At 43.9% G+C, this 144179-nt stretch overlaps 2 protein-coding genes across 2 annotated transcripts; both read left to right on the forward strand.

The window, feature by feature from the left end:
• Window positions 1-71: 71 nt before the first annotated feature.
• LOC147465279 (uncharacterized) lies at window positions 72-350 on the forward strand. The gene has a single exon (XM_086511488.1). It carries the CDS (start codon window positions 72-74, stop codon window positions 348-350), a length of 279 nt encoding a protein of 92 aa, XP_086367614.1.
• Window positions 351-49415: 49065 nt separating this feature from the next.
• LOC147465280 (pentatricopeptide repeat-containing protein At2g03380, mitochondrial-like) lies at window positions 49416-108524 on the forward strand. The gene is made up of 2 exons (XM_086519242.1): window positions 49416-49972; window positions 104815-108524. Exons 1-2 carry the CDS (start codon window positions 49775-49777, stop codon window positions 106741-106743), a joined length of 2127 nt encoding a protein of 708 aa, XP_086375368.1. The 5' UTR covers window positions 49416-49774; the 3' UTR covers window positions 106744-108524.
• The last annotated feature ends 35655 nt before the right edge of the window (window positions 108525-144179 follow it).

The following is a 144179-nucleotide window of genomic DNA, read 5'->3' on the forward strand; positions in this document are numbered from 1 at the left end:
TTGGGAAGAGAGCGAAAGTGGACTAGGAACCTAGAAGTTGGAGCTATGGAGATAAAAGTTGCAGATCTAGAATGAGATGTTGGAGCTATGGAGAAAGAGGTTGCAGATCTAGAAGAGAAGTTGTTGGAGCTATGGAGAAAGAGGTTACAGATCTGAAAGGAAATGTTGGAGCTATGGAGAAAGAGGTTGCAGATCTAAAGGGAGATGTTGTAGCTATAGGGAAAGAGGTTGCATGTTTACAAGGACATGTTGTAGCTATGGAGGAAGAGGTTGCAGGTTTAGAAGGAGATGTTGTAGCTATGGAGGAAGAGGTTGAAAATCTAGAAGGAGATGTTACAGAGGTAGAATGACGTATGGTAGGCTACTTTACAAAATGATGCCCTAGCATGAGAAGAGGAGGAGAGAGAGAGAGAGAGAGAGAGATGACAGGGCGTTTTAGAGAGAGAGTGGGGATAAAGATTGCAGATCTGCACTTTTCAGCCAGCAGTGGGGAGAGAAAGAGAGCTTGGGAAACTTTTGGAGGGGGAGAAACAAGAAGAGAGAGAAGACAAAGAGGGAACAAGAGAGGGAAACTTTTATATTTGAAAATTGAAAAGGTGCTTTTGGGGGGAGAGCAACTCCAACTAGATCTTGTAAAATCTGCATATATTCCCCAAGAAAATAAGCAAAAGTATTCTTATAAAGGCATGTCTAGGCTATCTACCCCACCATTCTAGCCCTTGGTCAAAGCTTGATTAAGTTTTAAATATTTTCTTAAACTGCCAAATAAAGAGGCCCTCATATACCTCATTCCCTTCCTAATGTGCCCACAACCTCAAAACTCTAGAATATCACATTGATATCTCCATCCAGCCTCCCTTTCATAGCCAACCATGCCTCTATAACCCCTTTGCTTATGTGATTGCCATAGGCTCTTAACCCTACTAAGCTCGAAGATATTATGCCTTAGGTTTGTATTGGGGGATGACCATTGTATGGATATTATTTCCCCCTTAAAGAAGAAAATTTGTCCTTAAAAACATCAATGAAAAATCTCTTCCTAAAAGCACCAATGTTTTCCTAATATAAATGTGCATCCCATCTATCTACATGCTTGGCTAAAACCAAATCCTATGCTCAAAGCTACATTTGAATACTTTAAACTATATGATTACAATCAGACTAACAACTAGCATGCATAGAGAGACTATCTCTTTGGCTAAAAGGAATCTCTGACTAAATCTCAGACTAATAGAAGAGCCTACCTCAAACGAGATGACAAGAGCTTATTGCTCCTAATCTTGAAGCAATTGCTTTAAAAAATTGGAGAGCTTACGTACTAGTGCATATTACTCAAGCGAATGATTAGCGCTTGGAATTGCATGTGACACATAAAAGAGTTTGGCACCCTGTGTCTAAGTTCACCAATACATTTACCCTCTCACATGTGGAGTAAATATTGTTCTCCTTAAAAGAAGAGTGCTCTATTGAGCTGAATGGGATCCTTCAAATTCTAGCTCCACACTGTAAAGAATGAGTACTCTGTGCTTAGACATGTTTGCATGATAGCTAAAGCAACATTCAACTTCCTTAAAAAAATCTTTGCCCATATGGCTACACAATATGTATAAGGTGAGAAGCCAAATGTGACCCTACATATGATCATGGCTAGCTTCAAATTGCATGCTCCTAGTGTCTAGATGTAGTGAGAGTGAACCTTGGTTTGCACTCTGCTGAAGGAAATACATGCATGACACATCATACCCTCTCATAGAGATAACAATAAAAATTACAATCGAAATGTTGATGAGAAAATCACAAAACTAGAAGCACACATTGCTCGTAGCCATATAAATGTCATTAAAAGTAGTAGATAGTTTTATCACACACTCTTGATGTAAAACAATAATCGTATATCATTCCAAAAAGATACTTGTAAAGTATTATATGATCAAAGTCTACAACTAAAATAACATCTATTGTAATTGCGGTTGTTAACTAAGACATGATTTGTCAAAAATATCCGAACATGAGAGATGTCATTTGACTATGGAGATTTTGGTTGATGAACCAAGCTCCTATTCTGAGCCTGCTTTATTGCTGCTTGCTCAGAGCAAAAGGAAATCTCTTTTTGTATGTAAACTTGATAGGCAATGATCAAAAACACACATTCTCTTTAGCTCGTTCAATTTTAGTAGCAGATAGAGAACCTTCGGAGCTCATGACTCTCTTGATAGGTTCAAAATGTGATACTAGAAGTGTATGATGCAACTCTTTCTCATGTGCATCATATAATAAAGCTTTTGCAACTACGTCTTGCAATGTCTTTGGATGCAAATTAGTAATTGTAGCCTTGATGTCAGGATGCAGTCCATGAAGAAAACCTCAAACCTTGTGGAAATTATCCAAGTCTTTCAACTTAAGGATAATCTCCATGTACTTGGAGATTATTCTATAACTAGTTAGAGAAGAATTGTGCATGTTACAATTGTCCCATACCTTGCAATTCTTCTTTGCTTCATTACTAGGTAAAATTGTTTCTAGTATACATGTTTAGACTGGATGCACATCTTGGGATTTTCTGTAAGAGAAAATAGTCATCCACCACCTGTAGGCCTTGCCTTGCAAATCTAGACTAGTATCTATAGGACGTGAAGCATATAGTATTGCATGAAGATATCCACTTATGCAAAACGATATTAATTGCATCTTTATTGTGTTCCCGATCTTCAACTCTATAGACTGTCGACTTCAAATCCTTCATCAAAGATGAAGTTTGTTTTAATTGTCATTCGTCACAGGAGGATATTTTGATGATGATAGAATTCCATCAACCCTTCGACCAGAAATAGATGGAATCTTTGATCGGTCTATTCCAACTTGTAACTAATATTTTTAACCACAGTGACCTCTGTGAGCATTTAAATTTGTATTAATCATTCAAATTAATGCAATTTGTTGAGTTCATTATAGAAAAGCATTGAAATCATGTATGTCGACAAATCCATGATCATTTTTTAGATCATCGTTCTCATTCGCTCTCACATTTGACATAGCTACATATGGCCCCGAAGATGGGGGATTTTCCAAAATCAAATTGATGACAATCTGCCGATAGAGGACGTCTGTCAACATGATGGAGAATTGAATTAGAAAGATTGGGCAAGGAAGAAGAGTAACTCTCAACTTGTAGATTGATTAGTAAAGTTCTTGACTAGTGTCGTCAAGAATCTATACTCAATGCCAAACAAAACTGGGACAATAAGAAAAAACTCAAAACTTATGAAGTATAACCCTACCTTGCTTGCCGCTACCTCTGCCAACTGCTTTGAAGCTTGCCAAGCCATGCCAAGCCTTTATTCCCTTGTGTGAATGCCTCTTGCCAATAACTTTGGCCACAAGAGGCCCAAGCCCAAAATATAGGGCATCCCTTTGTAAAAGAAAGCATAGCTATGTTGTGTAAGCTACCTAGCAGTGTGTGTGAGAGAGAAATTGGTTGCACATCACCTGCACCTTGAACGCTTTGCTTGTCAATGGCTCTCTCTTGCATCAAGAACCCTTTTCCACCACTCCTTTTGTGCAAAAAGTATGGCATCAATGCTAAAAATAGCACCAATGGCCCTTCCCACACCTAAAGATTACTCCATTGAGCTTTGATACCACTCTGCAATAGCATATTGATATCTACACCAAATCTTCCTTTTATAACAAGTCATGCCTCTATAAATAGGACCCCTTTACATATGTGCTTCCCATAGACTCTTTTCCCTACTAAGGTCATAGCTACTAGGTCTTATGTTTGTATTGCATGACCATTATCTTGACACCTAAATCAGTCCATGTCCATATACAATATGTTGCTTTGAGACCCAAATATGTAACAAAAACTCGGGCTACTTATTGGGAGTTAAGGGAGTCATATCTACCATCAGAAGGGATTTAAACGACATGGCACATGTCTGGAATGTGCATAGGCCATTCATAAAGTGCCAATGTCAGCACATTGGAGAGGGTGAATTTTACATGGGAACATTCTGTGGTTTGACCATGCCCTATGGGTGATGATGATGCACAAAATAATTACGTTCTTTCATGCAAGAATGTTAAAGAAATCCATGTTGCTCTCCCTATGATGGATTTCAATTGAGGGACAGGACGCTATATAAGCTCTCTTACTTCACTTATATTGCATGGAGAGATTGAAAGAAGTAGTGAAGCACTTCTCCCTCTTCTAGCAGCTAGCATCCTCCACTAACAACATGTATGAGTTGCAGGTTATTCATAAGGAAAGCGACTATGTTGTATGGTGGGTATAACCATGTTGAAAGAGACACCCAATGTCCCAGAGGGAAGCATCACCATCACAAGGGTAGGAGCAGATCTTTAAACCCACAAAGAACTCCAAACACACCCTCTAACCCCCATAATTGGCATACAACCGACTTTGTTGACCTCCGAGGGTCACTTAATAACTATGTGACTATCACATGAGTGCGGTTATTAAATTTCATTTTTTCTCACGTAGAGCTTCGCATTGTCCATCATATCCTTTGTCATAACAACCCATGCATGGTCTTACTTTGCAATTGAAACCACAAGTTTTGCACATTGGACCTCAGCATGAATAACGGGGTTGAGTATCTTGATACCACCATGTTCCACTAGCCTAGCGACTGTGTAAGGACATGGGTCCTATGGGCAAGGCCACCAGCACAGCCGGACAGTGTGTACTCTAGGGGGAGGCTATAAAATAGCACGGCATGTTGGAGATTAGCACACGCATTACCACCACCCTTCCACTGGTATCCAAGTTATTTTTGGAGAAGGGAAAAAGCGGGTTGCATGTGCATGCGACGTTCTACTTCTCTCCCACGTTCCGCAGACAGCGGCCTCTCTGATGTGCAGTAAAAGAAGGCAGGAACAGTTTCATACGCGCGCCCGAAGATAGATAGCGACAGCTACCCCATCTACGCCCTCCATAATGGGCGATCAAGGCAAACTCGATCGACAACTCAACGACATCGAGGCCATTGGTGCCGTTGGTTGCGCACGTAGGAAGGCCTACTTAACTCTTGCATGAAGGAGGGTTGAACCCACCCCAGGAGGATAAGAGGCCAACACTTTATCATCAAGCTATTGACCCTTGTTGTGTATAACAAGAAAAGATAGCATACTTGTGTTGAAACAAAAACTAGAAGGAAAAGGAAAGCTTCAAACTTCAAGGAAGTAGTTTCACCCTTCCTTTTCACTTCTTGGAGGAAGGCAAGTTTTCATCCACTTGCCTTCCTCCAAAAATTCTTTTTTCCTCAAGGAGGTAGCTTCACAGTAAACAAAAGCCTTCACAAAAATGACGAGTTTTTGTGAAGAATCAACAAGGTGTTCTTACGACGAATGACACGAGAAGTACTACAATTCCCACAAGGTGAGGTTCGCATGCAACACAAATCGCGGAGCATACAAAACACAAAGACTTCAATTTCACAAGGTACAAGTTGACGTTTGTTTCTCTCTCTTTACATTAGTGTGTGTTTACCATGGCCAGTGAGGATATCCCACCTACCACACTTTTGATTTTGAGCATGTAGATCAAAATTAGGGCACCACGGGTGCTGTTGACGCTAATATGCATGACGACAATGATCTAGGAGATTATTGCCTTGTAGATATGCCTACTTTCAAGACTTTGGAAAATCACCAAAGCGTACTTGAATGCAACCTCTCTGCACTCAATGCAAATGTTACCAATCTTATGGAGTTACTGTGAAATTTATGAATTCACAGACGGCTCATAGAGCCACAAGTGGCATGGTTCAAGGAAACCAAGCTCGCACGACTCAAGGAGTCCAAGAGACAAGTGCTTCAGAAGATGCAGAAAGTAGCAATGCATTACTTAAGAATATCACCATTCCTAGTTTCATGGGGAAGAGCGTGATCACAACAATGATGCAGTCAATACATTCTTACACAAATGGAGTGATATTCATAGATTGAGACACACCTCGCATATAAAGACGTCTGTGGAAACAAGTCTATCTCTTAAAGGCAAGGCCTATAAGTGGTGGATGACATTTCCAATAAATGCTCGTCCTTCGTCTTGGGCTGTGTTTCAAGCTTCTTTCTCCAAAGAGTTTTTGGACTCCAATGAAGAAGATAAGAATTGGCTAGCATGGGATACATGCCACATGAGTGGCCTCTCTCTCACACAGTACCTTTCAAAGTATCGAAAAATCATAATAAAACTAGAAAGTCTAGATGAATTCCAAAATATACGGGGTTTTAATAGGGGTCTTGACAAAGACAATCGTCTTCATGTCAAGACCCAAAATCCAAAAACTTTGGAAGAAGCCATCAGTCATGCCCAAAGACATGATGATGACCAAGAGAGGAAAGGAAATGTTCCCTACTCCAAGAATAGTTTTGCTAAGAGCAATGTGGCTAAGAGCCAATGGCAAGTTAGATCTCCAACATGTTCCAAGAGGAATAAGAGACAATCTACCTCTCCACACCCACAAGAGGCTAAGAAGCCTAAGCAATCATTAGATACTCCACATGGGTCTCTCAACACTGCTGATTTTGAGCGTGCAAAGAAACACAATTTGTGTTTTAGATGTCTTTTGGACCAACATAACAAGAAAGATTGTCCTCTTTTGCAAGGCAAAGAAAAGGCTATGCACACAGTGCAACGCCTCATATTAGATTCATCTCCTAAATATTGTGCTATAGAGGTTCTTCATATGGAAGAAAAGCACAAGTATTGTGTGCCTGCTTCAATGTGGCAGCCCACCTTTGGCCCCCATGATTTGATTTACATGCATGGCACTATTAACGGACAACGTGTTCGTATTTTAGTGGATGATGGTGCAACTCATAACTTCTTGAACTATAAGCTAGTCAAGAAATTGAAGCTTACACAGACTCCCTACTCTCACAAGTATGTGGTGGAGCAGATGTCTGGGAATGATAAAGAAGTATAGGACATGGTAGCTCAAGGGGTTGAGCTTATTGTTCAAGATCATACGATGACCCTTGACTTCCAAGTTATGAACATGGACCGTGCTAATGTTTTTTTAGGATGGGAGTGGCTGCATGGTTTAGGAAACACATTGCACACTAGTTATGTACACAACTCCTTATCCTTTATGGCCAATGGTAAACATGTACTTTTGCTTGGTGAGAAAAATATACCATCTGCACCTCTTATATGTACACCTAAGCTTTCTATTTCACAAAAAGTAGATTTAATAGATGAAGTCTTTTTGTGTTACTGCTTGTCTCCAAGTCTTGTGAATTCTCACGAGCAATGTGCGGTGAATCTAGTAATGGTATGCAAAGTGCAATGAATTCTAATGCTAAACAAAGTGTTAACAAATCTAACGGGCAAAGTGCTCTCAACTTTAATTCTATAGAGCAACGTGCAACTGTTGTAAAACAAACATTACAGGAATTACAAGATTCTCCATCCCAGCATAACTCTAGTTTACTTTCTCCTTTTGCACGGCAAAAGCTGACTCACTTACTCACGAAGTAAAGTGATATATTCTCAAGTGATTTACCTCCGGGTTTACCCCCTACACATGATGTGCAGCATGGCACAGATGTCTTGCCAGGCACTAAACTGGTGAGTAAACCACCTTATCGCCGTATGAGTGCTAAAGAAGCCAAGGAGGTTGAGAGTCAGTTGACTGACTACCTCGCCCGTGGTTTCATTAGACCTAGCACTTCGCCTTGGGCATCACCAATTCTATTCCTAAACAAGAAAGATGTAACATGCGCATGTGTGTAGATTATCACGGATTAAATGCCATAACCATCAAGAACAAATATCCTCTGCCTCAAGTGGATGAGTTGTTTGATCAACTCCATGGGGCAAGATACTATACAAAGATAGATCTTCGTTTAGGATACCACCATGTGCGTATCCTTTTGCAAGATATCTCCAAAACTGCCTTTAGAACACGGTTCGGGCATTTTAAATTTTTGGTTATGCCTTTTGGTCTAATCAATGTTCTGTTAACCCTCACGCACATTCCTATCCCCTAAGACGGACGCCGTATTATTTATTTGGTAGAGTCACGTATCAGGTTTGGCGGTCCAATAGGAAAAGGGTAAGAGTGATCGCCAATGAGAGGCGCACTCTAACTGGAACATTCAAGGGTTAGTTGGCTAAGCATGGGTGCCCAAGTGTGAATGGGGCGAGCTCATTTAAAAGTCAACTAAACCTAAAATTCACTTATTCTCTCATTTGTGCAATTGAAGAGTGCTCTTGCTCCATCTCCATCTTCTTCTTCTTCATCTCCTTGTGTGTGTGTGTGTGTGTGTGTGTATGCGTGAGAGAGAGAGAGAGTGTGCGATCGAGCATTGCGACGATGGCATGGCGGCGGCGAAGCGGTTGAGCGCAGCGCAGAGGCAGCTCCTTCTTCTTCACGGAGAGGAATCCTCCACGACAGCAAGCGAAGAACGGTGAGTGACACACCATCGTCATCTTTGAACTTACTAGTTTAGGCTAGTTGCGTGCTTGGAGCCATTTGTGGCTCGCACACAATGTATCGGCAAGTCCCTTGCATTGACACGTGCGACAGACGCACACATTTTTGGCGCCGTTTCCGGGGAATGCCATACACTAAGCTTGAATGGCACTCTGTGCTTCTTTGTGGTTCAATTTCAATCGTAGGAAAGGTAGAGAAGGAAGATGTGTGTGTTGAAAAGGAGTTTGTGTCGATGCTGTGTATTATTTTGTTAATAAGGAATTGAAAGATACTGTGTTTTCTTTGTTAATAAGGTACTGTGTTTTCTCTGTGATAAGGTGTTAGTATTAAGGTTGTAGATCCATAATGTTACTTCTGTGTAAAGTACAGTGAGTAGTTCTGTTAGACAGTGAGTTGCTGTAGTAGTGTATTAGTGTGTAACAGTAGCTGTAGTAGTGGTAAGTAGGTAGGTTAGGTGCGTGTGTACTCGCACGCACATCACGGCCGCGACGACCTTATCCAAAAAATAAAAATAAAAAAATATTTTTTTATATAAAAATTAAAAATTTTAAAGGTACGACCAGGATCGGGAATATCTTCCCGACCCAAGCCCAAGCTCATGCTCAAACTCGGGCCTCAGTCACCCTTTAAAATTACGTACTTTAGCTTTGCACATAGCTAAAAATCAAATTTTTGAGGACCAACGGAGCTTCATGTGACCGAACGTTGTGCTGTAAAGTACACCGCGACCTTTTGAGTGATACGCTCGTTTCGAGCTATCACACACTTTAATCAAAAAACCGATCATTACAATCTAAAAAAGAGTGAAAACAGACGCCTAAAAAAGTAAGCGGTTAACCTTCGAGGTTATTCGCTAACGCTTGTAGGGTGTTAAAGGCACATGCATCTGCGCTCTGGTCGTGTGCTAGAGACAGAGCAACTAGAGAGAATTTCGACTTATGCGAGTTCTCAATATCCACCTACCTTAGGTTTCGGGCCCTCAGCGGGGACCCAAGGTAGTACAAACCAAGACCCAAACATAGCGGCTAGTGACTCTTCCTCTGACTACGACGTCATGGACGGTTTCCCAATGCCTAATCCCGATAGCTCAAGTCAATACATGCATGTCATGGGCCCGCAGTCCAGATCGAGCTTCCTTAGCCGCTTGAAGGAAACCTTTAGTAGAGCCACTCGCTCCAAACATGGAGCTAATGATGTAAATGAGGGGGGTGGGGAAGTAGATTCTCCATTCATGACCAACGTAGACCCTATGCCCTTAGAGAATGTGCACGTGAATACTCCATTCACTGCACCTCCTAACTCTTCAGAGCTATTCCCCTTCGAGGTCATATTACCCGATGGTAGAAGCCTTGCCGAAGTGCAAGAGGTTGAGCGATATGTCCTTACACCAAGGGAAAAGGAAATCGAGAACTTACGCAAGGCGGAGCAACGAAGAGAGTTAAAAGTGAAAGCCCCTATGTCAATATCCTTGCTAAGAGAGCAATCGAGTGCTCCTGACTTAGCAACCGCTAAGGGCCAAGCCCTAGAAAGCAACATTGCATCTAGTTCAAAGGACACGCCTAGCACCACAATCCTAGATGGAGCATTCTTAAATGAGAACTGGGAGTACGAACTACAAACGAAAACTCTAACCGACCTATACACAGGTCACACCTATCACGTGGGTTGGTTAGATGTCTTTAAATCCACAACAGGAGCTACTAGTGTGGAGGATCAACAAGAAAGAGTTTGTGAGGTCATCCATTGGGTTATTGAACTAGATAGACAGAACAAGGGTATCCACATGTCTTTAATGGATCTCATGAGATTCTTGGATATAGGGAAGGCTAAACAACCAACCTTATCACAAATGGAGACTCCCTCGGTAAGTCCGATGGATCCCCATATGTTGTTTCGCCAGAGGTCTCGGTGCAAATTGAGCCTACAAGTGATAGCTTTACTTTTCCAAGTCTAGCTCATCTTTCTCTTGATGACACCACGGCTACCATGCCTACCCCAATGATGGGCATGCCAAGAAACACGCCATGGACCTCATTTCTTAGTAAAGCACCACTACATGGTAGCTCAATGCCGACAACAGTACCTACAAGTGTGTACCAATTGTATACACCCATGGGTCCTCGTACTCATGTAGCCCCTACCCCTCCCATTGTTTCAACTACCTATGCTCCACAACCACAACACCCAAGCTCTTATTTCCATCGGACCATACCGGCTAGCATTAGCATGTCACATCCGACGTCTGCTATGCCTAGGGCCACACATATGAACTTTGGACCGCCACATGGCACAACATCATACCAAACGTGGAACCCAAGGGCTTCCTACGTGCCAAGCCCAATGCCAATACCTACTCCACATGTAGTCTCTGGAGCACCTCCACCCGCGGTGCTTGCTCACTTAGGTGACTTGGCAACGTTTGCTCAAGCTATCGGTCGATCTATAGCTGAGAATATGCGTAACACGCCTGATAGAGAACCTAGAAGTAAGGGAGTACAAATAGTCAAGCTCACACAAAAATTTAGTGGAGACGGGGATGTGAGAAAGCATATCAAAGTTTTTGAACAAATATGCGATTCTCTACAAGAACACAATGACTTGCATAAGAGTAATGCTTTAAGCCTAACCTTGAGTGAAGGCTGGGGATTGGTATAGAACCCTAAGGGTGGAAGAAAAAATGATTTACCCTACTCTTAGGAGATTTTTCTTGAAAGAATACATACGAGAGGGAGTGCTTTGGGGTGTAGCCTCCCAGCTCCAGAAAGCCCAAGGAGAGGAAGGAGAGTCGGTGAGAGACTTTATTAGTCGCTTGAAGCATTTGAATTCTCGTTGTAATCCAAAGGAGCGCTTCAATAATAATCAATTGCTTGATAGATTCATTAGGGGGTTACGACATAAGGATATCTACAATGGCCTAGTCATTAGAGGTATCACCACTTGGGAAGCAGTCACCACCAATGCGATCCAATTGGAGGATAATTTAATGATTCAAGGAGAAAGAGTGTATGTTGAGCCTAAATCTATTAGCTCGCAAGCATCGGGGCATCAGCTAATGACCCTAAAGCCTATTGCTAAGGAGACAAAGATATCTGAGATGACTTTAGCAGATCTCACCAAGGCCATTCAAGAGAGTCTTAAAGACAATCGTGCTCCGCAAAACAATCATATGTATCCAAGAAGGGAGCAACAATGGTGCTCAGTATGCTATGGACCACATAGTACCAGTGAATGCCCTACTTTTAGAGTAAAATTCAATGGGAACTGCAATGCATGTGGGAGGTATGGTCATCAAGCTAAGGATTGCATAGTATTTAAGCGCGCGATAGCCAATAGACCAACCTTAGCATGGACAGACATACCTTGAGTGCTTGCATTGATGCCGGTCCCACCTCTTGAACAAACGTCACAACACATGGTCCCTAGTGCCCAAAATGTTGTTCAAACAACACCCTTATCACCTCCAGTGCTAGGACCGCAACCACCACATCTGAGAATCCCTTCTGTGAGTCAAGTGGGTTGTGAGTCATCTATTGCTTGTTCGGAAGGCTATGAGGAAGATATAGATCCTAATATTGCCTATGGGATGGATGTGCTTGAAGAAAGTCCACAATACTACATGGAGGACTATTGGGAACAAGTCAAACCCGTCTATCAAGTAGCTGCTCTTGCTGCAAGAGGCCAAAATATCAATTACACTGCTAAGAGACCACCTCTTAAATGCTATGAGTGTAGAGGTCCGCATCGCGTGTCCGAGTGTCCTATTAGGCTACAAAAGAGCGCCACACTAATGCAAACCAATCAAGCGAGCATGTTTACAATACCGATACTCATGTGTAATCAATGTGGCATAGATCATTTGATTGCCCAATGTCCAAATAATCCAAATGCGCCAAAGATCATGCCATTAAACTTGATTGAGGTTACCAAGGAGCCATCACAAAGTACACATGTGGTACAAGCAAACGTACTCACACGATTGATGCTCCAAAAATAAAATTGTATTCTTGAGGAAAGACACACGGAATCAATTGCCCAATCTCAAAAAAAGAAGAAAACACGAAGAAAGAGATCGCAAAAAGCAGCGAAGTCAGACCTCAGTTCAAAGACCAACATAGGGACTGGTGACGACCCCGTATATATGAATGACGATGAAGAGGATTCTGATTCAAGTGAAACCATGGAGACCAAAACGACCACTACGATAGAAACCAACAAGGAAGATCGTCATGAGCCACAATGGCCAGGATCCAAGAAGAAGATAGGAACTTATCCTAACCCTACAGAGGAGATCTAGCGAGTCAAGCAATTAAGGAGTTTTGTAGAAGATACCCAAAGGGATCTAGAACCAGCACCTAGGTAGATCCAGATTACGGACACCGTGTTTCCTACGCAACAACAAACTCACCAAGTCCATAGACCCTTGGCCATACCTAGTGTCATCCAAGAAGAAAGTGACTTAAAGTCATGGGAAAGTGGGCGTACTCACTTCTTGATGGAAAGAATGTTTACAGAGGGACTGCATAATCTTATCGAAGAAATGGAGATCCCATCTTCCCCACGTCAAGGGGCTGAAGCCCAAAAGGTGTTGTTAAACATTGCCAAATTGATGGATTTCATGTCTTCAGAAGTTAGAACCACCATCATGTCCAAACTATATAAAGACCTTCAGTTAGTCTCAGCTCTTTGAGCCTTGCTCAATGGAGAACTGAAGTTTGGGCTACCACAATTTGCACGGATGGATGGAGCTGGGGAGATGCCAATAGAGGAGGAACACTTAGATCCACAACCCAACTTAGATGAGAACCTTGTTATAGAAATACATGTTAACAAGTTGGGACAATACTTTGAGGGTGATGAATCCAATGCAACCATACCAATCACTACTAAGGGATTAACTATGAAGGGAATCCTTGATGGTGGCACTGGGGTTAGCATTGTGACTAAAAATTGCTGGGAAACTATAGGAAGACCTCATCTTGCGACCACAACCATAGTAGTGAAGATGGCCAATGGGTCTATTGTTAAACCTATTGGGATGCTAGAAGATCTCAAGATCAAGTTCTTTGGATATAAAATAAGAATTACCTTCATTGTTATGAATTTCTCCAAGCGCACTATGGCATCGGAGATGATCTTAGGGCATCCTTTCATGAGGGAAGCAAAAATGGTGCATGACTTGTCTTAAAACTATGTCTACTTGCAGTTCCAAGATTCTGCCATTCGAGTGGATCTTGTAACTAGTCGACCACATCCCCTAGGAAACAGGTTTATAATTGATCATAGATCTGACACCACAGTTCACTCGGCCCCGTTGCAGTATTGTCACACGTGTAAAGCAGACACTGATGTTAGGGAAGATTCTCCTTATATGGGTGTACTACCTGGGATGACTGAGTCGGACAATGTGGATTGGGTCCACCTAGCAACAACCATAGACACTTGGGGAACAGGGGGACGACCTGGGTAACACTTGAGGGGGATGAAATGCCACCACTCGTACCCTTAAATATGCTAGAAGCAATGCGTATAGCTTCTGACAAGACTCGTCCTAATATAACGAAGAAAACATACAAGTGGGTCCCTAAAGCTTCTTTTAGCGACCATAGTTAGTGCTAAAAAACAGAGGCCTTATAAGAAACGTACTACTCGCTCCAAGAAAAGTAAGAAAATGTTGTGATGGATTCCTAAACGACTATTGGAAGCCCAAAACTACTACCAAGGAAATGATCAAATCTGGGTGCCAAAATGTAGATTGTGTTCTTAGCTGTCACTTGACCCATCTGCGCCCAATCCTGTAGCTCCAAAACAAGTTGACGATCGTAGAAAGAAAAAATTCACAGAATGTTACACACCCGCTCCAGAGCTAGTTTGGGTACCGAAGAAAGAACAATTTGTTCCACCTAGCTCAGGAAGGGGGGAGTCCCATGAAGCTTCTAGCTCCTCATGTAATGCATCCATAGAGGTAAAAGATTCTCCACAGCCTCCACCTACAATAGTGGACCTCCATAAAGCTACAAAGGAATCCACACCTCCCAGTGTTCAAGAATCACCTGATGAACCACTTCAAGTTCGATCCTAGGAGAGTACCTTACCACCCTTGCAACTCGACGAGGCACCTAGGTAATAGAAAACTATTGGCAAAAATCCTCAACTATTACCAACTAGAACAATTGGTTTCAAAGGGTGACGAGCACATTTCAAATGGTATGATCTACCCAAGGAAGGGGGAAGTGTTTGCTAACGGTCATCATTCACTCACTCCCCTCTCAACCTTTCTCCCTGACCTCTCAATCTCCCAATCTTAGGGAATGTATATATAAAGCCTTATACTCACAAAATCCAAAAATAATAAAGAGCAAGAGCAATTAGCAAATGAGAGTGCACTATAAAAGTCAAAAGATTGACCCAGGTACACTGAAACAGAAACCTATGTCATCAAACACCTTTGATCCTTATCACATTGTGATGGAGGGTAGGTAAGATTAGTACGATAGGAGTGTTTCTGTTTTAGAGTTTAGTGATTAGCAAAGTTCTTTTTTCCCACTGATGTGCCTCCTAGAGGAATCCTTGTGTTTCATAGTGTGTACAGGAACGTTTGTTGTTGTTAGGATTTGGACCTTCATGGAATCTTTCTCTCATCCACTTTTCAAATCAAGCGTGATCATCAATACAAACAGGTGATTCTTGTCCATTAGCATTGCCCCTTATCTTTTTTGCATCCATGTTTGTCTGCTTTAATTATGATTGGTAGCATAATATTCAACGCATTTACTTAGTATCAAACATTAAATTCAATGTCATTTTTTGTCATAAGCAATTGTCTAGGTTTAAAAATCAACAGTCCGACTAAGCTAGTTTGACCAAGCTAGGTGTTACAGATCTTCTCTTAATACCATGGGGAATGCCTTCCTAATAATCAATGGTTACTTAGGTTCTTAATACGATTTAGGCAACATTGTGTGAAATGTACTAGGGCTTTCTAGTGGGCTTAGTCCCTAATGACCTTTAGCTTAAGTATTATAAAGGGAGTTTACTAATGTGATGAGCCTGGTAAGGGTAACAGTGTTATATGACCCCTCAAAGTTACAAAGTTAAGTTGCTGAAAATGAACGAACAAAAATAAAAATAAAACAATCAAAGTGCCACAATGTAAAGTCTTAAGCTGGAAGAGAACTCTCAGCTTGATTTGGTACTTCACTCACATGTATCGCCTATGGTACTAGAGACCTAGAGGTTCCCAGTGTGGGTGCTTTTGCTTGAAAAGCAAAAAACCCAAGGCATACAAAATAAGCACACACATCAAAATTGAAACAATGTGAAAAGACTTTGGGGGGTCAAAGAAAAGGAAATAAGTCAGGTGATGATTTCATGAGCAATTCCTTTTATCTTAGCTTAACTACAAGGTCTTCTAGGTATAGCCTCCAATCAGCCCTCAAACATGAAATACTTGGCTCTCACGATTAAACAACTTAATTGACCAGAGAATATTGAGAAGCTTGCCCATGGTATTAATAGTCAATCTTGAGTGCCTTTTGATTGTTAAATTAGAGACCCCATACTTGTTTAATTTTTTACCTTTACAACTGTTTATGCATTTGATTATATTGCAATTTAATGTTAATTGTTGACAAATGGTTTAAAATCCTGTTACCAATCAAATTGTCTGCCTACAGCTGCATATGCTTTTTAATTGTATATGAGAATGCAATTACTGTGCCAATGTTGTTTGATTTTGCAGTGACTGAAGAAGGCTAAGGACATTCATCTCAAATGCTCTTCCACCTCGACAAACGAGCTTCAACTCAATAGCTTCCGAGGACTGAATCTACATCAGGAAGGGGGGCATGTTAATCCTCATGCACATTCCTATCACCTAAGACGGATGCCGTATTATTTATTTGGTAGAGTCAGATACCGGGCTTGTCGGTCCAATAGGAAAAGGGTAAGAGTGATCGCCAATGAGAGGCGCACTCTAACTGGAACATTCAAGGGTTAGTTGGCTAAGTATGGCGTCCAAGTGTGAATGGGGCGAGCTCATATAAAAGTCAACTAAACCTAAAATTCACTTATTCTCTCATTTGTGCAATTGAAGAGTGCTCTTGCTCCATCTCCATCTTCTTCTTCTTCATCTCCTTATGTGTGTGTATGCGTGAGAGAAAGAGAGTGTGTATGCAATCGATCATTGCGGCGATGGCACGGCAACGGCGAAGCGGTTGAGCGCAGCGCAGTGGCGACTCCTTCTTCTTCGCGGACGAGGAATCCTCCATGACAGCAAGCGTAGAGCGGTGAGTGACACACCATCATCATCTTTGAGCTTACTAGTGACGGCAATTTTATTGGCCGGGTTTACATCATGATGTTCAAGAGTACGTACTAAACTACTAGCAGTGCCAAGTTAATAAGGCAGAGCACCTCAAGGTAGGTGGCCTTTTACATCCTTTAAAGATTCCACAAGGTAAATGAGAGAATATCTCTATGGATTTTGTAGTAGGACTACCTACTACAAACTGTGGCCATGATGCCATATGGGTAATTGTAGACCGTCTCACAAAATGGGTCGATTCATTCCCACTAAGACTACGGTTAAGACACCGGAATTAGCACGGCTATTTGTGGAGCATATATATAAACTCTACGGTCTTCCAGCTAGTATCATTAGTGACAGAGATCGAAAGTTCGATAATCACTTCTAGAGAGCTGTGTTTCAAAAGTTGGAAACTAAACTTAATCTAAGTACGGCTGATCATCCGGAAATAGATGGTCAAACTGAAAGAGTTAATCAAGTGCTAGAGGATATGCTACCAGTGTACATTAGCAAGAAGCAAACCAATTGGGAAGACTACTTACCTATATTGGAATTTTCTTATAATAGTTCAAAGCATGTGACTACAGGGTTTAGTCCATTTAAGCTTTGATATGGATTTCAACTTAGATCACCCGTTTCGATGGGGTTGGCTAAGGAGAAGATACAACAAGCAAAGAATTTTCTCCAAGACCATTTTGACATGCTTCGAGTTGCTCGACAGAATGTTAAGCAAGCTCAAGAATCGATATAAGAAGTATGCATATGAGCATCATAATCTTGCTACTTTTGAAGAAGGAGACAAGGTTTTCCTCAAAGTTCCGGAGCATGCAAAAAGTTTGAAGACGGGAAAAGTTGCTAACCTATCACCATGCTATTGTGGACCGTTTACCATTCTCAAACGTATAGGTCAAGTGGCCTATAAGTTAGCTCTTCCAGAGCACTCACGAGTTCATCATGTTTTTCATATTAGCCGTTTACGAAATTAGCTAGGACAGAATGATAATGTCATTGACACAGGTGTGTTAGTTGACCTTATCGAACCACCAAGCATCCTTCATGAGTCCGAAAAGATTTTGAATTCTCCTGAGCTTTGCACCAGACATCATTGTCAAACAACAGGTGTTGGTAAAATGGCTAGATAGACCTGAAGAAGGTTCTACATGGGAGAATGTCTCCGCACTTAAGAAACGTTTTCCTATGTTCGTTTTCGAGGACGAAAACGATTCTCCAAGGGGGGGGGGGGGGGGGGGTAATGTAAGGACATGGGTCCTATGGGCAAGGCCACCGGCACGGCCGGACAGTGTGTACGCTAGGGGGAGGCTATAAAATAGCACGATTGGGTGGAGACTAGCACACGCATTACCACCACCCTTTCAGATTGCCTCTCGCTTCCCCCATTGGCAGGGCGTCGAGTCTTGGTGTTATTTTCCCATAAGAATCTTTTTACCGATTTTAAGAACTCTTTCAAATTACATTCGGCTATCTTAAGGAGCACACCAATAAGGGAAATGTAAGGGATCATAAAAGAGTTGATCTTCTTGATACCAAGGGCAAAAGGAGAGGTGGTAATGCTATCATTGTTATATATAGGAATGTTGTGATGGATCTAAATTTTCTTTGCAGTGTTCTTTCTTCGTATGGACATCCCTACATCTAAATCTCGAAAGGGTTTCCTCTTTGCTTGGTCTTTAGAACCCCAACCCCAACCAAAGTTTGTAATCAGAAACATGTTTTTTGTATGATGGTTTCACAATGCTTATGTAATCCTATAGTAAAGGACCATAAGGTCCACCAATTGCCCAATCTATGCTCTATTGCATAGAGAGTCATAAGATCCATCACTTGTTCAAGATAAAGGAGATAATGGAACTTTTGGTCACATTTGTCTCTGTGTCTATGGATTGTGTGAAGTCCCCTATTTGTTGAGAAGTTTTTAAGAAAAGGACTCAATCATAATGAGTCAAACCCCCCCCCCCCCTCTTTTTAAGGCAAGAAGCTTTCAAGAGATTTGCCTAACTTTAATGAGCATCATAGATAAACAACTCATTAGGCTACCCCCAACAAATCTTTGACCTATATCAAAGGGCTTTATTATACTTATTATATGAGGTACTTATCACATAAGAACACATTTGGGAGAACCCCTAAGATAAACAATGTAATCACACAATTCACACAGAAAGGTTCTTGACTTCTTGTGTTGACAACACACCCAACAACCTCGCTTTCATTTGTTGGCACTGCCTGCAGTGATATAGGCGTGGTGCCTATGAAATGTTGTACATAACTTTTAGGTTTTTTGAAGCTATTTTAAGATGCTATTCTTTGGAGCCATGCTTGTTGCAGTAAAAATAGCACGCACTTTAAAAAGCCGACAGCAGCAAACTCTCCCCGGTCGCTCTCGTCTCAGGCAATTCTTTGTAGGCAATTCTCTCTCTCTCTCTCTCTCTCTCTCTCTCTCTCTCTCTCTCTCTCTCTCTCTGATCAGGCAGTGCCGCCGTCGTCAAGTTAGTGACGGCCTTGTTAAGAAATTTATTTGTGAGCAAGGGAATGCCAAATTCTTGGGGAAGACTTTGAGGCATGTGACAATCTTAGAAGAGTGCCTCACAAGGATCACAAAGCAATTGCACCATACTACATCTTAGCATGTGCGACAACTGTCTTCTCACCCCCTCCCCCTAGCTTGCCTTTTGGCCGCATGCATAAGATCCCCCCCGCCCCCCCCCCTTTCCTCTTTCACTTGCTTATCTTTTAGCACTCCCATTTAAATCAACACCACCAACTTAACTATTGATTTCAAAGCAAAGTATGCCCTTTCCTTTTTTGCTTTCTCCTAGAGCCAAGGGATCTTTGTAGATTCCAATTAATGAAACATCGTGGCCTCCCTACACTCGAAGAGAAAATATACCCCCGTGAACTATCAATTGACTCCACAACATGAGCAATGGTCAAGTGTAAGATTAGAGCTTGGGCAGTAGTGCCATGCGTGTGATAAAGAGGCATATATTCCCCTATATTAGATTATTATTATGATGATTTGCAAATTCACAAAATGTGAGTGAGAAATGTAACTTTCTTTATTTTTAACTAGTACAATAGGTCACCTTCGGCGGCCTCTCTCTCTCCCCCTCTCCCCCTCACTCATATAAATCGAAACTCATCGGTTGCAACAAACTTTAACATGTGACACTGAAAAATCAGTCTCCTATATAGTATAGATAGGTTATTATTTTAAAGAACTTGGTAGTATGTATACCATTTTAAGTTAGTCTAAAAGTAATGCGTGTTGGCACACAACATTTTTGAATGCTTTACAAACCTTTAATATAAGGAGTCTAACATGCGATGCTTGTCAACTTGCACTCCATTAAGGCTTTGTGAACAAATGAGCAACTACAAGAAAAGTTTTCCTAAGTAGCTGGACGAGATGTTGAAGGGAGGAGAGGACCACATGGATTAGACAAGAGGGCAATGTAACCTAAGGGCGGGTGTGTGTGAGTGTGAGTGTGTGTGTGTGTGTGTGTGTGAGAGAGAGAGAGAGAGAGAGAAAGAGGGGGGCAACAAGCCTGGGCAATGGATGTTAACTTACAATATAATGCTGTGAAAACAATTGTGGATACACAATGCATGCACGAGTGAGGTGGTTAGCCTATGTGACTCTAAACCTGGATTGCGAGGTCACGGGTTCAAATCTCATCGTCGCATCTCGTTTTTCCTATTGGCCAGGTTTAATACGTCTCGCTTTTTGAGCGACGCACCTCGTTTTTCTTGCTGGCTAGGTTTAGTGTGCCTCGAGATTCCGCCCCCATCCCCAATCATCGATCCCATTACCCAGCCCTACATTAAATATAGGTGTCACTTAGTGTCAAGGGGTGTTAAGGGTTGATATTTTGGGCTCTAGCATGCTTGCCTCTATAAAAAAAGCCTCTAATTGTAGAAATTGTGCATGGGCAAAACTAATGGCTTTTTATCTTCTTAGACAAGGGGAGTTTAGATATTGGCCAAGGTGACGCAATCGATGGGTGAATGAGAAACTATGGACATTATAATGACTAGTATGATCGATGGTCTTCAACACACTCTCTCTCTCTCTCTCTCTCTCTCAGCATTTTTCTCTCTCTATAGTTGCGCGCATTGTCCTCTATGTCATCGGAGCTACATGGCACACTATCAGAACCCCTCCCCCTTTTATAATAGTATAGATGAACTTGGATATAGAGACAAAAGCTAACTTAATGGGGCTTTATGTAAGTATCATGCTTTGTGCCTATAGAATATGCTCACTGACTTCGAGCATTAGGATTTGATGGCCATCTGCCAATCAAAGGGCCTTGAAAGTATCACATGACACACAAGGAAACACCAAGGATGTCGGTGGAATGGCAAAGTGAAAAAATGGCCCATAGGGACACTCATAATTTAGCACAGAATGTCAACAAATGGGCATACTCTTAATCTACTCATTCAAAACAAATTTAGTAAATATTGCATAAAAGAAATAATACGTAGCCAAGTCAGAACCTTAGTGTGCCAAAGCCCCATTGCTTTATGTCTACATGTGCAATCTTTTCACTCCTCGATGTAATTACCTATATGTTTTGATGCATGCATAAACTATGGATCTAAATCAGATTATCTTTGTAGCAGAATCGTAGCAGAGTTAGTTCGGTTGTTGAGGAGGTTTGGCCAATGATCGACTTTTGGCATTGTAAGTCACCGAGAACTAACTCGCACTTCTCTCTCTCTCTCTCCCCATGTGCATGCAATAAATGCCTCAAAATTGCCACCCCCATGTGCATCCTAGATGTATGTTCGTCTACAAAAACTGACAAGCATAATGAAAAGAACATTTGCACCACCTCTCATAATTTTCAAGACGGAGACCTGATTGTTGAATTTCAGAGATATGCTGACAGAAAAAGAGGCACAACTAGGTTGATCATTGACCAAACCTCCTCAACAACCGAACTAACTCTGCTACGATTCTGCTACGATGGCCTACGATTGTAAGTTTTGAATCTTGATCATTGAAAGTTGGAATAGTTGGAAAATTTGGACATGGTACTCGGAATTGCTTTCGGAAAATTTGGCATTCCATGTATATTATTTGCTTATATCTTCAAGTTATTACATAAATCTTCTAGAGATTCCTCTATGCCAATGTCATGTAAGGACCCTTTTGACATAAAATGTTCATCAGTTTTGAACTCAAGAGATATAAAGTTTCTTCAAATTCTATGATGGTGTCACAAATTGGTGACGTGACATGGCCTTGAACATGGGGCAGCAGAGTACACACACACATACTTTGAGCTGGCAATCTCGTGAAATGCAGAGACAGGTTGACGTGCCAGCAGCGGAAAACATGGAAAATTGCGACATGTGGCAGCTATACGGCAAGCTCGTGAAATGCGGTGCAAAAAGCAAAAGGCTGTATGAAATTTTGCTTTAGTGCTAGGGGCTGAAATTGGCAGCTTTTTGGCTCACTTGCTTTATTTTAAGAGCTTTTGAATTGAGAAGCTTTTGGGGCTTTGCTTTTGGGCATCCCTTGTATCTTTAAATAAGTGGACAGGGCCTCACTTCTAAGAGCATCTGGACGCAGAGTCTGAGAGTGAGAACCCTCCCACTCTCTTGTACTTTGAACTCAGATTAATACAAAAAGAAATACCGAAAGGGGCGTCAGTCTTTGAGGCCAATATCTCTAGGCACGGAACTCCATCGGGTCGTGTCGAATCAATTGTGAATAGTGAACTGTTTTGAAGTGAATCTCTACTGTGTCGCGGTAGAATCTTGCCTTGGAGTGTCTACGTTTGTTATAGAGGTATCAAAGCGCAACCGATTTCTCTTCTACCGGGAAATCCAATCCTTTTCTCGCGGCACTTATGGATTCCAACAACGAACAGTCGACTTTCTCTTAATCTGGGGATGCGGGAAGAGATCACAAGGAAGATTCTCACGAAGGGTACGGCCCACCTCAGCCTACTCAGGCGGAGATTGAAGAGATGGAACATCAACAATTGGTTGACAATGCAACAAAGATGATGATCAATCTTGCGAAGGATCCGAAATTTGCAAAAAAAATTACTCAGACATCCTTCGACAAAGTACACTCCCAGTGTGGCAGAAGGCCACCGAACCACCCCTCAAACCAGCACCCAAGAAACCTCCTACTCCGAGTATGTTTATACAAGAACAAGAATTGGAAGAGGTGGATGATACATGGATTATGTAGCTTTTTTACGCGACCAACAAAGCCAAAAAGCACGACAAAAAGCAGAAGAAAGGAACTGACTTCCCGGGTTATGTGGGTCGTCGATCTACTTTTGCCTCGGCAAGAAAGCAGAAGAAGCGTGTGTGATTGAAGGAGTATCCAGTTCTTCTTCTTCTTCTTCTTCTTCTAACAGTTCTTCTAGCTTTTCTGATTCGAGCAAAGAAGACAGGAAAGGGAAAAAGCGAAGCAGAAAGCAAAGCTTCGAAAAGGGCAAGAAAAAGGCAAAGAAGCCTAAGTTTCACCCAATTTCTAACAGTTCTACAGAGGACTCGTCTTCACATAGTTCAAACTCCGACAATCATAGATTTTATGCAAAAAAGAAGCAAGTTTATAAAGCCAACCAGTATGACTTTCTTGAGGATAAAAGCAAGAAAGTTCGAGAATTTAAAGAAGGTGGACAGTCAATTAAGTTTGACACTTTTTCTAGATTCCGAGATGCTTCGAGGGCTTTGGCCTTCATACAACAGTTTGATATAGCTTTCTCTAGAGGGCATTACTCAGAGCACTCCAAAATTTGTAGGGCTACCTCTTACTTCAAGGGAAATGCTCAAACATGGTGGTCCATCCTTCTATTGAACAAGAAAGCGCCAATTAAATGGCTGAAATGTAAAAGGCTTTTTATTTCTTCTTGGCTGACTTGGGAGTACGAACGAGACATACGAACTACTTGGAATCATCTTTGGATGACCAAGAAAGATACTTTGGACGCATATTGTGAGAGATTTTGGAGCTCTTTTCTATCTGCTTCTTCATTTAAGAAGGTCTCATTTAAAGAACAGATTGAGCGGTTTAGCTGTGGACTTCCTACAGAGATCCGAGATCACTGCTTAGAACAAAAGTCAGATTCTATTCAAGAACTGATGAGTCATGCGAAACGGGGTTTTGCCATACATTCAGGCAGTTTGACTTACCCCACAGATGAGAACATGATGCAGAGAACTGAACAGACTTCTAAAAATGAAAGTAGAAAGAAGAAGAGCCCCCAAGAACAGAAAGATAAGGATGCATGACCCCGGCTCACTCTTTGGGAGAGAGCCAACTACATCAAAGAGGGGAAGTGTTTTTGTTGCGGGGAACCTGGGCACATCTCCGCGAAGTGTCCTAAGAAGGCACAGAAAGAACAAGATAAGGAAAGGCAGAGACTTCGAAAGCAGCTAAGGAACGTGGATGAAAAGGCAAGATGAAAGCAGGAATGGTTCCAGATTGCATGGGTACTGACCCAAGCACGATTGATGAGAGTACAGAACTTTGTCGAGCTTGGGGCAAAGTGAAAGATCAAGAAGCCCTGATTTTCTTTGATGGAGGAGCCAAGGCCAACTTCTTTTCACCTGAATTGGCGGTGTGGCTCGAGATTACACCTGATTGGATGGAACCACAAGCAGAGGTAGTTCTAGCGACACCCAGCAGGGACGTGCCCATTACACTTGTCTCATTGGCAAACTTTGGTTGCATTGTCAGGGGTATTTGGGACACAAGGACTTCTACATAATGCACTTGGAAGGTTGTGATGTCCTCCTGGGAGTCCCTTGGTACCATAAGAACAACACCGTGGTCGATTATCGGGCGAAGAAAGCAACACTGACTACTGAAAAGGGCCGAACCATTGTACTTGATGTGAAACTTAAGGGTGAGTCTGTCCCTATTGTATCGGCTTCGGCCGTTTCAAAATTAATGAAATCCAGTCTGTTTGTTTACTTATCTTTTTGAAAGAGCTGAATGATGAACATAGGACAAATATGTTTGACCTTGATAAAGAACACCAAGATTTTCTCCACACTCATGCCGATTGCTTTTCTGAGGGCCTGCCAAGCGAGTTGCCACCAGCTCTTCCTGAGGATCATACCATTGATCGATACCTAGAAGCACAACACCAAACCGACCACCTTACTGCGTGAGCCGAGCCCAGAATGAAGAGATTATGAACCAAGTGAAAGACCTCTTGTAAAAGAGTCTTATCCAGCCAAGTACTTCACCTTACTGCTCTCCGATGTTGGTGGTTTTGAAGAAAGATGGATCTTGGAGAATGTGCATTGATTATAGAGCTCTCAACAAAATCACATCAAGAACAGATTTCCGATTCCTAGGATCAATGATATTCTAGACCGACTACAGGGATCCTCTTGTTTCAGCAGGATCAATTTGAAGAGCGGATATTATCAGATCCAAATCGCGCCGGGAGATATCTACAAGACAGCTTTTCGAACAACCTTTGGTTTATTCGAGTGATCTGTGATGCCTTTTGGCCTTACCAATGCTCCAGCGACCTTTAACCGAATGATGGATAGGATTTGTAGAGAGTACAGATCTTTTGTTGGCACTTTCTTTGATGACACTATTGTCTTCTCCAAGGATGAGACAGAACATAGAGAACATCTGCTACTGGTCTTTTAGGCATTGCGAGATCACAAGTTGGTGATCGATGCAAAGAAGAGTGATTTTTTCCTACCAAATATACACTTTTTTGGGACACATCATCTCAACAGCAGGAGTGCAGATGGACCCGGCCAAGATTGAGACTATTCGTGATTGGCTCGAGTTGAAGAATTTCCATGAAGTTAGAAGCTTCTTGGGATTATGTTCTTACTACCGGCGGTAGAAAGTTTGTAGAGTTTGCTTCCCCTTTGCATATTTTGACACAGAAAGGAGTCCCTTTCTCGTGGGGACCCACAGAGGTGACTGCCTTTCAAACATTGAAAGAGAAATTGACTAGTTTTGACTTTTGCGGATTTGCAGAAGTCATTCGAAGTATATTGTGATGCTTGTGGTCATAGTCTGGGTGCGGTCTTATAAGTGGCAACATTACCTACTCGAAGCCGATTTGGTCTTCACAGATTACCAGAGTTTACTCACAGAAGTAGCTATCGGAAAAGCAGATGCGGTGGGCGAACATCTTGTCACACTTCCACTTCCAGATTGTCCATGTGCAGGGACAGAAGAATTTGGTGGCAGATGCTTTGTCCCAGAAGCCGTTGGTTCTGTCTATTTCCGCGATACACCATAGAAGTTTTGAGGATATGGTCGACCAGTATGCCACGGACAAAGATAAGTTGCAGATGTTTTCAGTTGAATACAAAATGTGGGGGTAGTAGTGGGATATTCCATTTGGGATGGCTACTTGATAAAGATAACGATGTTGTGCGTTACATAGCCGTTGAGGGAAAAGGTTTTAAATGAACGCCACTATCCATCGTTTACGGGTCATTGCGGCATTGATACCACCTTGAAAGGTGTAGAGAAATACTTCTTTTGGCCGAGACTCAAGAAGGATGTGGACGATTTTGTATGCAGTTGCTTGGTATGCCAGAAGGTCAAGTTTGATAGGCATAAAGCATAGGGATTGTTACAGCCTTTACCCATTCCCACCCGCCCTTGGGAAAGTATTGCAATGGATTTCATTTTTGATCTCCCGAAGACATAGAGTGGGCACAATGGTATCTAGACTGTTATTGACATATTTAGCAAGCAAGCTCATTCCATTCCAGTGAAGAAGACAATCAAGCCGGATCACTTAGCGAGAGCGTTCGTTGCCCAAATATTCAGATTACATGGCATGCCTGAGATAATTGTCTCCGACAAAGATCCCCGGTTCAAGAGTTTGTTTTAGAAGGATTTTTGAGAGAACATTGGCACACGGTTGCAGTTCTTGTCATCTTTTCACCCGCAGACAGATGGGCAATTGGAGATTGTAAATTCAGTCGTACTCGTTTTTTTGAAGTCTTACATTTCATATCAGAAGACTCAATGGGAAAAGTATTTGCCCTTGGTAGGCTAGATGTATTGTTCCTAGTGCGTCGGTACTAACAGTCAATGTCTGCTAAGATAGTTTATGGCCTCTATCTGTTTTGCAGGCATAATCGAGGGCGATTATAATGCTTTTAAGAGGGGGGCATGTCACAACTGGTGACGTGGCATGGCCTTGGACATGGGGCAGAGCAGAGTACACACATACACACCCCAGGCTGGCAGTCCCGTGAAATGCGAAGACAGGCTAACATGGCAGCATCAAAAAATACGAAAAACTACGATACGTGGCAGTTGTACAGCAGGCCCGTGAAATGTAGTGCAAAAAGCGGAAGGTTGTACGGAATTTTGCTTTGGCGCTAGGGACTGAAATTGGCAGCTTTTTGGCTCACTTGCTTTATTTTAAGAGCTTTTGAATTGAGAAGCTTTTGGGGATCTGCTTTTGGGCATCCCTTGTATCTTTAAATAAGTGGGCAGGGCCTCACTTCTCAGAGCATCTGGACGCAGAGTCTGAGAGTGAGAACCCTCCCACTCTCTTGTACTTTGAAATCAGATTAATACAAAAAGAAATACCAAAAGGGCCGCCGGTCTTTGGGGCCAGTATCTTTAGGCACGGAACTCCGTCGGGCTGTGTCGAATCATTTGTGAACTGTGAACTGTTTTGAAGTGAATCTCTATTGTGTCGTGATAAAATCTTGACTTGGAGTGTCCAAGTTTGTTATAGATGGTCTACAAAACTTGGCCATTCATGCGTTTGTGACTTATGCATAGAAGATTGGATACAAAAAAACAATGAACCAAACCTCGCTCTCTCTTGCTTCCGCCTCAATGTAACCCACCTCTACCATCCACGTCGTCCTCACCCCTACTCTGTCATCTCCCTTCTCAAGCCATTGTTCAATTGCATGACTTTTACGCCTTCTAGGTGATCACTACATGATCTTTCCGTTACATCTCTCTCACCCCCTTCCCCCTCTCAACATCTTAGAAGATTCGTGCTTTTCAAGCATTTCCTTAAGTCTGGCACATACTGACAACTTCATATTTTATTACATGAAATCTTCCGCGATTTTTTTCATGCCTCTTCTAATAGAAGTACACAACAACAAAATGATCTCACTCAAATTTGAACTCGAACACAATCACGTCTCGATCCGTGCGCTAATAATCTCGTCCACATGATTTCGCTACTACGAGCGAATCTCTTTGATAATAATAGCAAAAGAAGTTTTGCAACCGCTCTCGGCCCCTTGTTTAACTACGTGGCAATTGACAAGGACAATTTGCACACGTGGGAGGGAGCAGAGATGTGAGGAGGAGCACATTGTATGCTCTTTCTTTCCTTCTTCAATCACACACAAAATCTGTGTCCGACTAATCGATTAGTTTTTGTAAATCGTACATACATATTTTAGGGTGCATCTCAAGATTCAAATCCTTTTTTTCCCCTTTTTTTTAATAGCAAAACTCACAATTGTGAGTGAATTATATTAATCAACCCAAATAATTACAAGGTTTTGTCATGCTCATGTTGAGCCATGACATCATCCAGGGACCAATATTACATCGGCTATTAGGGCAGCCATCCCAACCAACTCGCCCCCTTATCCTTGATACATAAGGTCCATTATTATGTTCTTCTAAGATCTTTTAATTATCGAAAGCCAAGATTTTCCCCCGTCCTAGGCATACCCTGTGCTGACCACAAGGCACAAGTAGTCTTAGAACAATCCTCCGAGTGTTGCTTGCGCCCGAGCATCCTAAGGTGCTCACTCATTTTTGGATTACATAAGGAGTCCTTAATAAATGGTTGGTTTTTTTTTTATAAAACAAGAAATTCGAATTAAAAAGAAGTAAAGAAGTACATCTGCCTCTAAGGTTGGTTTTCTGGTGCAATTGTAGACCATTGAATAAACCTTGCAAATTAGTGCCACATAGCAAAAAACTTTTAAAATATATATATTTTCTAAGTTTTCGTGAGGGGTTGACATTTGTGTACCTGTCTCTTTAAAGAGAGCCATTGAATATTGATTTAGTCATTAAGTTTTATGCTTTTGAAACATATTGTAATATAAATAAGTCATTGTTACACTCGCTTCCAAAAAGCGTAATACTCTATTGTCACAAAAACAAGTGATAAAATCACAAGGCCGGCCTAAAGGAGACTACTCGGTCCGCAGTCCCTATTAAGGCGAATCTTGGCAGATGCCGCTATGTCCACGTAGGCTTTTGCTTTCAAAAAAAAACAAGGCAACACAGTCACCATCTGTTCCTTTCCATCGCACGGCCATGGCCGCCTCTGCATTCGCTTCCTCCTGCTCAGACCTCACCTCCCTTCCTTACTGCGCCTCATACCCCCCTGCAACCCGTGCGCTCACTGCATGTCTCTCTCACTCGAGGAGAGAGAGAGAGAGAGGGAGAGAGAGAGAGAGAGAGAGAGAGAGAGAGAGAGAGAGAGAGAGAGAGAGAGAGAGAGAGAGAGAGAGAACCTCCATCTCTCTCAGTGCCTCCACCTTTATCCACCATCTCCTGCATTCGGGAGCTCGCTTGCAGACTAACGCTCGAATCGCCAGACCGATTGCTCACGCAAAGCTCCTGCTGACACAGGGTGGAGATATATCTATTTCTCTCTCTCTCTCTCTCTACACGCTTCCCCTCAACGTGTCTGCTCCTTGCTTTTCCACTTGAAATCTACGCAAAGGATCTCCCCAGATTCCTTCTAACTAACCAGCTTCCAAAATTGGGAGCACCTACTGGGTCTACATTCTAAAATCCATTAATTAGTCTCTCAGATTGCCTATGAATCTAGGGAATCTGAGAAATCAAAGGCAAAATTCCCTGTTACGCTTGTCGCCGCCTCTACGCTCTACTTCCCCTTCCCCAATCCATGGCAACAAAGTCCTCTTGCACTCCCTCTCTTTGTCTCTCTAATTGTGGACACAATGGCAACAGCTCTCTCTCTCTCTCTCTCTCTCTCTCTCTCTCTCTCTCTCTCTCTCTCTCTCTCTCTCTCTCTCTCTCTCTCTCTCTCTCTCTCTCTCTCTCCCGCGAATCGCGACACAGCAAGACCATCACCCACAACAAAAAAATATTTTAGTTGTTGCGTCGCAGCTCTTTGGATCTGTCCCTCTCCCCCCTCCACGTGCCCATCACCATTTTTTTGGCTCACAATTATTCAGCATCTTTTGAGATGTAGATCATCTCCTACGACGACAGGGACTGCGACCTCAAACTTTTGGATGGCCTCTCTCTCTCTCTCTCTCTCTCTCTCTCTCTCTCTCTCTCTCTCTCTCTCTCTCTCTCTCTCTCTCTCTCTCTCTCTCTCTCTCTCTCTCTCTCTCTCTCTCTTTCTACCATGGTGCTCGCAGACACTATCGCCTTTCCCTCCATTGGCATGCACGTACAGCATCCTCTACAGCCAGGATATGCCCCCTAGTTCAGCACTTGCATCGCAGGCCATTGTGGCCTTTCCGTCTCCCTCTACTTCCATTACACCATGGTCCCCACTGCCTCTTTGCTCTCTGCGAGACTCCTGCATGTTCCCCCCACACACATGGCAATCCATGCGCTCTATTGTGTCCCCCCCCCCTCCAACCCCCTGACAGTGGTTCTCGCGATCATGCATCTATAGACCTGAAGCAAGAGACCTCTTTGAGTGCACGCACAACTTCAAAAGAAGCAAGCCAGTTTACCTTGCTCTAGTACCGAGAGAGAGAGAGAGAGACAGAGAGACTACCTACCTTTTAAATGTTGATGCAGGTCTAACTTGCATACTGTTGCACTGCTCCCCTGCAGGCTGATCGTCCCTCCTCCCCCTTCTCTCTCAATGTTCGCTGACAAGCAGCATCATCCACAACAGGCGATCCGTTCACAAAATTGTATTTTTTCGATAATGCATTTTCAAACTACGGAGCAAAAGGAGTGCCACCTCCCCCCTTGCTTCGCCATGATCGCGGCCCATCCGCAGAGCTATGCACTTTGCCTCCCCTCACTATGCCTCCCTACCTTCATGATAGCCTTGCAGCTCACGTCTTTGTCGCCTTCCTGCTGCAACAACAAGTGTTCCATTGACGAGCGAGGCCTTTGAAGAAGCACCATTTGTTATCCCTACAGCACACAAAGACACACAAAATCTCTCTCTCTCTCTCTCTCTCTCTCTCTCTCTCTCTCTTCCACGTGCCCTCACCTCCCTTTTCCCTCCAAAGCCAGACAAGCATCAGTCTCTCAAGATTCAGACCCACTCCGGCCGTGTTGCGCCATGCAGAGGCAAAAAAATATGTCTAGCTCGGACCTCTGTCCTCATTAATCTGATGCATGCTCTCTCTCTCTCTCTCTCTCTCTCTCTCTCTCTCCACACGGGTCAACCTCCCTTTTTTTGAGCTCAAAGCCAACATAGCATCTTCGAAGATTCTGATAAAAAGAAATGAAAACAACGTTTTAGCGCCCTATTTGCTTAATGCATGGCTTAAGTTGAACGAATATCAAATAATTTATTATTTACCCCTTCCATTTCCATCATCACATATCTTAAGTAAATGCTTTCATTATCTATTGCAACCAATTGAATAATTTCAACGTTTAATTAAAAAATATCATCACATGTCCATCATTAGATTTACACACTCTTCATTTAAACGAGTGCCCACTACCTTATTTCAACCAATCAACATTTTTTGCCTATAAAAATGATTGAAAATACAACTCAATCTTTTTTCTATTTTAGTCCACAAAAAGAGAAGGCATCTCTAATACCCTTTGCCCTTTGGGCAGGCCAAAAAAAGCTAGTGTAACTTTGTTACTTTTCCTCTCACAAAGAACCCTTCCAAAATCTCACACACAATATGAGAAAACGTTTTGGCCACATACTAGGCCGTAGTCAACTTTCATCTTATTATAAAATTCTTTCAATAGCTTGATGTAGACCATCCTTAGTACTATCTCACATGGGCCTTTTTAGGAGGGAATCAATGGTCAATTTTTAATTGGGGGAGTGGAGGCATCGAGGGTCGTCGATCTTGCGATGTCGCCCGAATTTACCAATTGGCCTGAATTTACTAAACTAACCCGAAATTATCAAGAACATGTCTCCCAATGCTCTCAAGAAACACGTGCAAGCGAAGTGGTTAAGGTGACAGACTCTCAACAGTGATGTCATGAGTTCGAGTTGGGGGGGGGGGGGGGGGGGGGGGGAGGAGGGTGGCAGGCCACTCGAATTTACAAGTGCCATCCGAATTTACAAGTTTTGGTGCACCCAAATTTACTTGTTTTCCCAAATTTACAAGAAGCAGATTGGATGGCTCAGATTGCACATAATCTACACTACTATATTCCAGAGAGCCATATTCAAGCAAGGACATGTGGCTCAAGGAAAGGAAAGAGGTGAACCATGGGAGGTGAGATGGGAAGTCGACAGGTGTGGTTAGCCGTGAGGTGAGCAGACGAAAATGCACCACAGAGAGAGAGAGAGAGAGAGAGAGAGAGAGAGAGAGAGAGAGAGAGAGAGAGAGAAGAGATAGTCCATATACCACACATGGCACACAACTCCTCCACTGATCTGCACCCCTCCTCCACAGATACGATGGCTGCTACGAGCAGAAGGTGACAAATCACAACGGATAGAGACTGTTCGAGGTGGGCAATGTGGGCAAATGCGGGTAGAGACGTCAGGAGGGTGCGGAGACCCAAAGATCTTGGAAGCAAATTCAAGGAGGTGGAATGCCACATGGCGATATCTCCCACCACTCCTGGAATCCATCCGGCCAATATGCCCACAAGATTCTCTACTCAGCGCAACCTCCTTGAACCAAACGGCACTCTGGACTCTTGACTCTCGAGTCTCCATTCCCTCGAACGTGAATCTTTTCATCTCAGGGCCACGGCCCATGATGTCTATACTACTCACAACATAGTCCGTTTTCTGGGCTGGCCCATCTTGGCAGTTTCATATGACGTGTACGTGGCCTCCTGACTATATGAGCTTTGCCTCTCTCCACCTCTAGAACACTTGCACGCAACTCATGCTTGCAGTCTTCTAATGTATTGCAATGCAAGCTCATACTTGAGATGCTTGCACAAACTAGCTAGGGGACGGGATCTCATTGCACCTGTCAAGTTCTGCACCCATGTCTTGAGTTGTTCAGGCAGCCGGACATACTCTTGCATGAATGATCAATATAATGCTTTTCTGATGCACGCACAAACGTCGGATAGGGAACCTCTAGAGGGATAGGTTTCCTCTCAAGCACCTTAGAATCTCACTTCCATACCTCAAGAGCCAGTACGTCCAACTCTCTCTCTCTCTCTCTCTCTCTCTCTCTCTCTCTCTCTCTCTCTCTCTCTCTCTCTATATATATATATATATATATATATATATATATATATATATATATTTATATGATGTACGTGCAGCATGACGTTCTCTATCAGTATGTCTGTCTCGATAGCCTGCCACAATACCTTGCGACCTCTTCCTGCATGTGTCTCCACCTTTGTAACACCTCAAATGTGCCTCTCAGACTGAAACCGAGCAAGTGAACATCTTCCACTTCTTCGGCATATTAGCACTAAGGGCCAGTGATCTCATCTTTTCCTCACAAGGACCAACCATGCTTAATGTAGTTGCGGCACCGTAAGATGCAATTTATGCCATCATGCACAACTAGCTCTCTCTCTCTCTCTCTCTCTCTCTCTCTCTCTCTCTCTCTCTCTCTCTCACACACATGCCACGGAAGCCTCTAAAGACATTAAAATGCTTGTGGACTCTTTTTGTAAAAATGGTTTCGAGAGAGCTAAACTTTGGAGACTTGTGAGAAGATTCCTTTCAAAGTTTTCAGCTTCAAAATTCTCATGCCACCCAACTACACTCTTGGACTTGCTAGATTTTGGAGGGCACTAGGACCCCTTAGGGGGCACTAGGGGGCCTAGTGCCCCCTTTGGGACAAATCCTCATCCTTCCTAGTGCGGGCGGAGGAGGGTCTCTCTCACTAGCAAAAAAACCACCTCTAAAGGCTAATATAGTGCACACCTTAGAACCTAGACCAAGAGGCTTATAAGGTTACAAGATTTTGGATGGAAGTATCTCTTACTTCAACCTTACCCCCCAATTTTTTTAAATAAAAAAAGACTCCACTAACCCCACTACACCCCTCCCTAACCGTGCACCCTTTGGGCTCCCCTCTCTTTGTTTTTGAGGTTACACCCTTCTTTCTCTCTAGCCTATAAATATAGAGGTTTGGTTGTCCATTTTAAGGTGACATTTTTTTCACAAACAAGCTGTCAAGAAAGAGAAATCTCACCACACCCTCTCACCACTCTGCTCAAATGGAATCTTCCTCTCAGGTTTGTAGCTTACCCTTGCTTTTGATTGTTCTTTTTTAGCTTGACATCTATGACATGTAGGATCATCCTATGACACCTGCCTTCCACCATTTTTTACTAACATTTTTATGTTTGTTTTGATGGTGTTGGTGACAGGTAACAAGGTCTTCCTTTGGCTAAAACATTGCAATCTAGCTCAAGCTACCAAAGTTTAAGCTTTCTCTCTCTCTCTCTCTCTCTCTCTCTCTCTCTCTCTCTCTCTCTCTCTCCATTGTTAAACAAGCATTTTTTCATTATAATGGCTTCCAATAAGAGTATTTTTTTAGCATTCTTGACCACAGTGTTTTAATGGTAAAAGTGGGTTCTTCATTTTTGTAAATTTCTAGTAACCTACTCTCTCTCTGCGCAATAGTGAAAGGGGGATGGTTGAGCAGCTTGATGCAAAAGAGAAGGGGGAGATGTGTTGTGGAGCACTAGCTAGAGTAAGCAAACATATCGCTGAAATTTAGAGTGAAGGTGCCATGAGGGCCATACACACAGAGTAGAGAGAGAGAGAGAGAGAGAGAGAGAGAGAGAGAGAGAGAGATAGATAGATAGATAGATAGATAGATAGATAGTTCTATTATCGTCCTGGGAGGTCAAATATGACCTATGGGACCAAATGAACATGTCATGTGGTGTGAGTGGAGTTCATAAGTGACTCTCGATGCTCAAAAATGGCTGAAATGAGCGTCGCAATAGAGAGTCCACATCGTGGTTGGGAGAGGAAGGTATGTAGGGAGAGATCATGGCTGAATATATGGGGAAAAGAGGACCTAATGTGGTCAAAAGCTGAGCACTCAAGTAATGTGTGGTACTCACTCTCTCGCACTTGACGAGGGCATAAGGTGCAAAGTCGATGACACTCCTCGCCAGTGCCCCAACGTCCTGTCTCGCAGCGTAGAGAATGGGAGCTAAGACGAATGGAGGCAATGGTGCGGATCGCACTCAACGGGATGGGCTCAAGGATGTAGGAATGGGTTCGGTTACCTCGTTCCGAGAAGAAGAGAGATTTGTAGTTTGGGGCAACGTGTGTGGTGTAATGGCTGAAGCGAGAACCTCCGGATTTCTCCCAAGCCGTGATACATTGGCGTTGTAAGAAGGCCTCATTAACTTGGGAGTCGATCGACGCATCCTTGACCAAGTGACATGCATCCCATCTTCCAAACCATTTCTTGATATCAAGCATCCACCCCGAACTTAGTATTTTGCTCTTGCATGTATTTTGATACATTTGACTTGCTTCATATGCGATTCTAGGAAGTCGATGCAAAGGGCTACGTTGTGTCTTACGCATGTACTCCACAACCCTTTGCATGCCCAAGACCTCAATGGGAAGCAATCCGGACTCAAGAAGTAAGAGCATGTAGGGTGTTTGTGTCTTGACTTGGAGAAAGTTGGTGAGAAAACGCTTTTGGACATTCTCAAACTCTTTCCGAGTAGACTTCCCGATGCTTCCACCCCACACCTCCACTCCATAAAGAAGCACCGGTGTCACCAATGTGTCAAAGAGGTACTTTTTGAGAGCCCAACACTTGATCTCTCCTGCATTGCACATGTTCTCAAATGCATAATAGGACCTCTTTCCGGCTTCCAAGCGACGCATTGCACAATCCTTCCATTTATGATTGGATGGAACCTCAAGGCCAAGGTACTTGAAGTGATCTACCACTTCAAGTTTCTCATTGTTGTATACAATGCATGGATTTTCATCATTGAGGGTCTTTACAAGCATAACCAGAGAGAGAGAGAGAGAGAGAGGCAGAATTGTATTTTTAACTCATCTAAAAGGTACATTTAAATAATCCTTGAATGGGCGGCAGATAGTATGGAGTGCCCCCAGAGTGCCTGATTGGGCTTGAACTCCAACAGTCCCCCCTCAAGTGCAATCAGGGCACAAGAGTGTTAACCCTCACGGCACACGGACACCCATCACCTACGATGGACGCGTATTATGTATTTGGTAGAGTCAGGTACCGGGCTTGTCGGACCAATAGGGAAAGGTAGAGTGATCGTCGATGAGAGGCGCACTTTAACTTGGACATTCAAGGGATTAGTTGGTTAAGCATGGGCGCCCAAGTGTGAATGGGGTGAGCTCCTATAAAAGCCAACTAAACCTAATTTTTACTCATTCTCTCATTTGTGCAATTGAAGAGTGCTCTTGCTCCATCTCCATCTTCTTCTTCTTCTTCACCTCCTTGTGTGTGTGTGTGTGAGAGAGAGAGAGAGAGGGAGAGTGTGTGTGCGATCGAGCATTACGAAGGCACGACGGCGGCGAAGCGGTTGAGCGCGGCACGACTGCAGCTTCTTCTTCATCGCGGCGAGGAATCCACCACGAAGGCGAGCGTAGAGCGGTGAGTGACACACCCTTTGTTTTCTTGAGCTTGCTAGTTTAGGCTTGTTGTGTGCTTGGAGCCGTTTGTGGCTCGCATACGGTGTATTGGCAAGTCCCTTGCTTCGACAGTGCGGCAAGGAGCGCACATTTTTGGCGCCGCTGCCGGGGATATGCCCTACACTAAGCTCGGTTAGCACTTTACGCTTCCTTATGGTGCAATTTCTATCATAGGAAAGGCAGGGAAGGAGTGTGTGGAGATTTCTGTTTTTTGCGTTTTCTGCATTTGCTGTCAAGTTTCAATTTCTGCTATTGTCTGCGTTTTTCCAATTTCTGCAATTTCTGCGTTTTCAAGTTCAGCGTTTTCAATTTCTGCAATTTTCCGCATTTCTGTCAATTTTCTGCAATTTCTACGTTTTTTCTGCATTTTCTGCAATTTCTGCATTTTCTGCATACCTGCGTTTTCAATTTCTGTATTTTCTGCACAAAAAAAAAAAAAAGTTTTTAATTTTTTCTCACAAAAAATAAAATAAAAAATAAATCGGAAATAAAAAAACGCGAGTGAGCGGGCGGCAAAATTTTTCGAAAATAAAAAACGTGACTCTTAAAACGGACGGGTTGGTTTGTATAAAAGTTAGATCGGGATCGGGATCATTTTCCCAAGCCCAAGCCCAAGCCCAAGCCCAAGCCTCAGTCCTCAGTCCTCTGATATGTACTAGACTCACTCTTATATATATACCCTACTCCCTCAAGAGAGAATGAGAGCATGTGGGACAAGTCCTCCACTCTCCTCCTTTCTCTTCCCACTTGCACCCTTAGACTTTCTAGTTTGGGCCTAGTTCCCTACTGGAAATTGACAGTTTTAGGGATTCCGAGGGCATAGAGTGACCAAACGGAGGGCTGTAAAGCACGGCACGACCCTCTGACCGATACGCTCGTTTCGAGCTATCACACGGCCCATTCCACGACACGCTCTAAAAAATCTAGCAAAAAAAAACAAACAAAAAACACGCTAAAAACTAGTCACAAGGCCTCCTAGAGCAGCTTTTTTGACACCTTAGGGTATCAAAAGCACATGCACTTACGCTCTGGGCGAGTGTTAGAACACGAGCATATTGAGGGTGCCTCTGTTCATACGGACACCCATTACCCATCCACGATAAGCTCTGACCCTCAGCGGGGACACAAGGTAGCACCACCCAAGACCCTAAAATAGCCGCTAGTGATTCCTCCTCCGACTCAGAAATCATGGAAGCATACCCTACCCAAAACACTGAGAGAGAAGGCCATGCACCTCCCGAAGCTCCACAGCCTAGTACTAGTATGTTTAGCCGTTTCATGGAAACATTAGGTAGAGCTACTCGCTCGGAACCTGAGGCAAATGAAGCACACGAAGGGGGTGGGGAAGTGGACTCTCCTTTCACATCGCACGTGGACCCCACACCCCCAAAGAGTGTCCATGTGGATATCCTACCAACTTCTTACCAAGACGGCCCTGTTGAGCTGCCTCCTTCAGAAGTTCCCTCTAGAGTACCGTTGGTGGCAAGTAAAACCACGGGGAGCAACATTGCTTCTACCTCACAAGAAACCGTTAACACGTCGACTCTAGAAGGATTGTTCATTAATGATCATTGGACATACGACCTGCACACTGAAGTGTTGACGGATCTACACTCTGGCCACGCCTACCATGTAGGATGGATAGAGATTGTACAATCCACTTCTAGTGCCACGAGCATCGAAGATCAACAGAAAATGATCTGTAATGTTATCCATGGCATTATTCAATCAGAAAGGCAGAACCGAGGGGTAAATATACTCTCTAATGGCCCCATGAGATTTCTGGATACGAGCAAGGCTCAACAGCCTACTCTATCACAAATGGAGACTCCTCTAATGAGCCCCATGGACCCATCTTACGTCATTTCACCTGGTGTCTCTATGCAATCTGAGCCTCCGAGCGAAAACTTTAGCTTCCCTAACTTGGCTCAACCCTCTATCAAGGAAAACATAGTGCTCACTCCAGGGATAAGCCTGACAGAGAATGTACCGATGACATCTACGGTTAGCGCAGTGCCACTACCTAGTGTCGTAGTACCTAATATGGGGCCTCGACCATATGTGCCTCTAGCCCCTTATGCACACATGGCCCCCACACCTCCAATTGTACCACTTGCTTATGCTCCTCGAGTGCCGCTCCCTAGCCCTTATCCGAGTGGACCTATGCCCGGTTATGTTCCATATCCTGCATCATCTACACATATGCCAAGACCGGCACCCGTCCCTCTCCCACATATGATTCCAAGAGTACCTCCACCGGCCCTGCCTCCTCACATAGGTGACTTGGCAGCGTTTGCTCAAACCATAGGTCGATCTATCGCGGAAAATATGCGTCATGCATCTGATAGAGAGCCTAGAAGTAAGGCAGTACAAATTGCCAAACTCACGCAAAAATTCAATGGGGACGAAGATGCTAGGAAACACATTGAAGTGTTTGAACAAGTATGTGATTCCTTAGGGGAACGCAACGAACTACATAAGTGCAATGCCTTAAGCTTGACATTAAGTGGGAAGGCTGGAGATTGGTATAGGACCCTAAGGGTGGACGAGAAAACAATCTACCCTACCCTTCGAAGGTTGTTTCTAAAGGAGTACATACGAGAAGGTGTGCTTTGGGGTGTAGCATCTCAGCTACAGAAGGCCGAACGTAAGGAAGGAGAGTCAGTAAGGGACTTCATTAGTCGTCTAAAGCACTTAAACTCTCGCTGCCCTGTAAATGAGCGCTTCAACAATAACCAACTGCTTGATCGATTCATTCGAGGGTTGAGGAATGAAGGAATCTATAATGGACTAGTGATTAGAGGTATCACAACCTGGGAAGATGTCACTGCAAATGCAATCCAATTAGAGGACAACTTGATGATAGCAGGCATGAGGGTGTCTACTGACACGAGATCCACTAGCTCACAAGCCATTGAGTATGAACCCATGACTGCAAAGCCCATTGCCAATGAGCCAAAGGTATTTGAGACATTCTTGACAGACCTCACCAAGGCAATCCAAGAGTCTCTTAAGGATAATCGACCCCCTCAAAATAGTCACATGTATCCAAGAAGGGAGCAACAATGGTGTTCCATTTGCTTAGGTCCACATAGCACTAGTGAGTGCCCTACGTTTAGAGTAAAATTTAATGGAACTTGCAACGCATGTGGTAGGTATGGTCACCAAGCTAAGGATTGTTTAATGATCAAACGTATGATGGCAAATAGACCACCTGTAGCCTGGACGGATGCGCCTCGAGCTCCTGTATTGATGCCTGCTCCACCTGTTGAGCAACTACCGCAACACATGGTCCCTAGATCTCAAAATGTTGTACAAGCTACACCGTTACCACCTCCTGTGCTAGGACCGCAGCCCCCGCATCCAAGAGTCGCCCCTATGAACCAAGTGGGTTGCGAGCCATCAAATGCTTATGCAGATGGTTGTGAGGAGGAAATAGACACTAGTATTGCCTACGGACTTGATACATTGGAAGAGTGTCCTATATACTACATGGAAGATTGTTGGGGACAAGTCAAGCCGGTTTATCAAGCTGCTGCTCTCGCACCCAGAGGTCAAAATATCAACACCCAGGCTAGGAGGCCACCTCTTCAATGCTACGAGTGTGGTGGACCACATCGAGTAGCGGAGTGCCCTATTAGGCTGCAAAAGAATGCTGCACAGATGCAAATGAATCAAGGGAGCACGTCTGCAATGCCAATACTCACATGTAATCGTTGTGGCATAGATCACTTGATTGCCCAATGCCCCTATAACCCAAATGCGCCTAAAATCACACCCCTGAATTTGGTCGAAATTGCTAGTGTGACATCGCCAATACCACCCGTCGCACCTGCTTATGCGATTACACGGTCCATGCTTCAAGGGCCAGGACATATCCTCGAAGAGAGAGATACCGCGTCAGTTATCCAAGCAAAGAAAAAGAAGACACGAAGGAAGAAGTCGCAGAATACGGAAAATTCAAAGCCAAGTTCCAAAACAAACATAGGAACAGGAGATGACCCCGTGTATATGAATGACCTCGAAGATGATTCAGATTCAGTCGAGACAATGGAGACTAGAACCAATACCACAAAGGGAAAGACCGACAAAGAAAACCGTAACATGGAACCAAATGAAAACCGAATGAGAGAAAACCATAAAGAGCCTCTGAAAACACCACAAGTGTTTCCAAATCCAATCCAAGACCCCCAAGATAAATCGCAGGGGCAAAAAGGAAAAAACCGTAAAAAGAAGATTGGGACGTACCCAAACCCTGTAGACGAGATTAAGCAGGTGAAACATCTAAGAGGTTTAGTGGAGGAGACTCAAAGGAAACTAGAACCAGAACCCATGCAGGTCAAAATTCATGACACAGTGTTTCCCACGCAAGTTCATCCACCCCACATGAACCATAGACCGTTAGCCATATCTAGTATCATCCAAGAAGGGAGTGAGGACAGGACATCAGAAAGTGAGCATACACCCTTCTTGTTGGAAAGGATGTTTAACGAAGGAATACCTGATCCCATTGAGGAATATGAGATTCCATCCTCACCAGTTCCTAGTCAAGGACCTACACCCTGCAAAACGCCAATGAATGTTGCCAAACTAGTGGACTTCATGTCTTCTGAGGTCCGAACCACGATCATAGCAAAGTTGTATGGAGATCCTGAGTTATTCCTTGCACTTCGAGCATTCCTTAACGGAGAGCTACGAACGGGATTACCGCAGTTTGCGCAACCAAATAGGCCTGACTCGATTATGATTGATGAGGAAAATCATGTGCAATCACTTGACTTAGATGGACACGAGTCTGTGATCGAGGTACCCATTAACGAATTAGGGCAGTATTTTGAAGGCGACGAGTCTAATGCGACCCTACCCATCACTACCAAGGGATTAACTATAAAGGGAATTCTTGATGGTGGTGCAGGAGTTAGCATCGTTACAAAAGATTGTTGGGAATCCATGGGAAAACCCCGCCTCAGTGTTACTAACATTGTGGTAAAGATGGCAAATGGTACCATAGCCAAACCTATGGGGATGCTCAAGGATCTTAAGATCAAAGTTCTAGGACACAAGGTACGACATACGTTCATTGTAATGGATTTCTCTAAACACCTTATGTCATATGAAATGATTTTAGGACGACCATTCATGAGGGAAGCACAAATGGTTCACGATTGGTCTAAAAATCATGTCTATTTGCAATTCCAAGACTCTGTCCTTAGAGTGGATTTGGTGACTGGTAAGGTACACCCCTTAGGGAGTAAAACCATTATTGATCATCGCTCTGACACCACAGTTCACTCGACCCCACTACAATATTGTTACACTTGTAAGAAGGATACAGACATTGGCCAAGATTCTCCTTATATGGATGTGTTACCAGGTATGACGGAATCAGACAATGTAGACTGGGTCCACCTAGCATCAACCATAGACACTTGGGGAAATAGGGGGACGACCTGGGTAACACCTGAGGGGGATGAAATGCGTATACCCTTAAATATGCTACAAGCAATGCATATCGCTTCCGACAAGACTCATCCTAAGGTAACGAAGAAAACATACAAGTGGGTCCCTAAAGCTTCTTTAGTGACCATAGCTAGTGCTAAAAAACAGAAGCCTTGTAAGAAACGTACCACTCGCTCCAAGAAATGTAAAGAAACGCTGCGTTGGATCCCTAAACGACTATTGGAAGCCCAAGGCTACTATCAAGGAAATGATCAAATCTGGGTGCCAAAACGTAGATTGTGCTCTTACCTATCACCTGACCCAAGTGAGCCCAATCCCGTAGCTCCAAAACGAATCAATGATCATGGAAAGAAAAAAATCACCGAATGCTACACACCCGCTCCCGAGCTAGTTTGGGTACCAACGAAAGAACGATTTGTTCCACCTAGCTCAGGAAGGGGGGAGTCCCATGAAGATTCTAGCTCCTCATGTAATACATCCATAGAGGTAAAAGCTTCTACACAGCCTCCATCTATAGTAGTGGACCTCCATGAAGCTACAAAAGAATCCACACCTCCCAATGTTCAAGAATCACCTAATGAACCACTTCAAGTTCAATCCTGGGAGAGTACCTTACCACCGTTGCAACTTGACGAGGCACCTAGGGTAATAACAAACTACTGGCAAAAATCCTCACCTATTACCAACTGGAACAATTGGTTTCAACGGGTGACAAGCTCATTTCAAACGGTATGATCTACCCAAGGAAGGGGGGAGTGTTGCTGACAGTCATCATTCATTTGTTTCCCTCTCAACCTTTTTCCCTGACCTCTCAATTCCAATCTTAGGAAATGTACATATAAAGCTTTATACTCACAAAAAAAAAAAGAAAAAAAGAGCAAGAGCAATTAGCAAACGAGTATGCACATTAAAGTCAAAACATTGACTCAGACCTACACATGTCACATTTGGTACAGTGAAACAGAAACCTATGCCATAAAACACCTTTGATCCTCATCACTTGAGTGATGGAGGGTAGGCAAGATTAGTACGATAGGAGTGTTTTTGTTTTAGAGTTGAGTGATTAGCAAAGTTCTCTTTTCCCACTGATGTGCCTCCTAGAGGTATTGTTTGTGTTTCATAGTGTGTACAGGAGCGTGTTGCTATTGATAGGATTTGGATCTTCATGGAACCTTCAAATCAAGCGCGACCATCAACACAAACAGGTGTTTCTTGTCCATTAGCATTGCCGTTATCTTTTTGCATCTATGATTGTCTGCTTTGATTGTGATTGGTAGCATAATATTCAGCGCATTGGCTTAGTATCAAACATTTAATTCAATGTAATCTTTTGTCATAATCACTCGTCTAGGTTTAAAAATCAAGCAGTCCGACTAAGCTAGTTTGACCAAGCTAGGTATTAGAAATCTTCTCTTAATACCATGGGGAATGCCTTCCTAATAAGCAATGGTTACTTAGGTTCTTAATCCGATTTAGGCAGCATTGTATGAAATGTACTAGGGCTTTCTAGTGGGCTTGACCCTATTGACCTTTAGCTTAAGTATTATAAAGGGAGTTTACTAATGTGATGAGCCTGGGGAGTGTAACAATGTTATATGACCCCCCAAAGTTAAAAAATTAAAATGATGAAAATGAACAAGCAAAAAATCAAAGTGCCACAATGTAAAATTTTAAGCTGGAAGAGAAATCTCAGCTTGATTTGGTACTTCACTCACATGTATCGCCTATGGTACTAGAGCCCTAGAGGTTCCCAGTGTGGGCGCTTTTCGTTGAGAAGCAAAAAACCCAAGGCATACAAAATAAGCACACACATCATAATTGAATCACTGTGAAAAGACCTTGGGGGGTCAACGAAAAAGTAATCAGCCAGGCAATGATTTCATGAGAAATTCCTTTTATGGTAGCTTAACTACAAAGTCTTCTAGGTATAGCCTCTAGTCAGCCCTTGAACATGAATACTTGGCTCTCGCGATTAAACAACTTAATTGACCACTGAAAATTAAGAAGCTTACCCATGGTATTAATATTCGATCTCTAGTGCTTTTCGACCGTCAAATTAGTGACCCCAGACTTGTTTAATTTTTTACCTTTACATCTGTTTATGCATTTGATTACATTGCAATTTAATGTTCATTGCTACCAAATTGTTTGAAATTCTTTGACCAATCAATGTGTCTACCTAAAACTGCATATGCTTTTTAAGAGAATGCCATTACTGTGCCAATGTTGTTTGATTTTGCAGTGACTGAAGAAGGCTAAGGACATTCATCTCAAATGCTCTTCCACCTCGACGACCCAGCTTCAACTCAATAGCTTCCGAGGACGGAATCTACATCAGGAAGGGGGGCATGTTAACCCTCACGGCACACGGACACCCATCACCTACGATGGACGCGTATTATGTATTTGGTAGAGTCAGGTACCGGGCTTGTCGGACCAATAGGGAAAGGTAGAGTGATCGTCGATGAGAGGCGCACTTTAACTTGGACATTCAAGGGATTAGTTGGTTAAGCATGGGCGCCCAAGTGTGAATGGGGTGAGCTCCTATAAAAGCCAACTAAACCTAATTTTTACTCATTCTCTCATTTGTGCAATTGAAGAGTGCTCTTGCTCCATCTCCATCTTCTTCTTCTTCTTCACCTCCTTGTGTGTGTGTGTGTGAGAGAGAGAGAGAGAGGGAGAGTGTGTGTGCGATCGAGCATTACGAAGGCACGACGGCGGCGAAGCGGTTGAGCGCGGCACGACTGCAGCTTCTTCTTCATCGCGGCGAGGAATCCACCACGAAGGCGAGCGTAGAGCGGTGAGTGACACACCCTTTGTTTTCTTGAGCTTGCTAGTTTAGGCTTGTTGTGTGCTTGGAGCCGTTTGTGGCTCGCATACGGTGTATTGGCAAGTCCCTTGCTTCGACAGTGCGGCAAGGAGCGCACAAAGAGAGAGTTGTATGTTTTGTGTTGCATGATTGCAACAGTACGGTGCATAGATACAAAATTTGATGACATGGTTTCTATCCCGGGTCGAGAAAATGGGTTTCTTGGAGTACCCAAGTGATGGTTCTTTTCTTCATGCGGGCAAGCTACTTTATTCGAGTCTTTCGCTTCATCTTCACGGTCGGCTTTGAGCACCATGCTCGAACTTGCACATGAGTAATGAAACTGAGGCCAAAAGGCGACATCTGAGCCAAAAATTGACAGGGAAGGGAGCCGGAACCGTCGCAAGCTGGAAACAACGGGGGCTAGCCTGGTCACTATATGGCACGGATCTATCCAGGGGGGATCTAAGGCCCAAATTTGCTGGCGCGAGGCGGCTTTAATCTCGGCCGTCGGATCACGTAGTGAACTGGGGGTGAACTCGGGGTGAACTATGGGTGAACTCGGGGCAAAAATGGCGCCCCGAGTTCACTCCTAGTTCACCCCCCCCTAGTTCACCCCTAGTTCACCCGCCTCGCAGGGTGTGGGTCGAACCTAGGACGCCTCGGTTGCCACACGAATGCCCTACCACCACGCTAGCGCGCGTCATTGTCCATGTTGGCATGGCACATGATCATATCCTAGTTTAGGCGCCCCTAGTTCACCCCCAGTTCACCCACCCCTAGCCTACCCGCCCCTAGTTCACCGTTAGTTCACCCTCAGTTCACCCCCAGTTCACCCACCCCTAGTTCACTGTGTGATCCGACGGCGGAGATTAAAGCCGCCTTGCTCCCCAAATTTGGGCCCTAGATCCCCTCTGACCCGGAACCGTGCCATATAGTGACGAAGGGGAGCTAGCCCAAACCAGTGGTCCCTAGAAAGCAGGGCATGCGAACGGGGGGAGAGAGAGAGAGAGAGAGAGAGAGAGAGAGAGAGAGAGAATTTTTTTTCCACCGGTGATTGTCTAGGCTCACTGGTTCAGGCATTGAGTGTGAACGCAGAGCGAGAAAGAGAATGAGAGAGAGAGCATGCAAAGTTGCGAAGTTGCTAGGAGAGAGAGAGAGAGAGAGAGAGAGAGAGAGAGAGAGAGAGAGAGAGAGAGAGACTATCCAGGCTCAAGTCAGTTTGCATGTGAACGTCGAGAAAGAGAGAGTCCATGTGTGCAGCTTTTATGGAAAACTTGGAGGGTGGAGAAGAGATAAGTTGGAGAGGGGGACAACTCCAGTGGGCTGCAAGGACTGTCATCTTCTTCTTCTGCAAACTGACGGAAGACCTTTTGGCCCGTTTAATTGCATTTTCTTAAATTTTCCAAATGGATTTCCCCTTCTTTTCATCCTTCCAACCGACTATTTTAATTTTTGGGAAAATTACCAAAATATCCCTCTAATTTATGAAAATACCCAAAATACCCCTAAAAATTTCCCAAAATACCTCCAATAGTTTGTCATAAATTCCCAAAAATGCCCTTCAAATTTTCCAAAATTCTAAAAAACCCCTAGTTGTGAGAGTAAATTTCTCTAAGAATAATTTTTTTTGTAGCTCTTCGTAATAAGATTGATTATCTATCATAGAAGATGCTAAAACTACAATTTGAGCTGGTTATGTAGGCTTTGGAGAGGAGTCGCTTCATTATTCTAAACTTTATTATTTTTAGAATAATGAAGCAAAATACATGATGAGCACTCAAAAACAAATCTCAATTGTCAAAAAGGAATAAAGACTATAAAATCTTGAAAAATCCAACCAAAATAGATTAAAGGATATTTTGGGATTTTTTGAAATTTGAGGGGTATTTTGGGAATTTCCATAAATTAGAGGGGTATTTTGGTAATTTTCCCTTTGATTTTTCATCCGACTCAAGGTTAAGCTGAGGCACACTTTCCCCGAACACTAAATAGGAGACATGTGGTTGGTGGAGAGCGTGAGCTGAAGACATCAGGAGGGTGTGCTCCCACCACTCCTGGAATCCATCCGGCCATTAGGCCCACCAGATTCTCCACTCAGTGCACCCTCCCTGAGCCGAACAACACGCTTGATCTCCTGAGTCCCCATTCCGACGAACGTGAATCTTTCTCGCCCATGGCCACGGCCCACGATGTCTTATACTACTCACGACATAGTCCATTTTTTGGGCTGGCCCATCTTGGCAGTTTCATACGACGTGTACATGGCCTTCTAGCTATATGAGCTTTGCCTCTCTCCACATCTAGACCTCTTGCACGCAACTCATGCTTGCAGTCTTCTAATGTAATGCAATGCAAGATCACACTTGAGGTGCGTCCACAAACTAGCTAGGGGACAGGATCACATTGCACTTGTCAAGTTCTACACCCATGTCTAGAGTTGTTCTGGAAGTCGGACGTACTCTTGCGTGAATGATTGATATAGTGCTCTTCGGATGCATGCACAAACATCTAATAGGGAAGATCTGGAGGGATAGGGTTCCTCTCACGCACCTTAGAATCTCACTTTCATATCTCAGGAGCCAGTACATCCAGCTCTCTCTCTCTCTCTCTCTCTGTCTCTCTCTCTGATGTACATGCAGCACGACGTTGTCTATCAGCATGCCCGTCTCGATAGCCTGCCACAATACCTTGCAGCCTCCTTCTGCATGTGTCTCCACCTTTGTAACACCTCAAATGTGCCTCTCAGACTGAGACCGAGTAGGTGAACGTCTTCCACTTCTTTGGCATATTAGCACTAAGGGTGAGTGATCTCATCTTTTCCTCACAAGGACTAGCCATTCTTAGTGTAGCTGCGGCATCGTAAGCCACAATTTCTGCCATCATGCACATCTAGCTAGCTCTGTGTGTGTGTGTGTGTGTGTGTGTGTGTGTGCGCGCGCGCAATGGTGAAAGGGGGGTGGTTGAGCAGCTAGACGCAAAAGAGAAGGGGGAGATGTCTTGTGGAGCACTAGCTGGAGCAAGCAAACATATATTGAAATTTACAGTGAAGGTGCCATGAGGGCCATACACATAGAGTATTGCACGCGCGCGCACACACACACACACATACACACACACACACACAGAGAGAGAGAGAGAGAGAGAGAGAGAGAGAGAGAGAGAGAGAGAGAGAGAGAGAGAGGCTGAGAGAGAGGCTGAACTGTGTTTTTAATTCATCTCAAAGGTACATTTAAATAAGCCTTGAATGGCGGCAGATAGTATGGAGGGCCTGATTGGCCTTGAATTGCAACAGGCCCCCCTCAAGCGCAATCAGGGCACAAGAGAGAGTTGTAGGTTTATTGAAAGTTTTGTGTTGCATGATTGCAATGGTATGGTGCATATATATAAAATTTGTGTTGCATGATTGCAATGGTACGATGCATAGATATAAAATTTGATGGCGAGGTTTCTATCCCGGTCCAAGAAAATGGGTTTCTTGGAGTACCCGAGCGATGGTTCTTTTCTTCATGCGGGCAAGCTACTTTATTAGAGTCTTTTGCTTCATCTTCAAGGTCGGGCCCTTCAAATTTTCCAAAATTCCAAAATACCCCTCGTTGTGAGAGTAAATTTCTCCTTTTTTTTTTTTGTAGCTCTTCATAAGAGGACTGATTGTCTATCATAGAAGATGCTAAACCTACAATTTGAGTTGGTTATGTAGGCTTTGGAGATGAATTGCTTCATTATTCTAAACTTCATTAGTTTTAGAATAATAAAGCAAAATACACGATGAGCACTCAAAAACGAATCTCAATTGTCAAAAAGTAATAAAGATTAGAAAATCTTGAACAGTCCAACCAAAATAAATACAAGGATATTTTGGAAATTTCCACAAATTAGAGGGGTATTTTGGTAATTTTCCCTTTGATTTTTCATCCGACTCAAGGCTAAACTGAGGCACACTTTCTCAAAACATTGAACAAGAGATAGGAACTTGGAAGTCAACACGATGGAGACTAACAATATCTCGATCCAGTTAACAAGGGCAAGACCCATAGTATCACCACGTGAGTTACCCAATGTAAAATATGTGTGTGTGTGTGTGTGTGTGAGAGAGAGAGAGAGAGAGAGAGAGGGAGAGAGAGAGAGAGAGAACGGGAGTCTTTAGGGGGAACGACACAAAAGAGAAAAGCGAGGGTGAAAAGGTGCATATTTAACAAAAGTGACTCGATATGTGCTCTTTTGCCATGTTGCCACACTTTGTAGTAGAATTTAGCTAGAGAAATTAATTATTGGTACATCGTAAGAAAATTTAAAATGCTGCCCAAGTGTGTGTGTGTGTGTGTATGGAGGGGGGGAGGGAGAGAGAGAGAGAGAGAGAGAGAGAGAGAGGTGAGGGATGCCAAGAAGGGAGAGATAGAGAAAATGTGATGTGTGTCATATGGGGATATATAAGGATACACACACATACACACACACACATAGGTATGTACACACAACACATACTCACATGTTTGAGTTTGATTTTTTAAAGGAATGACCCTTTGATAAGAACGAATGAGACCCGTCGAGGGTGGGTCGCGTGAACTCATCCCTGTAATACATGTTGGCCATTGAGCCCCTTGTGAGATAGAGGAGGTCTACCATAGTGAATTTTCCCTTTTTGACGCGCGTAGCCCTCGGCCAGAAGAGAGAGAGAGAGAGAGAGAGAGAGAGAGTTTCTGCCAATCTGGCAGAAATACTGAAGGTACACATTCTAATTGTTCGCATGCAGCTGCCAACAGCAGGAAACAAGCAAACAGGAGGGGGCCAACGAATTGCGGCCTACAGCAGCAAACAAGAATCTCAGAAGCGTGGATAAGCAGTACAGCAGGGGCTGAAAGTAGATGAGAGCTCTGCTTCGTCTTAATCGTGGCTACTCCAGACACACGTGAATCAAGAGCAGAGATCTTCTAGAGAAGGAGCTAAGGCTCTGATGATACAGCCCTAGCTCAATATGATATTGACATTTTTATCCTTGGAGACGTGCACCTGCAAGAGTTTCTTTCCTTCTGTCTCTGATGATCACCTCCTTCAAGCACAGTGGATTGAGCAGCGCTCACCAAGATGCTCCTCAGATAGCTCGGACATAGACTTTCTATGGCGAGAGTTTTTCAGGGACCGCTCCCAGTGGTGGGATAATCGGAAGAGCAAGGTAAGCTTAATTGCATTCTGAAGATGTGCCTTTTTGAGAGAGAGAGAGAGAGAGAGAGAGAGAGAGAGAGAGATTGATTTTATTATCGTCCTTGAAGTTCAAATATGGCCTATGGGACCAAAAGAAACATATCATGTGGAGTGTGTGGAGATGATGAGTGACTCTTGATGCTCAAGAATTGTGGAAATGGGCGTCGCTATCGAGAATACCATGGTTGGGAGAGGAATGTGTGTAGGGTGAGCTTATCACCGAAGATGTGGGGAAAGCAAGCTCTAATGTGATCAAAAGCTGAGCATTCAAGTATGGTGTCATACTCAAACTCGCGAGCTTTTTGGGGACATAAAGTCCATAGTCGACTCCTAGGCAGTGCCCCGACACTGTGTCTCGAATCGTAGAGAATGAGAGCTGGGCCAGATGGAGGCGATATTGTAGATCGCACTCAAGGGGAGGGTCTTGATCGAGCATGTAAGGGGTAGTGTAGGTCCCTTGTTCGGAGAAGAAGATGGTTTTGTAATTGGAGGCAACACATGTCGTGTAATGTATGAAGCATGAACCTCTGGATTTCTCGCGAACGGACTTTGCGGTACATTAGCGGCACCTTGGACCATGGTGTGTTCTATGGTCGCTCCAAGGGTTGCACCTTACTTGGTTGGTGCGATTCAAATTGGGCAGGAAATCCAGATACTCGGCGCTCTACTATAGGAGTAGTTTTCACACTCGGCTTGGGACCCATTTCATGGAGCAATAAGCGGCAACCCACCATTGCGCTATCTTCCACAGAGGTGCAGTACATAGTAGCTTGCTATGCTTCTTGTGAGGCCATATGGCTACGGAGATTACTGGGAGAGTTGTGTTTTCCCCATACTGCTACGACTCGTCTTTTGTGCGACAATCAGAGTTGCATTGCTATTGTCAAGAACCCTATCTTTCAGGCGTGGACAAAGCCCATTGAGGTGCAGTACCACTATGTTTGGGAGCGCGTTTTGGCTGGAGATCTTCATTTGGAGTATGTCCTTACACAGTGGACAATGCAACAGGCATCTTCACGAAGGTTGTACCTCAGCGGACCTTGGCTTCTCACCTTCGACTCATTTGTGTTGTCTCAACATCCGGTGCTGAGAGGGGGTGTTAGAGTTACACCACCGTTGCTTTGCCATTTTGTACGGCTATTGATTGTCCCGGGTTGGCCACCCATCACACATCATGTAGATTGCATGGGCGGACGCTTTTAGCACGTGTCCGGCCGGTCATTTTCTGAGCCTGGCTAGGTGTACACATTTTTAGCCATTTTTGGGCTTTTATGTTTTTTGCACCATTTACACATTTTCCCCACCTCAACCGAAGATTCTATAAATAAAATGCTTAGGGTCTTGTAGTCATTCAGATTGTGTATTGAGAGCATCATTCGAAGACTTGTGTTCTCTCTCTCTCTCTCTCTCTCTCTCTCTCTGTGTCTCTCTCTCTCTCTCTCTCCCTCCAACGTTTTCGGCGTGCGTGGCTCACGCCCTCTTCACTGCTCACTCTCACAGTCCGGCCGTCCACTCCGGGCCGGCCACCCACCTTTGTCTGGGTGTCCATCTCATTGTTGGGTCGTGGGGTATTTTCCACGCATTTGCCCTACCTCCCCTTGGGCACCTATTTATGGGGCCAGGGGGTACCCACTTCCATAATCTGATTGTATAGACAAGGTTTTCTGCTCATGGTAGTCATGGGAGGCTAATCGTCCCCTATTCACCATATCTTGCATTTGTGGTCTACTGTCTGTCTCTCTCTCTCTCTCCTCCCTCACGCTTCCGCACACGTGCACTCACATGGTATCAACAGCTTTAGGCTCTGCCGTGCTCCAAGGCGCATCTCCGCATCAGGTACTCTTCCCAAGGGATCACATCAGCGTTTTCTGCAAGAATCAGCGAGTGTTTTTACATCAGCCCGCGATCAACAAAAAGCCAGGCAAGCGACGACATATGGAGCGTTTTCTGAAGCGGGAATCCCCATTTCCACCTGCGTTTTTGCTTCCTTTATTGGCGATCACCTGCTGGCTGCCAGCGCCAGCCATTTTTGGACATTTTTGTCGTGGAAAACCCCTCCAAATTACTTGCGTTTTTGGGGAGCACCTACGTTTTTGGTGGAAAACCTTGCGTTTTCAGCAGGGGGGGGCAGCGCTAGCATCAGCCCACTTGGATCTTTGCCCCACCGGCTCGGCATCCGGTGCCTTGCCGGCGAGAATCTTCTTCAGATCTACTGTTTTCAGCCATATACACCTTGTTGTTTTCTCTGTTTTCAGCCCACTTTGGGTTGCTACATTGATTCCCACCCTCCCCACGCCCTTTGCACCGCTCCGGACCATGCCAGGAGCGTATGAGCACGCTGAAAATTGCTGGACAGCGGCATTTTCATCATCTCGCAGTTGCGTTTTTGGGTGGACAGCAGCCACATGGCTTGTGTTTTTCACAGAGGATGAAGTTATCTCCTACAGGACATCATCCGGTAGTGGTCCATGCGGTCTCTCAGTGATTGCTACAGTACACGGTATCTTTGACATCGGCTTGATCATCTACAGGCATACGATCCTTGGGAGATCCATTCATTCCAGCCATCATTCGCCGGTTGCGCACTCCAGAGGGGGTGGTGACTTGTGGTTTGATATGGACACACCTATGCACTCATCAGAGGAGTTCACACGAGATATGGCCATGCTCATGGCATATGGGATTCCAACATTCCCAAAGAACACACCACCATCTTGGGTGGACAGACACTTACCACCTTACCTCCACATGTCAGATCACTTGCTTACACAGGAGCATCTACATGGACTTAGGGAGAGGATCTTGGATCTAGAGGTTCATTGCTTGGATCTAGAGGTTCTTTAGACTCTCTTGGAGAGTTTACCCACAAGATGCGGGAGATCAGGCATCATTACGCGACTACATCCGGAGTCACCTGGAGCTTGGCTTGGATGGTAGTGCAGTTGCTCTTCTACACTTCTAATCTTTTGGATTGATGTAACAAACTTGGACACCCCAAGTCAAGACTCTACCGCGACATAGTAGAGATTCACTTAAAAATAATTCACAAAAGACGACACGGCCCGGTGTAGTTTTGTGCCTAGAGGTATTGGCCCCAGAGACTGGCGCCCCTTTTGGTATTTCTTTTTATATTAATCTGTGTTCAAAGTACAAGAGAGTAGGCATGCGCTGACTCTCAGACTCTGTCCAGATGCTCTAAGAAGTGAGGCCTAGCCCACTTATTTATAAGTACAAGGGATGCCCAAAAGCAGAGTCCTAAAAATCTTTAAACTCAAAAGCAATTGTCCCAAAAGCTTTCAAAAATTAAAGCATCAAACCCCAAAAACTGGCCAGCGTAAATTGTGCAGATCCGTACAGCGTACGGATTGCCACATCATCAGCGTGAAATGCGCCACAAATTTCAGGCTGCCACGTCAGCTTGTCGGCGCATTTTTCGGGACCTGTTGCCATGTCAACACTGTGTCCGTGTATGTGGGCACTGCCATGTCATCGGTTTGTGACATACCCCCTCTTGAAAGAATTCTAATCATCCTCGATTTTGCCTGCAAAAATAGACAGAGGCCATAAACTGTCACAAATTGCTGACGTGTCAAAGCTTAAAGAATGGAGCCAACTTACAGATGCTGGCCGAGGAGCCTAAACCCTAAGAAGAACAAGTAACAGAAGAAGAAGTCCTACCAACTTATGGGCACCCCGTCCGATGGGGCCCCAGTGACATAAAGGGATTAAAATAAAGCATGACCCACATACACTCACGCAAAGATGATGACGTGGTAGTTGTACGACAGATTTTCAAAAATTGCGTTGGCATGATGACGTAGCAGGCTGTACGGATTTCCGCGTTTTGCGCTGGCTGATGACATGGCAGGCTGTACAGATTTTCGTAAATTACGCTGACAGCTTTTGGCATTGCTTTTGGGACCAAAAGCTTTTGAGTTTTGAAGGCTTTTCACTGTAACTGCTTTTCAGGCCAAGGGACTTTAAATCTGAGGTTAGGGCTCATTCTTTGGTATGCTTCCTGGAGAAGGTGCAAAGTCTGGAGTACCGGCTTGTACTGTGTTGATGCAATATAAAGAAATACCGAAAGGGGCGCCAAGGTTTGGGGCCAATACTCTTTGGGGTGGAATTCCGCCACTCCGTGTCCCGCGTCGTTTCTCTCTCTCAGTTCAGTTGTTATTGAAGTGCTAAAAGTTTGTTCAGTCTGGTCTTTTCTATTGGCACGTGGTGCCCGTCTTGTGACAGTGGTATCAGAGCATCAGGCGTGTGCTTTTCTGAAAGCATACCGGTCCCACAAAAGAGCAGACAGAGCAAACTAGAGACTTCTGGAATTTATTCGAGGTATCTTCGAGCAAACTAGAGACTTCTGGAATTTATTCGAGGTATCTTCGAGCAATCCAGAGACTTCTGGAATTTCTTCGAGGTATCTTCGCCCTCCAACCTGGACTTATACGCCACTCCCACCCTTACTTCATCGCGCATCGGGCGCACTCCCGTCTTCACCGCTCATGTCTTACAGGGCATAAGCCATTAAGATCACTTGCAAGAGAAGGATCCAAGATTTGTTTCGAGTTGCTGTTTTTTTCAGAGACAGTACCATGCAGATGTCTATAGCTACCAAGCCGCACACTTCCAAGGACTTGGCAAGCTTTCAAGAAATTTTTTTGCCCGAAGTTATATGGTTTTTGACATCTACCTTCGGAGTGCAACTTCTAGCAGAGTGGGATATTCTGAAATGCTTGCCATGAAAACCCTAGCAGATTATAACTTGAAATTTCTCGACATCTCCCAGTAGATGTCTCTTCACGATCAGATGACCTTGGAGGTCCAGTGCGATTGCCATCTTGGGACTACCATCGCCGCCAAAGAAACGCTGTTTGTCCAAGAGCTGATGGACCATGCTGTGCTCGGCTACGACCTTATGGAATGAACCTAACCCTAATTTTTTTGGTGCAGGTTTCAGGATGGAAAGTGAGTCGACTTTTCGAGCTCGACTGATGTCGAGATTGCTTTTTAAGTTTGAAATCTGTTTGAGAACTTGTTTGGTGATCCTATTTGGAGTTTGTTTGAAATGGATGGTATCTGTTTTGAACGTGTCTTGGTGCCGATTTGAAATGTTTGACTTTGGTTTTAATACTGGTTTTAATGATTGGTGATTTTACTCCCGGGTGGAGTAATGAGAACTGCTGTTTTGCTATTGTTTGAACCTCCGAACGACGCAGACTGGATGTCTGGGGAGCGTTTGGTTGTATGCTTGTAAAATAATTGTTGTTGCGACTCCCGGCCCGGAGCTAGATGGTTATGCGGGAGGAGTATTAAGAAGTCTGAGCAGTGGTTACTTTTAGCACCTCCAAACGACGCAAGCTGCGGTCTGGGGGGCGTTTGGTTGTAAAAGGCCTCTATATCTCTTGGCCGGGACCTTTTTAGGTTATGCGGGAGGAGTGTTCATCGACGACTTTATGTTTCTATGTCTTGTAACATGCATATGTAAGCATTTGTGTTGCATTGTGATGTGCCAATTACTGAATATTCCTAATTGGATGAGATTGCCTGGGTATGTAATTTTAGTGCATCAAGACACCTGTGGAAGATCAGTACGGTCTGGGTGTGATGGCTAATTTTACTACGCCGGAATATCAAGAGTTCTGATTTGGACGAAAGGAGAAGCTAACTCCTTGATCGAAAGAGCCGAAAGGAGAAGCTAACTCCTTGACAAAAAGAGCAAACTGATTGTCCCTCGGAATGTCCCTCGGAATGACCCTCGGGATTTTTTTTGAGCTAACTTGAGTTGTTTTGCAGATATGCTGTAATCGCGAACGATTACTCTCTTTCAAGAACGGGAGATGTCACAAATTGCCTACGTGTCAAAGCCTAAAGAATGGAGCCAACTTATAGATGTCGGCCGAGGAGCCTAAACCCTAAGAAGAACAAGTAACAGAAGAAGAAGTCCTACCAACTTATGAGGACCCCGTCCGATGGGGCCCCAGTGACATAAAGGGATTGAAATAAAGCAGGACTCACACACACTCACGCAAAGATGATGACGTGGCAGTTGTACGACAGATTTCCGAAAATTGCGCTCGCATGATGACGTAGCAGGCTGTACAGATTTCCACGTTTTGCGTTGGCTGATGACGTGGCAGGCTGTACGGATTTTTGTAAATTACGCTGGCAGCTTTTGGCATTGCTTTTGGGACCAGAAGCTTTTGAGTTTTGAAGGCTTTTCACTGTAACTGCTTTTCAGGCCAAGGGCCTTTAAATATGAGGTTAGGGCTCATTCTCTGGCATCCTTCCTGGAGAAGGTGCAGAGTCTGGAGTACCGGCTTGTATTGTGTTGATGCAATATAAAGAAATACTGAAAGGGGCGCCAAGGTTTGGGGCCAATACTCTCTGGGGTGGACTTCTGCCACTCCGTGTCCCGCGTCGTTTCTCTCTCAGTTCAGTTGTTATTGGAGTGCTAAAAGTTTGTTCAGTCTGGTCTTTTCTATTGGCACGTGGTGCCCGTCTTGTGACATAAACTGTCTTAGTAGACACTGACTGTTAGTACTAATGCACTAGATACAACACATCTAGCACATGTACCAATCGACAGTCACATCACTGGACATCACAGGACATCACTTGACATTACAGGACATCACATGACAAATCACATTCAAATTCATTCCAAATCTCACACCATGATTAATCGGCAACATATTTAGTAATCGCATCTAGATCCAGTCGGGACCTCACAGATGCCCGATTAACTAATCCATATTGCAATAATGTCTATAGAGATTTATGAGACCGAAATGCTGCAGTCATTTCGTCTTTCAATTCCTGCGCTCAAACAAGTCAAGTACAAATCAATCAGTATCATTTTCATTTTCGGGAATTCCAGTTTATAAAGTCATACAACAGAATACTGTCAGCTCAACAGTATCCCTGAAACCAAAAGGGACATCAGTGACTATATAAAAAATTGGGGTAATATGTTGACAAAGGAGCGGAGCAACTCCCCTCTTGTGCAAACCGGAGTAGACTATGCCAAACAGAATGCTTCAAGGTAAAGTTCTACAATATGAGGAGTATTTGCTAGGTCCTCCTTCTCCATCCACTACGCATTCAATGCAGGATAGTTCTTGAATTTAACCAAGAACCGTCTAATCACTTTACTTTTAATCTTTCTATCTTTATGTGACAATATCTGTTCTGGAACGAGTATCTCCTTGCTTTACTCCAATTTGGGTTGCTCATCCCATCAGAATCCATTAGAATAGTTAGGGGATTTTTCCAGTGATTTTAGCCTATTTTCCCTATTTTTGGTATTTTCACTTATTATTTTTAAGTGACTTTCCTACAAAAGTAGGTAGGGCAATTTTGCTAAGTTAATATATAAACAAACCCAAGTTAGCACTTTTTGGCAGAAGAGGCAGCAAGAGCTCCCCGCTCAACAGGCACCTTCTCAGCAAGAACCCGCAGAACCCCCAGCACCCTTGGCGTCTTTGGTCCCCATCCTTGCCACAGATACTTAGCCTAGCGTTTTCAGTTGACATCGCCAAGACCTCCACAGCCCTTGCGTTTTCAGCCATGATCGCCAGCAGCAGACCCAGAACAGCCTAGCGTTTTTGCTAGTGACAGTAGGCAGCCCAGCGTTTTTGGTTTTCAGCCCTTTTGCAGCAGAAGACTCAGTGTTTTCAGCATGCAGGATTTGCAGCAGATTCAGCCCGAGATGGTTGCAGAAGATCTCCATTTTCAGCCCTCAAAAACGCAGCTAAAACAGTCATTTTTAGCCACCCAAAATAGCCCAAAGATTAGCAGATTTTCAGCAGATAGAAGACCACAGATTTCAGCCCTAAAGTCGTCGTCTTCATCACCGTCGTCGTCATCAACATAGTCCCAAGTTGCATCAGTCCATTGCATCCGCATTCTACCACTTGTGCAATCAATAAGTAGACCACTCTCACCGACGAGAGTGGGGCCTTCGGAGGAGGGTTTTACGTCTCTGGTGTCGTATCTCTCTTCTCTCTCTATCTCTCAGTCTCATTCACTTGCACGCACAGTGTCCATTCACTTTATTTGTGATCATAGCATTCTCTCATTAAGAACGGAAGGCTCTCCCTTCCATAAGAACAAAAGGAACCTTGAGCACAGTTCGGAGCACTCATCTTGAGCAAAGCGCAAACATTCATTCTGCTGCACCTAACAGTGCTAGCGCTAGGTTTCTATATATACAAACTTAGCAAAATTGCCCTACCTAGTTTCCAACAAAAGTCACTTAAAAATAATAAGTGAAAAATGTCAAGAATAGGGAAAATAGGTCTATGCACTGTAAAAATGCTCAAGATGGGTTCTGATGGAAGTCTGATGATCATGCTGTGTCGTGTCTGGACATGCACGGTCTACGAACAGACTCACAAAAGTGCCAGATCACTTCCTATTCTAGATTGACTTGACTGAACTAAACCTTGGTCATGCTGTAGCTTGTCCATGTGCACATAGGGTTAGATGTATCACGTGACATCCTCTCCTTTTCAAAGTGAGGTACTGGTACCGAACTGTATGGCGTCGAGGGAGATCGCCAATAACATTCAGAATCCTGGAAAGGACTCTTCGCCGGCCCGCTCTGATGTGTGGGTCGTGTGATACTTGAACTTTATAAAGGTCTGCAATGCCTGCTTCTTTGGGCCGTGCCGAAAGCGACACAAAGTCTTCTGAGTCTCCTTCACTTTGTGGAGAGTCATGCGTCTACCTTCTTCAAGAATGTGAAAATTCCTGAAACCACTTCCAATACAAAAACATGAACATACCTATTCCATGTAAAGTGACTGGAAAAGCTTTTGTCTTCTCTAAAGACTGTGCATGCAACGTACATGAACAAAGAGACAGAGTGTCAAACCGTTCACCACACACATGCAAACAATGAGATTGAATCTTTCTCTTCTGATTTAAAGTAATCAACTGTGGCAATTCACAACGGAAATGCCCATGCTTGGTGCTTATACTTTCTTGTGCTCTTTCTACGACTGTGTCGTGCCAAGGAAGAGACATGGAATGTGACTTTTCAGCTTTTCATGAATAATCCGCATACATTCGTGCTCATTCATGAGTGAAACGTGCTCAACGTACAAGATGTCACGCCTAGGAAAAGGGATCACAGAAAGACGTTGACTAAAATACAGGAAACGATCACGAATGAAACACTCGAACAATGCGTTTTGACTAATCATTCGAACACATAGTACTTCCTATAAGTGTTCTTTGGACCTAGGCTCGAGAGCCAAGATCGGTTCGTCATGTTTGATCGAATCTGCCTGGGGGTTTGCTGTGGACCTTGACTCGAAAGCCAAGATCGATTCTTCGTGATCGATCGAATCTGCAACGAGGTTAGCTTCGCTAGAAAAAGCATCAACTAAACCATCATCCTGGTGAACAATCACGTCTTGATCATACAAATCATCATGCTTGTGAGAAATCACATCGTGATCATGCAACTAATCATGCTTGTCATTGTCATCCAAATCATCATGCTTGTCATTGTCATCCATATCATCATGCTTGTCAATGTCATCCAATTCATCATGCTTATCATTATCAGGCAATTCATCATGCTTATCATCATGCAAATCCTGTGTGTCATACTTTGGAGAAGAAGAGACTGAGAGAGTCTCCTTTTCCCGAATCTCTTGCATGTGTGCCTGCACTTGAGAAAAGAATCGGAACAAGGCGGCTTTCCTTTCGTTGTGCTCATGTTATATAGCTGCCATTCTTGCTTCGTGTTCACGCTGTATTTCTGCTTTTCTTTCTACGGTCTCCAAGCGTGCTTGCTCGCGCTCACGCTCAAAGTCGGCCTTTCTTTCTGCTTTTCGTGCTTCGCGTTCTAACTTCCTGTCCATCATCATCTTGTCGAAAGTTGCCATAGGATCTGGTGCAATCTTTGGCGTAGATGGGGAAGGTGGACGGTTAGAAAAACCTCCTGGTGGGGAAAATTGTTCTTCGCCTCTCTCATGCTTATCACCTCCAAGCGAAGTATCCATTCCGCTTCGAGTGATGACCATCCACTGAAGTCGAGGGTTCTTGTGGTCTTGGGTTCTTAAGTTCACAAGGAACTTGAATTCTTGGGGTTCTTGAGTTCACAAGGAACTTGGGTTATTGGGGGTCTTGGTTCTTGGGGTTCTTGAGTTCTTGAGGTTCTTCTTTCGCTTGCAATCTGTGCTAGATTCACCCGAGTTCTGCTCTTTTCCGCGGGCGCACCCCTTGGCGGCCTTGCGCTCACACCAAGGTTGCCTTTTCCCACCTCATGTCGATTGGCCGGCCGCTAAGTGCATGGTCCGCTTTCAATGAGTGAAAAGAGGCACAAGGGCAGACTGGACAAGCCCTTCTTTCTTGGGTTTCCTGTCACTCTTCAAAAACACGATTAGGAATTGACACGCCCAAGTGAACTTGGGTTGATGCAAAATTCTGTGGTTCTTGTGGTTCTTTCCTTGAGTGATACAGAACATTGCCAAAGCTCTGATACCAATGTAAGGTGCAGCGGAATGAATGTTGAACTTTGCTCAAGATGAGTGCTCCGAACTGTGCTCAAGGTTCCTTTTACTTACAGAAGGGAGAGCCTTCCGTTCCTTTAGTGAGAGAGTGTAATGAACACAAACAAAGTGAATGGACACTGTGAATGGAAGTGCATGAAACTGAGAGATAGAGAAGAGAATATGACACCCGAAACGTTGTAAAACCCTCCTCCGAAGGCCCCACTTTGTATGGCGAGAGGGGTCTACTATTGATTGCACAAATCTCTACAATGCTTTGGACTTGCCGACGATGTCGACGACGACGAGACGGGCTGAAAACTGAAAATTCCAAGGGATGAAATCTGCAAATCTTGTATCTGTTGAATTCTGACGCGACGACGACGCGCTGAAAATGTCGATGCTGAAATCTGCGTTTTGCGGGCTGAAACTGCAAATTTTGCGGCATCCGACCGTGTGGCGAGGATTTGCTGCAGGAACGTGAGATCTGCGAGGTTCGGGGGTTCTACTGCGATGTCTGATTGCTGAAAACTGAAAATGCTTAATGAGGGTCCGTCGCGATGAATCTGCAAAACGCCGGGGCTGATCTGCAAACCAAAAATGCTAGGCTGAAAACTGTTCTGCTGCTGCCGGTTGTTCTACAAATGCAAAACACTAGGCTTCTTGATCTGTCTAGGTGCTGCCGGGGCTGATCCGCTGTGCACAAACGCCAGGCTGCCTGTGGATGAAAACACTAGGTCCTTGCAGATGCAAAAACGCTAGGTCTGCTAATGTGGGGGGTCTTGCTGAGAAGGTGTCTGTTGAACACGAAGTTCTTGTTGCCTCTTCTGCCAGAAAGTGCTAGCGCTAGGTTTCTATATATACAAACTTAGCAAAATTGCCCTACCTAGTTTTAAACAAAAGTCACTTAAAAATAATAAGTGAAAAATGTCAAAAATAGGGAAAACAGGTCTATGCATTGTAAAAATGCTCAAGATGGGTTCTGATGGAAACGTGATGATCATGCTGTGTGCAACCAGAGGATATGCATCTACGTTAAGTGTTTGGATATGCACAGTCTGCGAACAGACTCACAAAAGTGCCAGATCTCTTCCTATTCTAGATTGACTTGACTGAACTAAACCTTGGTCATGCTGTAGCTTGTCCATGTGCACATAGGGTTAGATGTATCACGTGACATCCTCTCCTTTTCAAAGTGAGGTACTGGTACCGAACTGTATGGCGTCGAGGGAGATCGCCAATAACATTCGGAATCCTGGAAAGGACTCTTCGCCGGCCCACTCTGATGTGTGGGTCGTGTGATACTTGAACTTTATAAAGGTCTGCAATGCCTGCTTCTTTGGGCCGTGCCGAAAGCGACACAAAGTCTTCTGAGTCTCCTTCACTTTGTGGAGAGTCATGCGTCTACCTTCTTCAAGAATGTGAAAATTCCTGAAACCACTTCCAATACAAAAACATGAACATACCTATTCCATGTAAAGTGACTGGAAAAGCTCTTGTCGTCTCTAAAGACTGTGCATGCAATGTAGATGAACAAAGAGATGGAGTGCCAAACCGTTCACCACACACATGCAAACAATGAGATTGAATCTTTCTCTTCTGATCTAAAGCAATCAACTGTGGCAATTCACAACGGAAATGCCCATGCTTGGTGCTCATACTTTCTTGTGCTCTTTCTACGACTGTGTCGTGCCAAGGAAGAGACATGGAATGTGACTTCCTTGAATGCATACTTTTCAGCTTTTCATGAATAATCCGCATACATCCGTGCTCATTCATGAGTGAAACGTGCTCAACGTATAAGATGTCATGCCTAGGAAAAGGGATCACAGAAAGACGCTTACTAAAATACAGGAAACGATCACGAATGAAACACTCGCACAATGCGTGTTGACTAATCATTCGAACACATAGTACTTCCTGTAAGGGTTCTTTGGACCTAGGCTCGAGAGCCAAGATCGGTTCGTCGTGTTTGATCGAATCTGCCTGGGGGTTTGCTGTGGACCTCGACTCGAAAGCCAAGATCGATTCTTCGTGATCGATCGAATCTGCAACGAGGTTAGCTTCGCTAGAAAAAGCATCAACTAAACCATCATCCCGGTGAACAATCACGTCTTGATCATACAAATCATCATGCTTGTGAGAAATCACATCGTGATCATGCAAATACTCATGCTTGTCATTGTCATCCATATCATCATGCTTGTCATTGTCATCCAAATCATCATGCTTATCATCATGCAAATCTTGTGTGTCATACTTTGGAGAAGAAGAGTGTTAGGTGCAGCGGAATGAATGTTGTATTTTCTCAAGATTAGTGATCTTTATTGCTCAAGGTTCCTTTTAGTTCTTAGGGAAAGAGAGAGCTTTCTGTCTTATGGAGAGTGCTATGATCACGAACAAAGTGAGTGGATATTGTGCGTGCAAGTGAATGAGACTGAGAGAAGGAGAGAGAAGAGATACGACACCCGAGAGGTTGTAAAACCCTCCTCCGAAGGCCCCACTCTCGCCGACGAGAGTGGTCTACTTGGATTGCACAAAGGTGTACAATGCGTATGCAATGGACTGATGCAATGGACTATGTTGATGACGACGACGACTTGATGGCTGAAATCTGAGATCTTCTAACTGCTGAATTTTGGGACTGTTTCGGTGGCTGAAAATAACTGTTTTGGCTGCGTTTTCTTTGGCTAATGACGGGGGAACTTCTGCAACCAATCTGGGGCTGATCTGCTTCTATGTCATAGGCTGAAAACGCTGTGCATTCTGATGCGGTTGGGCTGCAAATGCAGTAACGCTGGCTGCCTCTGATCCTTGCCAAAACGCTGGCTTGCTGGGAATAAAAACGCTAATAGGCTGATGTCAAAAACGCTGATCTGCTGAGGTTTTCTGCGATCCTAAAACGCTGCAAGGCTTGGACAAAAACGCCAGCAAGGGAAAGGTGATGGCGATATCTGCAAGAGGATGAAACACCAGGGGATAAGATCTGATGGCGATGCTGGATCTAGGAAAAACGCCAAGGGGATGGGAGAGGTATGGCGAGGCTATGTGCTGAGGGGGGTTACTGCTGAGAAGTTGCCTGTTGAGCGGGAAGCTCTTGCTGCCTCTTCTGCCAGAAAGTGCTAACTTGGGTTTGCTTATATATTAACTTAGCAAAATTGCCCTACCTACTTTTGTTGGAAAGTCACTTAAAAATAATAAGTGAAAATACCAATAAATAGGAAAATAGGCTAAATGCACTGGAAAATTCCCCTAAAGGATGCTAATGGATTCTGATGGGAATTCTGATGATCATGCCGTGTGCAACCGGAGGATATGCATCTATGCTAAGTGACTGGGCATGCACGGTCTACGAATAGACTCACAAAAGTACCAGATCACTGCTAATCTAAACTTGATGTGATTGACGGGAACCCTGCTATGGTGTAGCTTGTCCACGGACACATAGGGTTGGGATGTGTCACGTGACATCCCCTCCTTTTCAAAGTGAGGTACTGGTACCGAACTGTATGGCGTCGAGGGAGATCACCAACACCATCGGGAATCCTGGAAGGGACTCTTCGCCGGCCCACTCTGTTGTGTGGGTCACGCGGTACTTGAACTTCATAAAGATCTGCAACGCTTGCTTCTTTGGGCCGCGCCGAAAGCGACACAAAGTCTTCTGAATCTCCTTTCTTGCTTCAACTTCGTCGAGAGTCCTGCTTCTTTCGTCTTCAAGAATCTCCATGGCTGAAAATTCCTGAAACCATCTCCAACACAAAACCATGAACATACCCATTCCATTAAAGTGAAGGAAAAAATTCTTGTCTTCTCTAAAGACCGTGTATGCAATGTAGACGAACCAATAGACGGAGTGACAACCCGTTCATCAAACACATGCAAAGAATGAGATCGAATCTTTTCTGTTTGACTGAAATCAATCAACTGTGGCAAATCACAATGGAAATGCCCATGCTTGGTGCTCATACTATCATGTGCTCTTTCAGAAACTGTGTCATGCCAAGGAAGAGACATGGAATGTGACTTCCTGACATACATACTTTTCAGCTTTTCACGAAAAATCCGCATACATTCGTGCTCATCCATGAGAGAAACGTGCTCAACATGCAGTATGTCATGCCTAGGAAAAGGGATCACATAACGATGCTGACTAAAATACAGGAAACCTTCACGAATTAAACACTGGAACAATGTGTGCGTATCAATCATGCGAACACATAATACTTCCTGTGATGGTTCTTTGGACCAAGGCTCGAGAGCCAAGATTGCTTCTTCGGGATCTATCGAATCGTCTTGTGGGGGATCTGTGGACCTCGACTCGAAAGCCAAGATCGATTCTTCGTGATTGATCGAATCTACAACGAGGTTAGCTTCGCTAGAAAAAGCATTAACTAACACATCATCCTTGTGAACAATCACTTCATCTTCATGCAGCTTATCATGCTTGTGAGAAGTCACATCTTGATCATGCAAATCATCATGCTTTTCATTGTTATCAAAATCATCATGCAAATCATTATTCTTCAAATCATCATGCTTCGCATAATCATGCAAATTCTTTGTGTCATGCTGTGGAGAAAAAGAGACTGAGAGAGTCTCCTTATCTCGAATTCTTTCCACCTTGTCCTGCATATTAGCAATGAGAGATGGAGAAGGAGAAGTATCCACTCCATGAAAGATAGTAGGAGAATTACTGTCGGCATTGAGAGTTATAGTGTTAGCCGAAAAATTTATGAAAGCATCAGTTTCACGAAACCACTTAATGCCTAAAATCATATCACATCCTGAGAGAGGAGAAACAACAAATCTTCTAGTGAAGGCCGTCTGTTGAATTGCAAACAACACATCAAGGCATTCCTCCGTGATGAGAGCGTCCATACCGGGACGAAAGCCAAAGACCTCGATAGGAGATCTCAAACTAACTTCGAGACGGGCTCTCTCAACAAGAGAGAAACTGATCACATCATGCATACTACCTGGGTCAAACAATATGACAAAAGGGTGCCCCGACGTACGACCATAACATTTAATGAGAGAATCATCAATGGGAGGGTCTTGAGAAACTTTGGGCACAATCGTGTTATCATTCATTGCATTGACAGATGTAGTGGGTGCTGTGGGTTCTTTAGATTCATTCGATTCAAGCTTAGGACATGTTCTTTTTATGTGACCCTTAATGTGACAATGAAAACGACGACCTTCCTTAGAATAAGTGCTTTGTTCTTCCGACGTGATGTATCCTCCTACAATTCCTTGTGCTACCTTTTCATCTGGAGTAAGCTTAGGTTTAGCAGTTGTGTTAGCCTTACCCTTAAATTCATTGGAAGAATTCTTTGATGAGAGACTGTTGGAAGATTGGTTAGAAGAGTTATCATTCTTACCATTCTTACCGTTCTGCGGGTTCTGAGAAGTCTGCGAGGTACTTGTGGAAGTCTTGTTCTCCTTAGGCTTTCCCTTATTGTGCTTCATCTCCTGTGCGAGAGCAATCGCTACCGCCTTGTTGAGATCGATTGGATTGAATACCTTGACATCGTACTTAATATACTCGTCCAATCCAAAGAGAAAAGCCTCTTTGTGCTCTTCATCCGACATGCGTAGTTGGGTACCTAGCTGCAAAATACGATTAGAAAAAGACATAACCGGCATACCATTTTGCTTGAGAGCTAGCCAATCGTCCTTTAATCATGCAAGGTACTGAGGTGGCATAAACCGCGCCTTGAGCTTGTCATTGGAAATCAGCCCAACTAAAAGAGAGGGGCGTGAAATCGTCGGCTGCCTCTAGGTGGGCGGCTAGCTGTGCCTCTTGCCATGCGTGGTACCAATTAATGGCATCACCGGCAAGGTACATAGCTGCCGTCAAAACTTTGCTATTTCCTTTCTTCTTAGTTGTCGCAAAATAAGCATTAAATTGATGCAACCAAGAATGAATAATTGTAGCATCCATCTTACCGTCATACTTACTGAAAGTCAACTTTTTTGTAACTGGATGGTTGGAATCCGCGTCGTGGCTTGTGCCACTTGACGAACTTCCATGATCTTTGGGTGGTTCGGTCTTCGCAGCTAGGATGTGGGAAATAAATTCTTGATGACGAATCTCCCTTTGAGCTTCTCGTTCATCGCGCTCGCGTTCGAAAGCAAGTCGGTTTTCTTCTTGTTTTGCGGCAAGAGCAATGCGCTCACGGTCCTGAGCAAGGCGACTTGCTTCTTGTCCATCCATCATGGCTATCATCTGCTTGACCATTTCCTCCATAGGGTTTTGTGGCGTAGATGGCGAAGGGGGAGGGTTGAAGAAATCATCTCCGGGTGGGACGAGTCTTCGTCGCCTCTCTCATGCTCATCACCTGTATGCGAAGTATCCATTCCGCTTCGGGTGACGACCATGCACTATAATCTTGGGGTCTTAAGCTCGCGAGGAACTTAGGTCGAGGGTCTTGAGGTTCTTGAGGTCCTTGATTCGTGAGAATCTTGGGTTCTTGAGGTTCTTGAGTCTTGAGGGTCTTGGGGTTCTTGAGGTTTTCTTTCGCTTGCAAATCGCGTTGGAGAAGGATCTTCTCTTCACCCGAGTTCTACTCTTTCCTGCGGGCGCACCCCTTTGCGGCCTTGCGCTCACACCAAGGTTGCTTGTTCCCACCTCACGTCGATTGGCCGGCCGCTAAGTGCACGGTCCGCTCTCAATGAGTGAAAAGAGACACAAGGGGAGGCTGGACAAGCCCTTCTTTCTTGGGATTCCTGTCACTCTTCAATTTTTGGCCCTAAACGGACCCTAATACCCACAGGAGGTTCGGGGACACGAGGGGACCGTTGTACAGGTGATCTGGCGCATTTTCGGGGCAGAAAACAGAGAATTTAGCGTGCTGCAGATTCTTGCCAGGTTTTGCAAAGTGTCCGTACGCGTCGGGAAAGTCATCCAATGCGTGGGAATACTGACTGGGAAGGGTCCTAGTACAGTTATGTTGCCGAAATCGGGCCAGAACAGTTGTAATTCAACCAAGGTTGTGCGGGGCAGCTTGTGGGGAACCACAACTTTTATTCCCTCTTTTAAAGAATAAAGAAATACCGAAAGGGGCGCCTATTTAGGGGCCAATCTGGTGCCGGTCTTCTCATACAGGTGCAGTCTAGCAACCTGTATCCCTTTCCCCTTTGTTGTGTCTTGAAAGTACAGGTAAAGTGGGCGACAAATTAAAAGGGTGAAAGCAAATAAGGTTTAAGTCTAAGGTCTACCGCCCTTTTTGGATTAAATAGGCCGGTTTCACAGTCTCGCTAAGTAATTCGGCTTGACTGTTTTCTTTACTGGAATGAAATGAGCCTGTTTGCTAAATCTGTCAATAACAGTCCAGATACCATCGTGACCACTCTGTGTTCTCGGGAGATTAAAAATGAAATCCATTGCAATACTTTCCTAGGGGCGGGTGGGTATGGGTAAAGGCTGTAACAATCCCTGTGCTTTATGCCTGTCAAACTTGACCTTCTGGCATACTAAGCAAGTGTGCACAAACTCTTCCACATCCTTTTTGAGTCTCGGCCAAAAGAAGTATCTCTCTACCCCTTTCATGGTGTTAGCAATGCGGCGGTGACTCGTAAAAGGTGGACAGTGGCATTCAGTCATAACCTTTTCCCTCAACGGTTGTGTAACACACAACATGGTTTTTCTCATCAAATAGCCATCCCGAATGGAATATCCCGCTACTGTCTCCTCATCCCGTATCCGTGTGAAAACGTCTGCAAAATCTGTATGTGAGGCATACTGGTCGACCATATCCTCGAAGCTCCTATGATGTATCGCGGAAATAGCGAGAACCAATGGCTTCCGAGACAAAGCATCTGCCACCACATTCTTCTGTCCCTGAACATGGACAATCTGGAAGTGAAACCGTGACAAGATGTTCGCCCACCGCATTTGCTTTTCCGAAATTTGCTTCTGTGACAAGAAGTAGCGCAAACTCTGATGGTGTGTAAAGACACTAAAATCCGAGTAGGTAATGCCGCCACTGAGTAAGAGCATGGATATCCGCCAAGAGCTCTTTCTCATAAATCTGTGCTGTCATTTCCGCATTGAGAACAATCGGCTCTCGTAAGCAATGACTGTCACGTGACACATCCAACCCTATGTGTCCGTGGACAAGCTATAGCATGATCAGGGTTCAGTTCAGTCAAGTCAGTCTAGAATAGGAAGTGATATGGCACTTTTGTGAGTGTTCGCAGACTGTGCATGTCCAGACACTTAGATTAGATGCATATCCTCTGGTTGCACACAACATGACCATCAGATTCCCATCAGATCCCATCAGTAGCATTTTTACAGTGCATAGGCCTATTTTCCCTATTTTTGACATTTTCCACTTATTATTTTTAAGTGACTTTTGTTGGAAAGTAGGTAGGGCAATTTTGTTAAGTTAGTATATAAGCAAACCAGAGTTAGCACTTTTTAGCAGAAGAGGCAGCAGGAGCAGGAGCACTCGCTCAACAGGCAACTTCTCAGCAGAACCCGCAAGATCCCTAGCGTTTTTGCCTCACAGCAGCTACCCTAGCGTTTTTGCATCAGTAGATCAGCCCTGGCGATTGTTGCATAGCAGATCAGCCCGGCGTCATCACGACACAGCAGATCAGCCTAGCGTTTTGCATTTGCAGAACCACCGATGACAACAGGAGCCAATTTCAGCCCTAGCGTTTTTGGTTTGCACCACAACTTTTGCAGATCATGGCGACGGAACATCAAGAACCACTAGCGTTTTCAGTTTTCAGCCCTTAGACATCGCAGATCAAGTCCCGAACCTCGCAGATCTCACCTCCCGCAGCAGATCCTCGCCGCACGGTTAGATCCCGCGCAGTTTGCAGATTCAGCCCGGAAAACGCAGATTTCAGCATCTGCGTTTTCCGCTCGTCGTCATCGCATCGTCGCCATCGACATCGTCCCCGACATAGAGTCAGAATTCAGCAGATAAGATTTGCAGATTTCAGCCCGTCTCGTCGTCGTCCTCATCGTCATCGACATCGTCAGCAAGTCCAAATCATTGTAGAGATTTGTGCAATCAATAGTAGACCGCTCTCGCCATAGAGAGTATGGCGTTCGGAGGAGGGTTTGACAACATTTTGGTGTCGTATTCTTCTCTCTCTATCTCTCAGTCTCAGCACCTTCATTCATAGTGTTTATCCACTCTGTTTGTGTCCATTGCACTCTCTCACTAAAGGAACGGAAGGCTCTCCCTTCCGTAAGTAAAAGGAACCCTTGAGCACAGTTCGGAGCACTCATCTTGAGCAAAGTTCAAACATTCATTCCGCTGCACTTTACAATGACATGGCCTTCTTGCATTAACACCCAGACTACGACCACAAGCATGACAATATCCTTCAAATGACTTCTGCAAGTCCGGCAAAGTCAAAACTGGTCCCATAGTCGATTTCTCTTTCAATGTCTGAAGGCAGTCACCTCTGTGGGTCCCCACGAGAAAGGGACTCCTTTCTGTGTCAAGATATGCAAAGGGGAAGCAACCTCTGCAAACTTTTGAATGAACCGCCTGTAGTACGAACACAGTCCCAAGAAGCTTCTAACTTCATGGACATTCTTCAAATCGGGCCAATCACGTATAGTCTCTATCTTGGCCGGATCCATTTGCACTCTTGCTGCTGCTGAGACAATGTGCCCCAAAAAATGTATCTTTGGTAGGAAAATTTCACTTTTCTTCGCATTAATCACTAACTTGTGATCTCGTAATGCCTGAAAGACTTGAAGCATATGATCTCTGTGTTCTGCCTCATTCTTGGAGAAAACAATGATATCGTCAAAGAAAGTGCCAACAAATAGCCTGTACTCTCAAAAAATCATGTCCATCATCTGGTTAAATGTCGCAGGAGCATTGGTTAAGCCAAAAGGCATCAACCAAAACTCAAATAACCCAAAAGTCGTCCAAAAAGCTGTCTTGTAGACGTCTCCCAACGCGATTCTGATCTGATGATATCCACTCTTCAAATCAATCCTGCTAAAGCACAAGGATCCATGTAATCTGTCGAGTATATCATCGATCCTAGGAATTGGAAATCTGTTCTTGATGGTGATTTTGTTGAGAGCTCTATAATCGATGCACATTCTCCAAGATCCGTCTTCTCAAAACCAACAACACTGGAGAGCAATACGGTGAAGTACTAGGCTGGACAAGACCCTTTTCCAAGAGGTTTTTCACTTGGTTCATAATCTCTTCATTCTGTGCTCGGCTCACACGGTAAGGTGGTTGGTTCGGTGGTGTGCTTCCAGGTATCAGATTAATGATATGATCTTCAGGACGAGCAGGTGGTAACTCGCCTGGTAGGCCCTTTGAGAAGCAATCGGCGTGAGAGTGGAGAAAATCTTGGCGTTCTTTATCAAGTTTAGACATATTTGTCCTATCCTTATCGCTCAATTCTTTCATAAAGATTGAGTAAACAAACAGACTGGATTTCATTAATTTAGAAATGGCCGAAGCTGATACAATAGGGACAGACTCGCCCTTTAGTTTAATATCAAGTACAATGGTTCTGCCCTTCTCTGTAGTCAATGTCGCTTTCCTCGCCCGATAATCGACCACGGCGTTGTTCTTGTGGTACCAGAAAATCCCTAAGAGAACATCACAACCTTCCAAAGGCATTATGAAAAAGTCCTCATGCCCCAAATACCCCTGACAATGCAACTGAAGTTTGCCAATGACAGGTGTAATGACTACGTCCCTGCCGGGTGCCGCTAGAACTGCCTCCGCAAGTGGTCCCATCCGATCGGGAGTGATCTCGAGCCGCGCCGCCAATTCTGGTGAAATGAAGTTGGCCTTGGCTCCTCCATCAAAGAAGGTCAGGGCCTCTTGGTCTTTCACTTTGCCCCAAGCTCGGCAAAGTTCTGTACTGTTGGGATCGGGCACCCACACAATCTGGAACCAGTCCTGTTTTCATCTTGCCTTTTCTTCCACGTTCCTCAGCTGCTCGAACTCTCAGGCCTGTCGTCGTCCTTGTCATTCTGTTCTTTCTGTGCCTTTTTAGGGCACTTCGCAAAGATATGTCCATGTTCCCCACATCCAAAGCACTTTCCCTCCCTGATGAAGCGAGCTCTCTCCTGAGGAGTAAGCTTGGTCGTGCATCCTTCTTTTCTGGGTTGCTCTTTCTCTTTCTACTTTCATTCGCTGAAGTCTGTTTGGCTCGTTGTGTCATGACCTCATCGGTGGGGTAGGTCAGACTGTCAGAGTGAATGGCAAAGCCCCGTTTCGCATGACTCATCAACTCCTAAATAGAAGCTGACTTTTGTTCCAAGCAGTGATCTCGGATCTCTGTAGGTAGACCCAAGGTGAACCGCTCAATCTGTTCTCTGAACGAGATCTTCTTGAATGAAGAGCGGGTAGAAAAGAGCTCCAGAATCTCTCACAGTAAGCATCCACTGTATCTCTCTTGGTCATTCGAAGATGGTTCCAAGCAGCTCGTATATCGCGTTCATTCTCTTGCGTCAACCAAGAAGAAATAAAAAGCTTCTTAAATTTTAGCCATTTAACTGGCGCAATCTTGTTTAAAAGAAGCATGGACCACTAAGTTCGAGCATTCCCCTTAAAATAAGAGGCAGCTCTCCGAATCTTAGAGTGCTCTGAGTAGCGTCCTCCCGCGAAAGCGATGTCAAACTGTTGTATAAAAGACAAAGCCTTCGAAGCATCTTTGTATCCTTAAAAAGTGTCAAATTTAATCGACTGTCCACCTTCCTTAAACTCTCGAACTTTCTTGCTTTTATCTTCCAGAAAGTTATACTGGTTGGCTTTATAAAAAAAATTCTTGTTCGCATAAAAGTTGCCGTCATCGGAGTTTGAACTGTCTGTAGACGAGTCCTCTGTAGAACTGTCACTCACTGGGCGAGATTTAGACTTCTTTGCCTTTTTCTTGCCCTTTCTGAAGCGTTGTTTCTTGCTTCGCTTTTTGCCTTTTCTGACTTCTTCGCTCGAATCTGAAGGCTAGAAGAACTGTCAGAAGAAGAAGAAGAAGAAGAAGAAGAAGAAGAACAAGAAGAAGAAGAACTGGGTACTCTTTCAAACCGAACACGCTTCTTCTGTTTCTTTGCTTTGTCAAATGTCGACTGACGACCCAAATAACTTGGGAAGTGAGTGCCTTTCTTTTGCTTTTTGCCGTGCTTTTTAGCTTTGTTCTGCGCATCAAAAAGCTGAGCAATCCGTGCATCAACCACCTCTTCTAATTCCTTCTCTGAATATGTCTTGTGAGTAGAAGGTTTCTTGAGAGCGGGTTTTGGGGGTGGTGGTGTGGTTTTCTGCCACTGGTCGTGCACTTCCTGAAAAGAAGTCTCGCTCATATATTTTGCCAATTTCGGATCTTTTGCAAAACTGAGCATCATCTTTGTTGCATTGCCGATCAATTGACGACGCTTCATCTCTGTTGCTCCGCTTGAGTAGGCCGAGGCGGGCCATACTCTTTGCCGGAATCTTCGTTGTGATCCCTGCCCGCATCTCCGGATGCAGAGGGAGTCGACCGATCCTTGCGTGAAGCCATAGGTGCCGCGGAAAAAAATTTGGGATTGGATTTCCCGTAGAAGAGAAATCGGCCGTGCTCTGATACCACTGTAACAGACTTGGACACTCCAAGTCAAGAATCAATCACGACAACACCAAATAACCACTTCAAAACAATTCACATTTTACAATAGATTTGCACTGGCCCAGCGGAGTTTCGTGCCTAGAGATATTGGCCCAAAGACTGGCGCCCCTTTCGGTCTTTCTTTATGTATTAATCAATGTTCAAAGTACAAGAGTGGATCGGGTCTCACCCTCAGACTCTGCGTCAAGATGCTCTGTAGAGTGGGAGCCCAAACCACTTATTTAATGTTTATAAGGGATGCCAAAAGCAGAGCCCCGAAAAGCTTCAAATCAAAAGCAAAATCTCTCTCTCTCTCTCTCTCACAAGCTCTCTTGAGCTTTTGTAAAAATAAAGCAATGAGTTCTCTCTCTATCTCTCCTTGCCAATTTGCGTAGAGAAAAAGCACCAGCAAAAATTCCCTCAAATTTGCGTAGCTAAAAAGCACCAGCGTGAATAACGCCGAAATTCCGGAAGACTGCCGTACAGTGCCACATCATCATCTCTGCGCATTTCAGCCCTGCTGCCTTTTATGGTTAGGGTTAGGGTTAGGTCAGAATTTAGGGTTAGGGTTTCTGGCATTAGGGTTTTCAGCAGCAGTTAGGGTTTCAGTTTCTGGGCAGCCACGTCATCACTTTGTGACAAAAGGTGGAGGGTCAGAAAACCTCCTGGTGGGGAAAATTCTTCTTCGCCTCTCTCATGCTCATCACCTCCAAGCGAAGTATCTATTCCGCTTCGAGTGATGACCATCCACTGAAGTCGAGGGTTCTTGTGGGCTCTTGTGGTCTTGGGTTCTTAAGTTCACAAGGAACTTGAATTCTTGGGGATCTTGATTCTTGGGGATCTTGATTCTTGGGGTTCTTGAGCTCACAAGGAACTTGGGTTCTTGGGGGTCTTGGTTCTTGAGTTCTTGAGGTTCTTGAGGTTCTTCTTTTGCTTGCAATCTGTGTTGCTTTTTCCCACCTCACGTCGATTGGCCGGCCGCTAAGTGTATGGTCCGCTCTCAATGAGTGAAAAGAGGCACAAGGGGAGGCTGGACAAGTCCTTTCTTGGGTTTCCTGTCACTCTTCAAAAACACGATAGGAATCGACACGCCCAAGTGAACTTGGGTTCTTGTGACCTCAACAAGCAAAAAAAAATTCTGTGGTTCTTGTGGTTCTTTCCTTGAGTGATATAGAACATAGCCAAAGCTCTGATACCCATGTAAGGTGCAACGGAATGAATGTTGAACTTTGCTCAAGATGAGTGCTCCGAACTGTGCTCAAGGTTCCTTTTACTTACGGAAGGGAGAGCCTTCCGTTCCTTTAGTGAGAGAGTGCAATGAACACAAACAAAGTGAATGGACACTGTGAATGGAAGTGCATAAGACTGAGAGATAGAGAAGAGAATACGACACCAGAGATGTTGTAAAACCCTCCTCCGAAGGCCCCACTCTCTATGGCGAGAGCGGTCTACTATTGATTGCACAAATCTCTACAATGCTTTGGACTTGCCGACGATGTCGACGATGACGAGAGGGCTGAAAACTGAAAATGCTAAGGGCTGAAATCTGCAAATCTTGTATCTGCTGAATTCTGACTCTATGGCGATGACGATGTCGATGGCGACGATGCGACGACGACGCGGCTGAATACGCCGATGCTGAAATCTGCGTTTTTCGGCCTGAAACTGCAAACTTCGCGGGATCTGACCGTGTGGCGAGGATCTGCTACGGGAAGGTGAGATCTGCGAGGTTCAGGGGTTCTATTGCGATGCTCGACTGCTGAAAACTGAAAACGCTGGTGCTTAATGAGGTTCCGTTGCGATGAATTTGCAAAACGCCGGGGCTGATCTGCAAACCAAAAACGCTAGGCTGAAAACTGTTCTGTTGTTGCCGGTTGTCCTACAAATGCAAAACGCTAGGCTTCTTGATCTGTCTTGCTGCTGCCGGGGCTGATCTGCTGTGCACTAAACGCCAGGCTGCCTGTGGATGAAAACGCTAGGTCCTTGCAGATGCAAAAACGCTAGGCCCGTTGATGTGGGGGGTCTTGCTGAGAAGGTGCCTGTTGAATGCGAAGTTCTTGCTGCCTCTTCTGCCAGAAAGTGCTAGAGCTAGGTTTCTATATATACAAACTTAGCAAAATTACCCTACCTAGTTTCCAACAAAAGTCACTTAAAAATAATAAGTGAAAAATGTCAAAAATAGGGAAAATAGGTCTATGCACTGTAAAAATGCTCATGATGGGTTCTGATGGAAATCTGGTGATCATGCTGTGTGCAACCAGAGGATAGTGTTTGGACATGCACGGTCTGCATACAGACTCACAAAAGTGCCAGATCACTTCTTATTCTAGATTGACTTGACTGAAGTGAACCCTGGTCATGCTGTAGCTTGTCCACGTGCACATAGGGTTAGATGTGTCACGTGACACATATCCTCTGGTTGCACACAGCATTACCATCAGAATCCATCAGGAACATTTTCTAGTGCACAGAATCTATTTTCCCAATAAGTTTGTATATAAGAAACCTAGTGCTAGCACTTTTTGGCAGAAGAGGCAGCAGGAGCTTCGATTCAACAGGCACCTTCTTAGCAAGACCCCCAAAGCAGTTGACCTAGTGTTTTTTGCAAGGAGATTCAAATTCAGCCCTTGGCGTTTTTGCATTGCAGATCAGCAGATCCACAGCAAGACACAACAGACTCCCTAGCGTTAGCAGATCTCCGCCACATAGAACTTGCGTTTATCAAGCCTCCAGACCAGCATTTTGGACAGCCTTAAACCAGCGTTTTCAGCCCTGCATGGTGGCGACCCTTGGACCAGCAGTTTGGTGTTTTGTACCTGCAGAAATCAGCGTTTTTGGACCAGCAAGACAGCATTTTGCCACAGCGATTCAGCCAATAAGGAACAGCCTGAAAGAAGCCAATTGTTATGTCCCGCTCACAGGAGAGGGGATCTAGCCCAGATGCCGTCAGGACGGGCAGACGTAGTGTGAACCCGGCCAGTGTGGCCGGCCATTATTATAAAAGGGAGGTCAAGACCTCATTTACAGGGATCGACCCCACTGACAGAGTGCCAGTGGTTAGCCCGCGAGGCTAGGAGTGCGGGAGGTCACCTTAAGGAGGTGAGGCCGAGTGGTATGGGACGCTCGGTCTTACAGGTGCACGCCTATGTCCTCGGACGCTGGCCCCAGCTCAGGGGAGCTGCCGGATGGTGGTTATGGTCGGGTGGTTCGTCCGACGCGCATCTGTAGGCGGTCTGTGTGGCCGGGAGATCCTATCTCCTCGTTCGTTTCATGGTATCAGAGCCGGCTTGGCTGCACGAAGGACCGTGTGTACACCTATGGAACGGTTCGGGTCGGAAAACCTTAATTTTGCATAATTTTTAGTGATTAAATTGCTGAAATTACTTACTTTTCTTCTCGAAAGCATGTTTGCATGTGAAATTTGATGTGCTTTTTGTTGATTTTTGATAAAATTCAGCAATTCGGCAGGTGACAGTGTTGAGGATTGATTGACTTATATTGCTTTTGCTGATTTTCGATGGAAATCAGTGATTTGTTTATTTATCTGCTGACTTTACCTTAAATTCAGCACATAAAACTTCTACTCTTTCTCTAATCCTTCTCTGTGCTCCTCTTTTGTGTGTAGTACAGAGAGAGAGAGAGAGAGAGAGAGAGAGAGAGAGAGAGAGAGAGAGAGTGTTATCTTTCTCCTTGGTAGCGCTGGACTCAAGAGGATTGAGTATAGACTCCATGCGCTGCAAGGATTGTCAACATGGGTTCCTCTCTCCAGCGTGGTGCCCAATTGGCCGCATGGTGTGTGCCAACCCCGTGCGAGCGTAGGCTGCCCACGCCCATGCGCGTGCGATGCTTTCTCTTAATTCACGCGGCAGCCTCAGCCTCAGCGCTCGCCTTCTTTTTTTTTTAACGTTGGGAGTTTTTCAGCACTTGCCTTTTTTTTTTATAACGCTGGGAGTTTAAGTTGATTTTTAAGAGAGGGGACACCCATTAGGTAATGTGGCCAGGACTTTTTGAGTTTTTTGAGTTATGGTCTGAAACCTGAGTTATTAAAATAACTCACTTACAGAGACTTTAAAGTTTGCAGAGAAACTCATTTTTGGGCTCTCTACTTTTTTCTGCTGCTCCTCCCTCTCACCCTCCCGCGCTCCCGCCATCACGTGCTCACCTTCAGGCGCTCACCCCGACGCGTGGAGCTCTTCGCAACTTCAACTTTTCGCGACCGAAAAGTGCAGAAAAGGCTCAGTTTCGTGTGAATTTCCAGTTTTTCACGCACTTCGCCATGGATTCCTCCAGCTCGGATGTGCAGCGTGACGACGCGCCAGGTAACATCCAAATTCCATTCACGCATGCTCTCTACACATGGATCACAAGCACTTTTCCAGAGCTTTGACCATCGTGTTACCGCTCTGGAAAACGCGAATGTTTAGACGAACCTTCGCTTGGCCTCTCTCGAAGGGGTCGTACAGGGGCTCAGTTCCCGACTTTCTACTCTCGAAAATATGGCTTAGTCGACGACTGCGCGTATTTCCGAGGGCAAAACCCATCTCCAGCATTTGCGGACACAGATTGCTGCTTTTGGGCGTTTGCAGGGTGGCTCGACTGCCACAATTCCGTATAAAACTACAAATTTCTCAGGTGAAGAGGAGTGTACGGAATTGGCTGTAAATAATTGGCTGCACTAGTGGACCACATACTTTGATCTCCATGGGGAGCATGATGAACGGAGGATTCAGACGATTCCTCTTTATCTGCGCAGTAAGGCGCTTACCTGGTGGCGTGATATGACAGAAAAGCCTACGATGTGGGCTGATTTTTGCGTGAAATTCAAGAAGGATTTCGCTAAAATGGACCCTTTGAAAGCCTATGCCAAACTGCAGAGTCTTTCGATGAAAACTTTGTCTTTTGATAAGTATACGACAGCTTTTAAAGAGGCGCTCACCTTCTGCAAGGTGGATTCCACACACGCCGTGCACATGTACTTGCTGGGGTTACATGAAGATTACCGTTGGGCCTTAATCAAGGACAAAGCCCCGATTGATGTCGAGGATGCAGTGGCCAAGGCCAGGACGTTCCATTTGATAAATGGAGCTAATTATGAGAAGAAAAGAACTGCAGACCATCAATCCGGTGAGGGTGCTTCGAGGAAGCGACCCCGATTCCAGCATAAGTCCAAATCACCGCCGAGATCTTCTCAAGAAAAGAAGAAAGCCAGAAATGCTTCAGTTGCTGATGCAGTGAAGAAGGGGGCTTGCTTCGGATGTGGCCAGACGGGTCACCAAATCAAGGATTGCCCTAAGAAGAAAAAGACGCAAAAATCGCAAGGCCGTCCTTCAGTTCAAATTCACGAGATCTCAGGTAACTCTGATGTTGTTCAAGTTGAAATCCATCACTTAGCGCACAGTTCATGCACAAACTGTACTTTTAGCACCAAAGTGTTTAATAAGCACGATCTTCTCCGTTTCCCCGGGAATATCAATGGTCACAACGTGACCGTACTCCTTGATAATGGAAGCTCACGCAATTTTGTGAATGCAAAATTGGTGCAGAAACTGAACCTGCGGACGCAGGACAGTGACCATGAGTATCGGGTGAAGATGGCTCGTGGTGCGGATACAGATGTATGGAATCGGATGGTTTCAGACTTGTCGCTCGAGCTGGCTGATTACAAAGAGAACCTGGATTTCCACATCATGCGCGTGGACAGAGAAGATGTTATTTTAGGAATTCCATGGTTTTATGATAAACAAGACTCATTGTATATAGACTATGTACATCACTCTCTTGTTTTTGTTAAGCAGAATATGTCTCATGTATCTGTGTCGCTTTGTAATCAGAAGTCTGTAAATAATGGTTTTGCAATACCAGTTGTTACTGCTTTGGAAATGTATAAAGAAATAAAGTGTTCTGGTGTTGACTTTTATCAATGTGTACCATCTGCTTGGTTTGATTCATTAGTGCTTGATACCTCTGTCACTGAATTTCGTAAAAATGTTTCATGTTCTTCTGTTGATTTTGGGGATTCCGATGAATCTAATCTTATCCGAGAAATCATGTCTGATTTCAAGGATGTTTTTCCTGATGATCTACCTCCTGGCTTGCCGCCTTCGAGAGGAGTAGATCATGGCATTGAGTTGGTGGCTGGTAGTCAGCCCTTCTCAAAGCAACCCTATTGGTTTAGTAAAACCGAGGAGGACGAGATTTAGCGACAGCTGAAGGATTATCTCGACAGGGGTTTTGTCCGGCTTAGCAAATCCCCGTGGGGAGCGCCAGTGCTACTTTCTTGAAAGAAGGATAACACTATGCGCTTCTGCGTGGATTACAAGGGGTTGAATAAACTCACTGTCAAGAACAAGTATCCGCTCCCGCGCATGGACGATCTGATAGATCGGCTCCATGGAGCGTTGTATTTTACGAAGATAGACCTGTGATCAGGCTATCACCAAATACGGATCAAACTGGAAGATATTCCTAAGACAGGCTTCCATACTCGTTATGGTCACTACGAGTTTTTGGTCTTGCCTTTTGGTTTGACCAATGCTCCAGCTACGTTCTAGCAAATGATGAATGATCTGCTGAGACCATTTTTAGGCAACTTCGTTGTTGTATTTCTCGATCATATCTTGATCTACAGTCGAAGTTTGTCTGAGCACCTAGTGCATATACGCACTGTTCTCGAAGTACTGAGAACTGAGAAGCTTTACGCTAAGGCTTCGAAGTGTGAATTCTTTAAAAAAGAGCTTCTGTACTTGGGTCACATCATTACTCGCGATGGAATTTGCGTCGACCGTGAAAAGTTAGATAAAGTGCGAAATTGGCCCATTCTGAAGAATGTACGCCAAGTAAAGTCCTTTTTAGGCTGCCAAGTAAAGTCCTTTTTAGGCTTTACTGGATTCTTTCGCAAGTTTATCAAGAATTACTTTAAAGTTGCTGCTCCGCTTACGCAACTTTTAAAAGGAGGGGTGAAAGGGCCGAAGACTTCAGGTCCTCATCGCAAATGTAATCCCCTTGTTGTCTGGAATGAGCATCTCGACGAGAGCTTTCGGACACTAAAGCACTTGGTGACTACTGCGCCAATATTGCACATTGTGGATCCTAGCAAACCGTTTGTGGTTGAAACGGATGCTAGCGATTATGCTATTGGTGCGGCATTATACCAGGATAGACGTCCTGTTGCGTTTGAAAGTAAGAAGCTTTCTGATGCTGAGATGCGGTATCCAACGTATGAAAAAGAGCTTTACGCTGTAGTCCACGCCCTGAGGAAATGGCGGCACTACTTGTATGGCTCTACGTTTGTTGCATGGACAGATCATCATTCCTTGCGCTATATCTGCGATCAGGGTGATCTCAAAGGCCGGAAGGCTAGATGGGTTGAGCTTATGTAAGAGTTTGACTTTGAGATTTGTTATAGAAAAGGATCCAGCAATCGAGTTGCCGATGCGCTCAGCAGGATTCCTGAGGTCAATGCCTTGTCTATGGCTGAAATCTCGACGGGTTTCTATCTCTCTCCGAGGGCTATGTCGTTCCGATGGCCATTTTGGCAAGATATGGAACGATGTCGAACGGGGCATGACTCGCATACAAGCTTGGGTGGTCCGGAGACCCAAGTGAGTCGTGCTGGAGAGATGAGGCAGCGACAATATTCCATTAGAGGTGGTCTATTGTTTAGAAATGGTAAAGTCTGCGTGCCGGAAATCGATGAGATTCGACAAAAGATTTTGTGCGAATGCCACGATGTTCCTAGCGCTGGGCACCCAGGCATCCAGAGAACTCTGGCTTTGTTCAAGCGATATTTCTATTGGCCAAGGATGCGCTCTTACATAGAGAGCTATGTGAAGAGATGCGCTCAGTGTCAGGTCAATAAGGCAGAGCGCCTTAGAAAAGCTGGCCTGCTACATCCATTGGAAATCCCAGATGCCAAGTGGCAGAGTATTTCCATGGACTTCATCGTTGGTTTGCCAAATACTAGTAGGGGCAATGACGCTATTTGGGTTGTGGTCGATAGACTCACAAAAATGGCGAAGTTTATAGCAACGAAGTCGACAATAAAAAGCCATGAGTTGGCGGTCTTATTTGTCGATCAACTTTATAAGCTGTATGGTCTCCCAGAAGATATCGTCAGTGATTGTGATACTAAGTTCACTGGCCGATTTTGGCGAGATGTGTTTGCTCATCTTCAGACGAAGTTGAGTATGTCGTCTTCTGACCATCCTGAGTCCGACGGACAAACTGAGAGGATGAATCAGACGTTAGAGGACATGTTGAGAGCCTATGTCTCTCATACGCAATCTGATTGGGAAACGTATCTTCCACAGTTAGAGTTTGCCTATAATAGTAGCAAGCATTCTGCTACTGGATTTAGCCCGTTCATGCTGATGTATGGATTTGAGCCTAAATCCCCAATTGCTATTGGCTTAGAGAAAGTCAAGGAACGCCAAGCTCGTGATTTTCTGTATGACATGCAGGAAATGCTCGAATTGGCTAAGGATAGTATAAGAATGGCTCGTGATCGAGTCACTACTTATGCTAATCAAAAGAGGTCTCCAAGGACTCTAGATGTGGGACAATGGGTCTATATGAAGATACCCAAGGATTCCAAGACTATGCGAACAGGAAAGCATTATAAGCTTTCAGCTAGATATTGTGGTCCGTTCCTAATCACAAAGAAAATTGGCCAAGTTGCCTACAAACTGGCTCTTCCTTCGGATGTTAGTGTACATCCAGTGTTTCATGTCAGCCGCCTTAAAGTGAAATTGGGCGAAGCTGATGTTGTCGTGCCTATCGAGGAAAATGTATGGCAAGATATGCAAACTGAGTATATTCCTCGAGAACCAGAAGCAGTTTTGGATCATCGTACCTGTCATTTTTCGCCAAAAGGCTTATGACGAGTACTTAATTAAATGGAAGGGTCAATCTGAAAGGTTTGCTACTTGGGAACCTGTTAGAGCTTTGAAGGCTCAATATCCCCACTTCATTGATGAGGACATCAATGGTTCTTAAGGGGGGAAGTATGTTATGTCCCGCTCACAGGAGAGGGGATCTAGCCAAGATGCCGTCGGGATGGGCGTCCAGTGTCCGGGCGGACGTAGTGTGAACCCGGCCAGTGTGGCCGGCTATTATTATAAAAGGGAGGTCAAGGCCTCATTTACAGGGATCGACCCCACTGGCAGAGTGCCAGTGGTTAGCCCGCGAGGTCACCTCGAGGAGGTGAGGCCGAGTGGTATGGGACGCTCGGTCTTACAGGTGCACGCCTATGTCCTCGGACGCTGGCCCCAGCTCGGGGGAGCTGCCGAATGGTGGCTATGGTCGGGTGGTTCGTCCGACGCGCATTTGTAGGCGGTCCGTGTGGCCGGGAGATCCTATCTCCTCGTTCGTTTCACCAATTCAGCCAGTTGTGGTCGTCGTCACCGTCGTCCTCACAGCATTTAGTTTTCAGCCTTAGCATCGTCGACCTCGACATAGTATCACATAGATTTGCATCAGCATCTTGTACCAGATTGTGCAATCAATAGCATAGACTTCTCTCGCCAACGAGAGAAGGGCCCTTGGAGGAGGGTTTTGACAACATTCTGGTGTCGTATTCTTCTCTCTCTATCTCTCAGTCTCAGCACCTTCATTCACAGTGTTTATCCACTTTGTTTGTGATCACTTGCACTCTCTCATTAAAGGAACGGAAGGCTCTCCCTTCCGTATGTAAAAGGAACCCTTGAGCATAGTTTGGAGCACTCATCTTGAGCAAAGTTCAATATTCACTTCCGTTGTACCTTACAACAATTGTCCCAAAAGCTTTCAAAAATTAAAGCATCAAACCCCAGAAGTTGGCTAGCGTATATTGTGGAGATCCGTACAGCTTACGGACTGCCACGTCATCAGCGTGAAATGCGCAACAAATTCTGGGCTGCCACGTCAGCTTGTTAGCACGTTTTCCAGGACCTGCTGACGTGTCAGCAGTGTGTCCGTGTATGTGGGCACTGGCACGCCATCAGTTTGTGACAATTGCTACCTTTCTTACACTCACCCCTCGATAACCTTACAACAGACTTATACCCCGACCTGCGCAGTAGACCACTCCTAGTTCATTCACATTGAGAGCCACACCGAGTTGCGGTTTGGTGGCGTTGTTGGTGTGAATTTTGTTTTGGTTGACACCGGAGGATTGGAGACAGGAAATACAGGCAAGACCGCGCATGCAGATTGGTCTGGCCTTTCCTCTTCTTAGAGTATTTTCACAGCGCAGACTTCTCAGTTTAGCTTCCCTACATCTACAAGATGATTACGGTGCAAACAGCTTGGTCTGACCACACCTCTTCTCAGAGGCCCTTCATAGTGCAGACTGTTGAGTTTGGCTTTCCCCTCATCTTCGATTACCCTACCTACTGCCAGGACACCATCCGGTGGTGGTTCGTGCGGTCTATCGGTGACTGTTGCAGCTTACGGTAACTTCTACAGTGCAGATTGCTTAGTCTGGCTTTCTTGATTCGGAGGACTTTTATGACGCAGATTGCTATATCTGGCCTTCCTGGAGGTTTACACAGCTTAGCCACCTGGCCACACTGGGTTACAGGTTCATGCATTGGCAGGCTTCCGGTCATTCTCATGATGGTTCCTGGGCCTCTCCATTTTCTCTAGACGGTTTGATTACAGACACTATAGATCCTATTCGGCAGGACACTTGCAGGTCTATTGGCACTTCTTTTACGACAAGGAGTTGTTTTCACACTCAGTTCGGGACCTTCACGCAGTATCTTCGCTATGTATCGGCGGAGTATAACAGATTGCTACACTGCTCGTGATGGCACTTTATCATGGAGATCTCTCGGTGATTGGGACACCCCGAACTGTTGCAGACATCGTAGCAGATATCTTCATCATTTTCCTCACATCTTCGGCTTCATGCGGTTTGTTCAACATCCGGTGCTGAGAGGGGGTGTTAGACTTACACCACTCTGCTGCTTCACAGGTCTAGGGCATACATGTACGGCTAGTGTGCCTCCGGGCTGGCAACCCATGCTTGCATATGCATATAGGCTGCACTGTCCGACTGCCCCACTCCGGGCCAGCCGCCCACCTCTGTCCGGCGTTCATCTCATATATCATTTATTTCTTGCTGGGTCGTGGGGTATTTTCCAGGCATATTCCCTACCTCCCCTTCGGCACATATTTATGGGGCCAAGGGGGTACCCACTTCCATCATTTGATTGTATAGACAAGGTCTTCTGCTCATGGTAGTCAAGGGGGGCTGATGCCCCCTCTTCACCATATCTTGCATTTGTGGTCTCTCTCTCTCTCTCTCTCTCTCTCTCTCTCTCTCTCTCTCTCTCTCTCTCTCTCTCTCTTTCTCTCTCACGCGCACTCTCACAACTATGTACTAGCCAACTCCCCACTATTGTAGCTCTGTGTGCAACTAGCCACTGTAACAAAGTGACTCGCCGCTGCTGTCTCGAGTTTCACAACCTCGCCCAAAAGGCTGACAAGAACTCAGCTGTGAGACCCTTCTCCTGCCAATGAAGTGATGCAGCAGGACGAGCCTCTCTCCGTGCTGCCAATATGTGACGTCCCAGTCTAATAGTGTACTGAAAGAAAGGGACCTCTGGATGGTCGGCTGAAGAGAAAGGGTCCCTCCAAAACCACTCTCCAGGATCCCACTTTACTCGTGCCTGTGGGCAGCTCTCCCAATCCCAAAGCCTCCAATGGCCTGTCCTGTCTCAAGAGCTGTTGGGTCAGGATCTATGACACAAGTCCTCCCACAGATGCCCACTACTCGTATCCTCTGAAAACAGCACTCTGCAACCTATGGAGCCTCTACTGAGACTTTGTGTAGTCGACCCTCACCTTGGATCTCGAAGAACATGGAGGGTACAGTCTCTAAGCAAGCTCGAACTGCAATGATGAACTCTAGTCGCGTGAAGGCCCCCATCCATCTGGGAGCTGCTGTCTCTAGAGGAGTGAGCCACTCAACTGATACAGCCTCTGTGATATCCTGACACATACTCTGCACCCCTCTCATGCCCTGTAGCTGGATGCTTTGTAACTCCTCTGGCAAACCTGAGAACTGAAGCCAGTCGCCTAGAGTGCGTGCTGGACTCTCTGCCATGGGACCCCAAGAAACACGAGGCCTACTACCAACCAAGTGGCCTCTCTTAGTGTTGACCATGAGGGGCTATCTCAAGCGCTCCTCCGTGCAAGTGGGCTGGTGCTGCTCCAAGCCACTCTGCAGCTGCTCCCAAGAGCGAAGCAAGCTTGCAGCAAAACGATCCTCTAGTCTCGTGCTTAGACTAACTCTGCGCATCTCTGTAAGGATCCATCTGATGGAAGGTCTCCAAGGGTCTCCTGCATGAGGCATTCGAGCTCTAAGCCGCTAAAGGAAAAACTCCTCCCTTGGAAGCTGTCCTCTGACAACAAACTTCCAAAGAAGGGCTCTGCTCTGCTGTGCTGGGTCTATGATCCCCACCCCCCCCCTGAGAACATGGTAGAGTGATGACCTGCTAGGCTACTTTGGTCCGAGCTAGCTGGGTGTCGCGCCTTGACGGAAGAAAGTTCCTGATCAGCCTCTCTAATTGGTTGATGTAGGAGCTCGAAAAGATCCAACAAGATGTAATGTACCACATAGTTGCCAACAACACTTGGTTGGCCACTACAATTCTGCGTGCCAAAGAGAGTCGTGCCGAACTCCAATGTAGCAACTTCTTCTTGATAGACAGGAGGAGGGGAGCAATCTGCTGCTCAGGAGACAAGTCCAAGCCAACTTGACAGCCCAAGTAGTGAACTGCAGTCCCTGGGGGAATCCATCTAAAACCCTCACTTGGCAACCAATCAGGCATAGGAGCACTGCCAACCCAGAAAGCCACTGTCTTCCTCCAGTTGGTCAGTGTGCCTGATGCACAAAAAAACTCTCTAGAGCTTGCTCACACCTATGCAGGTTGGCCTCCTGGCCCTCCAAGTACAAAGCTGAGTTGTCTGCAAACTCGGCATCCAGAAACTCATCACTCTAAATAGGGAGCGCTAAGCCACGGAGACCAACTTGCTGTGAAACCAAGAATCTGCTCATCGCCTCAGCATAGAACAAAAAGAGGAAGGGGGCTAGAGGGCAGCCCTATCTGACCGAGCGTGTGAGCATGAACCGGTCTCCTCTACCTCCTGCCAAAAGCACCTGACTGTGTGCACGTCTATAGAGAGCTAACAAACCTCTGATCCAAGCATCTGGGAAACCCATCCTGCGTAAGTGTCCTCCAAGAAGTCCCAATCAACTCTGTCATAAGCCTTCTCAAAATCGAGAAGAAGTATCACCAGATCCTCACCTCGGAGGCGCACGAGGGCAGACGCCTCCCAAAAAAGTGAAGATGTTGTCAAGGATACTGCGCTTCTTGACAAAACCTGTATGGGTCCCATGTATAGTGCTCTCTAGAAGTGGCTGAATCCTCAAACTCAGAGCCTTGGCTAGAATTTTGTAGGTTGAGTTGAGGATGGTGATGGGCCGCCACTACCGAATCTCATCCAAACAGCCACCCTTCTTGGGAATGAGGTAGATCAAGCCCTCATTCATGTTGTCAGGCATCTCTCTTGTGTGCAAGATGTACTAAAAAGCGTTGCAAAGGTCTGAGCCAAGCAAGTCCCAGTACTCCAAGAAAAAACTGGGAGTCAAACCATCCTCACCAGGACAACTACCTCGGGGAAGTGCTTTGAGGGCCTCATGGAGCTCCTCTAGCTGAAGAGGCAGCTCAAGCCTTTGGCGTATCTCCTCAGTCACAAGACAAGGCATCTGTGCCCAAACGTGCTCTCTGCATCCATCTTGATGCTCTGACTGAGGCTCTATTGACAGCAGGTCACGGTAAAAGTTAGTAGCAACTGCACGCATATCCTCTGGCTCTGAAGTAACTGACCCGTAGGGTTTTCTCAAATGGTTGACACTAGTGTGCGTATGACGGGGTCCCATTGTCTCAAAGAACGCCCCAGTCACTTTGTCACCCACCTGGGTTCACTGAGATGCCTGTCGATGGAAGGCAAACTTATGACGCCTCTCCTCTATGTTGGCTAGCTCGTGGCGAGCGTGCTGCAACTGATCCTCCAACCAAGGACTATCTGGGTGCAGCTCCTGCATCCTCTGCAAGGAAGCAACGCCTCGTCGGAGGCGCTTCTCCTCATCCCTCGCTGCAGCTAGGCAAGCCGTAGACTCGTGGAGAAAGAAGTGACTAAGCTGAGCAAGTCCAGAGGCCACTCTGTCAATAGAGGAGTCCTGCATGTCCAAGCCCTCTGTTCAAAGAGCCACCACTCGCTTTCTGAGCTCTGAGTCCAACAAGATCCTCTCAGGGATGCGTAGCATCGTGCTCCCTTTCCTCTATCTATCTGTCGCAGTGAGGATCACTGTTGCATCGTCCGAGAAAGGTGTCCCAACCAAAATGCAAACTGACCCACCCAAATCACAGATGTGGTCACTGGTGTAGAAGCAATCTATCCGAGATAGAGTCACTTCTCCCTCTCTGCGGTCCCAGTGAGAGAAGGCCAAGCTGTTTGGGGGCCTCACAAAGCGAGAGTGCTACCAAACATCTAAAATCCTCAATGTCATACATAGCCTCTCCCAAGCTGCCAACTCAGCCCCGTGCATAGTAGCATGGCTACCTCCAATCCTGTCAGAGGGGTCCTCCAGCATGTTGAAGTCACCCTTTATGCACCATTGCTCTACATGCGGCAGAGACTCTACAATGTGAGACCAAAACTCTGCACGCGCACTTGCCACATTGGGCGCATAGATGTTCAGGAACCCCAAGAGGCAACCCTGAACCTGCATAGTAATCCACTGAGCCCTACTAGGCACAATAATAGATGTGCCCACAATGGCCTGCAGCCAAGAGTCCGCAATAGCCATAGATACCCCACCCTGGATACCACTTGGTCCAAATGCAATTGACCAAAATGTCTCATATCGACAACGCAAAAGCTGATCACATCGTCTAATGCGGCTCTCGCATAGATGATGCTCCTGCAGCATAAGAAGATCAATCTCTCTGCCCACATTCATCGCTGAAGCTCCTGACGCAATTGACCTCGTTGGCGCTAAAACTGGGGCCCACCTAATTCGTGCACGTTCCATGAGACAATCCTCATGGAGAATGAGAAAGAACCGATGATGTAGCAGCAACTAACCGCACTACCTTCAAGGGTGGCTTGGATGGGGAATAATCCGCATTGGAGCGTCCCCGAGATAGGCGTGACTGCAAAGACTGTCTAGCCTAGGCCCAAGAAGAGCGTGTCGTACAGGGCAACCTCCTCTATTCACGAGTCCTTATGTATGTATACATAGCATGGTGGGCTCTGCATGTCAGCAAAGAAGTGTACCACAATGTGTCTAGATCTTGCTGAGTTTGGAGATGTCACCGAGAACTTGGCCAACGGCCACAAAGTCTGTACCAGATCTGTAACCCCCAGGTCTCCCATGTGGTGAGAGAACTCGAGGGCGTGTGCCTGCAGTCAATCCAGCACTGAGTCCAAAGTCCACTTAGACTGGTTCCTGCCACATAAGGGAAAAGAGAAGCCAACCGTTGTGTCCATGGCCTCTATCCCTCTAGCTGCAAGGAACAATATATGAACTCTGAAACAAGCTGCCTCAAAGTCTGGTGAAAAGTCGTCGAGAAACCGTGTGAAGTCGTAAGCAAAGAAGTCCCACCTACCACGAATGTCGGAGCTCGTCAGTCCACGAGGAAATGTTGCGAAGGGAGATGTCTGCATCAAAAGGGGGGTTTGCAAGAAAGGCTGTCCCTCTCTCGCTAAGTGACTCGTGGCAAAACCGCTGCCAAGAGATCTCCTAGCAACTGAGGAAGGGCCTGCCCCATGGGCGGGCTGTGGAGTAGGAGCGGGAGGAGATGTGGAAGCAAGGGGGCTAGTGGGAGGGAATGAAGGGGAGTGGCGGAGGGGAAGGGGGGGAGGTGGGGAAGAGGATGGAGACTCGCGGGGGGGGAGGGGCGGAGGAGGACTTGGGGGGAGGAGGGGCTGTGGAAGGTGAGGCTGAGGAGGAGGGTGGAGCTGGGGCCTCGTCCTGTTGAAGAGGGTCGAAACAGTTCCGTGTGGGAACCCATTGTTGCTGGCCTGGAGCTTGGCGACCACCCGGAGGGCCAGGCTGACGTGGTGGCCCCCGTCGACGCCGACCACTGACTTGTTGCCAGCCCTCCTCTGCCTGGGTCCCAGGCTTGGAGGGTGAGTCTACCTGAGTACCCCGTGACTCTGTCTGCTGATGCTGGCCAGTCTTAGGAGACTGGGGCTGAGTCTGAGGTGAAGGTCGGGGCCTCCTCCGTGGACAGGCCTTCGCAAGATGGCCCATTTGTCGACAAATGAAGCACTGATTTAGGAGGTTTGAATACTCCACGCTCTGGCGGAGCCAACCACCACTCACTCGAGGTAGTAGAATGAACTTCGGGAGGGTGCGGGTGTCCCGAACCAGAACACGTATTGTGGGTCTGCCAGCTGCCCTGGCAGCTACAGAGGGTGCGGTGCGAGGTGTCTCCAGGACGGTCCCAATGTCTGAGCCAATCCTGGACAGGAGCGAAAGGTACTCCCTCCTCAGGCCAAGGAAGCAGACTGAGATGGGAAGGGCTGCCTCGTCTACAAGAACATCGGTAGTTGGGTTGAAACGATGGTGCCACTGTCGAAATTGAGCTGGAACTGCTCAAATGGCTAGGGGGCTCATCGCAATGACCTTGGACGCCAGGGTCTCAAACTCTATCTGGTAGTAGCCACATCTGAGAAGCTGAATGTCAAAGATCTTGTCCGCCTCTGCTAAAAGGCGGGCGTGGAGGAGATCATGCACCTCCCCTCTGCTAGGTCGGGTGCCGATGATCTTGCAGATGACGAAGGTTGCCTGGAGGCGCTCCACCTCTGCTGCGAGGCTCGCTTGCTCTGTCGGCGACAGAGCAAGTCGGACGGTGGGCTCTGCAGGGTCGGGCGAGGGGGCTTCGTGAGAGTCCCTCTGGGGTGGAGCATGAGACTCTATCTGTGTCTGCTACTGCGAAGCATAGTAACAGGGAATGGCCGTTTTCAGGTCTCCGTTCCCCGTTCCCACTCTAAGTTCCCGTTTCGAATCCCCGTTCCGTATTTTAAACGTGAGTACCCTAACAGGAAATGGCATTTTGTGGCACTTGCCGTTCCGCGTTCCCCGTTCCTGGTAACTATGCTGTGAAGAAGTCGGGGGTGGGCGTTCTCTCGCTGGGGTGGACGACCTCCAAGACAGCTAAGTGAAACACTAGCTGGCGAAGAGGATGCAGGGCAGGAGGGCGCAAGATGGGGGGTTGGGGTGGGGTGGGGGGGGGGGGGGAGGGGTCAGCGTGCGCAAGGGTGGGATGGGAGGAGACAGCGTGCGGGAGGGTAAGATGGGAGGGGGACTGAGTGCGTAGGGTGCGAGTGGCGAGCAAGTCACGAGGAGGGGGGAGCGGGCTAGGGCAAGAGAGTAGGACGCGGGGGGGGGGGGGGGGGGGGGGGGGGGGGGGGGTGTGCTGGCAATGGTGGGTGAGCAGTAGCAGCGATGTAAGGTGCAACGGATGTGAAAGTTGAACTTTGCTCAAGATGAGTGCTCCGAACTGTGCTCAAGGTTCCTTTTACTTACGGAAGGGAGAGCCTTCCGTTCCTTTAGTGAGAGAGTGCAAGTGGTCACAAACAAAGTGGATAAACACTGTGAATGAAGGTGTTGAGAGTGAGAGATAGAGAGAGAAGAGAATACGACACCAGAATGTTGTCAAACCCTCCTCCGAAGGCCCCACTCTCTATGGCCAGAGCGGTCTACTATTGATTGCACAAATCTGGTACAGAGGTGCTGATGCAATTTTCTTGATGCTATGATGCAGTGAGGTTCTAGGTCGGTGACGATGGCGACGGCGAGGCAATGACAACGCTGTCTTATATGGCTGAAAAACGATGGTTTGACCTTGCTGAAAACGCTGATGCAGATCTCTGAAAACGCTGATGTAGCTGTGTCAAAAACGCTGCTATTCTTGGCTGGTTCTATTTGTGGACAGTAGGCTGAAAACGCCAGTAGATCAGGGCTGAAAACACTACTTTGATTGCTATAAAAACGCTGATTTGTCTGCTACAAATGCTGTCTTGACTGAGTGCTGCAAACGCTTGTGGAAACGCTAGTCCAAAGGCTGATCTGCAACACTGGAATGGATGCTGAAAATGCTGGGTTTATCTGCTGAAAAACACCAGGCTTCCAAGGGTTCTTGCTTGAGAAGGTTGCTAGAGAGCCTGTTGTAATTAATTGGTGTGCTTTCCTTTCTTCTGCTGCTAGAATACACTAGCGCTAGGTTTCTTATATACAGGCTTGGCTAAATTGCCCTACCTAGTTTCCCAACAAGTCACTTAAAAATAATAAGTGAAAAATGGCTAAAAATAGGGAAACTAGGTTTTCTTCACTGTAAAATGCTCTTGATGGAATCAGTTGGTAATGCTGATGATCATGCTGTGTGCAACCAGAGGATATGCATCTACTCTAAGTGTCTAGACATGCACGGGCTGCGAACAGAGTCACAAAAGTGCCAGATGTCACGTGCACATCTAACCCTATGTGTACGTGGACAAGCTACTTCATGACAAGGGTTCGGTTCAGTTCAGTTCAGTTAGCTTAGGAAGTGTTCTGGCACTTTTGTGAGTTTGTTCGCAGACCGTGCATGCCAAGGCACTTAAGGTAGATGCATATCCTCTGGTTGCACACATCATGACCATCAGATTACAGTCAGAACCCATCAGGAGCATTTTTACAGTGCATACACCTATTGTCCCTATTAGCCAATTTTCACTTATTATTTTTAAGTGACTTTTGTTGGGAAACCGGGTAGGGAAATTTTGACAAGCAAGTACATAAGAAACCTAGCGCTAGCACTTTCTGGCAGAAGAGGCAGCAGGGACCTGACATCCAACAGTGCACCTTCTCAGCAAGAACCCCCCTCCCCCCCGCGGGCGGATGACTTAGCGTTTTTAGCCAAGAACAGCCAACGTTTTCTTCAGTTTGCGGATCAACCAGCATTTTGCAACTTGCAGATCTACCTGGCGTTAGCAGACCACATCAGGACACCACAACGTTTTTGCATGTGGACAGCATTCAGCCCTAGCGTTTTTGATTTGCAGGTCAGCCTCGGCATTTTGCAGATCTACTGCGACAAAACCAGCAATTAGACCAGCGTTTTCAGTATCAAGACACCGTAGAACAAGCCCCAAACCTCTCAGATCTCACCTTGCCGCAGCATATCCTCGCCGCACGGTCAGATCCACCGAAGTTTGCAGATTCAGCCCGGAAAACGCAGATTTCAGCATCTGCATTTTCAGCGCGTCGTCGTCGCATCGTCGTTGTCACCGATATAGAGTCAGAATTCAGCAAATAAACATTTGCAGATGTCAGCCATTAGCGTTTTCAGATTTCAGTCCGTCTCGTGGTCGTCAACATCATCGCCGTTGTCACCGATATAGAGTCAGAATTCAGCAAATAAACATTTGCAGATGTCAGCCATTAGCGTTTTCAGATTTCAGCCCGTCTCGTGGTCGTCAACATCGTCGGCAAGTTCAAAGCATTGTAGAGATTTGTGCAATCAATAGTAGACTGCTCTCGCCATAGAGAGTGGGGCCTTCGGAGGAGGGTTTGACAACATTCTGGTGTCGTATTCTTCTCTCTCTATCTCTCAGTCTCAGCACCTTCATTCACAGTGTTTACCACTTTGTTTGTGATCACTTGGACTTTCTCACTAAACGAATGGAAGGCTCTCCCTTCCGTAAGTAAAAGGAACCCTTGAGCACAGTTCGAAGCACTCATCTTGAGCAAAGTTCAACATTCACTTCCGCTGCACCTTACACCAGAACACTTCCTAAGCTAGACTGACTGAACCCTTGTCATGAAGTAGCTTGTCCACATGCACATAGGGTTAGATGTGCACGTGACATCCTCTCCTTTTTAAAGTGAGGTACTGGTACCGATTTGCATGGCTTCCTTGTAGGCTGCCAACATTTCGGGATAATCTTTCAAAAACTCTTCATCAACCCACACTGCTTCGTGGGTTCCTCGATCCTTGAACTTCAAAAAGTACCGTCTCACTTGCTTCTTTGAACCATGGCGAAACCGATGCAACAACACTTTCTCCGGCTCCTGACTTTAGCTTCATCGACTATCTCCGGTTCTTCCTCTTCAAAATATCCTTAGGTGGTGTTCCTTGAAACACTTTCAACCAAGAAACATGGAAAACATTGTGCATTGACCATGAGTTAGGCAATTGCAATTTCATTGAAACCTCATTTATCTTTTTAATGACAGGAAATGGACCATACATTCGAAAAGACAACTTAGGATATTTCTTTCCAACTTGCTTAAGACGTTGCTTCATGATTCTTAAATACACCCAATCCCCTTCCTTGATCGAAACATCCTGACAATGCTTGTTAGCCTGGCGTGAGTAAGACTCCTGAGCCTTGCTAAGCCGAAGCTTCACACTCTCAGAAATCTCATCCAACGATTGACTTTCAGCATTGGCATCAGGCAATTGACTGACCAAGCTAGTCAAAAGTGACTGGAACGGACGGCCAAAAGCTGCCTCATATAGAGTTTGACCAATGGCAAAGGAAAAAGAGTCATTTAAAATAGCCTGAACCAATGGGAGATAGAGCTTCCAATGAGACTGTTGATCATGCACATATGGCGTTAAAACATCAAAAGCCAACTGATTGTAAATCTCTGTCTGACTGTGGATGAAAAGCTGATGAAAAATTCTAGTGCCAAAATTTTCAAAGAGTGCGCGCCAAAAATTGGACATGAACTTAACATCCCTATCTGAAACAATCGATTTTGGCAAACCACAAAGGGGGTACCAATGCTTGATGAACAACCGTGCCACATCTTGTGCGGTGATTGTGGCCTTACAAGGAATCAACATGCAAAACTTGCTGAAACGATCAACAATTGTCAAACATTGAGTGTGTTCCTTGAATGCAAACTAGGGGGAAGGTTAGTCACAAAATCCATGGAAACATCTTGAAAAGGTCCATCAGGAATAGGTAGCGGAAGCAAGAGGCCTTGCTGCTTACCCGAGGAGCTTTTACCTTTTGACAAATAGTGCACTGTGTGACATAACGAAACACATCTTTTCGCATTTTAGGCCAATAAAAGAATCGTTCTATTTTTTCCATAGTGGTGTTCATTCCCCTGTGCCCACCCGTAAGAGAGTCATGTACATCATGCAATATGGTTGGCTTGAGGGAGGGCAACACACATAGACGTTGACGAAAATACAACAAACCATCACGAATAATATAGTTGCTTGGCCCTTGGGAAGCAAGAGTCTGCAACCATTGCTTACCAAACTCGGAATCCGCATATTGGTTCTTCATGCTGTCGAAAGACACACCCTGAAGAGAAACTGTGGATCTTGACTCAAGAGCCAAAATCTGTCCTTTGCGACTTAATGCATCTGCAACAGGGTTAGCTTTTCCAGGCACATACTCAATCAAACCTCCAAATTGCTCAAAAATTTGTGTGACCGCTTGACGATCACTCCAATGTGCACTAGGCATAGACTGGAGCCACTTGAGGGCTTGGCAATCTGTGCGAACTGGAAACTCTCTACCATAAAGAAAGTGCTTCAATGCTTAAGAGAGTGAATACCAGAAAAAAGTTCTTTATCATCTTTATCATAAACTGATTAGTTCTTTTCTGCACTATTGAGCTTTCGACTAAGGAAAGCTATTGGACGATCATGCTGCTGAAGCACAGCGCCTATGGCGACATTGATCGCATCTATCCATATCTTAAAGGGGTCATCCCAAGAGGCAAGGATAAGACACGGCGCTTTTGTCACCGCAACCTTGAGAGCTGCGAAAGCCTCAATGGCTGCCTTTGGTAAATCCACGTGCTGTCGACGAGTCTTTATACCTGTCAAAACATCAGTCATGGGTGCGGCAGTGCGTGCAAAATTCTCTAGCGCGAACTATATGCTTGACACAAACCAAGAAAAAAACGCACATCATATGCAGTTTTGGGCAAATCCCAATTACGTACCTGTTCCACCTTCGCGGGGTCTAGCTTGACGCCTTCTGCAAAAATGATATAACCCAGATAAGTAACTTCAGTGAGAAAAAGCTCAGATTTCTTAGCTGCAATGTACAGTTGACACTTATCTAAATAGGTTAATACCCTTTCTACATCCTTTTCATGTTGTTCCCACGATGCAGAAAAAATGAGAATATCATCAAGAAAGATGAACGCACATACACCAACCATATCGCCAAAACGGCCTACCATGAGACGATTGAATGTACCCACGGCACCTGTTAATCCAAAAGGCATGACTACATATTCCCCTTGCCCTCGCTCTGTGCAAAAAGCGGTCTTGAAGATGTCGCCTTTGAATACCCCTTACCTGATGGTATCCACTCTTGTAAGGTGCAGCGGATGTGAAAGTTGAACTTTGCTCAAGATGAGTGCTCCGAACTGTGCTCAAGGTTCCTTTTACTTACGGAAGGGAGAGCCTTCCATTCTTTAGTGAGAGAGTGCAAGTGGTCGCAAACAAAGTGGATTTAAACACTGTGAATGAAGGTGCTAAGACTGAGAGATAGAGAGAGAAGAGAATATGACACCATAATGTTGTCAAACCCTCCTCCGAAGGCCCCACTCTCTATGGCGAGAGTGGTCTACTATTGATTGCACAAATCTGGTACAGAGGTGTTGATGCAATGTTCTTGATGCTATGATGCAGTGAGGTTCTAGGTCGGTGACGATGGCGACGGCGAGGCGACGACAACGCTGTCCTATATGGCTGAAAAACGATGGTTTGACCTTGCTGAAAACGCTGATGTAGCTGTGTCAAAAACACTGCTATTCTTGGCTCGTTCTATCTGTGGGCAGCAAGCTGAAAACGCCAGTAGATGCTGAAAACGCTACTTTGACTGCTATAAAAACACTGATTTGTCTGCTGCAAACGCTGTCTTGACTGAGTGCTGCAAACGCATGTGGAAACGCTAGTCCAAAGGCTGATCTGCAACGCTGGAATGGATGCTGAAAACGCTGGGTTTATCTGCTGAAAAATGCCAGGCTTGCAGGGGGTTCTTGCTTGAGAAGGTTGCTAGAGAGCCTGTTGCAATTAGTTGCTTGTGCTCTCCTTTCTTCTTCTGCCAGAATACACTAGCGCTAGGTTTCTTATATACAGGCTTGGTTAAATTGCCCTACACAGTTTCCCAACAAAAGTCACTTAAAAATAATAAGTGAAAAATGGCTAAAATAGGGAAACTAGGTTTTCTTCACTGTAAAATGCTCTTGATGGGATCTGTTGGTAATGCTGATGATCGTGTTGTGTGCAACGAGAGGATATGCATCTACCCTAAGTGTCTGGACACGCACGGTTTGCGAACAGACTCACAAAAGTGCCAGAACACTTCCTAAGCTAGACTGACTGAACCCTTGTCATAAAGTAGCTTGTCCACATGCACATAGGGTTAGATGTGCACGTGACAAGCGAGTGCGTGTTTTAAAGACAAAAACTTTAGTCCTAGAGATTTTAAAGTGCTATGTTTCAGATAACCAGCGAGAATGGGAGAAGTATCTACCTCTTGCAGAATTTGCCTATAATAACATTGTACATTCCTCCACTGGAAAAGCTTCTTTTGAGATTATTTATGGCAAACCACATCTTCCCCCAATACTTCTCACCAAGGATAAGATATTTGCAGTTGATGGATTTGTTCAAGACCTGGATACCGCTTACACGCAAGTGAAACGTGCTATCCTTAGATCTCAAGAAAAACATAAGAAAGCATCAGATAAACATCGTCGTGATCTCAAGCTAATTGAAGGACAATTTGTTCTTCTCAAGTTTGATAAAGCGCGACTTAAGAAACATGCCAACGAGAAAGGGAAAGTTGTCAAACTTTCCAGCAGATATTATGGTCTGTTTAAGATTATAGAAAAAATAAATGACGCTTATTTAGATTGGATCTTCAAGAGATTGGGAAAATCCATAATGATTTTCACATGAGCCTTCTACGACCTTTCATTGGCGAACCTCCTGCAGAACCTGTTACAAAAGATCCCCTGAGGTAGATGAAACGGAAGAAATACTTCTTCCATTGCAGATCATTCACCATCATGAACGCCAACTAAAGCTTGGAAGAAGTCACCGTAAGTATTGAGTAAAGTTTAAGAATTACTCCCCTCTAGATGCCTAGTGGATGACGGTATCAGAATTGCAAGATTTCTCAGACATCCTTTATCAGTATCATGAAGCACTATAGTCGAGAACAACTGTTTAGAAGCCAAAGGGATGTAATATTTTTAGCTATGGCTACAGATAAATGAAAATGATTTTTGTGCACACAGAATGAATTTATGAATTTATTGGTACCAATTATGAACGGGTATATTTTCCGATGCAATGTACCAGCTAAAAATTTATCCGTGTCCGGATAGTATGATAAGTAGAACAGTAGCCGTAGAATAGTTCAGAACAAGCACATGAATAAGATGACGTCTTCAGTTCGCTTACAAGAGCGATAATTTAATAGTTTTGTGGTGGTCGCCCAAGAAAGTGGTCAGCCGGACAAAGTGGAAATACTTTCTGGCCGGAGCCAGTAGACTAAGTCGGGAGAGACATGAAATTGGCCGAGTTGTAAATGCGCGAGATTAGCCAGAAAACCGTGGTAACGCTCATTTTTAGTTTAAAACTTAAAAAAATAAGTGGATGGGTCAGTATGAACACAATCCAATGTTTTAACATTCTCTCTCTCTCTCTCTCTCTCTCTCTCTCTCTCTCTCTCTCTCTCTCTCTCTCTCTCTCTCTCTATGGCGCCATTTGGCAAGCAAAAAGCATGCGCTACAACATAAAAGGCTTAGCGCTACCAGTTTGGCATGGCTCTACAACAGTTTTCACTCACACATAGAGCCTCTTCTCTCTGCTCTCAGTTCAGCCCACTCTCTCTCCTCTACGAATTCTTGCTCTGGCATCCGTGAAGGGCGTGCAGAAGCTACGAAGCGCGCTGCGAAGGTGTAGGACAGCCCATAGAGCTTGTGTACGTCGTGAGGGGAATAGATGCAATCAGACAAGCGCAGTACTGGCTGGCCACGAAAATTTCAGCGCTCTGACACATTCCAGAAGCAGATTTCAGCCAAGGAGAACTTGTGTGGGCATCCCCTACGCGACTAGATATCAATAGGACCTTCTTCTGCCGAGAAGATTCCAGTACGAAACATAGCCGTCCTTGGCTACAGGTATGATGAATTTTAGCTGATAGGCTTATGAATCTATGCATTTTTATGCATCAAAAAAGTGTCTTTGACATGAACAGTGAATACTGTTTCGGGTTCTTGTGCTTGTAATAGTTCAGAAAGTAATACAAATCTCCTTCAAGGGGGGGGGGGGGGGGGGTTTACCAATCCATATTCTGGTCTTTAGTGTTGTGTTAATTTTTCTGCATTATTTTCTCAATTTATTATATCGTGCTGAATCCCTACATGGAATAGTAAATTATTAAGTGCACGCTTCCGTTCTGTGACCATAAGTGATATGGGAGCCAAAACATAATCCACAGTGCTAGCACCATGTCTATGAGGGAAGCAAGTGAAGCTACCTGAACTGCAGTATCTATTAGTCACCCTTAAGAGTGTGCTCTCTGGGCTCTAATGCGTCTCTGAATAGAAAATGATGTCCCTCCCTCTGAAGGAATCCTTGAGACTCCGACATCCAATCGGAAAACGGGCCGTTGCAATTCCATACCACAAGCTTTAGGTTGGTCCCATAGGTCGCGCATCGTCATGCGGTGTGTTTGTCAAGTGCTATCACTTTGCCTCCTCTATAGAAGGCGAGTTTTCTCTTCTCTCTGGCAGCCAAGATCTTGGCACGTTCTTTCATGTGTGCTAGTTGATTCAACGTAAGATCATCTCCCAAGAAAATCCCTGTTTGCTTCTTCTTTTTGAGGAAGTCCTTCCTCTCTTCCATGGTAGCGAAACGAATGATTAGAGCACGTTCCTTAGAGGTTCCCGCATCACCTCCTCCTTTCTTGCTTACTCTCCATACTCAGGTGTGTTTTGCCTCCATGATTCCCATACGAGCATAGAGGCTTTTCACTTCCTCGTCCACATTGTTGGTGTCCTTGACACCCATGGCTCGTACATGCTGTCACAAACTGGTGAAGTGGCAGACTTCCAGACACATACACAGTGCGGCAGAAATGCCACATGGCAGCAATACGGACCCCCGCATAATGCGTTGACAGGCTGACGTGGCCATCCGTACGGAATTCCGAGATTTGTGGCGGAAAAAGCGCTGACATGACATGTGGCAATTGTACGAATTTCCCTAAACTACGATGGCTGATTTTAGTAGCTTTTGGGACAGTTGCTTTTAAGATTATTAGCTTTTGAGTTTAAGTGCTTTTGGGGCATCCCTTTTATCTTTAAATAAATAGCAAGGCCTCACTTCTCAGAGCATCTGGACGTAGAGTCTAAGAGTGAGCGCCTTCCCGCTCTCTTTGTACTTTTAACACAGTTTAATACAAAAAGAAATACCGAAAGGGGCGCGAGTCTTTGGGGCCAATACCTCTTGGCACAAAATTACGCCGGGCCGTGTCGACCTAATTGTGAATTGTGAACTGTTTTGAAGTGAATCTTTGTTGTGTCGCGGTAGAATCTTGACTTGGGGTGTCCAAGGTTACTACGGCGGTTTATTAGAAAGTTTGCAGAGGTTGCTTCCCCTTTGCATATCTTGACACAAAAAGGAGTCCCTTTCTCGTGGGGACCTACAGAGGTGACTGCCTTTCGGACTTTGAAAGAGAAATTGGCGGGACGAGTTTTGACTTTGCCGGATTTGTAAAAGTCATTCGAAGTATATTGTGATGCGTGTGGTCGTAGTCTGGGTGCGGTCTTAATGCAAGAAGGCCATGTCATTGCCTATGAGAGCCGATTGTTTTCAAGGCCGGAATTGACAGCACAAATTTATGAGAAAGAGCTTTTGGCGGTTATCAATGCTCTTACTCGGTGGCGACATTACCTACTCGGAGCCGATTTGACGGTCTTCACTGATCATCAAAGTTTACGCTACTTCTTGTCACAGAAGCAGCTTTCGGAAAAGCAGATGCGGTGGGGGCTAACATCTTGTCACAGTTTCACTTCAAGATTGTCCATGTACAGGGACAGAAGAACTTGGTGGCAGATGCTTTGACCCGGAAGCCGTTAGTCTTGGCTATTTCCGCGATTCATCATAGAAGCTTCGAGGACATGGTCAATCAGTACGCCACAGATCCATATTTTTCAGATGTATTCGGTCAAATACAGAATGGGGAGGTAGTAGCGGGATATTCCATTCGGCATGGCTACTTGATGAAGAAAACGATGTCGTGCGTTACACAGCCGTTGAGGGAAAAGGCTCTAACTGAATGCCATTGTCCACCATTTACGGGTCACCGCGGCATTGACACCACCTTGAAAGGTGTGGAGCGTTACTTCTTTTGGCCGAGACTCAAGAAGGACGTGGACGATTTTGTACGTAGTCGCTTGGTATGCTAGAAGGTCAAGTTTGATAGGTATAAAGCACAGGGATTGTTACAGCCTTTACCCATTCCCACCCGCCGCTGGGAAAGTATTGCAATGGATTTCATTTTTGATCTCCCAAAGACACGATGATATCTGAACTGTTATTGACAGAGTTAGCAAGCAAGCTCATTTCATTGCAGTGAAGAAAATAGTCAAGTTGGATCATTTAGCGAGACTGTTCATTGACCAGATATTCAAATTACATGGCATGCCTGAGACAGTAGTCTCTGACAGAGATCCCCGATTCATGAGTTTGTTTTGGAAGGCTATTTGGGAGAACATTGGCACATGGTTGCAGTTCTCGTCATCTTTCCACCCGTAGACAGATGGGCATTCTGAGATTGCAAATTCAGTCATACTGGATTTATTAAAGTCTTACATTTTTTATCAAAAGACTCAATGGGAAAAGTTTTTGCCCTTGGTGGAATTTGCCAACAATAACACGATCCACTCTTCGACGGGGAAGGCGCCATTTGAGATTATTGAAGGTGCTACGAAGGTTCCATCCTTCCTAAGCACGAAAGATAAATTTTTTGAAGCCAACCAATACACGAGGGACTTGGACACTGCTTTTGCCAAGGTCCAGGAGGCTTTAACAAAATCTCAGGATAGACACAAGAAGGCAGCAGATTGACACCGTCGCGATTTGAAATTAAAGGAAGACGATTGGGTGCTCTTACGTTTTGAGAAGGCACGCCTGAGAAAGAAAAAGGGAAAGGAGCAGCTTTTTTCAAAGCTTAGCATGAGATATTATGGACCTTTCCAAATAAAAGAAAGGATAAATGATGTCTTCTTTAGATTGAAGCTGCCCGATACTTGGAGAATTCACAATGCTTTTCATGTGAGTCTCTTGAAGCCTTTTAAAGGCGATGTGCCCGATGATGGGGAGCCAGATGAGCAATCCGAAGTGGAGGAAAGTGAGGAGATACTCGTTCCAGAACAGATTCTGGCACATAAAGATAGAAAGATTAAAGGTAAAGTGATTAGGCGGTTCTTGGTTAAAGTCAAGAACTATCCTGCATTGGATGCGAAGTGGATGGAGGAGGAGGACCCACCAGATACTCCTCAGATTGTGGAACTTTACCTTGAAGCATTCGGTTTAGCATAGTCTACTCCGATATAACCCCGATTTCAGCATGGGTGAATCTAGTGCAGTGGGCATGCACAAGAGGGGAGTCACTCCGCTCCTTTGTCAACAAATTACTCCAATCTTTGATATAGAGTCACCGATGTCCCTTTGGGTTTCAGGGATACTGTTGGGCTGACAGTATTCTGCTGTATGACTTTATGAACTGGAATTCCCGAAAATGATACTGATTGATTTGTACTTGACTTGTTTGAGTGCAGGAACTGAAAGACGAAATGAATGCAGCATTTCCGTCTCATAAATCTCTATAGACATGATTGCAATATGGATTAGTTAATCGGGCATCTATGAGGTCCCGACTGGATCTAGATGCGATTGCTAAATACGTTGCCGATCAGTCATGGTCTGAGATTTGGAATGAATTTGAATGTGTAAGGTGCAGCGGAAGTGAATGTTGAACTTTGCTCAAGATGAGTGCTCCGAACTGTGCTCAAGGGTTCCTTTTACTTACGGAAGGGAGAGCCTTCCGTTCCTTTAATGAGAGAGTGCAAATGATCACAACAAAGTGGGTAAACACTGTGCATGAGACCGAGAGATAGAGAGAAGAATACGACACCAGAATGTTGTCAAACCCTCCTCCAAGGGCCCCACTCTCTCTGGCGAGAGTGGTCTACTATTGATTGCACAAATCTCTACAATGCAATGGACTTGCCGACGATGAGGACGACGGCGAGACGGCTGAAATCTGAAAACGCTAAGGGCTGAAATCTGCAAATCTTGTATCTGCTGAATTCTGACTCTATGTCGGTGACGACGACGACGATGCGCTGAAAACATAGATGCTGAAATCTGCGAAAAGCGGACTGATCTGACCGTGCGGCGAGGATCTGTTGCGGGAAGGTGAGATTTGCGAAGTTTGGGGGCTGCGGTACGGAGGCTAACTGCTGAAAACTGAAAACGCTCATGCAAATCTGGGATCTGTGGTCAAGGAACTGCAAACGCTAGGGTTGATCTGCAACTCCAAAAACACTAGGGCTGATCTGCTGCAAAAACGCTATGGATTCTACTGTCGCCAGGCTGATTTGCAAGTTGCAAAACGTTGGGGCTGATCTGCACTTGAAGAAAAACACTGGTCTTTGGTGGCTGAAAACGCTAGGTTGCCTGCCGGGGAGTCTTGCTGAGAAGGTGCACTGTTGAACACTTGTCCTTGCTGCCTCTTCTGCCAGAAAACACTAGCGCTAGCTTTTCTTATATACTTGCGTGGTCAAATTGCCCTACCCAGTTTCCCAACAAGGTCACTTATTAATAATAAGTGAAAAATGGCTAAAATAGGGAAAATAGGTTTGTGCACTGTAAAAATACTCCTGATGGGTTCTAATGGTAATCTGATGATCATGTTGTGTGCAACCAGAGGAAATGCATCTACTTTAAGTGCCTGGACATGCACGGTCTGCGAACAGACTCACAAAAGTGCCAGAACACTTCCTAAGCTAAGCTAATTGAACTGAACCCTAGTCATGAAGTTGTCCACGTACACATAGGGTTAGATGTGCACGTGACAGAATGTGATTTGTCATGTGATGTCCGGTGATGTGACTGACGATTGGTACATGTGCTAGATGTGTTGTTCCTAGCGCGTCGGTACTAACAGTTAGTGTCTGCTAAGACAGTTTATGGCCTCAGTCTGTTTTGCAAGCGTAATCGAGGGCGATTACAATTCTTTCAAGGGGGGGGTATGTCACAAACTGGTGATGTGGTAGGCTTCCAGACACATACACAATGCCGCAGAAATGCCACGTGGCAGCAGTACGGACCCCCGCACAATGCGTTCACAGGTTGACGTGGCCATCCGTACGGAATTCCTGGATTTGCGGCGGAAAAAGTGCTGACATGACACGTGGCAGTTGTACGGATTTCCGTAAACTGCGCTGGCTGATTTTAGTAGCTTTTGGGGTAGTTGCTTTTAAGATTATAAGCTTTTGAGTTTAAGTGCTTTTGGGGCTCTGCTTTTGGGCATCCCTTGTATCTATAAATAAGTGGGCAAGGCCTCACTTCTCAGAGCATCTGGAAACAGAGTCTGAGAGTGAGCACCTTCCCGCTCTCTTTGTGCTTTGAACACAGATTAATACAAAAAGAAATACAGAAAGGGGTGCCAGTCTTTGGGGCCAATACCTCTTGGCACGGAACTACGCCAGGCAGTGTCAACCTAATTGTGAATTGTAAATTGTTTTGAAGTGAATCTCTGCTGTGTCACAATAGAATCTTGACTTGGGGTAAGTTTGTTACACATGCAGAGTGCACGCTTTTCTTCTTTGCTCTTCCTCAATTGTCATGTTGATGATAGAGGTGGGAGTGGGCGTTTCATGTTTCCCTTTTTTGGTCACTTGGATTGATTGGTCCGCTTTCTCTACTTGCTTCTTGGTGTAGGTGAGCACCTCTACCCATGAAGAGGTCTCTCGTGCCTTCTCCTCCTCCTCCGCTTGGGTGGTGAGCACTTGCGCCTTAATGATATTCAGCTCTTCTGCCATGGATGGCTGAGTTTCTCCTTCTTCAAGGTTGGTCGGGGAGTGCATGTCCTCCAACTCCTCTAGTTTGTCGATCTCCCCCCCCCCCCCCTTTGAGAGAGAGAGAGAGAAATGAAATGAAAATGAAATGTTATATTAACGTCTTCAAAAGGCCATAATGACCTATGAGACCCGAAAGTTACAAAGTGGTGGATCTGATACAAAGTCAGAGTAACAAAATAACCTAACAACATTACAAAACAAAGATATCTACTATGGGGAGAGAGAGAAGAAGAAGAAGAAGAAGAAGAAGAAGAGAGTTTTAACGTCGTAGGAAACTATCCCAAGAGACCTTAAAGATCTAGCCGACGAGAGAGAGAGAGAGAGAGAGAGAGAGAGAGAGAGAGAGAGAGAGAGAGAGAGAGAGAGAGAGAGAGAGGGGGGGGGGGGGGGGGGGGGGGGAGTAGTTGCAGTTGTATGCTGTAAAACCGAGGCTGTCACCGATTGAATGATTAAATATGTGTGTGGGTTTGTGCACATGTGCTTGTGCACCTGCCTCATCATGTTTGGGGCATGTTGATGAGGTGTGTGTTGTAACAGTCCAATCCAGGATCACCTGATTTCAAGCACAAAACTGCCCAAGAGTCATTGTGGCTTCATTGTTCACGCAATCCATGCTGGGCACAAGAAGAGCTAAGGAAACAAGGGCTGTTGTCTTCAGAAGCAGAATTTGAAGTAGAGAAGAAGAGCGATTTTTCTGGCTCTGTGAAGGTGTATATCGGAGAGGAGGAGAAGACTGAGGATGATGGAACTTATCTCCTTGACAAACAGGAACAGAGTCAAATTGATGTGTTTGATGCTCTTTCTCTTGTAGCTACACTTCAGGTTTGTGCAAAGAGAAAGGATTTGCATAGAGGCAGTCAAGTGCATGCACAGATTACTGAAAAGGGGTTGTTGAAGACAAACATTTTTGTTGGAAACACCTTGGTAAATATGTATGCCAGATGTGGTGCTCTTGAGAAGGCACACAAAGTGTTTGATGAGCTTCCAGTCCGGAACGTGGTCTCGTGGAATGCTCTAATTACGGGATATGCACAGGAAGGACTTGGTGAGGAGACTTTCATCTGTTTAGAGCAAATGAAACTTGAGGGGTTTTCGCCAAATTCAATCACCTTTACTTGTCTCATAAATGCCTGTGGCAGTGTGGGTAATATACAAAGAGGTCAGGAATTACATGCTGATATTGTGAAATTTGGGCTGCTTAAAGAGGGGATGGCTCTCGGTACTGCATTGCTGGATATGTATGCCAATTGTGGTATGCTGGCAGAAGCTCAAGAACTGTTTGATAATTCCTCAGCTCGGGATGTTGTTGCTTGGACTGCACTCATAACAGGATATGCCCAAGGTGGTTGTGCCAAGGAGGCACTAGACTGCTATGATAGGATGCAAAGTGAGGGCTCCTTTCCAAATGCTATAACCTATTCCAGCATCTTGAAAGCGTGTGGCAGTATAGAAGCTTTGGATAGAGGCCAGGAAATCCATGCAAAGATTATTCAAGAGGGTTTACTGGAGAAGGATCGTGTGGTTGCTAATGCTTTGCTAGATTTGTACGCTAAGTGTGGTCTTCTTGAAAAAGCACAAGGATTGTTTGATGAACGTCAAGTTGTGGATGTGATCTCCTGGACTTCGCTCATTACAGGGTATACTTTGTACAGTTTCGGGGAGGAAGCGTTATCGTGCTTTAAAGAGATGCGCGATGAGGGATTCCCACCAGACATAGTTACCTTTTCTTGCGTTTTGAAAGCTTGCAGCATGATTGGAGCTGTGAGACAAAGCCAGGTAATACATGATGAGATTGTAAGATGGGGATTGCTCGAAACTAATAGAGCTATTTGTACTGCATTAGTGGATATGTATGCCAATTGTGGCATGCTTATAGAAGCTCAAGGTGTATTTGACAAGATGCTGAGAAGGGATGTGATTGTATGGACTGCACTTCTGGAAGGTTATGCACAAGTTGGAAAGGATGACGTCGTTTTTTACTCCTTTGACAAAATGACGAGGGAAGGGATTAAGCCAAACCTCATCACGTTTACAATATTGATAAATTCATGCTGTCACAGGGGCTTACTAGAGCAGGGTGAGTTATATTTCGAGATGATAAACAAGGTCTTCAATATGTATCCTACCTTAGAACACCTCACATGCCTGGTTGATCTCTATGGTCGTGCCGGCCAATGGGATCAGGCTTTAGCAATGATGGAGGAAATGCCTTTTTATGCAAGTCCTATTATTTGGCATACGTTATTATGTACTCGTCAAAGTTGCTGGAACATGGAGCTCGGAGCTTGGGTCCTTAATCATGCAGATGTATCAGATGCTTCAACTTATGTTTGCATAAGCAATATGTATGGGGGAGCTGGCAGGCAGGTGGATGAAGAAGTAGGTGATTTTATGGGAATGACAAGTCAAGCATGGAAGGAACCCCCGTTAAGGTGGTGGAATGATATGGATGATACTGCTGATTGATCTTGTGTAGAGGATAGAGGAATGATATGGATGATACTGCTGATTGATCTTGTCTTTAAGCCACGGTTTGTGTGTAAAAAAGTAGAGGGAGTAGTCTTTCCTGAAAGGCAAATTCACCACCTTGCAAATTCACAACCCTCAGATCCTTCTCATTTACTGGTACTGCATGTCACAGGTTTATGATCAAATTTGCCTTTGATGTGGAAAGAGATCTGCAAAGCAAGATGTGGCTCCACAAGATTTATTCTTGGGGTGCTCATAGCTACGAACTTGAAGAAATATGAAGTGGTCAGCAAGTTATGATGTCCATGGAAGTGGAAGGGAGTGCAGCTCCTTGTGTGTCGAGAAAGGATTGCGCAATGTTGCAGTGAAGTTATTAAAAATATAGTGAACAGTAAACTGAAAGGAATGGATGATATTAAATGCGTGTGGGTTGCTATTTGGTTGCAACAATCTTACTGTGCAAATGCATGCGAAGAAAGAGAGATCACCTTCCTCAGTCTCAAAAGTTGGAGTCTGATGATTGCATTGGCCTGCTCAGAACTTGCTTTGGCATCAAGAATTGGAGAGTTATCAAATGACTCTCTCTGGCAGCTGTCTGTTTGGCTCATTGAAGGGCAAGATGCAGATCTCTTTCCACATCAAAGGCAAACAGACAGCTGCCAGCTGCCAGAGGCAAACAGACAGCTACCAGAGAGAGTCATTTGATGTTAGCTCAGGCATGAAACAGCTGTTTGCAAGATGGAATTGAACTGAATTGTGCGATACCATCAATACTAGCTTTCCACAGCTGATGCAGACAGACAGCTGCCAGAGAGAGTCATTTGATGTTAGCTCTGGCATGAAACAGCTGTTTGCGAGATGGAATTGAACTGATTTGTGCGATACCATCAATACTAGCTTGCATCAATATCTTGAATGACCCTTCATATTGATATCTTAAAGATATCAAGGTTACTCCTTGGCAGAGGATTGTAAGCTCCTGTGAAAAATAGGCAGTTTGTCCTGATCTGTTGTGTGCACAGAAATGAAGAGGAAGACTCTCGAAACTAGTACAGAGTAACTTGACTTGTTGATGGTTGAATGCTTTTCTTTGTACGCATGCAGAGGTGTTTCTCTCTTTGTTTGCAATTTTGACAAGGAAGCAGGCTTGCTGGTGAGACCTTATTCATCCTCTACTGTACACGGGCAGCTGTTATGTTCACTGTCGGTGTGTCAATTGATTGGGGGGGACTTCGTGAAGGTTTCATTGACCAGAAGTGTTATTCAAGGTGATCATGGTGCTTGTCCTTGTCAAAAACATGATTGCCCAATTGGATCAGTCACCAGTTTGTGACGTGGCACAGACGGTTAGGGTTTTAACGAACCTAACCCTAACCCCCCAAGAAAGTTGTCCAACTTATAAAGCATAGCCGAGGGGCCTAACTCAAAAATAAAGCAAGGACATAAAAGTGCTGACGTGGTTGCTGTACGGACAGAGCCCGCAAAGCACAGAAACCTTGTTGTCGTGGCAGCTGTACGGAAATCCCATAAATTGCAAAAGCAGCCCTTGGCGTTAGTTTTTGGCGCTGGGAGCTTTTGGAGAGGGCACAGCTTTTCATGTGTTTGCTTTTAGGCCCAGTGTCTTTATAAGTGTGTCAGAGCCTATCTCTTTGGCAGATTAGCTTGGGAACAACCACAAAGAGAGGACCCTTGGACATGTACCTTGTGAAGCATCACTAAGAAAGAAATACTGAAAAGGGCACCAGTCTTTAGGGCTAGTGCTCTGCCGCTTTGTGTTCTCTCTCTCTCTCTCTCTCTCTCTCTCTCTCTCTCTCTCTCCCGCCCGCCAGGATTGTATCAGTTTGGTCTCATAGGTCATTTTTACCTTTTAAGGACGTTTAATATAACATTTCATTTCATCTCTCTCTCTCTCTCTCTCTCTCTCTCTCTCTCTCTCTCTCTCTTTCCAAGTTTAGTTCTGTTGTTTGCAATTTTCTCAAGTGTGTTGCTGTAGATCTCTCGCATGGAGTGTCCAAGCCTATTACAGTGGTATGAGAGCCGAGACGATTCTTCTTCTACGAAGGATGCGATTCTTTTTTCTGCAACACACATGGATTCTCGTAGCGAATTCGGTAAAGAGGAAATTGTTCCATTGACTACACCACTTCAAGTAGATGAAGTCAACCCCAATCCCAATGAGGGAGCAACAAAAACCAACAAAGATTCCAATGGGAGTCAACCTCCTTCCAAGGAATCATGGAAAGAGCATGGCCCGTTTCCATAAGGAGATCTCGACAGGATGGAATACCGTTATCAACTACAGGTTGACACCTGTGCCAAAAGGATGATCAAGTGCTTCAAGGACTTGAAATACGCAAAGTATCGGAAGAACCACCCGCTTGACGAGGTCCATTCACGATGGCAAGATGCCACCCAATCACCTCTCAAGTTGGCTATGAAGAAGAAATCAAATCCGAGTACAGAAAAGTAGAAACTGTACTTACAAGAAGAGTTTGACGATGCTCTTGAGCAAAAGGTCAACAAAGTGATGAAGACTACAAAGAAATTTAGAAAGAAGAGCCATTCAAAAGATTTCCCGGCTACCTAGGTCGGAAATCTACTTTTGAGGAAGCCAGAAAATCCTAGAAGGGTGTTCGCTTCGAGAATGATCCTAGTTCTTGTCTTTGTCTTCAGATAGCTTAGAGAGTTCTTCTTCCTCCAACTCTAGCAAGGAGGAAAAGAAGCAAAGAAAGATGTCAAAAATCAAGAAAAGTAAGAAAAACAAGGAAAGAAGATCTCAGAAGAAGTCTAGAAAGTATTGCAAGCATTCTAGTTCAAAGGAGGGCACTTCATCCTTCAACAATTCGGACACTGATTCCAACACCTATGGAACTATCTACGGGAAGAAATGGAAACCCCTAGTAGTTTCGGCTCAGAATGATTCGTCTTGAGAAGAAGGCCAAGAAGAGTAAAGAGTTCAAGGATGGAGGGCAAGCAGTCATGTTTGACATGTTTCAGGCTTCAAGGATATCCATCAAGCCCTTGCATTTATACAATAGTTTGACATCGCGTTTTCAGGAGTAAGCAGTCATGTTTGACATGTTTCAGGCTTCAAGGATATCCATCAAGCCCTTGCATTTATACAATAGTTTGACATCGCGTTTTCGGGAGGTCGTTTCTTGGAAGCCTCCAAGGTATGAAAGGTGGCGTCTTTTCTGAAAGGTAACGCCCATACATAGTGGTCTACCCTACTGTTGCATAGGGAAGTACCTAAAAATTGGATTAAATTCAAACAAATCTTCACTTCGGCATGGTTAACGAAAGAGTATGAAGACGTCATCACGGGGTGCCATCAATTGAGGATGACAAAGGAAGACACGTTGGTTGCCTATTGCTAGAGGTTTTGAGATGCATTTTAGCCAGTGTCTTCTTTTCGAAGGATCACTAAGGAGCAGGTTGAGCGATTTTGCCGCGGACTTCCAAAAGAGATTCAACGGTTTTTCTTGAAGCAGAAGTCAAAATCCATTTAGAGGCTTAAGCGACATGCCAAGGAAGGCTTTGATATGCGTATCGACTCTTTTACCTATCCTACAAACCAGCCAGTGTCTCCCTCAACAGGGCAAGACTCTTTCGATGGCAAAAAGAAGAAGATCAGGGGTATGCTGAGAATTTTGAAGATTTTCTCATCTTGCAAAAGTAATGGTTCACGAAATTTGGTGAATTTGTACCTTAGTCTTCTCATGATAATCATATCCTTGTCCATAAGTGTGACCCTATGACAGTGGGTTGCACATATGTCTGCATCTTGGAGGAGCTTCATTAAAAAGTCTTTAGTAGCCTCTTGCATACATGCCAAGGCACTTTTTGTCTATCTCTTATCAATCTTAAATTGCTCTGTTATTTGCCTACAGAGCCTTTGAAAAGTAAGCCTTGGAATTGCAATTGTCAGAGCCTTCTGTGCTCTTCTTATCTCCCTCAAGCATCTTACCTTCTGAGAGTCTCTCTTTTTCTTTACACGTGGGAGCTTTATACCACCTCCCTTTTTGGCATGTTGCTTGGAGGATGCAGCTCCTTTATCTCCTTGTGAGCTTTCACCTTTCCCCCCTTTGAGCTCTCACTTTTGTCTATCGGTTTGAAATCAATTGGTGTTCCCTTGACATCTCTTGCCATTTCTCTAGAAATTTTCCTTGCAATTTATTTGGTCATTGCCATATCTATAGATTAGACCTAAAAGAAGGAAAGTATATAGACATAGAGTCACTATAGTTTTTCCTCAACAAATTATCTTAGACCTCTCATTCTAACAATGTTGCACCAAAAATAAAGGTCTTGTCCTCTATGCGAAAATAGTGTAGTCTGGCATACATCCCGCTACAATATTTTTGCATTGAGAGGACACATTTAAGAAAAGTTATAAAATATCTCTAATAAATATATAAAGACATGAGTTGCCTTGATTTTCCTTAACACACTCTGTCAAACCTCTTTATTAAGTTCAAAAGGACACAATCTAAAAGATGAAGGTTGTGTCCTCTCTATGCGAAAATAGTGTAGCCGGACCCATGTCCGCTGACTACTCTATTTGTGCATAGAGAGGACTCAAAGGCTATTGTTTTTTTTTAGTAGTGTCTCCTTAGTGCGAAAATAGTGTAGCCGAATGTTTGTCCGATTACATTGTTTTCGCGTAGAGACGACATAGTGTTTTTGTTTGATTCTTGTTGGTAGTGTCCTTTCTACGCAAAAATAGTGTAGTCGGACATATATTCGGCTACACTATTTTCGCATTAGAAAGACTCTAAAAGAAAAGATGAAACCAAAGCACTTATATTGTCTCTATGCGAAAATAGTTTAGTCGAACATACATCCGGTTACACTAATTTCGCATTAGGAAGAAACATTAAAAAAAAAAAACAAAAAACAAAAAAAGCTCTTATATCATGTCTATGCGAACACAGTGTAGTCAGACACGTGTCTGACTATGCGAACAGAGTGTAGTCGGACATGTGTCTGACTACATTGTTTTTATATAGTGACGACACGGTGTGAAAAAAAACTATGTAACAAAATTTTCAAAAAAAAACATTAATATTACGAGGGATTATCTTACAATGAGAATCCAAATATTTGAATTGAGAAAACGAGGAGAAATTTGGAGAAAACGTGAAGGTTCGGTTGAAATCGACTCTATGAAGTGATAGAAGAAGGCCCGATGTAAGTCGACCTTGAATCCACTTTGTGGATCAATGTGGAAAGAAGAATGGAGCTAATAGAAAAAAAAATTGCAAATATCTTGTTTGGGTGAGAGAGTCTCTATATATAGAAGTGCACAATTACATAGATAAAATTTGAACTAACACGATTTACGATCCATGGATTTGACCGTTGTGTATGGATTTGTATCGTTGCACACGTGTCTCGAGGTGCATGATTGACATTCTATTTATAGCTCTCAAAGTGGCTATATATAACATTTTTAGATCAATCCATGTGAAAAATTTTGAGCTCAAAATATTCCTAAGGAGACATAAAGGTAAGTATTTTATTCGTTTTTTTTTGTAATGTTTTTTTTTGCTATGTCGTCTCTATGCCAAAATAGAACACCCGAACATCTGTCCGGGCGCTCTATTTTTGGATAGTGAAGACACAATTAAGTGAATAGAAAATAATTTTTTTGAAATTGATTGTGTCGTTTGAATGCGCAAATAAAATACCTAGACATCCGTCCAGGTGCTCTATTTTTGCATAGTGAAGACACAACTTGGTGAATATTTTTAGCTATCTTGTGTCGCCCGTATGCAAAAATAGAGCACTCGGATATCCGTCCGGGTGCTTTATTTTCGCATAACGAGGTCACAACATAGCAAATATATTTCTTTACACATCTTGTGTTGTCCGTATGCAAAAATAGAATGTCTGGACAACCGTCCGAGTGCTCTATTTTCGCATAGCGAAGACACAACTTTGTAAGTAAAGAGTATATTTTTTCGAGTTCTCTTTTTTCGCATGGGGAATACATAGCTTAGTAAATAAAAAGGACATTTTTTTAAAAACGTGTTGTGTTGTTCGTATGTGGAAATAGAACACCTGGACAGTCGTCCGAGTACTCTATTTTTACATACCAAAGACACAACTTTGTAAATAAAAAGTGTTTTTTAAAGACATGTTGTGTCGCTCGTATGCAAAAATAGAACACTCGGATAGCCTTCTGGGTGCCTTATTTTCGCATAGCGACGACATATGACTATGGTTATTGAAGAATCAATATGACCATTTTTTTTCAAGTATATGACATTTTATTTTTTATATATTTTTTCTTGTGCAGAAAAGGCTACTAGGAAGAGTTTGGAGGGTGTTGATGTTGAAGAGGTTGAGGAGACATGTGATGACAAGTTGATGGACCTACTATACCAAGTTAAGCAATTGTCTAAGTTTGTCTATATGAGAGAAATCTTTAATGTTCCTTTTGATCTGGAGAGTTTTCTGGAAGGTTTCAACAATGAAATTATTGACTATCAGAAGTTTTTTGTTGACCTTACCAGGAAGCACAAGCTTGACAACTTTATAGACTTTAATGATATTTTTAAAGCATGCAATTTAACACCAAGCACATGCTCTAAGAAGTTGGTATTACTCCAAGATTATTGGAAGAAGGTCCATAACCCCCGGTTGTAAGCTTGTGATTGAACATATTGCATTTTTGCTCTTTTTGACTTGTATTCTAGTAGAGGAAGGAGAGTCCAAATCTCTGCAAAATACAGGAGCTATGAATGTCTAAGATGTAGAGGAAACACTTGAAGATCTTAGAGAGAAAATGGAGAAGCTTGAAAACAAAGAGATCTTGGATGTTGTAGAGTTCAAGGCAAGGAACATTACCAAAGTGAAGGAGCCCATCCATATTCCAGAGGAAGAGCTTGATCTCTTGCTGTGCACAAAACCATGCCCACTTATAAAATAAACAATAAGGAGTATTTTCTACTACAAGATATACAAAACCTCTTTGATCTAAGAGAGGACTACTGCCTTGCTATTTTGACAGAGTGGACAGACCATGATAAAGGTTTTGTGGATGACAATACACCATGCCCATTATCATTACTTGATACCAATTCTAAGAAGTTTATTGATTAGCCCCATGCTAGAGTGCGTGTACTAAATGTTGTTCAAAGCTATGAAGAGCAAGGGCTTCCCACAAATGAGGAGTTCCAATAAATTTAGAAAATATTGAAGATTGAACACACGGGCACAAAAGTTCCAAGAGAGAGCAAAGAGAATAAACCAAGCTTTTTCATTGACCTCCGGAAAGAGGACATTTTTGAAGATGATGAAAACGCTAGGGTAAAATGGTAAAATATAATTTTTGCAAGCACATTATTTAGGGCATTGAAATTTCAGTGAAACTTCATTTCTATTAACTGATTCAAGGGCTTTTTTGCACATATTGATATTGTAGATCCTGACAAGTTTCTAGGGAGAGGGAAGGGCTCGAGGCCTTTGGATGTGAAGAGGGATCAAAGTTTGGGCCATTACATTGGGAAGCTCAACAAGGAGACAATAGCTATCTACCATAGGAAGCTTTCCTAATCACCCACTCTCCCCATACTTGCACTAGTGGCTTTGTCTAGGGTGGTAGGTTCATATCCAATAAGAGTTGGAGTGGACAAAATTATACTTCTTGAGAAGCAAGAATCCATTAGAGTTTTTGGACTTGCTCCAGGATTTATGGGCTCAAGAAGTGTATACTTTAGCACTATAGCCATTTATATCCTTGTCTCTTTTGGCGACTTGAAGCAGTTGTCCGGTTACAAGAAGCAAGAGTACTTGAAGTGGAGGGGAAAAAAATGAAAAGCATGATGTTGACTTAAGCAGATAGAACTGATCCTTGTATTATTCCCCATTAGCTTCTTTGCCTCTCTCTAGTGAAAAACCATTGTAAAAACCTTTCACTTGTAGATGATCTATTGTATGCATCCTTCCTTTTTTGTATACTCCTCTGCATAGTTATAGCAATAGCAGAATTGTCTAATAATTTTTTAGTCTCTTGTGATCTTGTTTTGTGCCACACTTGTCTGTAAAACCACTAGAATACTTCAAGCAAGCTATTAGCTTTTTGAACTCCTCCACCATGTCTAGTGTGTTTGAAAAACTTGGTTCTTGCCTGATAGTGGGACTTCTCCATACCTTGAGTAGACCAAATTGACAAGCTTCCATGTTTCTTTACAAACCAAGGAGTGTGATTGTAAATAATGTGCTGCACAAAAAAAAAGATAATTTCTTTAGCAACTTATGCAAGTATTGAAGCAAATTAGTAGAATCAAAATTCAAAATTATTACCATGTAGTGTGTGAAGTGCTCTAAGCTCCAAGCACTCGTCATAGATTTCTTGATTCTATTTAACTCTTTCTTAAAGTTGAAGAGTCGTTCTTTCCTTGATGACTTTTATCACAGTAAGAAAAGACTCCATCCAAGGCTTCCCACACTTTTGCCTTGTCATTTCGTGCTCTACCATCAACTCCATGGTCCTTCACAACATTGTGCAGAGCCTTCCATTGGTTGTATTGGACATTAGATGAACCCCTATCCAACTCTCCATAAAATCCCAAGGATATTCTGGCCTTCATCCCACCAATAGAAGCTTTCCTAGGGACATTATTTCCACCAGATGACCTCTTGGGGCCTGAGTCAATCACAACATTCCCCCCACAAAGTCCAATATTAGACAATATCCTCTCAATACTTTTTATTGCAGGTTCTCTGGCTGATAACTGTTGTAGTTTCCATGCAAACCCTATGTAGAGGTGCACAATCTTCTCAATGATTCTACAAAGTGTATGTAGTGTGCAAAGGTAGACATTTGAAATGGAAATATCTAAAACAGCTTGAAAGTTTGGATCTTTAGAGTGTTTATACGTGGCTTCGTTCTAGTTATCAAGATTCATCTCCTTTGTTGCACCCATGAAGAACATACAGGGGCTTTTGACATTGGCACCCCTTGACACATTGTACATACACTTTAGTGTCTTTAGAGTGTTCATATGGGGCTTTGTTCTAGTTAGCAGGATTTATCTCATTTGTTGCACCCATGCAGTAGATACAGGGGCTTTTGATATTGACACCCCTTGACACATTGTACATACACTTTAGTGTCTTTAGGTCCCTCCCATGTGCCATTCCACCTTGTACCTACCAAATCCCTCAACATCTAGCTCCTCCCCATCCTGTTGAGCTTTGATTATATCAGGGATACTAGTGTTGTGGAATACCCAATTCAACACATTGAAATCTTCACTATCAACCTCAAAAACAACCAACCACCAAATGTTTTTCTCTGACTGCACACTTAAATTTTTAGGGTTTTTTTTTTCCCTCCGTGATATGAAGAGCTCTATTCATGAGGGTTATTGATACTCGCTCAAGCTTTCTACCCTTTACAATTTCACTCTCATCTAATTTGATGACAAAAATGACTTGCCCATTCGCCTCACTATGTTGAAGATCATAGAATTTTATCATAGCCCTTTGCAAGGTTCTCAAGTCAAAGAACAATTGTTGAAAGAGTTAAATTTGATGTCTTTCTTCCTATGAGGATATATGTCATTGATGTGGAAAGGCTCTCCAAGCATCTCCATGACCTTGGAATTATTTCTGAGTCTGACATGTTGAACAACTGATGGCTTTGGAAGCAAGGACCCCTTCACTCTTGACTGCTTTAGGTTTCTATTGATAAGCTTGAATAGCTTTCGATAACCTACCCTACTGATTCCAACTTTGTCCAAAGTGCCTTGAGCTTCATCTTTGTCCAAAGTAGAACTTTGCAAAAATTTGCATTTTTGTCTAGCAACCCTAAATCTCCTTTCATTCAATAGGTTTCCAATAACAACAGGTGGAATCACTTCACAAAATGATTGTGATGCACCTCTCATGTTTCCTTGTGAGTAGTCTGGCTAAACTAAGGACCTAGGGTAAACACAAAGAAATACTATAGCACCCAAAGATACCAACTTGCAAAACAAATATCAGTTTGAAAAAAAAATACCTCACTGCTTTGATTCTTTTGTTGCAATATCCACCTCCTCGCTTGAAACTCTCAATATTCTTCAACTTTGTTTGTCTTTGTTTAAGTTCACGCTATGTCCTCTTTCTTCTGACTGTATTCAATAATGATTGGAGGTTCTTTACCTTCTCGTTGCTTTCTTGAAGCTAATGATTAAGGGAATCCTTGAATTGTAGTAGCACATGGTTTTCTACCTTAAGAATTTCCCTCTCTGCCTGCAAGGTTTTATGCATAGCCTAATAGCCCTTTCATACCATCTCTTACAAATCTCATCAATGAAGAACAATCGAAGAATGGTGGGGTGAATTTGGTCGTGGAGTCTATGGGATACAATGTACCATTGTCCATAGATCAGGCTTCTTGGTGGCTGCTTTCTTAGAGGATGACTTCTTCAAAAAACAAATTATAATACCCTGGATGTTGAGTGTGTTGACACCCTCAAAGATTGGCAAAGACAGATCAATGACTGTATTCTCCTTGCATCCTTGAGGTTTGCCTAACCGTCAACATTCTATATGTGTTTTTGTAGATTGTTCATAATTAAAAATATCTTTGTAGATTATTGGTGCATGACTATAAGTTACATGTCCAACAAAAAGTGGACATGGTTGACCCAACCATCTCTCACTATTTGAGGACTAATTCTATAATAAAATCTAATGTCTAACTAAGCCAAATGATTTTCTCATATTAAACTGATCATTAATGTGAGAGAATAAACGGGAACAAGAGTTAGAATAGAGACATGTGCTTCTAGACCTATCTCAACAAGGGACCAAAAGGAGAGATGGTTGCATCTCAATAGGGGTCCAAAAGGAGATGGTCTACCAAAGAGCAATGTGCAATAAGTGCTTCTAGACTTATCTCAACAGGGGACCAAGAGGAGAGATGGTTACATCTCAATACGGGTCCAAAAGGAGGTAGTCTATCAAAGAGAAACGTGCATCTAATGGAGCTTAAAAGACCTTAGGGTTAGCTTCAATAAAGACCTCCAATAGTTAGTGTTAAAGGTCCTTTGACCTTAGGCAAAGCTAGGGCTGAGCTTGAGGTGGGAGCCCGACCTAAGCTTGAGGTGCTTATCGTGCTTGCTGACTAAGGTGCTTGAGGTGCTTGTCGTGCTTGATGACTAAGGTGCTTGAAGTGCTTGCCATGCTTGATGAGTAAGGTGCTTGAGGTGTTTGTCGTGTTTGATGACTAAGGTGCTTGAGGTGCTTGTCATGCTTGATGAGGAAGGTGCTGAGAAGCTTCGCATGGGGGTAAGGTGCTTGAATAAAAAAGAGACCTTACAAAGGAGGGGGAAAGCCCCAAAGTTAGGGGAATCTTTGACTTAACCTCCCACTCACCCAAAGGGCACCCTTTTCTCAAGGGGCACATGGGACACATGTTAGACTCTCCCTATGCTTAGCCACATGGTGTGCTTGAATGCTATTGCTGGGCTAAAGAGGGGTCCAATGAGCTTCTAGTTCCATTCAACAAATATCTAGATATTTCAAGCTCTCTCTCTCTCTCTCTCTCTCTCTCTCTCTAAGGGGTAAGGAGGACAATTGTCCAAAGACTACCCATGCACTTGGAATGCATGGTGCATATGATTGCCTAGTGGGAGAGGGGTCCAATGAGCTTGAGGCATGAGCAAGAAGTAGAACTAGCCCCAAGCAAGTAAGGGGTGTGTTGGGGGGGTTATACACCTCTCACACACTCATTTTGTGGATTCATTCTCACTTGGTAAAAGTAGAGGAACTCCACCTCCTTCTCCAAGCTTGTGAGAAGTGAGAGCCCACCAACACTCTTGGCTATGGAATGCAAATCCAACCAAGATCCATGCTTCAATGCTTAAGCTTGCCTTCTTCTCCATCTTCATTACTATGCTATTATTTATGCTAGCAAGAAGAGTGATGATAAGTGAGGAACTATTTCTTTCTCCTATGAAATGTTTCTTCTTCCTCTTTCCTACCCTCATTCCCCGCTAGCTCTCTCCACCTTCGAAGGTGTTTGAGGCCTTGGGACTGAGGCTTGGAATAGTTTATGCTTTCTACAAAGTTTATGTTATGCTTGTGATGCGTGAAGCTTTCCATTTTCATTGCATCACCTAGGTCACAAGGAACACAAAGTTTGTATTGTACCAAGTCTCTCTTGATGGGAGAAAGCATAATACACCTATTGGAGGGGGGACCGGCTCCATATGAATCCGGTCTTCAACTGTTGTCATGTTCTCTAAACTCTCTCTCTTGGAAAAGTATTGTTCCTGCCAAGTTAACTAAGTACCATGTTTGTGTTGCTACCATCAATTAAGTTCACCCTCTATGCTCACAAAGTAATCTCACAAAAGTGCTTTATCTAATTTCTTAATTCTGGTACTCTCAAAGTTCATAGTCCATTTCCATTACATTGGTATTAGAGCATTTGGTTTCTCTTTTCTTGCTTAAGAAGAGAGGTCCTTAAGTAGCCTATTAATGGTTGATTTTGTTAATAATATTAGGGTAAGTGGGACTAGGCTTTATTATCGGTTTTGTTGAGCCCACTATATGGGATATGGTGCACACCTCAAGAGATTTGGTCTTAATAATGGAGTCTTTTTAAACTTGCCTACGGCTTTACCATTATTGAATCATAAGAAGTCTAAAAAGAGCTATCCCTCGGCAACTCTGCTATGTTAGACCCACTCCACTACTCTCTATAATTAACCAATTCGAGCCGTGGGTGTAGATACTTAAGTGCCTATTTTCAAAGGCTAAGAGGAGTAGCAACTAAGGTTTTGAATTGACAAATCATACACTAAGTAAACACATAAGTTTAATTAACATGGCTGGCAATAACCAAGAGAGTAGAATGTAGAATGAACATTAACAACTTTGATTTTGTACATGACGGTGCTAATGATGATGCCCCCATGTTTGTCAATTATCTTGTTACAAGGTTGCAACAAGCTATGGGCAACCCCTCTTTGCAAGCCGAAGTTACTCAACAACTTCGTGCTTATGGAATTTCCTTTCCTCTCCAAGAGGAGAGAGAGCTTAGGAGGCCTCTTGATGAGACCCCCAAAAGAAGACTCTCTCCCATACGAGAGGAGGAATCCAAAGAACAAGAAAGTAATGAATCCCTAAGTTCGTCCGAAGATGTGGCTCCACAAAGACGACGGGCTAAACGATCGCCAACTCCTCCCAAGAGGAAACGGTCAACCCACAATCCTTCTCCTCATCACTCTGAAAGGGAAGATAGGAAACAAAGGAAGAAAAGGGTAAGAAAGAGGTCACCCTCTTTTCCCTCTTCTTCACCTTCCTCCTCTTCCGACAAAAGCAATAGCTATTCTCCTAGAGAATGCAAGAGGGGAGGACAACACAAATCTTACATGGCGAAGGTCCCAAAATCTCAAGAAGGTCAAAGAGGGAGGAAAGAGTATTACCTATGATGGCACCTTTGGTGCTACCGACAAAGTATTGGCCTTCATCCAACAATTTGATGCAGCCTGTGGAGACGAGGGCTTCACGGAGTCCTCCAAGGTACACCATGTAGCTATGCACGTCCAAAAATCGGCTCGTCAATGGTGGGCTAGCCTTCGTGGCAACGGCGAAGCCCCAAAGACATGGAAAACTCTACGAGTTTCCATCATGAAGCAATTCCTTGCAAGCAATGCAAATGACAAAGTGCTCACCAAATAGCGAAGTTTGAAGCTTCTCTCTCATGAGTCTATCCACAAATTTTTGGAATTTGTATCTCAAGGCTATTGTCTTTCAAAAGATAGACTTCGCCGAGCAAAAGCAATAATTCTATGCGGGATTACCCAAAGAGATGGCCGAGTATGTCAACTCTCAACGGCTTGGTTCTATCAACAAAGTAATCCACCACACCATGGTTGCTTTGCGCATCAATTTCCAACAAGGGGCTACATGGAATGTCAAGCCCATGGAAAATAAAGACAAAAGTGATTCCAAGAGGAAAACCAATGTGCAAAATTCTTACCAAGGCTAGTCCAACAACAACAACAACCGGTCCAAGGAGAAGGGAGCTTACAAAGGTAAATATAAACTCTCTCCTAAAGAGCTAGAAGCTTTTCGTAAGGACCACAAATGTTTTAAGTGTGGGGAGCAAGGCCATGGTTATCGTCCTTGCCCTTAGAGAATTTCAAACAATGAGACTCCTAGAGCCTCTATGTTTGAAGCTCCAAAAGAGGATGCTCATTGCCAAGGATTTCTCCTTTCCTATGCTTGGGGAAAGATGCAAGAGCATGATGCCTTTATTTTGTTTAACCCTGGTTCAATTCACAACCTCATATCCACGGAGTTGACCACCAAGCTAGGCATACAAGCCCACGAGATGGGAGATACATTAAAATCCGATGGATCTATCAAGGGACAATACATCTCAGTTACTCCCTTAATTGGAAAATTGAGGCTTCATATCCAAAGATATTTGGACAAAGAGGATTTCTTCACCTCCCCTCTCAAACATGAGGATGTTATTTTTGGGGTACCATGGTTTAAACGCATGGCTTCCAACATGAAGTTCCTTGAAAGGAGAATCTAATTCACATACATGGAAAATAGCATGTACATAGATGCTAATGAGCTGGGGAACACCATATCCCTGCAATAAAGGGAATCAAGAGGAATTAGAGTTGTCTAATTTTCTAAATGGATTCCAAGATGTTTTCATTGACGACATCCCTAGTGAGCTACCTGTAAAATGAGGGATGATGACCATGCAATTGAGCTCCTACCAAGAAGCTCACTACCTAACAAGCCTTCACAAGCCCAACAAGAGGAGATCATGAGGCAAGTGCATGAATTGGTGGAAAAAGGGATGGTGAGGTCTAGCTCCTCTTCATTTTGTTCACCATTGCATTTAGTGCAAAAGAAATACGACACATCCCATGTGTGTCGACTATAGAGCACTAAATAAGATCACTATCAAAAATAGATTTCCCATGCCGTGGGTAGAAGATCTATTTGACAAGATACAAGTCTTGGCCTAGCAAATGCTCCAAATGCATTCAATCTCATGATCGACAAAAATCTTTAGGCCATTCAAATTCTCTTGAGGAGTATAAGCGACACCTCCGGGTAATCTTTCAAGTTGTGAGAGAGAATAAGCGTTTCATTAATCAAAAGAAAAGTGAATTTTTCCTACAAGAGATTCAATATTTAGGTCACATTATCTCTAAAGATGGCACCCGCATGGATGCAACAAAGCTAGAGGTAATAAAAAGATGGCCTAATCCAAGGAATCTATAGGAGGTATGAATCTTTGTAGGTATGTGTGCCCAATACATGAATTAACAAAAAAGGACGTTAAGTATTCATGGACTGCAATATAGCAAGAATCTTTTGAGAGGCTTAAGTAGAAGCTTATCTCTCAACATGTGCTCACACTACTAGATCTCTCAAAGCCATTTGAGGTCCAATGTGATGCTTGTGGTGATTGCCTTGAATCTATTTTGCTTCAAGAAGGGCATGCCATAGCATATGACGGTCAAAGACTCAACTCCAATAAGTGAGTATCAGGCAAATACGAAAAAGAGCTACTAGCTATTCTATATGACCTAAACACGTGGAAACACTATCTCTTGGGGACTCCATTCATCCTACGAGTGGATCACAAAGCCTCAAGAACTTCATGACGCAAACCAAGCTCTCGGACAAACAAATGAGGTGGGAAAATTTTCTTTTGCAATTTAAATTTCATATTGCTCACATTGCTAGCAAGCACAGTCAAGTGGTCGATGCACTTTCACAATGACCAAGGGTAAATGTGGTGTCTATAGCAACTCACAATGATCTATCTTTTATGATAGATGAGTATGCTACTGATTGAGACTTTAAGTACGTAACTACAGCCTTCGCAATAGGGAAGAAAAAAGAACCATTCACCTTGAAGGGTGGTTATCTTTCAAACGGCAATAGGCTATTTGTTAATCACCCATACAATCAGAAAGTCATGTATGAATCCCATACTTCTCCTTATGCGGGGCAAAGAGGAATTCCATAGTCTACTCTTTGAGGAGTAGAAATGTATTTCTGTTGGTCTACCATGAAAACTAAACATACAAGAGTATGTTTCAAAATGCATGGTATACCAAAAGTTGAAATTTGATCGAGGGAATCAACTTGGATTGTTTCAGTCAACATGCTTAACAAGGAAACACACTCTATGCCTGTCAAAAAAAGACTATTTAAGGCACATCAAATGGCAACCCTCTTCAATCTCAAATTTTCAAGCATCATGGCTTTCCAACATCCATAGTGTCGGACAAAGATCCTAGAATGACCAGTAATTTCTAGAAGGGTCTCTTTTGGAATTTAAGAAGTAGATTAAATTTCTCTTTCGGCCTATCATCCATAAACGGATGACCAAAGTGAAATAAATAATCTAACGATTCTTGAATCTACTGAAAGCCTATGTCATGGAAGTAGATCAACGTTCTCACTGATAGAAGTACCTACCTCTTATAGAGTATGCATACAATGACATTGTACATACTTCTATGGGGAAAGCACCTTTTGAGGTTAGAGGGAATATCCAAAAGTCCCTTACTACTTAAATTACATGGGAAGATCTTTGTTGCTGATGAATATAGCCGAGAATCACAAGAATCTTTTCCAAAGATTAAAGAGGTTATATACATCTCAAAGCAAAGGCAAAAAGGTATGCTGCTAATAAGCACAAAAGAGCCTTAGCCTTTAAGAAAAATGATTGGGTCTTGCTAAAGTTTCTCAAGGCTCTTCTAAGGCATACTACAAGAAAGAATCCTATGGGCCACCAAGAGTATTATGCTAAACTAGAAAAAAGATACTATGGTCCTTTTCAAATTCTTAAGCCAATCAATGAGATGGCTTACCAATTAAAGTTGCCCAACCATTGGCTCATGCACCATATTTTTTATGAGAGCCTTTGTAAGCCTTACAAAGGAGCGCCATCAAAAGAAGCAATAGTTGCAGACCCTCCAAAAATTAAAGATAAAGAAGAAGTACTTCAATTTGAGTCCATCCTATGACATGAAGACAAGGTATTAAAAAGAAATGGTAAGATTATCTGATGATATCTTATTAAGTTTAAGAATTATTCTTTTAAAGATGCTAGATGGATGCAAAGAACCTAGCTTAAGGATAAGATGAACCTTGTCAATGCTTACAATGATGCCTTAAAGTCAATCTTTAAGTGTGGTAGATCGGTTATCACATTACCCTCTTAAATACTGGGTCTTTAGTTCAAAACTTGTTAGATAGAGATTTGAGGTCTCTTGTTGTGTTCCTTTGACATTTAAACTTCTCTCCTTCTTGTTACCATATACATGTGGTAGTGATGTGTGTGAACACACTAGGACCACCGGGGCATTTTTTCCCTCTTTAGGAGTTCTTTTCCCCCGAGCATTGTATATACGCCCATCACTTTAGGGCTATCTATCTTTCCACTGCACACTAAGTAACACACTCTATATTGTGTGCCTTGAGCTTCCTTCGTCTTCTCCAAGCTGTGTGCGTTTCTCTGCAACCCTAATTCCAACAATTGGTATCAGAGCAGGTTACGTCCTCCCGGGCTTAGTTGCCAGCTGCCACAACACGTCTGCTCACTTTCTCCGATTACAGTGAGGTTTGGCGAGCGTTTGTAGGTCGACAAATATTTTCGGGGTGCTCATGGAGCTCAATCTGCTCAGATTTTTGATTCGCGCTCATTTCGGCCTCCGTTTCCACTACAGGCAGGTCTGCACAGGCAATTTTATCATTTTGTGCAGAATTGCTGTCAGTGCCGATTTCTGCGTAACAGGTACCTTACAATCTTCTACGGTTTTTGCTATATAGCACGTGTTGTTCCCGCTCCGTTTCTCTTATTTTTGGGCAGTTTTCACATCAGGTGCAGCATTTACCATGGCTGACAACAACATAGATGTCTTCAAGATGTTTGCTGCTGAGGACAGGTTGGATGGGGACAATTACCCTATGTGGGCTTATATGATGCAACACGTTCTTGTGTCAAAGGGCGTATGGAATGTTGTGCAAGGCATTGATGTACGTCCTGGTTCTGAGGATGTAGAAGAGGATGTTGCAGGTCTTGCTGCTAGAGTTGTTTTTCTTACGGCAGAACAATCTCGTTGGGATGTAAAGGATGCACAGGCTCATGCATTGATTGCGTTGTCTGTGAAGCACACCATTGTTCCTCACATCCGTTCAACAAAATCTGCAAAACAGGCTTGGGATATTTTGACTGGTCTTTATGCAAGTCGCAATGAGGCTAAAATTTTTCTACTGTGTAAAGAGCTGGAGTCAAAGATTATGCATGAGGAAGATGATATGGACACTTTCCTTGCTAGTATCAAGGATATCAATGAGCAACTTATTTCTGCAGGTGAAGTCATTTCCGACAGTTCCCTTGTGCAGACTGTTCTTGATGCCTTACCAGGCTTTTGCTAGTACTTGGAGACTTATGACCCAAGGAAATCCTGAAGTTGTCAAGTTTGATGCATTATGCACATTGCTGTTGCAAGAGTCACTTTCTAGAAAAAACAAGACTAGGCAACAGGCTTTTATTGCTTCTCAGAGAAAGGGTAGTAACAGCAATACAACCACTTCTTATGGTTTTGCTGTGAGTGGAAAAAATTATGTTTCTAATGCTTCTGCTGGCAGCAATTCGTCTGGAAATTCTAGTGATAAGGACAAAAGGAAAATGCGTTGCCATTATTGTAAAGCTAATGATCACTTGATCAAGTCGTGTCCTAAGTTGAAGGCCAAAGAGGCTAAGAAGAAAGAGGGTGGTTCCACTGCAAATGCTGGTTCCACTACAAATGTATCCATTGTTGAGTCTTCTGTGAAAGGAGACTGTGTTGCTGATGTTGATGCAGAATGGGCTTTTAGCGCAGAGTGCACTTACAATCCTGTTGCCCATGATGCATGCTTGTCAATTGCTGCAGATTCACATGTGTGGTATTTCGACAGTGGTGCTACAAAGCACATTACCTCACATCGTGAATTGTTCACCTCTCTCGAGTCTATCCCTCATGGGAATTCAGTCACTTGTGCCAACAATACCTCTTATCCGGTTCAGGGAGTTGGAAAGATTGTGCTTACTGCTACAAATGGCAGTTCCTTCACACTTGCTGATGCACTTTATGTACCTGGGATCAAGACGAATCTCTTGTCTGTATCCGCACTTGCTAGACTTGGACTTGTAGTCAAATTTGTGGATGACAGATATACAGTTCATGATCTCAGTTTTGGTGAGGAAATTGTTGCATCTGACCTTTTATGTCGTGGGCTGTATAAGCTCACTTTGTATGAAAATGGTGGATAAAATTTTGCAAATGATGTTGCAGATTCAAGGGCTATTTCAGATGCAAAACTTTGGCATGCACGTTTTGGTCATCTGAATTTTGTCAGTTTGCTTCGTTTGCAGAAATCTGATATGGTTGCTTCTTTGCCGCCTCTTGAAGCACATGTCAAACATGTTTGTGAAGGTTGTATTTTGGGTAACATGCAACGTTCTAAGTTTCCAAAGGATGGTTCAGTTCGGGCCACATGCAGGTTGCAGCTTGTGCATAGTGATGTTTGTGGGCACATGCAAACTCCGTCCTTGGGCAATTACCTTTACTTCGTGACTTTCATTGATGATTACTCCAGGCATGCATGGGTATTTCCGCTTAAAGCAAAGTCCAAAGTTTTTATGTGCTTCAAACAATTTCTGGCTATGGCTGAAAATGTCTCGAAATGTACTATGGACACCCTCCGCTCCGATTGAGGGGGGGAGTATATGTCTCATGAATTCAATGCATTTTTGGCTAGTCGTGGGATAAAACACCAATGTACAGTGCCTTATACACCTCAACAAAATGGTGTTGCTGAGAGGAAAAATAGGTCACTGACGAAAATGGCACGATGTATGGTCAAAAGTCAAGCTTTGCCGCATTCTTTTTGGCTTGAGGCCATCATGTGTGCCACTTATGTACTTAACATGTGTCCTACGAAAGCTTTGCAGTCTATTACTCCATATGAAGCATGGCATGATAGAAAGCCTTCTATTGAGCACATGCGTGTTTTTGGTGTTTGGCATATGATTTGGTGCCACAAACACAGCGCAGAAAATTGGATGATAAGGCTGTCAAATGTATTTTTGTTGGTTATAGTGCTAAAAGCAAAGGTTATAGGTTGTATCATCCGCAAACAAAATGTATTCTGGTTTCACGGGATGTAGTGTTTGTGGAAGATTCTGTTCAGCCCTTGTTGTCATGTACTAGCGACAGGAATGTAAGCTCACAGGACATTTATGACACTGTTGCCTCTTTTTAGTGGTGGAAATACGAATGTAAGTTCCAATGAGGCAAATGTACAGCCTATGGGGGCTTCTGAAAATGTTATAGATGAGCCTATTACTGATGCAGATATACATGATGTACTTGATGAGGAAAGGGCTGAAAATGAGCAAGCTAGAGGTATGCCAAAATGGCTGGTGCACACTTTGCGTGACAGTAAATTGGATGCACCTTTGTCTAGTCGTACTCGTTCAGGCTCTCGCCATGCATCTTATGCATCAGATTGTTATGCCATGCAATCAGAATACGATGCACTTATAGAAAATGACACATGGACTTTATGTGCTTTGCCTCCTGGCAAAAAGGCCATTGGTACGAAGTGGGTTTACAAGTTGAAACGCAAGCCGGATGGTGATATCGATCACCATAAGGCTAGACTTGTTGCAAAAGTTTATGCACAACAAAAAGGCATAGATTATGAAGAGACTTTTGCTCCCACTTGTTGTATGACTATTGTGCGTTTTCTATGTGCATTGGCAGCTCATTTTGGTTGGGATGTACATCAATCAGATATTGTTACTGCTTTCTTGAATGGTGACATATTTGAGGAAGTTTATGTAACGCAGCCTCGCGGTTTTGTCATAAAAGGACAAGAGGACAAAGTGTGCAGATGTGAGAAGGCTTTGTATGGGTTGAAGCAATCTCCGCGTGCTTGGTATGAGAAAGCTGACACTCATTTGGTCAAACGAGGCTTTTGTAACAGTCCAACATAAAACACATTGTATGTAAAGCGTGAGGGTGATGTATTTCTCATTGTGGTTCTTTACATCGATGATTTGTTGATCACTGGACCAAATGAGAGACATATTGTTGAATTTAAGGCTGATTTGAATGCTACTTTCAAGATGAAAGATTTGGGGCTTTTGCATCATTACTTGGGTATACAATTTAAGCAGTGTGATGGTGGTATTGCCTTGTGTCAGAAAAGTTACATACAGACATTGCTATGTAAGTTTGGACTTGAGGATTGCAAACCTATTGCCACTCCCATGGAAACAGGTTTGAAGTTGAGTCTACATGATGCTGGCGATCCTGCTGATGTCACTCTTTATCAAACTGTTGTTGGATCCCCCATTTATGTATGCAACACGAGGCCGGATATTCAGTTTGCAGTCTCACAAATCAGCAGATTTATGCATAGCCCAGGGTCTAAGCATTGGCAGGCTGTCAAGAGGATTTTTCGCTGCCTTAGTGGCACTTTATATATTGGCTTGTTTTATCCCAAGGGGGGATCATTGCCACCAGACTTACATGCTTTTTCGGACTCGGATTGGGCTGGTTGTTTTGACACACGAGTGTCCACGAATGGTTTTTGTTTCATGCTTGGCAGTTCATGTATATCATGGTTGAGCAAGAAGCAACCTACTGTGGCCACTTCGAGTTGTGAGGCTGAGTATAGGGCATTCTTCACAGCTACGGTTAAGTGTGTATGGCTCAGACGCCTTATGGTTGATTTGGGTGTTGGACAGGACACTGCCAACACTATGTACACTGACAGTCAGAGAGCATTGGCAGTTGCGAGGAACCCATTTTTCATGCTCGCACAAAGCACATTGAGGTGCATTACCACTTTGTCAGGGAGAGGCTCTCAGCAGGAGAGATCAGCCTGGCTTATGTGCCAACACAGGACAACCTTGGAGACCTTTTCACAAAGGCATTGTCTCATGAGAAGCTTGAAGCTTTCCGCAAATCTTTGGGCTTACTCTCCTTTGTGAACTGATCATGTCCTCAGGGCATGGCACTTCCCTTTACTCATGTGCCAGCTCTCGTTCACCGCATCACTCCAGGGGGGGTTTGTTACCATATACATGTGGTAGTGATGTGTGTGAACACACTAGGACCGCCGGGACAATTTTTCCCTCTTTAGGAGGTTTTTTTCCCCAAGCATTGTATATACGCCCATCACTTTAGGGCTATCTATCTTTCCATTGCACACTAAGTAACACTCTCTATTGTGTGCCTTGAGCTTCCTTCGTCTTCTCCAAGCTGTGTGCGTTTCTCTGCAACCCTAATTCCAACACTTCTCTCTCTCTCTCTCTCATATATATATATATATGTGTGTGTGTGTGTGTGTGTGTGTGTGTGTGTGTGTGTGTGTGTGTGTGCACACACACACATATATATAGTTCTAAGTCTTGGCCAAGTGGATCTTTGAACTCTGTTGGAATTCTTTTTTTTTTGGTGGGTTGAAATTCTCTCTCTCTCTCTCTCTCTCTCTCTCTCTCTCTCTCTCTCTCTCTCTCTCTCTCTCTCTCTCTCTCGTGATGTGTGGAAACGTGGAGTGCTCGAATTTCTTGAAGCTCTTAAAGATAAAATATCAAAGTAGAGTCACCCATCAAATGGCTAGAGTTTCTTTATGGCCTTCATAAGGAAAAGCTTAGTCACCTTTTAAATGACACATGGATGTCTCTAGGGCTCCTCTTCCTCTCCCTCTCTCTCTCTCTCTCTCTCTCTCTCTCTCTCTCTAACACACACTCACACACATCAGTGTCCCATGCGAGGGTGTAACAAATTTCAATAAGTGTGCCCCTCCTCTCTTGGCATAGCGTGTACTTGGAGTGGTGAGAGAGTGATCGTGGATGTACTGGGCATTTGGCTTTTCTACTTCCGTCATGTTCTTTCATTGTGGGCCTATTTAAGATTCCCAATGTTTGCAATAAACCAAGGTTTGTGTATTTTTTCCACTAAAATTGTAAATTTCCAGCTAGATTTCAAGCTTGCCTTAAAGAAAGGCGACAAAAATTTAAGTGGCTTCATATATAGTAATGATGTTAGGTATCAAACTATTCCATCTTTAAGAAAGGTGATTAGTATTTCTTTTTGTAGTTATTATATACTCGTGTGCTTTTGGAAAAACACATTGTGCTTTTTGTTTCCAAATTTATGCTTCTATAAATTAAATTTGGGTATTTATGCACCCTTCCAAATACTAACATCACGTGGGAACATCCCTTGACTATGGGTTGGCACGTTTTAAAGCAGCCAAGTTTTCTATTCATACAAGAGGGTTTTTTACCCCAATAAAAAATATATTTTTTCCTAGAAGTTTGTTAATTGTTTTTGTGAACTGGTTGAAAAAGATCCGTGGTTTGATTGGAAAGGGAAAAGATTTTTTTTGTGAGCACTGGAAATTAATTTGCCTTGGTTGCTTTTATGGAATGTCTACATCTAAGAAGTGGTTAATTTATTTTAAGGAAAACACCCCCCCCCCCCCCCCCCCAAAAAAAAACAAAAAACAACGACGGCCTTAAGATTGTCAAGTAGGGTAAAACCCCCTATTTAACAACCTTTACGCCTTCGACGGACGGATTTATCCTGTGGTGTGCTATTTTAGGCATGGAGGGGTGCAATCCCTAGCTATCATCAAGATCGAGTTGCAGCATAAATATTGGAGCGAATAATCCTACACAGGTCGAGATCCACACGATTCTCTGTAATCGTGTGTCGCAAAAAGTGGCATCAGCAACGAAATTGGTGTGGCCCAGTTAGAGGTCAAAATTGACAGCGTGATCGAATCGCCATCCAACGGCGTATAACTTTGCTCGGCCACGCTAGCCACCAAGACACCCAGGCTCATATGCTTCAACACTACTCCTGCCTTAGAGGGCTGCCTTTTCACGCACTGGACCCCAACCCATTACTGGTCCCCGTACGCACTTGTAGGAAGACCTTTCAGACAAGTGGAAGAATGCAAGATTTTTATGAGAAGATGCCAATTATATCCACAGTTTTCAATGGCAAATATATGGTTCCAACTTGCACATCAGCCATGGAATCCTGGATGATGACGAATTGACAACATCTAAAAGTCAAATTGAAATCAATTCTTTGAAAAGATAAAGTAGAAACCACGGAAAATGAACTATTATCCTAGCCTTTACTTGTTCATGTTTCTAAATGAAACTTGAAAGTTTCAAACGCCAAGATGCCAACCTCAGCACCCTACAATCGCCTTGAGATTTGAGCGGTAGCCTCCCGACCGTTGATCCCAAGTGCCACACTAAATGCAGAGGGCCAAGATGCAACAAATTTATGTGTGTACCTGAACCAAACGTTTTACCTACCATTCCTAAAGAGAAAAGTTTCACCTTTTATACAGCAAGAAAAGATCCATGTGGCAAAAGGTACAAGCTTTTTCCTTGAATAGAGGTCAAGTGATACTCTTTACAATGCATAAGAATAAGATGCTCACTGTTCCACATACCTTTTGTGCACATTGTCTTGTTGTTGTTTTGCAATTAAGTGGCACATGCAACTGCCCCTTTTTGTCAAATAGAATTTGGCATATGGCATCCCTTGGAATCTTATTGTGTGTGTGTGTGTGTGAGAGAGAGAGAGAGAGAGATGATGGTATAGATTTTAGATCTATGTGTTAGCCATAATGTTTAGCTGCTACATAGAAACTATTATGTGACCCGCGCATTGCTGCGGCCAAGGAAACATCGCCTCTATCTTCTCATATGGCTATCTTCTCTACCAAGTGGAACCCTGCCAATACTCTCTTCCTACATGTATAGTCTATCTAAATTTTTCTAAAATTGGAGTGGGTTCTAGAGTTGGTTTTAATGATAGGAACACAATTGGATTCAATGTCTTACTATACTCTCTTACTTGCTTCTATCCTTGTACCTTTCTTATGAGAAAGACATGGTAGTGGTGCACATCATAACCGCCTATGTAATAAGAATGACATTTTTCCCTTGGTCTACGTAGGGTTGACAAAAGTGCTACCAAGTTTAGAAGTACAAACTGGGTAAGCTAGCAAGCTTTTCAAGATGAAGGCCCATAACTGCTACACTGTGTAATTATAAAACTTTCCATATCTTAGAGTAGAGTTATGAAAAGATTAGGGCTCATACTTTCCAATCTACCAAGAAAGCTTCCAATTTCAAAGAGATGGGTTGGATTTCTTTTAATATTAAGAATGTGATTGACCCTTCCATCTATGTTGCTCTCTAGATGCCTTGCTTGCATCTCTATCTATGTTTTGTGCACAAGCATAGCAATGTTTTACATCATCACCTAATATAATAATGCATAAGTAGCTTAGTACAATAAGGTGCACATTATTTGTTCATGTACACTTTTAGTTCAGTTGCACCTTAAAATGTGACAAAAATGAAAGCAAAATAAGGTCAATCACTTAATTATTTTTTCAAGAGTTTTGGCCATTATGTTAAATTGAAGGACGTGGCGCAAAATTGAGGTTGTGACCTGAAATCATGCATGTCATTGATCTCTATCCCCCTCTCTCCCCAAATTATAAAAGCATGTTCCTTGTTGAGAGAGCAATTATATTCAACCATTTATATGCTTGATTGAGCCTATTCCCATACACACAATCTATATCATACCAACCATTTGGCTTAGCTCTTGCTACCTTAAATGTGAGACCGTACATCAAGGTAGTGTAGGAGAGCCTCTTCTTGTAGACACATTACGTCCCTTGAAAATTTGATAGTATAGATATCATACCCTACTTGAGTGCTCAGTTTTGATCACATGAAATTTCTTGTCTACATTTTAGCCTGGATCATGGCCTACATTTCTTTGTCTCCCAAAAAATTTATGGATTTAATTTGTTAGTTGCCACCATTATATCCATAGTCTTCAAGTATGCTACGGTCCCATAGGTCAATCTAACGCTTAAGGATGATGAGACTCTCTCTCTCTCTCTCTCTCTCTCTCTCTCTCTCCAACCAACTTTGAGGTCATTGTAATTGTTTCTACGATATTAGAAATCTCATCCCCTCTCCCTCCTTGAGAAAGTATGCAAGCATGTAAGCACTTACATTCAAGAATAGAGACTCGTTAACTATATTTTTTAGGCCTCTTGTCTTCTTCTTCGTTTTTTTTTTTCTTCTTCTTCTTCTTCTCTCTCTCTCTCTCTCTCTCACACACACACACACATTTGATAGTATTTGTCATTCAATTATTTATTTTGATGATGTTAAAATGTTCATTGTGTGTGTATGTGTGCGCATGCATGCGCGCGCGTGCATGTGTATTATTTAAGCTATGCAACAGGATGACTTCTTGCAAGAAGGTTTGCCTAAGATTAGCCGTTGAGAGTCTAGATTAACGGGTCTCAAACCACGATTAATAGGAAGAAAAGCGGGTAGAAATAGTCAAAAAATTCTCTAAAATTGTTGATTGTAGAGATTATTAGTACTTTTGATGTGCATCTTAACACTTTTGCTGTGCATCACCGAATTTGATGTCCCGGACAATGCTAACTAGCACAATTTTGACATATGCACAATAACATTAGCTACATCTCCAAGATATATGACGTATGATAGATCAGTAGAAAACTCTTGAAACAAGGAATCCAAATGAACAACTCTCGATAAATTTTGATATTATTTGTCAAAAGTTTATTGGACGCCCAATTATCTTAAGATGTGCTGATTTGAAAATGCTAACTAGCACAAAAAGCATGCCACGTTAACACGTTTTCATCCATATATGTATATATATATACTTACTTGAAGCGAAGATTTGTCGCATAGGTCTTGAGACATCTTGCTATTATTCCAATAAAGTAACTATGACATTCAAAATTTCTATGCTCCCCTCGTCCCCCTCCCCCCAAAACCTCTCTCTCTCTCTCTCTCTCTCTCTCTCTCTCTCTCTCACACACACACACACACACACACACACACATGTTGGGTAAATAAGTTTGCCTGGAGCTTGTGTGTGCATACACATAAGACTTTGTCATCGTGGCATAGTATTTGACGAATTGGCACTCCAGTTGAAGTGACGATCCCAAGTGGGCATTTAAAAAGGAGAACTCTTTGTTCACATTTTTTTGAAAAGAAAAGTATCGATGGGTATGATCTCTCTCTCTCTCTCTCTCTCTCTCTCTCTCTCTCTCTCTCTCTCTCTCTCTCGGATAGATCTTTGAGATCTCATAGGACCGTTCCTACAACATTTTAAATTCTCCTTTTATCAAGACGTGTGTGTGTGTGTGTGTTAGAGAAATAGAGAGAGAGAAGATGAAACAAAAATAACTTTATTCTCACTCATGTTGTCATCTTTCGGGATTGTTGTATGGCTATTAAAAGAAATTATTCTTCGTCTTGTTTTACTCTCTCTCTCTCTCTCTCTCTCTCTCTCTCTCTCTTATTCTCTCTTGTCCTCCCCATAGATATTCACTTTTGTTGAAGACTTGTTCCTACACCCTTGAACAGTTTGATCTCTATTTCTCTCTCCTCGTGCATCATTTGTTGGGCACTAAAAAATTGTCCTCTCTCTCTCTCTCTCTCTCTCTCTCTCTCTCTCTCTCACACACACACACACACACACACACATACACACACACACACACAAGTTGATTTTTGATAGGCACCCTTGCCTGGCAAAATTTTGAGAATTTATAGACTTTTAAGCATGGCCCACACGTTAACTCTTAAAAATAAAAAGAACAAAATATCTTAGAATTGGTAAAAGGTCCATAAAAAATTGGGCAATCTCTCCACCCATTTGGGGTGCTAATGTGAGGGTCGATCTTTTGTTAGGTTTTCTACATGGGAAAACCTTTAGCTACCCTTTTTTAATACACTATATTGCCAAAAAATAATATCTTGAAAATTTGAAGGGTTTGAAGGGTGCGTGAGCTCAACGGTAAAATCAATCTCTCTCTCTCTCTCTCTCTCTCTCTCTCTCTCTCTCTCTCTCATGGTCAATAACGTGGACAACAACCCCTGCATTTGCATGTCATGCATGTCCTCAAAGCAAGACATCCCCAAGTCAACGTCAAGTGAGCTTTTTTCTTTTTCTCAAGCTCTTTAAAGAAATACACACTTCCAAAAATTTCTTAAAAACATTAATATTGGTCTTGAAAAAAGCACCTTGAAAAGATAAAGCCAAATAAATCTTCAAAAATTAAATGTCCATTAAATAGTAAAATCTCCACTAAAATTGTCACCTTTTTGTTATATCTTCAAAAAGTAAATTCGCATTAAGTAGCAAATTCTCCACTAAAATTATCCATTTTTGGCTTTCTAAAAGAAACCTTAGAGGAGAGGTTAGTTAGCCATACTTTCAATGTTTTTAGTGATGATTGAGACTAACTTTAAATGTTATTTTGATTTTAAAATATTAAATGGATCTTTTTATTTGCCTTTCATTTGCATCATGATATGTCTTGACTTTTCTTGCATTCTATTCTTGTAGGATGCTAAGGTGAAGCTTCACCTTGCATAATTCTAGCAAATTATATACATACATACATATTACACACACACACATATATATATATATATTTATTTATTTATTTAATGACTTCTTTTTATTTTACGTTTCATTTCACACCCTCACATGAGCCTCACATGGCTTGAATTTTCTTGTGTTCTATAGCTTAATTTCGGTTAGTGTTTGGGAAAGTCTCTTTTATTAAGTAGCCGTTGATTGAGTTTCCTCTTCGCAAAGAAGCAAACCATAAATACTAGTAGAAAATTTTAAAATTTGCATGATTTTTGAACTCTTTTCTCACATATTTCATTGATTTTCCTTTCCGTTACCATGGTTTGCAGTAGACTCAAGGCGAAGCTAAGGCAATCCTTTCTTGGACACTAATTCCAATTAAACTCAACCTTATGATTTTAACACTTTCTTATTGTTTTAGAAAGCCATAGTGACCCTTTCACTTGTTTATTATGTGCAATTAAATTGGAACATTTATTCTATGAAGAATAGAAAGTGTTTGACTTTAGATTTGGAAAGGATTGTCATTTCTTACATTCTGCAAAGGCTGTCATTTCTAGAGTCCTACCCTCACTTTTGCATTTTAAATTAGATGCTTTGTAAGGTTTTCTTTTAAGTGAACCAAGTCTTACCCTCACTTTTGCATTTTAAATTAGATGCTTTGTAAGGTTTTCTTTTAAGTGAACCAGGGATGTGGAAGCCCTTTCCTTCCGTGAAAAATTTAAGCTGCATTATGTATAGTATAGAAGGGTTGCAACTCAATCAAAATCATCCAAGTTTGTGTCATTGGATGCAATTTTGACTTAAACTTTTGATCAATTTCTGAGTCCCAAAATTCTGCGTCCTTGAGCACATTGACTAATAGAAGCTAGATTGGGCTTATGGGGCCTTGGGATCTCCTAACCTAGGAAGGCATGTCCCCCCTCCAAGTAATATTTACCATTGTGTTTGCTTGGCCCACTTTATAATCTTAGGTAGTAGGTATGTAGGCAGCTAATATAGCTGTAACAAATCCTAAGACCTTTTATAAACTTATTAGTTTGGCCAGCGGCCGTCTACTGCCTCTCTCTCTCTCTCTCTCTCTCTCTCTCTCTCTCTCTCTCTCTCTCTCTCTCTCTCTCTCTGTGAACACAGTGAGCGCCCTGGGCTGCAGGACACACTGTCGGAGGTTGGCCGAAGCAAGGAGGAGTCAACACATGTTCAAGGGAGGAGGGCCAGAATCCCTCCCCCTTTTATAATAGTATAGATAGTTTGGCACTTACTAGCCCAATACCTCCCTCTCTCGCTCACACAACTAAATGCCCAATGTGACCCTATTTTCTTATTTTCAAACCTGTTTCCATAGGAATGGGTAAGAATTACCTCGACCCCATTGTCAACATATAATTTTTGACTTCACGAACAATTTTGAGATACTTGGGAACACACATATGTGTTTGGATCACCAATGTCAATCCAAATGAGCCACTGTATCATCAAGTTTGGTAAACTATCGACAAGGCATTACTATGCACCAAGGCGGCCAAAATTGGACTAACCTCTACCAAATTTCACGGGAAAGTTTTGTAGACCATGAGGAACAAGTATCAAGTAAAAGCATAGATTGGGAATATACAAGGGCAATCAACCAACAAATAGCACAAAAGATGCACTATACTACAAAAGAGTGTAAACAAGGGCAACCAAACTGCAAAAGTCACGAGTTCTTGACTCAATAGCTGCACTAAGCTAATGTGGATTTTTAGAAATTTTCACGGCTCGGTTTGGACCATCATGCTAACTTGAAGGCCAAGAGGTGCATTCCAAAGCCCTTCGGGTAGTGCAGACTTCCTATAGGGGGGTCCATAGCTCCAAATTGCTCCAAGAGGCGGCATCTAGCTCCGGACAATCCCAAATAAAAAATGTCAGATTTTGACAGATTTTAATATCTCAATATTAAATTTTGAGGCCAAAATTGAAATTTCTCATCATCATGAGTTTGTACAAGTTGGCACATATCATTCATACCATCAAGGAGGTTATGTAGGTTCATGGAGGTTATGTAGGGTCAAATATTAGCAAGTCAATGGCTTTCATGGAGGTATGTAGGGTGAAATATTACGGAGGTTTCGACTCATAAAGGTTAGTAGGGTCAAATATTAGCAAGTCAGTGGCTTTCATGCCAAAAACACTACACGGCACACTTTTTGAATTTTAGATTTGTTGTTCTATAAAGATGTTCTACTGACCATGGGAAAGGTGTGGAGCAAGATTGGATGAATTTAGACATATTGTTTAGTATGGTGATATCTAACTTCTAATCCCAATGGGGGAGTTGAATTACCAATCTTTACTACAAGTCATCTCCATCATCTTAGCAAATTTGGCTTAATTTGGATCACAAAATCTCAACAAACCAAAGTGAATGGCCAATTTTAGAGTCATCGTGCCAAAATTGGGCCTAATTCATCATCCAATAGTTCAAATCCATCCAAAAATTTTCAGGACCTTATTTCTATGTGTACAACCAAACGTCAATCCCAAAATGTCAAGTTTAGTATGGTGATACTAAACTATGCTTCAGACTTGGGTTGTTTTTCATCATCAATGGGTTGGCCAATGTTTGTTAAGTCCACCTATCACTTTTTAGCTCATTTGGAGACATGAATCACCATTGAACACAAAAATTGCCAATTTTAAGTGTACTAGTTTGATTTTGGGCTTTTCACCAGTTTTTAGTGATCCAACCACTTGATATTGCTTATACAACACCAAGGACATTTGGATATACAAGCCATGTGGAAAAAAGTACCTGCTTCGCATAAGAGTTTAGTATCACGATATTGAATAGATATACCAAATTTTGTTTTGCAAGTTTCATGCCTTTCTCTATGCATGTAGACATGGTTTTCATCTAGAAGAAAAATTTTGGAATTGGTTTCACTGCTCTACCATGCCAAAATGTGTCCGTTTGTTGGGACATCTACACTTGATAAATTTGGGAAGCATGGCTAGCTAGGAGACCACCCAAAAAGAAGACTCTTAAAGAAAGATTAGCAGATATACGACTCTATCAACTAGAGGAGTAGTCTACAAAGTAAGCTACTATTAGTGGCTTGATAAAGAGGGGGATTTCTAATCAACGAGCTAAAAAAACCGAGCATAGATAAATTCTGAGCAAATCTGAAGACAAATTAGAACAAGTGCAACAATTTTGGAAGAAAATAATTATGCCATGCATATTGTAACCACCACCACAAATCAACAAGTCTTCGTGAGAAATCTAGACTTTACAACCATTGCTTGACCAATAACCAATAGTTGAGATATGGGCAAACTCATCATCCCCAGCCCTCATTAAAGTATCAATATCCCAAGGCAAAAAAAGGCATACCAAAAATTTGGCCCTAAGTAGCGGACTCCCTTTCCTCCAGGGCTACTAGCTTAGCTTGATTTTCATAAAGATTTTCCCTTAAGCTTGAGCCCTTAAAGTATCAATCTCATCAAAAGAGTGCTTTTGTTGCTCACTCAGCTCAGTTTTGTTTCTCCTAAGCTCTTTGATCATTTCTGAGACCTCCGCAGCTACCATCAACTCCTTTTCAGTTGCCCATCACTTCTAATTTGTGTCTTTCAAAATCCATCCACACCATGAGCTCTACACTTCCCACATAAATCAATTTGCTCCTTTAGTTCAATAGTTTGCCATTGTTGCTCGCAAAACAACACTAGTAATGCCATAGGGAATCCAACATAAAAGAAAACAACATGAATTTATGCACTATTATCTACATAAATGATGAGCCAGATTACACAAAGCTATGTACTTTCCCCTTATATGAGCTTCTAGTATGCTTTCATACTTGTGGTACCTGTGTGCCTAAGGGAACATGCACTCACATGCTTCCATATACGGTTTAAGCACCCAAGGATATGTTAAAGGTTGCAGGCAAGAGAGAGTTGGGTCACAAATTGAAGTGTCCACCCACATTTCAAGGTAAACCAGGCACGCAAACAAATTGTAGACATCTAATGGCGGTCATGAATGGTTGTAAGCATAGTTCATTCATATGGCTGAGATGGCACTCTGATGCTTGAGATGCAAGCAAGGTTTGAATTCACTTTCCAAGGAAGATCAAAACAAAAAGAGGGGGAGGAAACATCGGGGGAAGGGGGGGGGGAACGCAACAATATGCACCTCCAATGAAGAACCAAGTGTACGTCATCTTCTTCCTGCTCTTTAATGTGAGCACATGCGTGGCTTGCTCAATGCATCCGTATGTTTAAAGCAGAGCATTTAGAAGGTCACTGATGGTGGCAATTTAGGCGGTTGTACTGCTCTAGGAGGAGTATCATTCTTCAAGTCAATTACATTGGGTTTGCGGGCGGGGGGGGTTACGAGCATTATATGGTGTAAAGTGCAAAGATTGGCCGATGCCATGCCATACCATGCCGTGTAGAAAGGTGTGGAGTGAAGGTGGTATTTTTCAAGGGAGCTCAAGCTGGCAGGTCCAAGTGTGGGATAAGGGACCAAGCAAGAGTTTTTTTAATCAAGTGGAAAATAGCTTAGAGCTATTAATATATATAAAAAAAGGAGGTGTCAAGACTGGCTCTGCATGAGAGAGTGCACCGACTACAATTTGTATGGCAAGGGGAGCAGCCAGTTGCATAAAGAATCATGAGAGGAGCCAAGAGACGCAGTTAAGGAGGCGACAAAATGTATATAGGAGATAACATGCTGGCTTGGAATAAGGGGCGCAATGTGCACAAAGCCACACGAGTAGCATAGGGGGATCTGATTGACGGTTGTAGAGTTGGAAGGGCCAGGTGATGGCGCTACAGAAGGAAAACTTGTAGCAATTTTGGGGAGGATAGGGAGGAGGGAAGCAGGCATCAACGCCCTCTCCCCCCCCCCCCCCCCCCCTCCTCTCTCTTCCTACAACATTTTATGATCTAGAAGAAACCTTGCTTTGGCCCAATTGGAGCTTGACGCCAACTTGATGCACAAGTGGTTTCATGGTGTGCATAGCTTCAACAGCGACTGTTTAGAGGCGGGTTGGCGACTGGACATATACAGTCGGCTCAGCAATGACCTGTAGTCCAGCAAAACTCAACAGCCCCCTTGCCATACAAATGCAAATTGGAAGACGTGTTTTGCAGCAAAACTCAGTCAGTTTTTTCATGCAAAACACGGCACTATATACTGGTCTACTATTGGAAGCAGTCCGCGCCGGTGCAGAATGGTTGCAGCAGTAAACCAGACATAGGCCACGTTGCCAATTCTAGAACAAAATGACTAAAGTTTTAAAAATGTATCAAGTAGCTTCCCCCCCCCTCTCTCTCTCTCTCTCTCTCTCTCTCTCTCTCTCTCTCTCTCTCTCTCTCTCTCTCTCTCTCTCTCTCTCTCTCTCTCGCTCTCGTAGTTAAACTCTCCACGTCAAATAGATCTTTGTTAACCCTCACGGCTCACGAACACCCTATTACCTACGACAAACGTTGTAACCTACGGCGGACATTGTATTATTTATTTGGTAGAGTCAGGTACCGGGCTTGTCGGTCCAATAGGAAAAGGGTAAGAGTGATCGCCGATGAGAGGCGCACTCTAACTGGAACATTCAAGGGATTAGTTGGCTAAGCATGGGCGCCCAAGTGTGAATGGGGCGAGCTCATATAAAAGTCAACTAAACCTAAAATTCACTTATTCTCTCATTGGTGCAATAGAAGAGTGCTCTTGCTCCATCTCCATCTTCTCCTTCTTCATCTCCTTGAGTGTGTGTGTATGCATGAGAGAGAGAGAGAGAGAGTGTGTACGATCGAGCATTGCGACGACGGCACGACGGCGGCAAAGCGGTTGAGTGCGGTGAAGCGGCGGCTCCTTCTTCTTCGCGGCGAGGAATCCTCCACGAAGCAAGCGTAGAGCGGTGAGTGACACACCATCGCCTTCTTTGAGCTTACTAGTTTAGGCTTGTTGTGTGCTTGGAGCCATTTGTGGCTCCCACACGGTGTATCGGCAAGTTCCTTGCATTGACACGTGCGACATACGCGCACATTTTTGGCGCCGTTGCCGGGAAATGCCGTGCATTAAGCTCGAGTAGCACTCTGTGCTTCTCCGTGGTGCAATTTCAATTATAGGAAAGGTAGGGAAGGATTGTGTGTGTGTGTGTGTGTTGAGAAGAGGGATTTGGTGTTATACTGTGTGTTTTTTTTGTTAATGGAGTTTTCAAAGGTACCGTGTTTATTCTCTGTGGATTAAGGTTGTTAGTTTTCTTTGTTAATAGAGTTTTCAAAGGTACTGTGTTTATTCTCTGTGTATTAAGGTAGTTAGTTTTCTGTGTACAGTAAGTAGGAAGTAGATTAGTGAGAGTTAATAGAGTGTGTTAGTGTGTAAGAGTAGGTGTATTAGTTAGAAGTAGGTAGATAGAGTGTGTGTGTGTGTGTGTGTGTGCTCTCGCGCAGGCCGCGGCGACTTTATCCTTTTTTAAAAAATTAAAAAATTTAAAAAAAATTAAAAAATTTAAAGGTAGGATCGGGATCGGGAATATCTCCCAGATCCAAGACCAGACCCAAGCCCAAGCTCACGCTCAAGCCTAGGCCTCAGATGCCCAAAAATTGTGCTGTAAAGCACACAGCAACCCTCTAAGTGATACGCTCGTTTCGAGCTATCACACACTTTAATCAAAAAAAATCAAACATTAAAAAACATTCAAAAACAAGAAAAAATCAAGTAGAAAACGGGGTGCAAAACACCCACAAAACAAAGCAAGTAACCTTTGAGGGTACTTGCCGACACTTGTAGGGCACCCAAAGCACATGTATCTACGCTCTGGTCCTGAGCTAGAGTCCGAACAACTAGCTAGTGCTTCGATTTACAGAGGTACTCACTATCCTTCCACGCTAGGGTCTACGCCCTCGGCGGGGACCCAAGGTAGTGCAACCCAAGACCCAAATATAGCGGCTAGCGACTCTTCCTCTGAATACGATATTATGGAAGAGCATCTTACACGAAGCCCCGGGGGAACAAATGAAACCGTACCTAGCTGGGCCCAACAACCTAGAACTAGTGTTTTTAGCCGTTTGATGGAAACTTTTAGTAGAGCTACGCGCTCTGAACTTACGGCTAGTGAAGTAAACAAAGGGGGTGGGGAAGTAGAATCACCATTCACATCTCCTGTAGACCCCACACTCCCTTAGAGTGTCCACGTGGACATTCTACCTACCTCATTTAATGAGGGCCCTACCGAGCTACCACCTTCCAAAGTCGCCTCTAAGGTAGCGGTGACTAAAAGTCAAAACACAGGAAGCAACATTGCATCCACCTCACGGCAACCCTCTAGTACACCAAGTTTGGACGGGGTATTTCTCAATGAAAATTGGGAATATGACCTACACACGGAGACTTTGACCGACCTATACATGGGCTACACATACCATGTGGGTTGGTTAGAAGTTGTACAATCCACATCTAGTGCCACTAGTCTAGAGGAACAACAACACATGATCTGCAATGTCATCCATAGGATTATCCAGTCCGAGAGGCAAAATCAAGGAATAAACATACCTTCGACAGGTCCTATGCGATTTTTAGACACGGGCAAAGGGAAACAACCCACTCTATCACAAATGGAGACTCCCCCAGTGAGTCCCATCGATGAGTCCCCCATATGTTGTTTCGCCAGGGGTCTCAATGCAATCTGAGCCCACAAGTGATAGCTTTACTTTTCCAAGTCTAGCTCATCTTTCCTTGGATGACACCACGGATACCATGCCTGCCCCAATGATGGACATGCCAAGAAACACACCATGGACCTCGTTTGTTAGTAAAGCACGGCTATATGGTAGCTCAATGCCTGCAATAGTACCTACAAGTGTGTACCAATCGTATGCACCTATGGGTCATCACACTCATGTAGCCCCTACCCCTCCCATTGTTTCAACTACCTATGATCCACAACCACAATACACAAGTTCTTATTTCCATGGGACTATACCGGCTAGCATTAGCATGTCACATCCGACGTCTGCTATGCCTAGGGCCACCCATATGAACTATGGACCACCACATGGCACAACATCGTACCCAACGTGGAACCCAAGGGCTTCCTATGCGCCAAGCCCAATGCCAATACCTACTCCACATGTAGTCTCTGGAGCACCTTCACCCACGGTGACTGCTCACTTAGGTGACTTGGCAACATTTGCTCAAGCTATTGGTCGATCTATTGCTGAGAATATGCGTAACACGCCTGATAGAGAGCCTAGAAGTAAGGCAGTAAAAATAGCCAAGCTCACACAAAAATTTAGTGGAGACGGGGATGTGAGAAAGCATATCGAAGTGTTTGAACAAATATGCGATTCTCTAGGAGAACACAATGACCTACATAAGAGCAATGCTTTAAGCCTAACCTTAAGTGGAAAGGTTGGGGATTGGTATAGAAACCTAAGGGTGGAAGAAAAAACGATTTACCCTACTCTTAGGAGACTGTTCTTAAAAGAATACATACGAGAGGGAGTGCTTTGGGGTGTAGCCTCTCAGCTCCAGAAAGCCCAACGAGAGGAGGGAGAGTCGGTGAGAGACTTTATAAGTCGCTTGAAGCATTTGAATTCTCGTTGTAATCCAAATGAGCGCTTCAACAATAACCAATTGCTTGATAGATTCATTAGGGGATTACGGCATGAGGATATCTACAATGGCCTAGTCATTAGAGGTATCACCACTTGGGAAGCAGTCACCACCAATGCGATCCAATTGGAGGATAATTTAATGATTCAAGGAGAAAGAGTGTCTGTTGAGTCTAAACCTATTAGCTCACAAGCATCGGGGCATCAGCCAATGACCCTAAAGCCTATTGCTAAGGAGCCAAAGATATCTGAGATGACTTTAGCAGATCTCACCAAGGCTATTCAAGAGAGTCTTAGAGACAA

Source organism: Adiantum capillus-veneris, chromosome 1, assembly GCF_014529385.1.
Source record: "Adiantum capillus-veneris isolate H3 chromosome 1, ASM1452938v2, whole genome shotgun sequence".
In the NCBI taxonomy this organism is placed as follows: Eukaryota; Viridiplantae; Streptophyta; class Polypodiopsida; order Polypodiales; family Pteridaceae; genus Adiantum; species Adiantum capillus-veneris.

Excerpts from the sequence above, each read along its gene's own strand:
- LOC147465280 (XM_086519242.1), top strand. The coding sequence starts at position 49,775 with ATGATATTGACATTTTTATCCTTGGAGACGTGCACCTGCAAGAGTTTC. Across the intron at positions 49,973-104,814 it reads GGGATAATCGGAAGAGCAAG|TCCAATCCAGGATCACCTGA; the intron begins GTAAGCTTAATT and ends GTGTTGTAACAG.
- LOC147465279 (XM_086511488.1), top strand. The coding sequence starts at position 72 with ATGAGATGTTGGAGCTATGGAGAAAGAGGTTGCAGATCTAGAAGAGAA.